This window comes from Cygnus atratus, chromosome 3 (genome assembly GCF_013377495.2).
Source record: "Cygnus atratus isolate AKBS03 ecotype Queensland, Australia chromosome 3, CAtr_DNAZoo_HiC_assembly, whole genome shotgun sequence".
Taxonomy (NCBI): Eukaryota; Metazoa; Chordata; class Aves; order Anseriformes; family Anatidae; genus Cygnus; species Cygnus atratus.
The window spans coordinates 103,379,534-103,498,396 of NC_066364.1; the positions used below are offsets into that span (position 1 = coordinate 103,379,534).

The 118,863-nt window shown below is 39.8% G+C and overlaps 1 protein-coding gene across 1 annotated transcript; it reads right to left on the reverse strand.

Moving 5' to 3' along the window:
• Positions 1–13,986: 13,986 nt before the first annotated feature.
• LCLAT1 (lysocardiolipin acyltransferase 1) lies at positions 13,987–113,948 on the reverse strand. Its single transcript, XM_035563725.2, has 7 exons — positions 113,819–113,948; positions 113,596–113,701; positions 78,936–79,104; positions 77,227–77,425; positions 69,275–69,421; positions 61,066–61,182; positions 13,987–18,115 (listed from the first exon to the last, which is right to left on the reverse strand). Exons 3-7 carry the CDS (start codon positions 79,098–79,100, stop codon positions 17,607–17,609), a joined length of 1,137 nt encoding a protein of 378 aa, XP_035419618.1. The 5' UTR covers positions 79,101–79,104; positions 113,596–113,701; positions 113,819–113,948; the 3' UTR covers positions 13,987–17,606.
• Between the last annotated feature and the right edge of the window lie 4,915 nt (positions 113,949–118,863).

A 118,863-nucleotide genomic window follows, 5' to 3' on the forward strand; every position in this document is an offset into this window, starting at 1 on the left:
AGTGTTGTGAGGGCCTGGGAGCACTGGCAGGGAAGTGAAAGGCAGGCGCAGGGTGGCTCTGGGAGAGCAAAACCTTGGCTGTCCCCGTCCTCATTAGGTGGCGAGGCCACCTCAGGGTGCCAAAGGGAAGAGGAAGTCCCGATGGGGGCATGCAAATGAAGAGGGGATCCCACTCACATTGGATGTGTCCATCTTGGTCAATGCCCACCCTGGGCCATATCACACCGTTCCCTCATGCCTTGCTGGGCACAGGCCAGTCATAAAGTGGCTAAATAAAAAGTGCCAGGAGCGCCGCGCACAGGACCTGCCAGCAGGAGAGGACTGGCTTGGCAGTTAGCACAGGCAGTTTGCGCGGGGCAGTTGAGGCCGGGCAGGGAGGAACGCAGGGAGGATCCCCTCCTCTCTTTCCCACTTCCCTTTCTCTTCCTCTCCTCTCCTTTGGGAACTCTGCCTCTTATAATTTACCGTGGTGGGCACCCGTCGCCGCTCACTATTCACAATATTAATTTTATGTTACTAAAATACAGAAGTATCAGTGAGAGTAACCAACACTCCCATGCAAGCTCAGACAAGGACTCAGCGCAAAATGGCCAACACTCTCCCAAGAAAGTCTCCAAGGGAGAGAAAAAAACCAAGCACAGGCTGGCTGTGGGCTAAAAGCAGCAGCTACCAGACAAGAGAACACAAAAGTGGCACATGTCAGCCTAAACACTGCCAACTTTTGTTTAAGCATCCGGCCTTTTTGAGGATTTCAACTGAGAATAACAAGTGAGAGCCAGGGGTGTGCTGAGGGGGGGAGTTTCTCCCAGCCACAGAGAACATCATGAAACCGTGTCTGTCGAGGGAAATTTAACAAGCAAGGGAACGAAAGCAAAACAGGATGATATAAAGAGCTCAGTAATGGACATATGTAGGACCAGAGATAAGTCACCAGTTTAGAATGGATAACACTGCCCTCCCACAGACCTCTTGCTGGGGCAAATGAGCTCTGCTAAATGTATAGCAAGTTGCCCCTCATCTTTTGTAGAATATTTCTGACGCCTATCTATCCCTTTACATCACCGCTAGCGCTAAATAAAAAGCTCATCTGCAACATCTTGGTGGTGATTTTGTGGACTCCTGTCAATTAGCAACTAGAAGATATCATATGTTCTCTTTCCTGTCTGTTGGGATGGGGATTATTTGTCTGAAGCATCTCAACTGACTGCAGATAACAGTGTCCTAGAGATGAAATACTTCATACCCCTGGAAAAACCCAGAGCTTTCTTCGTGTACCTTCCTCAGCCTGCAAAGGAAGTTAGAATATGGGAAACGACATTTCTGAGGAAAATGTTTATGGGAAAATAGGGAGAAAATGTGGAAATCCCTACCCGCTTCTGCCTCCATCATTGCAAGACAGCTTTTGCCATATTTGATAGCAAGTTTTTTGTCCAGCCAGGTTTTATATTATGTAGCATTTATATGGTTTAAGATGACTCGACATTTCTCTGAGATTTTGTTGAGAGGGAGTTCCCTTGGTATTAGTCTTTCTTTGGATTCATCACGTGAAGATGGATGAGTTCAAGTTAAGCAGGCTGTGCCTAGGATTTGAAGACATGAAAGTTCCGGAGCTGAGGTTCCCCAGAAAAACTCTGCTCTAGATCAAACGTGAAATTTCCTTCATGTCCCGTGATGCTCAGAGCTGAGAGCTTTGGGCTTGCTTGTACATTAATGTGACGTTTCTCTTACTACAGCTCTTCTGTGCTAGTGCAGAAGCTTTAATGGAGGAGCCACAGGCTACCACTTGTAGCCACAGTTCTGCTGTTTGAGGAGCAATCAATCAGACAGTGGTGAAACGTCACATTTTATAATCATGACAGGCTGGCTCTTCAGCAGAAAGAGATTTCCTAAGAAAATTATCTGCACAGAGTCCTGTAAAAACCTAATTTTACCCCATTAACCAATGGCTTATAGCCATCTCAGAAGAAAATTCAGATATGAATGCCTAATGACAAATATATTAGCGCTTAGTCAATTCATTTGTCTATCTACAAGGCGGGTGGTTTAAACCCAGGACACTCAGCCCGTTAACCACCCTGATTAATGCTTCCAGACAGGGAAAGGGGAATAACCTGGGGAAGGTTTAAAAGAATAAGCTAGTACTGGACATCCAACTGCTACTGTATTCATGCACTCTGTGCACTTGTTTTTACTACTAGCTATACAAACAGAAAGGACCAAGGAGATGCCAGTGCTCACATTGGCCTTCTCAGTGTGTACACTAAGGGCTTCAGAAAACCTGAGGAATGTTTTTTGGACACAACTGTGAGACAGAAGATTTTTCTTAAGTGTATATTTAATTCAGAAATGCTTATGACTTTTTTTGTTGAATCTATTCAATTTACACATTTTCTTTTCTGCTACTTTGAACTGAAATCCAGGCGCTTGGAACAATGTCATGCAGGTAGTGCACGAAAAACAAGGAAAAATATCATACATTTTGAGGGGTTGTTTTCTTGAAATATACCACAACTTTTACACAGCAAATATTCTGAGTTTATAAGGTTGCTAAGCTTGTTCTACGCATCCCCAATTTTTTTAGCATTCCTTGAAAGCTGTATGTACTAATGGATTTCACAACTGCAATGCTTCACAATTTCTTCACGTCTCATATATTAAATGTCTTTTCAAGTTTTCTCAGTTGGGAATTGTGGATTGTAGAAATGTCCTTTAACTACCATTGCCTCTCACTTGACAAGCACCGGGAAAGCAATGCAATTTGTTTTGTGAAGAAGGGTAGTTTCAATCTGGAAGTCCATGAATAGCTTTCTGGTTTTTGCATTTACTGCTGCTGAGGGTATTCCCTGTGCTGGGGACCAGAAGTGAGGTCCTGTTTTGTCCTTGCTGGTGCCTGTTTCTTCCTGGCTGGCGTGGCCTGTGTTGGTTAGATTCACATGCATACAGATGGATACAAGAAATCTCTCGGGAGACTTGAATTCAAGCAGGAGTAAGTCCTGTGCTCTTCAAGTTTTCCAGGTTTCATTTTCATAGGAAACCTCACCTTGCCTTAAGATTTTTCTTAAGTGTATATTTAATTCAGAAATGCTTATGACTTTATGTGGAAGCAATGTGAACTCTGGCATAACCCTGGACTATGTTATGCATAAGACGCCAACTGATGGTGGGATTTGGTAGCTGGCTACTTTCATGGGGTGTTTCCTTCTTACAGCTGTCATCATTTAATTGTCTCCACAAATATCTGCAAATTATCCTCCTTTGAATCTCTCCTTAAAACTCCTCTTTGCTGGAATGCCAAAAAGATGTGGTCCCCCTGATATGCTGGCCCCATAACCTCTGATGCACTTTGTCCTTACCTCTTTTTTTTTTTTTTTCCTTCCCTTTGCTTCCTTCTCTGAGATAAAGGGTGCTAGGTCTTGTCATGATTCTCAAATGCTGTTTACTCCCAGTTTCTGTTGTTTCCATTTCTATGCCTGCCAATACAAGCTGTTGTTGGAGTCTGTGAGAAAAATCACAAATAATTTTCTTCAAACAGGATCTTCTGTAAAGCTATTTTATTCGCGATTGCAATGGCGGGCGTCCTGTCAATTAGGAGCGCACTTTAGTAAACAAATCATAACCTTTTATTCCCTGTTACCCGACGCCTGATCACCTCCCCTGTTTCCTCATTGGCTGAGTACTACAGGTTCACAAGCTACTCGACGCTCCTCTGTACCATATATGTACAATTTTTCTGTTTTTCAACCCTTTAATTTCTCCCTTCTTATGTTTTGAGAACTTGTGATCTTTGTTTTCCTGTTCTCACACTGCTCATCCTGTTTTTCTCAAGCTGCTACCTTATTTTGGAACAGTGAGGCCTTCTACTGTCCACTTACCTACTTAGCATTTCTCCTTATTATGACTACACAACTACCTTGGAATACAGAACAGTAATTCTCTACTGCAAAAACACAACTTAGTTTCTCACAATTCCCCCCTCTTCTTTTCTTACTTCTGTTGTTGTTTTTGCACCTCTTCACATACCGCACTCTTGAGTTTTTCCAACATTAAGGTGCAATATTCTTCTTCGGGTGTCACGGGGGATGATAGATATACAATGCCAATATTATTACAATACCAACAAATAGTTGTTTGAACCAATTCTATTCAGGTAACCACGAAGTTAGTTTCTCCCAAATGTTTCTAAATCCCCAGGAACTGTCATCGTGAGCTACTCTATGTAGGATCTAGTTGTGTTGGTTTTGTTTGTTTGTTTGCTTTTTTTTTTGTTTTTGTTTTTCTCAAATATTTTTGAGGTCAGTCAAATTCGTTCCATTTGATGTACATATATACAGCAACTAGTATTAATTACAGTGCACTCTCCTCCTTATGAGGTTATTAATAAATCTAATCCTATTCGATTCTAGAGTACTATTTTTGCAAACTTACCAAACTTATTTTCTAGTTCTTCAATTATAGCTGAGATATTTACAATGGCGTTTTCTAATTCACTCACCCCTAACCACGGTAAAAGCCACCTTGCAAAACTGTGAAATGCTAGCGAATTTTACGAGAGGATTATCTGAAGTCTGCTTAATTCTGCGTGTGGTCTCAAGGGGGCTTTGGCTTTGTGGGTCTTCAATAATAGTTACATTTGGAATTATTGCCTCCAGGGTGCAAGCTCCCTTCCATCCTAGGGGCAACACCTTCCTGGCTTTATTGCCACATAGCCAGTACCACTCCTTGCCATTCGGGACAGGCCAGCCGGTTACAGGATTCTCATGTTGTATCCGGTGCGCATTATGTACATTAGCATTCCCGTGGCTACCATATTCGGTACGGTATGGATTATTCCCTTTTTCATGGATATTTCCACACCCAGGGTCAGTAATATTGCTCCCTGAGTTTTCTATCAATGTTGTTTAAAAGGCACCTTTGATAACACAGTATATTGTAGCCAGGACTATGTGTAGGGAGCTCAACTTCAAAATCTGTTGCTTCCCGGGACTGAGTATGATCTGTCATTTTTAGAAATCTAGAGAATCCGGACACAGTTGCTGCTGGAAATAGCAATCAGGGACAAGGCTTTTTCAGTCTTTCTAGGCGTCTGGGTGCAAATCCAACAATGATTTCGAGATAGAACTCGAGAGATGTTCTGGATTAATTGGAAATGCTGATTTTTCCCTCTATCCTATCGCTAATCCATTGAGAATAGGTATTACTAAGATAAACTTAAAATACGTCATTTCTATGTATATCTACACCCCTATAATAATTAAGAAATAATAATTAAGAAAAACAACAAAAATCACAAACTAATAAGGATTCTTCTGGTGGGGATTAAACACCCCCCTTTCTCCCACTTCCAGGGAGTGTTCCCTGGAAACACTCCGATTCTGCGTAATTCAATCCCTTTTACTCATTAATTCATTAAGAATTCCTCTAAGGAGAAGTTAAAGGGTTACAATAGATAGCTTTAACAGTTTTAACCTTAAAAGTCTTTGTTAATGCAGTCTCTCTGGTATCAGGGTTAACTGATGCTTTTACCCACGTACGAGTCCACCCTTTCTCAGCCGTTCTTACTGCCGTCTCAGTAGTCAGGAGCACTTGGAACAGTCCGTCCCACTCAGGTTGCAGTTTCAATTCTCTCCATGTCTCTCCATGCCCTAAATATTTGACTTCTCTTTCTACGAGTTTGAATTTATTTTCCAATACTTTCAAGCCCTGTTTTCCCAGAAAGTCAAATAGCTTGTTAGTGGCTTCCTTCACAACTGTTTTCTCCTGTCCTGACAATAAAAGATCATCCACATATTGTGACAGTAACACCTCCTCGGGGGGTTGGAATTACTCCAAAATTTGTTCTAGAACTTGCCCAAATACATTGGTGGCCCTGTAAACCCCTGAGGTAAAATTGTCCATCTGTATTGCTGCTTCCGCCCCCTTTCAGAGTCTTTCCACTCAAAGGCAAATATATCTTTGTTCTCAGGGTCTGAGAGCACCCCATTAATAACACCATTATTCTAACCTAACAATTTACTATTTGAATGCCCAATTTGATTATCAAATCCTTTCCCAACAAGTCAGTCCCTGCCTTGGGTGCATACAATAATTGCCCAGTGATCATTCTATCCCTAGCCTCAGCTTGGTGTCCCCAAAAAGTGGCACTGTTATCCCAGCCCCTACTACCAAGTTTCTCACAAACTGAAGTATAAGGAGTCAAACGTTGCATGGAACAAAGAGACAGAAAAGCAGAATTTAGCATTTGTCTTACATATTTTTTTCATGTCTTTTGGTGTTGCTACTACAGAGATCTATAAAAGCATGAAGGACAAGGGGAGGATATATAATACACATTTGTTCATTGTGCTGTCTTGTATGAGGACAAGAAATTAAACTAGCTATTAGGAAGTTCTCAACAACCGGAAAGAAGCGGCTCTTCACACACCGTGCATCTCTAAACTCCTTGCTTCAGGAGATTGTAGATGCAAATCTTTACATAGTTTCAAAGAGCAACAGGACAACCTGACATCCGTGCAAAGAACATGCGATAAGTTCTCTTGGATTCCATTCCCAAACAGGTACAGGGCAAGATAGCTGGGAACAGTCAGCATGTATTTACCAAGTAGAAATGATAGCACCAGCTTGATGGCCTTCATTTGACTGTCTGCATGAGCAAGACGGGGGCAGAGAACGTATTTCATAGAATCATAAAATCACTAAAGTTGGGAAAACGTCCAAGGGGGCTGGAACTAGATGATCTTTAAGGTCCCTTCCAACCCAAGCCATTCTGTGGTTCCCCCAGGAATTCTCCGGTGTGGTACGAGTGCAAGCAGTCGAGGCGCTAGAAGTTTTATTGCCCAAAGAGACCAGCTGTCTGGGGGAGCTCCTGCAAGGACCGCCCCATCCACCAACCGTCTAAAGCTCCGAGTCCTAAAGGATAGGAGCCATGAACTACACGGACCAACGAGGACCATCATACACAGGTTGATAGATGGCGAGATGTCGTAACTTTTGGTGAGCAGCGTAATTTGTTTATTGCCATGAGGCGCTTTCTAATAACTATAAGCATGCTTGTCTGTACATCCCCAAAGCAAACAGAAGGAGGACACCAGCAAAATAACCTGGCTGTTAAATGGATGCAGGCAATTGCCACTGAAGGAAACAAAACTGTTTGCAGGTGTTGTTTCCATGGCCCCAGGGTGGCACGAGGAAGCTTTCATGGGCAGCAATTCCCTTGAACCTGGAGCCTTGAGGCTTCAGGAGTCTTGAGGCTTCAGGAGCCTTGAGGCCAGTGAAAACGCACGGCTTCCTCAGTCTTACTGCCCTCTCCTGACAGCTACGAATGTCTCTCCCCAGCCCGCAGGGCCTGGCCTACCCCAGCCTGCTGCCCAGGGGCTCCCTGCAGAGCCCCCAGCCCCTGGCCCTGCTGGGTGCCCCTCTCTGGTCCCGCATCTGTGCCCTGCGCCTGGGCTCTCTGATGCGCTCGGTGGTGTCACAGAGCTGGCAGCGACCTCACAGTCTCACGCCTGCCCTTATCCCCCAGTGACAGCAGCCACCGAGGCCAGTGTCACACGGAGAGGCATCTCCAGAGGATGGCACAGACGCTTGTCCCTGGGGGCAGCCGGGCCACACCTTCAGAGGCCAGCTGGCCACCTGGCCCAGGCGCAGGGCCCGTCGTCGCAGACCCTTGCTCACAGCGCTCCGCGTCCCCCATCTCTTGCAGATGCTGAGGCGCCGCACAGCTGCAGGAGCAGCCTGCTCTGGGTGGGCAGCAGACCCATGGGCACCCTGCTCTGCTACGGTCTGGACTGCGGGCGCTGCAGCCAGGCTGTCAGGGAGAGGCAGCAGCGGCTCCTTGCCAGGCAGGCAAGACCCTCCTGCTGTCCGTACTGCTCCTCCTCTCGGGACTCCAGCGACTCCTGCCGGCACCGGGCCACGGCCAGCTCATTCCGCCCAGCCGAGAGAACATTCCTCAGGTCCCGGTGGCAGCCAGTGCTGCGGAAGAGAAAGCAGAGGAGACTCTTTCCCCAGCATACAGCGCTGAACACCCAGGGGGCAGCCACACTTCCCCGCGATGCTGGGCCTCTCAAACAGGCTGAGGAGCTCGTCAAGATGGCTCCTGTGCGCCACGAGGCCGGCTTGCCCCCCACCACAGGCTCTGACATTGCTCACAAGGATGGCAGCCTGCCCGCTGGTGCGGATCCTCGTCCCGTGGCAAGGCTGGAGCAAGGACTGGGCTTCTGGAAGCTCCTGCGGATGCACACCCTCAGGAAGTCCCTAGAGACCAAGCTGGGAGCTCTCCCCACCATGGTGCAGCAGTCCCACAGGAGGTACATGTACAGGATGGCACGGCTCCCACGCTGCTGCCCTCCCGTCCTGCCCCCTCCTACTTCTTTTCTGCGGAGGCCCTGTTTCTGCATGAGGATGTGCGGGAGGCCCTGGAGATGCACATCCGAGAGAAGAAGCTGCGCCACCACTGGGGCTTGCCTGCAGGGTTGCTGGCAGAGCCCCAGGCACTGCCATCAGTCCCCTAAGAGCAGCGCGCCGCGCTCCACATTCAGCACCGCCCTCGAGACTCAGGGTCGGGCACCAGGAAAGCGGGTGTCCGATGGAAAACATCCCCTGCTGCCTGTGCTGCGAGGTACAGAAGCTGCAAGGGAACGTGGAGACCTCCCATCACTGACTCTTCCTACCCCTGTTCAATCCATTAAACCCATTCCTATTAAAACTCCCCCTCTTCTGGGCAGCTGCATTGATATGAGGAGGGCTGGGAGGGCTGGGAGGGCTCTGAGGCTCACCATGGCGCTGACAAACCAGGGCTGCAGGATGAAGAACATGGCACCCCCATGATTCTATAATTCTATGATACTGAAGAGAACTGGCCCCTGTACTGAGCCCTGGAGGACACCACTAGTCATTGGCCTCCAACTGGATTTATCTCCATTTACCCCTAATGGTAATGGAGCAGTAGTTTTCTATTTCTTTGCCACCCAGCTCCCAAGTGCTCAAACAGGAGATTAAACCCATGCTGTGCAGTAGTTATAGGAGAGCAGGCAAAGGCTTGGAGAGGGAGCCACAGAAATGTCTTGGAACAGCTGGCAAGGGGAAAAGAATAGCTCTGTTGGTACATGGCTATAAAAAGGTTTTTATGCTGCACTCTGAAGGATAAAATTGACTCCATTACAGTCAAGTGCCTTGATATCTTCAGCTGTGTGCAGACACTTCTGATCCACAAGGAAATTGCTTCAGTGCCTTTTGCTGTTGCATGTGAGATATGCAACAAATGTTCTCTCCACAGTGACAATTTCCCCGCACATGCTGGCTGAGGTGGGCTTAGGAATAACTGTCCAAACCCTCCACATTAAGTAAGGTAAAAAGTGATGCAAGTGCGGCTGCCTTCTGCAGTCACTCTGGCCCCTGTTTCTGTGCCAGGGGACCCAGGATCTCTGTGCTGGCTGGGGAATGCAGCTGCTGCTTTCCCCTCTGCAAAATCAGCTGGTGGCAAAGCTGAGTGCCTATTCCAGAGACATCAAAGGAAATAGGACATGAACACATCTGGTCACACAGGCTGCCCCAGCCCAGCACTGCCTTCAACACTACTCGTATAAAACACAGAAAGACAGCCGAGACCCCTTCCTCCTCTCCGGCTGGTAAAGATAGAAGTTCACTAGTGAAGGCACATACACGAGACTCTCTAGGTTCACAGGCACACACACATTCATGGATCCTTCGAGTCCCTGGCATGACCTGTCTGCTCAGCACCCCTGCCTGGATCCCACAAGTGCTGCCATGGCCCCTCTGGCCATCCAGCACCCCCAGTGGATCCCTCAAGTACTGGTGCAACCTCTCTGTCCACTCAGCACTCCTGCCCAGATCCCTGGACCTCTTACTTGCTGCATGGGTTGCCTACTCGCTGGCTAGTCCAGTTGAAGTTTGCTGCAAATGCACACACAAATGGCTGCACAGAGGAGCGTCACCGCCCCTGGGGGTATTTAAGAAAAGTTGGACGTGGTACTTAGGGACATAGCTTAGTGGGTAATATTGGTGGTAGGGCATGGTTGGACCAGATGATCTTGGAGGTCTTTTCCAACCTTAATGATTCTATGATTCTATGATATACCCTATAGTAAACTCATATGCTAATTTCTCCCTATATAGGCAAGACCTATCAAGTTGATAATGGAGTCCAAAGGGCGATAGAGAATGAATTTTTCATTTTCATTTTCCAGCAGCAACCCCAGGAAGCAGATGTTGCCAAGTAAATCTGACAATTAAAGCAACTACTGAGATTACATTACCAAGATTACATTTAATATGGATGGCCAAATCCTTCAAACAAAATCAATGTTCTTTTACTTAATACTCTCTCCACATCTTAATGAAGGCTCCTCCAGCACAAGACTCTATTTTTCTGCAGTCATTTCTTCCCGTGACATCGCTGACTGCATCAGATGGTGCATAACTGCTGTTTTCCTCCATTTCAATTGGATTTTATGAATTACCATCCTTGATTTGTCAATTGCAGGATCAATTAATCAAGGGGTTCTTAGCAGAGAAACGTTTTTACTACTGAGAAGGAAGAGGAATTCATTTAAATTCTGCATCTTCCTGCAGTATCCAACATACTTTATTCAGTCTCCCCACCAGGCATGGACAGGAGGACAATGACGGACCTACAGACCAGCACTTTGCCACCTGAGTTAATTGCTGAAATAGGAACCAACTAGCAATAACCCACAGCAGGTCAGTAGGGCAGGGCCTTGCACAGAGATGGACCTTTCATGGGCAGCATTCAAGAAGCAGCAAGGCAGCACTGGAGCACAAATGGTTGCAGCAGCTGTGGGTGAGAGGAGACAGACCACTCATCCCAGTAGATTCAATTTAATTAGTGATGCCTGGAAAAATTTAATGAACTCATGTGCTAAACCTTTGTTCAATTACAGAGCCTGGTGTAAACCTTTTCTGAAGGCTGGGGGGGAAATGTTAATTTATGTATCAGATGGCACCTGTCACTGGGTGAAGTGTCCTCCGGTGGGGTACATGCAACATCCTTGTCAAGCTGAGATTTTGCTGCAGCATGGGTCCTGCTTCCTCAGAGGTGATGAGCATCTGAGCTAACACCCCAGCCAAAGCCAGTGCCAGGAAGGCCCACTTGTGCTGCCTGAACTTGTCCCTCTAAGCTCCGGGACACGTCCTCCTAGAACCCAGTCATATTTTTAGGTTCTTCTCCCTGCTGATTCATTAGTAGAGCTGATGTTCTCCAAAATGCTGGGCATCCAACCCTCAAACCGTGCACTCAATGCACTTCTGATAAATACAGACCACTTCAATTAGATAAATTGCTCTAATAGGCATTAATCTGTCCTTGCTGTGCACACACAGGCCACCAGGAACTGAGACGCCTCTGCCAAGAGTATGAATGGCTGCCTTGCCATTTGTTTTATTTTAGCCGGCTTCTGTTCTCGCTGGCTTCCTTCTACATGGCCTTAATCAATTACTCAGGGAGGTTCAGTGGCCCTGGCAGGACTCCAGATTTGGCACAACCTATCCACGCTGCTGCCAAGATGAGCAAAGCTGGTGATGGAGCAGCTCCCACGGGAGCCAGGGATGCAGAACATCTTCCTTTCCTATTCAGGGCTTCCTGGATTCTGAAAGCTGAAAGTCTCCAGCATCTCTGACTGGCTCCACGCATTTGTATTGGGCAGTTTTAGTTAGCTTTTAAAATACACCTGAAATTGGGAGTCAGCTGCGATTAGTGGGTAAGAAGCAGAAAGGTTAGGAAGCTTTGGTGCTCGAGTGTTGTTTGTCATGCCCTTTCTCACTGCTGACATCTGAGATCTCTGTTGCCTGTATGAAGGCTTTTAGCAATAATGATCAGGGAGTGAATACAAATAAGACCAGCTGGGATTTGGAGAGGCCTAGCTAAAACCTGAATTTGTTTCTTAATTGTATATCAGAGCATTTGGCCAGTCAGGAGGAAGAAAAGGACTTCACACCCAGGTTTACCACTGGAAAAGGAACGTGGTTTTGTTAAGAAAAGGTGCCTGGTTTTGTTAATAGAGCAATGGGAGCATATAACTGCATGTTGTATCAATACAGAAAGCCTAAAATGTTCAGGAACTTGGTAATAGCAAGGCTTAAATGGAGCTGGGCTGTGATCTTACAAGATTCATGTCTGATATCTTTAGGACTCTGACGTTACTGCAATCTGTGAGTGGCAAAATGCAGAATAATCACTAAATAAAGCATTCATAATACAGTATGAAAGACATAATTAATAGACATAACAAATGCTAGGTGATGTTTTTGCACAGTGATTTTTAACCTGTGGCCTCTGGGTCCTTGTGGTGTGTGCAGCAAGAGCCCCCATGAAGAGGACCAGGGAAGGTCTGCCTCCCATTTGTGGGTTTGTCCTGACATCGCTCCTTAAGAAGTGTTCAGGAATCTGCTAGGCATAAACCAATGAAAGCCTCGGGGGGACAGAAAGTCATGCCTGCACATACTGTTTAGGAAGAGGAGGAGCTGTTTCCATTACATGCACTCACTGCACACCATTTGTTCAGCATTACTAAGCCAGGCTGGCCGTGAGCAGCATACTGATGGCACAGAGGTCTATTGAGGTGGCTCGAGGGATATTTATGACAGGAACTGCTCCACTTGTATTTGTTGTTCCTACTGTGCAAGCACACAGAATGTCCTGTTGTAACTTGAATAGCTTTTAGGCAACGGCTTAGAATAATGAAGCTAATTAAAGATGAAGTATTTAACCTTTATCCCTATCTTTACCTAACAGTCAATGATCTGATCTCTTCTGGTTGCCTGCATCCCTTGCTGGCAGCTTCACATCCTGGAAGGGGGATGAGGGATGGTCCCGTAACTAAACAAATAGCTCTGCTTTTGCTCCTGGACCAACCATCTCCTGACAGGCCATGGTCTGCCACCAGGCTGAGAAAAAAGGACAAGTGTGACAAAACAGAAAGGCACGCTGCTCTTGTGGAGCTGGAGCCCCTCTGACCCTCAAAGAGGCTCGGCAGAGTACTGTGGTGTCCCCCTGCCAGTGGAAATTTGTGCTCCATCTACAGGACCACAGGTCCAGGGTCTGCCAGAGCCTGCAGTGGGAGAATGCTGAGCCCTGCTGCTCCTCGTCTCGCTCCCTCCTCCCCCTCTGAGCCCTAAATGATGCAAAAGGCTTGGTAAGGATTTTTCTTTTGTGAAGACTCAGCAGGAAGCGGCTAATGCAACCTCTCCTGCTCATCCCCAGTGCTCATATCCAATGGATAATAAAACCACAGGCTCCCTTCTCATTAATCCCTATTTACGTGCTCTCTCACTTACATAGCACTTTCTGTCATTAGCAGCACAAAGCCAAGAGACTGCCTTTAAGCTTCACACCTCGTGAAGAGGCAGACCTAGCTTGCTGTAACCTTGCAGACCTAACTCAGTGACAAGTACCTCAGCGGCTCCCAAGAAACACAGCTCTCACCCTTCCACACCAAACTAGTTTCCAGACAATGGAGAGAGAAATCAATGAGCCCCCAAAGTTATATTAAAAACGGGTTCTATAAGGAAGTAAACCTTGCTACAGACCATTGTTTGTGTCAGTAATTACAGTGGTAATAAAAGGACATATCTAAAGCTGAAGAATGATCTCCATATCGACACCTAGCATTCCTTTTCAAGCCACAGCTAATTCTTGAGCAATACTGGCTAAGAAGCAAAACAAAGCTAATATTGAGCTACACTTCCTGCATGCACAAAGGTTTCTGCATTGCTTTACAGGAACAGGCTAGAAGAGAGTGTATAATTGTCTCTTTCCAACTTGTTATGAACAGCAGGGAAATGTCACCTCAACAGCCACAACAGCTACAAACCATCAGTCAAGTACCTGAAGGGACACCAGTCTGCCCAAGTGAAGTGAAGGGGGACACCCATCTGAGTGAAGGCAAGGTTTGTTCCTTATGGATGTGTACAGCTTATGTCACACGCTGAAATGAAAACAGTAAAATTAAACCCATGCAATGCTTCAGGTCTTTATTGCGGCTGTAGAGTAATTGATACATGGTTAAAATATCCTAATATAATCACTGAACTTTGAAAACTAAGTTTTTCTGTAGGTTTGTAGTGTCCTGGTGTTTTCATTCCTACAACATTCATATAAAATCAAGTTATAAAAACACTGATCTTTTTTAAACAACGGAGATTGATTCAATGCACAAAACTAGGAACCACATTTTGTATGATCATGACAAGAACTCACAGAGCAGCCTGGGGCCTTGCAGCATTGAACATAAGAGAAATGTCTTGGTTTGATGTTCTGTTACCCAGATGAATTTAGGGACACACACAGAGGACAGGATTGTAATCTTTCAGTTCTGAGAAAAGAGAAAGAAACCCACAGTGCTGAAGAGGAAACATTCGACTGAACAAACAAAGAGTATCTTCAAAAGCAAGAAAATCTTGTCATTTCCCTCAAATAACATAAGGAAGACCTAGCAGAGATGGAGGTGCTGTAGCAGGAGTAGTCACTGTTGAACAGTGTGGCTACTGGGACTACAAGAGGACATAAGCAAGCCATGACAAACCATGCTAATAAGTAAGACAAATCTTGGTGGCAAAATGCGGTCCACAAAAGATAGGTGTGTTTGATTCCTGGTGTATTAGCACCTTTAATCTAACAGCATTGAAAACACTTTAAAGTAACTTACCCAGCACATCCTAGTAAGTGTAGTTCAAATAAGGAAACAGGGTGAATAAGAACAAGATATTCTCCCCAAAATCTGCATATTAAAACCTTTTGAGTACAAGCTACATTTTGACCAAAGAGGAAAAAAAAAATTCACAGGAAGATCTCTCACAGCTCTTCAATCACCTTTTAAACATTTTTTGTCTTGCAATTCTAATTAAATTGAAAAATGATGCACATAATATGGAAATTTACATCTGTCTCAAAGTCAACACCCTTCCTTGCAAGAAGAGGATTCTTCATTTCTCATGTGCTACCCTGCTTTATGGAGTCAGGCAGTGCAGATGTGGCATTTACAGCTCACAAGAAGTTATTTCTGTTCAATCTGAATTGCAGAATTGTAGGATGTTTACCACATTACAGTAGGTTACATATTTGGCTCTGGCTGGACAGAAAATCCCTTTTAAGGGATTTTATTTCATTTATTTTATTTCATTTTCAGAGTACAACTCTAATCAAACACATAAAAATATACAGGAAGTCTTTCAGCTCTGTGACTAAGACTCACACTGATGTTTCTCATACATTTTCACAGAGATTTCACAGAATCATTTTATGACATCACAAAGTTCTCTGAATGACTGAAAAAGGTGTAATTGGTATTTATGTCACCATCATGTAACCTACCCTCTGAAATGATTCCTGAAGAATGAAATGATTCCTATACTTAGGCTATTGGAGTAGTCTGGCCATGTTTACATATGGTGTGAAAGCACAACCGCAGCTCAGGACAAACTAAAAGTCTTTTAGGTCTCCTCTGCATTAACTATAAACGAAGTTCTTAGATTTTCTCTTGCAATGACAGTACCTGGACATGTAGAGAACTGCACGAAAGCACAGCACAAAGCAAAAAAAACCCCCACAAGCTATGCAGATTTAAGCTTTTGCCTAAATGTCTTTGATATCACAGGATTACATTAACAAATGTCATCATACTGCACAAGAACTGCAACAAAACACCAGTTATTAAGTTTTTAGGTACTCAAATATAAATATGAAAAAATCATTAAGAAATATAATCCTAAATATAAATCTACTTCTAATTATTTTTTTAAGAAAAAAAGGGTTAAAAAATTAGAGTAAAACAGATAGCTTCAAGTACTTTCTGCATAATAAACAGTTATTATTAGCACGGATTAAAAAATACTTGTCACCTTGCAAGGGACAGTTGAATAGAGGCTGGTGATCCATTACAAAAATGGCCTTTGATACAAACATATTAGAAAACATGTTAAGTGTTGTAATGTAGAAGAAAACAGATGTGCCACAGTACTACCCCAGTGCTTGAGATGGGCAGCACAGTACAAGATACACCTTGCACTCTGCACATTTACATTTCGGAGCAATGCAACTCAACATACAGAGCCAGGCCATTTGGGTTTAACTCAAAAGTCAGGAAAGTTTTGCAGCAATACATTTGACCAGGTGGTCTAACATTTTTGAGGCTAACAAGAAATCTAATCTGAAGTGTCTCCTAAGTGCTGGCAATGTTTGTGCCTTTTAGTGTGTGACCATGATCATTACTCTTATTACATACAACAAGAAGTACACTTGCAAAATACACTGTCAGAGTTTAAACCTCCAGGTTTTCTGAATGTCATGAAACAAAGGGAAAGTTGGGGCCCAAAAAAGCAATGTAAAATTGCAAGTGAGTATGGAAAGGAATGATGTAATCAGACAATCAATGAAAATAGTGCAAAGGGAAGATGTAACTCGATTTCTATGTGCTGTGATAGTCTGAACCCCATCTCTTGTAGTACCTATACGGAGCCACCTGTTGCATCAGATGCATTTCAGCAGGTCTCGCTGGCATGCACAGAAAAGACAGTCTTCCTGCCCAGTATTTTGACAACTGTCCAGCATTTAGACAATTGAAATATCTAAGGAAGCAATGTGAAAACAGAACTAAACACTCCAAAGAAAAGATAGCTTCTCTGGAAAAAAAAAAAGAAAAAAAAAGTATTTGCAATTAGATAATGTCTACAGTGAGACCTCTTTGAGAAAACATTTGCCAGCTACTCAGAGACAGACACTTATTTTTACCTCTACCAAAAAAAACACAAAAAAACACCACCAATAAAACAACATCAACAACCAAAAAAGCCCAGCTCCCCTATCCTGCAACTCTGTATACTACAGTAGGAACAAACCTCTCACAGCTAAGAAGGGAACCAAAGCAGTATGAAAAAAACAACAAGAAATCAAAACCTTCTTGCACAGGTCTATTAAATAATGTGAAGACTTAAACAGAGGCAGAGCCAGCACTGTTTTCTGTACTAAAACACAATGCTGCAAGGCTTAAAAAAACCTTCTGATCGACTGAGCCAGAACAGGTGACTAGTGTGCTAGGTTCAGTAGTGTTCAGAAAAGCTTCAGTGAAAGTATTTTGCAGTAAGTTTGAATATTTGAAATAGCAAAAAAAAAAGAAACAAAATATCCTCCTCCAACTTGTACTTACCATCGAACCATCGGTAAACTTAACAGCTTTTCAAATCTGGTGCTCACTTTCTAATAATGTGATTACACAGAAATCCTACCTCTTTCTTAGCTGGACAGTTTGGATTTGTATATGAAAGTTCAATGTATATCAAAGTTATTAACATCCTTTTGATTGTTTAATAATCCAGCAAAGTGTTTCTTAATTACAGCAGGATGCAGTTGCTAGCTGCTTGCAAGAACAATGTTGAAATTATATTGAGATAAAAACTATCATTTTCACATGTAGCAATAACTAATGTTTTTCTTTCTTTTCACAGAACTAAGTGCAAATGTCTAACAGACAACGGTGATAGTAAAAGACAATTCTCATGCAAAAATTCTTCCCTGTTCATAGAATTCACAGGATGTCTCAAAATCAAGCCTTTTTACATCCTTCTCTACCCAAGAGCTAGTTGTTTTTTATTTTTGTGTTGATAAATTTCTGTTGCTTTTTAAAATATCGATGACAAGCAAGTTCAATTAGTTCCAGCCCACCAAATATTTTCTGCTGCACAACAAAAAAGACTATCATGGCCACAAAGTACCATCGTGCAAAGCGGTACAGGTACAGCAGTGCAAACATACCCAGTGGGAACACTGTCCAATACAGAAGCGAGATGCACTTAACTGCAAAGACCCTGAGTTCAGATTTACACGGTGGAATAACGCTTTGCCTTGTTTTGTCAAAGCACTTTCCACCTTCATAGAAGTGTCGGAGTCTCTCCTCTTTTTCTTCCCAACGCTTCTGGCACCAAAGCTGCAACTCCTCCTTAGAAGTGGGCACTGTCTCTATGGGGTATCTCTGGACATGGAAGTGAATCTCCTTGGGGAAGTTTCCATTCAAAAGGTGCTTCTCTGTCTGAGGAATGTTTTGGGGGTATGCCACGGTTATGTCATGGATAGCATCGAGATTGTTACCTAGAAGAAAGATTTGGGGTAAAAGATCAATACAGATAATACAGCAACCAAAACACTCATCACTTCAAGGCACGATTGAAAAACTGCCAAAATGGTGGCAGAAATCCCAAAGATACATTAGCTACACAGTTTGTTTTATCTTCTGGAATTTGAAGGCTGAGAGGTCACAGGTTTCCCAGCCATTACCTCTTCTGAATCCCAGCAAAAACTTTTTGGAACAAAATTATACCAATTTGTACAAACTAATGTAGAACTACAACACAGTGAGTAAGAGGATAAAATCAAATTCGAAGGAGAGGAGATGCACATCTGATCTTGGAAAAAGAACAGAGCATGCAAGACAAATCTGTTACAATTTTCCAAAACAGTCATACCTGTGCTGCAAACTGAAATTACCTTTAACTAATCAAATATAAAAAGCAATGTATGTTCCTGTGAACGTGGCAAAAGAATGAGTTTGAAATTTGATTTAGAGCAAGCAGCACACAGTCCTAATTTATCGATGATTTAAGAAAATATACCTGAAGTATACACAATGTAAACAACAGGAGTTCATTTAATCTAGGGTTCCTTACAAAGGCTGAGGAAGCTCTCTGTCTACAGCTCAGCCAGTTTGACGGGTTACTCCAGTTAACACAATTTTTTACAATTTGACAACCCAGTACTCTGACAGGGTGAGCTGTTGCCTACTGCATTCCAGATCTGGCAAACACAAAGTGTGGTATAAATGGTGGAAAAGCTGAGCTTTATGTAAACCTCATATTGTTAGCTATTTCGCCAGACTATATTGAACCATGTAAAAAGCAATTGTAGATTAGAAATTCAAGGGAATGCTGATGAAAAAACTCAGTTCTTCATTACTGTGCCTGATCAAGCCAACAGTCCTGGGAGCATAGCATTACTGCCAAAGTAGGTTTTACAATCACGTCTTTGTACTAACTGTTTTTACATGGATGCTCTTTCTACATACCCTTTTTGCCCTCAGCCTTTGACCAGACATTCTTTTTGGATTGTATATAGAAAATTCTGCCAGTGTAAAACCGATCTAAAAATAGGTGCACGGTGCACTGGACATTACAGAGCAGTTAAGTTCTGCCAGCAGTAATTTATCTTGTCTTGCTGTTTCTATTTTGCTGGCTGTCTCAGTGCAAAATAGAATTGAAGACTAAATGCTGCCTACAGTTGCGATGTCTGAAGACAAATGCTGAGTCACCAGGACAGTATGGGGAACACTGACTGACAGATAGGGTGATTAAGCCAACCAACACCATCAATACCAGGCAATGGGTTGCCGGGAGATAGATGGTGATATGAAATCACACAACAGCAAGTCCTAAGGCGTTAGACTAGAGCTGCTGCAGGACAGCAAAACCTATGATTCCCCTGTGGCCAGGGATGTCTCCACTGTCATCTTCTTCCTTTGAGGATTGAGTGAATGACTCATGTTCTTGTACATAAAGCCTGAGTCCATGTTACAACCGTATCGCGTGCTGATTGATAAGAATTTGGCTGTATCTGCAGAGGGGCTGCTCCAGCGACTTGAAAAGCCTTTGTAAGTCAGAATTCTAGAAATTCTGCGCAGCTAGAAGCTATGCTAAGTGGTAGGAATTGTAGATGATGAGCTATGTTGATTGTTTATTTTGTTTTTATGCAATAATAAATCTCTAATTATAATCACAATCCTGCGGCCGGTCTTCATTCTGCCAAGGATCCCTAAAGAACCTGCCCGTCTTCTGCAGTGCTGGGTGACAAGGACAGAGCAAATCAGGTAACATTCACAATGGAGGTTTCTTAGTTAAATTACATTTCAGATGCAAAATTTAACCAAAACCATTAGGCAGGTACCCCAGCTATTCAAGACAAAAACACCAGTTTCAGTAGCTCAACATTCTTACAACCTTCATTCTGTAGCAGAAGACCCATATATCCTTCATACCTATGAAGAATAGGTATGAACAACAAATAGAAGCACCTTAGAAAAAGAAAGCTTACTACTGCACTCAGGAATGGTTAACGAAATTCATCTGTAGTTATTGTTACACAGCTATAAACACAAGGTAGATGATTAATACATGCTGCAATCTCTATTTTTGGATGATAGAACAGCTCAAAAGCACCGTTACTTTTCTTTGTAAGCATTCTGTGCTCCAGTCAAAGTTATTTATGTTTCAGGATATGTAGATACACAACATTACTTCAAGTAACCACAATGGTCACTTTGGGCAGTGCACTTATATGTGGCATGGGAAGAATTTACCAGGCTCGCAGCCAAAATAAACAGCATCAGAGAAAGATGCCTTCTTTAAAAAATGTTTCCAAGGAAAAACTAGGACAAATTCTCTCACTATGCCAGCTACTCCATCAGGATTTTTGTTCAGTGTTAAGCTGCCAGATCTGGTAGCCTATTAGAGGTGAGAGTGCCACAGCCCCCAGTTCCATGGACCAGCTGGGGGCAAGTGTGAGCACATACTCCCAGTAGGTATGCACACAGATATATATGCAGGTACAATACAGACACAGGGACAGCCATGGATCAACATGGACAGGAAACATTACACTTACGCAAACACAGACGGCCCTGTCATGTTCCCTTCTCCAGCTGATTGGGATAAAGGTCTGTCAGTGGAACTTAGGTACAAACATACATCCACATGGATTCTCCCAACAACTGGTCCTGGAGCCTTGCCCCAGGTGCTAACACCGGGTCACGTGTGCCCCTTGGGCTGCAGCCCCTCCCCAGGGGCTGGTGCAGACCCCTTTGCACAGATGTACACACACGGCTGACCTTAGACACTCGGGGCCAGCCAGTAGCTGGTCCTTCGACCCTCTCTTCTCCAGTTGCCACACGCAGAGAGAAACAGACGGACATACAAACCGGTCTCAGCTGACCCCAGGATCTATAGTCTCCCCAGCTGGTGGCTTGGACCTTGTAATCCCTCTAGTAGCCATCTTGTGACCCATCTGATCTCCCCAGTATCCAACTCATACTTACAAGTACTTCAATAACTGGTTCCTAAATATCCCGTAAATCTTGCACAATCCCCAAACGCTCTTTTCTGCACCTCATAATGATTCCAAAAGCCCTGCAAGCAGCGATCCCCATCAGCCTGTAAGGTGATGGCTTCTTCTACTGATGCACCGTGATGAATGTCCACCCTTGCTCACAGCTGATTGCACTCCCATGACAGCCCCGGTTGGAACTGGGGCAGGGGCTCTGTTTCTCTGTCTGGGTTTTGGGGTTTCCCTGCCTGCTGTTGTGCCACTGCCCTTTGTGTGTGCACAGGCAATCCTTTTATCTCACAACCCAACATTACAAAACCTTACAACCAAGAGCCTCTTACTACGTTCAAAATAAAGATACCATAGGTAAACTGAAAATTACTTTTAATAGTGTGTGTTAAATAATACATCAGCACAATACTTCAATTCCAGGGGAAAAAGTAGCCTGAATGTACAAGTAGGATTAAAGATTATTTTAGGCTTTTTTCAAATACATTTGCAGATTCAATTGGTGAAAACTGCCAGAAGTGATGCTCAGTCCCAGATCACAGTCCCAAATATATGGATTGGTTGCACCAGACTCATCCCCTGCACAAGGATCACTCTACAGCTCAAGCACTGCTCATTCCTCAGTAATGAGTCATGCCAGTGACAAGGACACTTTCTTGCTCATACCTGGGACTGAGCAATGCTGAGCAAGCTCACTGTGAGACAAAAGGATCTATCTACATAAGCACTGACTCGAGGGCCAAAATGATGACTCAGAGTAGAAGCTCTTAAAACTCAAAATGACCATCAGTGTGCCAAAAATAAAGATGAGTCCCAAGCAAATCCATGTAATGAACTGCTCAGACTCTCAGCAATCTGGAAAGTGAACAGGCAGATGAACCTCCTCAACATTAGCAGTGGTGGCTATGACCCTTTTTCATTCCCAGTGAGGGTCTCAGCAGCTGTAATTTGTCCTGCTTTACTTACCATTGACATTACTTTAAATCATACAAGGATTATATGGCCTCTTCCCCTGCACTGATCCAGTAGAGAATATGCTATTCTTAATCAGTATCTCACAGAGCACCGCACTGATGAGTTGTTGAGCCAGAACGGGGATGCAGAGGTGTTCTCACAATAAAATATTCGTGATAACCTTAAAATAAGCTATTCTATGAAGTCAGGCTAATACATAAGGGCCTTGACCCTTCTACCTCCCACCACAAGGTAACTACACCACCTTCCTCCTGCAAAGCAGCATATCTATCCCTTCTTCACAACAACTCCAGATGCTTCATACATCTCCAGACTTCATAAAACATTGCCTGTAGCTCTTCCCATACTTCCCTTAACATCCTCAACTCTACACGCATTTCCTTAGGAAAGCAGGCAGAAGGAGGCTCAGTATCTGTAAACAAACTGATCAACAACATAATCAAAGCAGAGATGGAAATGAGTAGAACAAAACCAGCTGTATTGCACAGTATGTGATTATTTTATGTTAGCTTTGAGATGAAGATGTTTTTGGACATAAAAAAGCCAAAACTGCTTACTAGGAAATATTACTCTGTTGGCTCCTGAGATTTGAATCACTTTTCTTTGAGAAAACTATATTCTGGAGTATCAGAATGGAGCAGGTTCAAAGATTTACCTTGATTTATTCAAGGAAAGTATCATCCTTGTGAAGATTTAAAACTCCAGGCAGCCCTCCTTAAACCAGCAGTGTCAACCAGGGTTAATCTAAATCACTTTCAATTCAGTAGTTATTGGAAATCTTTTTTGGCTAAGTATAGCAATCACATAAGCAATCAAAAAAAGACACAATGATAATGCTGACCTTGATTAACAGAGAAGAGTGATCCTGCATAACATATCTTTATCTAGCTATTCCTTTTTCCACTGTCATTGTGATACAAGGAGATACAGAGACCTTTCCCCCTGCCAAGAAGGAGTTAAGGCAATAGCACCTCTTGTCCTTGAGAGTGGAAGCCTGGGAAAGGGACAGTGATAGGTTTTATGATCATCAGCAGGACAGAGGAGTGCTCTGTGTGCTGTGCATGGGAGGCGAGATCTACTAGGAATTATCACAAGGTACCTCCGAGGTACAAAGACCAAGATAAGGTCATCCTCATAGCTATCAGCATACATAGCATAAGCTTACTTGTTTTGTTAAATACTTTTGGATCACATAGTTTTGTAGTCTGCAGTCTGATGCCGACATCTCATAAATGTGTAAGACAATACCATGAACTGAAGTTGTCTACAGATTCTATACTGAATCCATGTAGTTTACTTTCTGACCACACAGTTCTGTTCAATTAAACAGGTCATGCAGTGTTGGCCTGCTCTACCAAACTTGTAAGTTGCTCTTGAATAAACTAAACCTACTGAGAGTCTTAAATCTCAATATGAAGCACGTTTTTAAAAGCTCAAATCCTTCTTGTAGCTCCCTGAATCTTTTCTAATATTTCAACTTACTTTTCCAAGTGCGGGTACTGGAACCAGATAGAGTTTTCCAAAATGGCCTCATTAAGTTCTTACACAGACACCTAACACTAATACTCCTACTTGGGGTTGATTTTTTAAATCTTTTTGATGTCTCCAACGATTACATCCTTTCTTGAAGGTACAGTACTGCTTTGAGAGCCGATGTTCACCCCTGCTTATTAAGCATTATGAAGTCCTTTACTGTAACCTGGAAGGCAATGGAGTCAGTAAGCTACAGTGAGAATACCAAGGACAACACCTGGGTAGGGTTTGAAGTGATGTGCAACAGAGCTGAGACACAAAACCCTCCATGAACTATGGCTGAACTGGGGATCCACCTCCCATGGACACAAGAAGCCAAAGAAATGGTAATGGGGACCTGACAGGTACCACTCCCCAGTTTCTAAGGAGCATCTAACTGGAAAGGAGAATACTGTCTGGCACACCATCCTTGAAGGACTGTTGATGCCTGAGTTGAGTCAGGGCATGCCAACAAACTGTGGTAAAGTTTTTCTACTCTTACATACGACAGAACCTAAGGTTCCCTCACCCAAGGCCAGTGTTTGCTAATCAGTTTTGTGTTTGTAGCTTTAACACCTCCTTCCTTTTGTTCTTTCCTTAAGTCAGAAGGGGGACTACAGTAAAGCAAACAATAATTTACCCAAATTTCTGTCTTTCTTTTTTATCAGCATAATGTCGCTGAACTTGTAATGCCAATTTAATCTAATCAACTCTAATATCTCTTACAGATTTAGTGATTCTTTGCAGAGACTATAAATGAATGTATCTGCAATGTCAGGGGTAGATCTCCCTCCTTCCTACTTGAGGGGATGCTCTTCAGTAGACACATCTGTCAGCTCCCTTCTTCCTCTGCAAACCAGATCAGCATTAATACAAGAAGGAAGATGTGGTATAATTCAGTTATAATATGAGAACTCAGTACCATGGGAAGGCTGGGAAAACTAAGAGCAGATCAAGAAGTAAATTATCCTTATCTGCAAGTTAAGATGTATCAAGCGCTAAACTGATTCCTAGTGGATTAAACAAGAACACTCAGGCACATGAAGGAACAGTGTACAGGGGTGGTGACAGGGAACAATTTGACACAGTGGCTCTCTCTGCAAGACTGTCAGATGGCAGTTGCCCTTAAGTCTTCTCTCCCAGGCTCCAAGGGGTTACTTTCTGAATTGCAAAGCAAAAGCTGCTTGAGCTATAAATAAAATAGAAAATATGTGGAGAGGAGGGAGCAAAGGGATAAAAGGGTTGGAATAACAAGTTATTTTCAGTCACTAGGGATGACCAGGCATAACTGACTCACCACTCTTTACTCTATCATTCCTGAACTACATTTATCAAACCCAGATAACAAAAATGCTATATTTATTCCCCTGCATGTATAGCTGCCCTCTCCCAGCTCCCCATACTTCGTGTCTGCTCTACACACACATATAGAATTAGGTTTTCACATGTATGTTACATGTTTGGAAGGAGAAAAAGTTGTTTCTAGGCTTATTGTACAGTATTACTTATGCATACTGGAAATGGTATTTCATGTAATAGGCACTTATGTAGTGGTATGCAGCTCTAGAACTCCACTAAACTTAAACATGAATTTCCTGGCAAACTGACAAGAAATTCAAATGAGAATCACAATTATGCTTGAAATAGAGATAATTTACTATACTGCAGTGAAATCCAAGTCTACCTTGTCATAAGATGTCTTTGCAGAAAGGCAAATTTACATAATTAGAAAATGGCTGATTCCCTCCCTTCCCTTCCCTTCCCTTCCCTTCCCTTCCCTTCCCTTCCCTTCCCTTCCCTTCCCTTCCCTTCCCTTCCCTTCCCTTCCCTTCCCTTCCCTTCCCTTCCCTTCCCTTCCCTTCCCTTCCCTTCCCTTCCCTTCCCCGTTTCCTTGTAAGAAGGTAAAGTAGTCACCCAAGTATTTCTGGAAAGCTAAGTATCATGACAATTAAGCAAAAGTAAGGTATCAAATAACCTTAAAATAAATACATATATATATATAAATGCATATACAAACAACTCAGTCTTATTCTTATCTTTTAATATAACAGACTATCCACCTAATTCCTCTTCCTTGATAGACATTTGAAATCCCTGGGTATCTGGGAAAGAAGCAATCCATCCATATACAAACTAAAACCACATCCTTATTAGAGGCAATCCAGTTCTGCTAGAATTCAGCTGTTGCATCTGGAATTTCTCCTGTCATTCCCAACTGGCCTCAATGAGTTAACAGTCAAACAAAACACTCTGGAACAGTTTACATACACAACTGCCATCCCAATGATGTTCAAAACAGCAGGATGTTACTGCTAGGTAAATAATGCAGCTGGCTTAAAACCTGCATTTTTAAAGATGTCAGGAACAGCAGTATGTGTGAACTGTCATGTTGTAGCACAAAAGTGTATGTTAGCTTTCAGCATCCTAATTAAAATACAGACGTTAAAGGGGCTACCCTTCCTCATCTCTCTGTTCATTCTATAAGATGTTATTTATTTCCCCCAATTCTTCCAAAACCTTTGTTTATACTCTTTTCAAAAACATTTTTAATAGTCCTGGGATTTGCTAGGATGGAGAGTAGGGATTCTCATAATTTTGTCATAATTTTTAACCATTTTCAAAATGTTTTAGTTATAGAACATTAGACCCCAGATGATCTGCAGGCCAACCTTGAAACTTGACTCTTGTCTTTTGTGAAGTCCCTAGAAAACTAGCACGAGACAGAGCGTGAGAAGTAGAGAAAAATAATTCACTACAGATGAAACAAGAAAACAGCTGCAGCAGTTCTTGCTCAGTAATCAACTGATCAAAGTGTATCTTTTGAGGAATGCCATGGAGTTGTCACTTTCTGTCAGACCCTTAGTTCATGTCAATGGAAGGATGGTACTATGAGTAGCATAACACCATCCAACTGAATTGCAATGGTAGCAATAAGTAAATAAATAATGGCTGTTATATAAAAAAAAGTTTTATGTTTGGCTTCTAGTGAATTAAAATAATTCACTTCTATAGCTGAGATAAAAGGTTCAGCTTAATTGTCTCCCCTTACTCATTTTTCCCCTTGTTTAATGGCTACAAACAAGTAACATGTTAATTCAGCACACTTTGCTATCTGTTCTTATCACTAACCAAAGTCAGCCGCTAGAGAGTACTCTTTAGCTGCTCAGTTACCTTCTACTGTTTTATAAACTTGCCCTCTTCAAACTGTCCCAGGCATCATCACTTATGTCTACGGTAGCCTCCAGAAGCCCCAGGAAGAGCAATCTGTAATGAGTAGTAAACTTCAATTCCAAACAACGCTATAGGTGGGCTAGATGATGCACCCAGTACCATCATATTTGGGATACACAAGAAGAAACAGAAAACACATTCAAACTTTAGAGAAATTCAGTATTACAAATACAGGCCATGCCAATCCAAAATACTTGATGAAGACATACCCTGCAACAAAAATAAAATATAAACTATATGTTGAAAAACACCTGCCAGCAGCCACCTCAAATATTTGGATTAAGCGTTTCCACATAAATCTCGAGCCACTCTCTCACATTTCATGCCTCACTGGTATGTGCTATTGCCATTCTTGGTCACAGTGGCTTGTTTTCATTTCAGTGTACAAAGCAAAAGGAATGCAGAACAGCATCAGCAGTCTGACAAGAAGGTATAATTTCTGCACACAGGAAATTATTAGGCTTATAATCTCTCTCTGATCAATACATGTACAATAAAGTGACATTATCCATTTGCTCCACCTTCTTTTAAATCCAGGGCAAGGATTTTGCTCTGAAAACACTTAACACACTACCATTCGAAGAACTTCTGCCAAGTATGTCTGTTTTATTATCCAAAATCACAGCTGAGGTATATTTACGTAGAAACAAGCTCATCTATATACCTCACTGAGTTAAATCAGTTTGGGGCTTGAGAGGCACTTGAGCTTCATTAACCAGCACAGCCCTCTTCTTGAGTTAAGTTCTTTAATGGAACTTAATTCTTTGAGATTCAACTCTAATACCACTAATTCCATTTCCATGTTTTTTTCCTCTGCTGGCTGACTACATAAAACGTAGAGCCCCCAACACAAAAGCATACAGCATTGCAAAAAACAGGCATGCAGACCCACGACTGTATGCACTGAGATATGAACTTATTGTTCCTAATCCCATGGTGCTAAAACAGTTTCCACCAGACCACAGTACACAAGTGGACAAACCTTATTAAATTTAATCAGCCCAGTACTTGGGGGAGCCATCTTAATCAGTAAGGGATTTAATGAAAAGCTGCAACTCCAATGAATACGCTTTAATTACGACTGACTAATATTTATCCACAAAGAGGAATTTGTTTCAGCATTAGTCTGAGGACCTGGAAGAAGCCAAAGACATCAATTTAATAATGGAATGCCTAATTAAAGTATAATGGAAACCTAATTGTGATACACTGCTTTTATAGCACACGATTTATTTAGAACAATTGCTTTTCATTGGGCTCATTAGGGAAACTTAATCAAAACACAACAGTAAAAAAGAAAAAGGAAAAAGAGAAACATTGGAACTTTCATGATGATTATAATCAGCTGACGAAAGATAGTGACATGCTTGTCAGATAACGCACTGCCATCCCTTCACAGGCTGTGGTTGAAAAATTTCAAAGGCTAATGATTATACAGTTCTTTTCCTCCTTAACAACCTGGGATCAGACCCAAACCCTGCTGCAGCTATTTGGTGGAGCTACTCTGGTGGAAAGGAGCCATAAAGTTGAAGGCTCTCAGGATTTTCCTCAGAGAAACCTCGTATAACACATGCAGCTTCCCAGCTACTGGTGAAGTATATATATATCCTGCTGTATTTTATTCCTTTTGTTGGTGAAGCACCAGGAAAAAATCAGAATGGAAAGGAGCTGCTCCTGCTGCTCCTCCACCCTGCAGTGCCCCGCAGGAAACAGGCACAGGGATCTCCAGGAGCAGATAACCTTCCTCCAGTGGCGGCTGCTGGAACCGCAGATCCCTTGGCTTTGGCTCAGTGTTGTGATGTGAGAACGGTTTTACCAACAGAAGCTGTCATGACTGTCATGGAAAAGAAAAAGGGATGCTAGGATCTGTGAATACACAACGCCATGGCTTTGTAGATGAACAACAGATTGCAGTCATTTTAAATGCACAGCAGCAAAACAGCCCTGTCTCTAGAAATAACAAGATTTGTTTATGGTTTTGTTCCAACTGCTGCTGTTCATAGAGATGGTTAGAAAAATTATACCAAGGTCAGTTCTTTAAATGAAAATGAGCAAAGTCTGCTGAGTGCCTAAATGGTCATTCCTAAACCTAGATGTAAGCTGAATCCTGAACATCCATCTTTTTGTACTTCCACATGTATGATGCTGTCAGTCTGCCAGCCTGAGAAGTGAAAAGTGAATTCTTCAGGCACAGCAGAAGAGTAGGATGTGGGGCCAGTGGTTCATCTTCAGGTATGGTCTCAGTATCGCAACGGTGAGGCTGAGAGAGACCACTCATCCCAGTATACAGTGGCCCAATACTGAGCCAAATGTATTGCTCTGCTCGTGTGAAAAAAAAAGAATGGGTTGAGGCTCATAATCTACATGTTGTACCTTCATGTTAAAGACACAGGTTACAATGGTCTATTGCTTTTTAATACAGATCAGAAGGCAATCCCATGATGGTAAGTGAAGTCACAGACGAGATGTTGTAAATCCCTGTTGTATACAGACCCGTTTGAGCAGAAGTCTAAAACTCATTTCCTGAAAATATCTGCTAGAAACTTCCACCCCTGAACTCCAGTGAACATTTAACTCAGATGGCACTGTGCACTAGATGAAAGCAGTCATTACTAATGTTCTGAACATTGATTTTTGACACAAATATGAATATGTACATAACTAAATCACAAGGAATAGAATCAACTGAGGCAATTCAATTTAGGAACAGCTTACATTGGACTTTTCAAGAGCTGCAGAATGATAAACCACAAGTTGGTCTTTCTGCAAATAAATGATGAGGTGATGAAAAATCCAATGTAACTTGACTGAGATCATAGACAATTTAGGTCTAAGAAACAGTGCTGGTAGAAACTGCACTTCTGTTTGTCCACCAGGACAAAAGAAGAACTTCAGCTGCTTTGCCGTATTTTCTGAAATACGGAAAACATACCCAATGGCTGCTGAAACCCAAAGTCCACCACTCATCTCAGTATATTTTCTGCCCAAGTAATAGTGACAAAAACTTCCACCAACTTTCCATCTGCACTGCCTTTTGAAAACATTAAAAACAAGAAAACAAACAAACAATAAGCAATTATAGCATGAATATCTTTGCAACTACACATAGTAACCAAGGTAAAAGAAATACAAAATAAAAAGTGAGATCTAGTATTTTTTTTCTCCCCTTGCAATGTCAACCTACAGTCATAATATCGTTAAGTGACAATGGTAACTTTAACTGTGCTGTTTTACCCTAGGAGTGGCATTTCAAATGTCAAGGCTGACAAAACTCATTCAGCAAATTGACAGCTTCTGTTCAAACACCTCTAGTAACTCATGCTTTGGTGGGCTTTGTAACAAAATGAAAAATTCCTTTATTAGTTAATAAAATATATTTTACGTCAAATCAAAACACAGTGTTAGAAGAGTGAATATGCTGTTGCAATAACAGATAATATCTCAGGAGATTACAAAATGGAATCTTTTTCTAGATCAATCTACAAACAGAGATGTTGTCGTAGTATCATTTCACTCTCACCAACTGCAGACATGAATGAATAATTCTACCCATACAGTAAAATCCTGGCACGTGTCGGCAATTTAAATTGACTAGTACAGTGAGTTATGGTGCTGTCTGTGATGAAATAACTTTGTCAGCAAAAGCTCCAAGATGGAAATGAATTGGCTACTGTCCACTTGTCTTTGCTGACTTTCAAAAACTTCTCCCTTGATACTAAGAGTGACAAACTAGGTATGAAGGTGATTTTAGACTCATTGGTAAATTGTTTCACCTTATCTGAAATGGAAAACTGGTGGAGATCCAGAAAGCTAATTTTACCATTTTCAAGTTTTTTCTTTGAATTTATTTTGGTAGTTTCTCTGTTAGAACTACTAGGCACATCTTTATGTCCCTTCCTAAGCCATACACCTTCAAGAGAACAGGCAAAGATAGCCACAGTAGTAGTCTGATACAATATTATTTATAGCAGACACAAGGCAGATATGAGGCCAAGTTAGTTACTGGGAACATCCTCCTGAGGCTAGCTGCGGGAAAACCTTGTTGGAATTCTCAAAGGGAAAACTTCAGATTCGTCTAATACTTAGAAGAAACCCCTCCTTTATGTGCTGCACTGGGGCTTGATGGTCTTTGCCACCTCCAGTCAGGTTAACACCAGGCAGGGTACATATGTTATCCAGATTCCTTCACAGGAAGGTCCTGGTGTCACCGAACAGCGGGGGCATAGTGGGGTTTGTACAAAGCTGGAACAACAGTACGTGCAAGGGTAGAGTGGGAAGACCTAGTGCTGAGTCCTGTCAGCAGTCCAGACCCAACTGCGTCATGAGAGCCACCCAGTTGAACACACGATTCCTGATATAGGCAGCTCAATCTCCAGTGGGTCCTGAGAAGTCCTGACCCTGTACTTTCGTTTTAGCATCTGCAAAAGAAATATAAACTATAGCTATCAATAGACAGAATAGGTGTACTAAAATAGAATTTGTTTATGTAACACTCTGAAAAATACATGATTAATCAGACACTTCTACAACAAGAAGAGTTGTAAAAACTGATGAAAAGTCCATCATTTCATCCGGACAGAATCCTGAATGTTGACACTACAGCTGATCTGTGTGGCTAATTCTGATTTACTATACCACGCTTTCTCTTCATGATCTATTCTCTGAAATTGCAAGCCAGTAACAATACCTGTCTCACTTCTGAATACTGAAAAAGGGAAGAGCAGAATAAACACCACTTAATGCATGATGCCCTGAATTCTTGATTCTTAAGCATACGTTCTCAAAAGGCTGTTTTAAGAAAATATTTACTTTTTGGTTGTTATGGTGATCATCTTTTCACAGCAGTTTATAAAAACAAGAATGGCTAAAAATAAAAAATCCAAAGTAACCCAAGGAACTAAAAGGGGAATATGGCATGCAGATTTTTCTGGTTTCTGAATAAATCTGCATATAGTATCTTGCAGCAGCACGTTTTACAAAGGGAATTAAAGCCATGAAATTAACATTTTAATGAAGTAGAGAGACCATTGACGTCAGGACTACTCACTGATTGCTGCTTCCAGGTGGCCTAATGAGATGAAAATGAAGTTTATATCTTTAGCTAGTCTGAGCCAGGCTTGTTTTGTGACTGTGATTGAATTTAAATGAGAAGATACTTCTGTGTGCAAACATGTCTAGCCTTAGCAAATCTAGGCATAATAAATGCTTAATTTAAAATATTTCATGTTAAGAAAAGGGATTTCAGCCTTCTGCCACAATTCAAAATAAATGCAAAGCCAGAGTTTTATCACTAACTCTATAGCATGCCACAGTTCTGTACTGATTGCTCCAGGAATCCCCATATAAAATTTTTACTGCAAGATGTCTTTGTTTATCTGTCAAGAAGCAGAAAACATTCTGGATTCTAAAGGTGAAGTAGGATATCATAAATCCAAGGTAGCCTGTGGATAACCTATACTGTGACTTTTTTGGCACCAGAAGCATGTTAGACATTCAGGTCAACTGATGGAAATGCAAGACCACCATATATTGTGAAAGACACTTCAAAGGAACTGCAGCACATCATAAATTACATGTTTCTAAATGACGCTGAGAGTGCATTTTATTTTCAGCCTTCACTGTAAATAGTGAATAGATATGCATAAATATTCTTCATCTGGGAAGGGGCAACCCTGTTTATATGTACAGACTGGGGGACGAGATGCTGGAGAGCAGCCCCACAGAAAAGAATCTGGGGGTTTTTGGTCAACAGCAAGCTGAACACGAGCCAGCAGTGTGCCTTGGCAGACAGGAGGGCCAACCGTGTCCCGGGGGTGCATCAAGCACAGCATTGCTAGCTGATCAAGGGAGTGATTGTCCTGCTCTACTCTGTGCTGGTGCGGCCTCACCTTGAGCACTGTGTGCAGTTTTGGGTGTCACAATATAAGAAAGATATAAAACTGTTATAGAGTGTCCAAAGGAGAGCAACAAAGATAGTAAAGGGTCTAGAGGGCAAGACATATGAGGCTGAAGTCACTTGGATTGTTCAGCCTGGAGAAGAGGAGACTGGGGGGAGGCCTCATGGCGGCCTGCAGCTTCCTCATGAGGGGGAGTGGAGAGACAGGCACTGAGCTCTGCTCTCTGGGAACCACCGATAAGACCCAAGGAAAAACAGCTTTAAGTTGTGACAGGCGTGGTTCAGGCTGGATATCAGGAAAAGTTTATTCATTGAAAGGGTGGTTGGGCACTGGAACAGGCTCTCCAGGGAACTAGTCACAGCACAGCCTGCTGGAGTTCAAGAAGTGTTTGGACAATGCTCTCAGACACACGGCCTGATTTCTTGGGTGGTCCTTTGGGGACCCAGGAGTTGGAATCAATGATCCTTTTGGGTTCCTTCCAACTAGGGATATTCTATGATTGTTTCTTATTAGAGGAATGAATCAACATTGGTTTCATGATATACTCAGAATTTCTATGAAATTGTGCAAATATATTTAGTATTTTTCCACTTCCTAGCCTTGTTACAATATTAAAAAATAAATATATAAAAAACAAACCCCAAACCAGACTCAATTACTAACACTATACCTGTTATTTAAGTCTAATTCTCACTTCATTCCTAGGTTCACACATCTGTGATGTAGACCTCAATAGTCCTAGTTTCTCACTTCATATGATGACTTGACATACAGTCTGCTGCTGAACAGTGTCATTGATCAGTACTAGAGAACATAGCAGGGCAGGAGACATGCAGAAAAGTTGTAACTGACCTTCCAAACTCTTCTCCTAAGTCTATGACCTAGAGCTAAAGAACAGTAATGAGAGGACGTTTTATTCCCCTTACAGGATATTCTCTATTTTGTCCATTGTGAGTTGTAGGTTCGTAAAAAGAATAAAGGTGAGCCATCAACAACACTCTGCTCTCTTTAAAACCAAAAGCTTCATAGGAAACCACTGCTATGGAATAGCCCTCTGCTCCTTCGCAAGATGGGGTTACTGTTGTTTACTACTTCTAGTAGACTGCTTATAAGCCTTTTATAGGCATCAGCTTTCTAGGCAAGCCACATGTCTGGATACAATATCTCTATTTGCATTCCTTTTTTCTTTTTTGTCCCCTAGGAACAAGCTATTGCACATGGATTATATTTGAGGATTCACTAACTAGATTTAAAAAAAATGTCCCCCTCAGTAATGTAACAGCAATAGCTGTTAAAGCTATCCCTGACTCCTCCACAGCACTGCCAAGCAATGACCCTGACTGTTGAGGCAGAGATTTCACAGAATCATGGAATCATTGAGGTTGGAAAAGACCTCTAAGATCATCTAGTCCAACCTTTAACCTAGCACTGCCAAGTCCACCACTAAATCATGTCACTAAGCACTACATCTACATGTTTCTTGAAGACCTCCAGGGACGGTCACTCAACTACTGCCCTGGGCAACCTGTTCCAGTACTTCACAACCCTTCCAGTGAAGACATTTTTCCTAATATCCAACCCAAACCTCCCCTGGCACAACTCAAAGCCATTGCCTCTTGTCTTATCACTTGGTGCTTGGGAGAAGAGCCCAATCCCCACCTACCTCCATGCAACCTCCTTTAAGGTAATTGGAAAGTACAGTAAGGTCTCCCCTGAGCCTTCTGTTCTCCAGGCTAAACAACCCCAGCTCCTTCAGCCGATCCTCCTAAGGCTTGTTCTTACTAAGTGTGAGTCAAAGTCCTAGAAATCTTACTAGGTGTGAGGCAGAGTGAAATTGCTTGGAAGGACTTCATGAAATATGCACCATGCCCTGCCATGGGAACTCAGAAGCAGGGAAAGTGACTGACTCAAGCAAGGCAGCCAGGAAGAACAGATGGCAGACACAGATTTGTGATGCTCTTGTTTCATCAGCAGAAGAACCCATGTTCTCATGAGCAAATAAACACATCTGAGTGCAGGACTGCCACCTGGCTGCGGCAACTGTCTGCGACATGGAGCCTTCAGATCTGATTCTTACACCGTTTGTTTTACTGACCTGACTGACCTGGACGAAGGGCTGGGTATCAACCTGCATGTTCAGCATGCTACAAAAATAGAAATGCATCCTGTTGTGGCAGCAAATACCTTTCTCTCCAAAAGATGTTTTTAACCACTTTTATTCTTAGGAAGCAGATGATATGGCTAAACCAATCCAGTACTAACTCACCTCCAGAAGGAGCAATATTACCGGTCTGCTGCTTCACACTGCGTGCTCCCTCCCATTGCTCCCCTGGTCCTGCAGTGAGCCCTTTCAGCAGATGTAGCCAGCAGAAGCTAACCCTGTCAGAGAGCCATGCTTGTACTGGGGCTGCAGGGGAATCTTAACACCTGATTGCTGAAGGAAGTGAGATGCTGGTATTCCTGCTAACTCCATCAGGAAAGCTCATCAGGCTGGAGTGGATGCTGTATGCACAATACATTTTCATGTTAGAAACCTCTTCCTTCATCCACCAAAGAGAATAAGCACTCTCAATTTACTCCACCCATCCAAGAGGTCAGTGCTGGCTTGTCTTTCTCGGGGCAGGAGACTCAACCTGCAGCTCACATCTGTTGTGTTGGTAAGATGCAAAAACAAGATTACTCAGAACACAGTGTCCTCCTGTAATTCATATGAATTCTGGGCCAAGGGTTGGGACATTTTTTCTCCATTATTCTATCATTGCCTAGCATAGCAATTTGCAATTGCTATTGCCTAGAACAGCATCTGGAAAAAGTTAGGTAGCCAGAACAGAGTAACAGACATGAGCTCAGTGTGTTCCCAAGACCTGATTTTAAGAGATACAACACACCTGCAGCTTTCAGCAAATTCATTATGTATGGAGTTAAAAGGCTCAAAGCTTTCTGACAAAAATCAAGCCCATGAGGATTGAAAGTGCCCCAGAAATATGCCACTGTTTTCTACACACTAGCTAAATGCGCCAGAGGCTTACAAACATTTGCCTCAAGTATGGATTGCAGTATTTCAGCCTGGGAGGTGACAAAGATAATGAATAACCTCAGCAAGATCCACGTCCGAGAGGGATGTTCACAAATTCCTGGCTAGCAGCAGATGGAAAAACAAAGGCATGGAACCACAGCTGCTCCTTTTCTGAAGTGGTGAAGGACCCAAGAGAACCTCCAAAATTCCAACACTTCCTCCCAGCTCTCTTTGGTGGCGTAGGCTCTTACTCCATTTTGTTAGATAAATGCCCTCTGCCCTCGATCTAGACACATTACAACATTCAGACCCAAATTTCTGATCACTGACAAAACACAAAATTGCTTTGATTATGGAGCAGGTACATGCCTCGCATGCTTTAGCACAAACAACTCCAAGTTAGCTGAGAAGAAAACAACCATGTTGTACCTACATTGAGGTAAAACTGTGGTTTTCAGCACTTTTTAATCCCTCCCCCAGTATCATCACACATTTATTTATCTGTAGCAACAACAGCTTCAACAGATTCCTGAAAATAAAAACTTCCAGGGACAAAGAAAATCACACTACAAGTCACCAGCTGCCATTGATCAGTGCTCAGCTCTTGACAACCTCACACACAAAACACTTCCTGATGTCAGCAGGAGATACTCAAGAAACAGTGAAGTGCCTTGAGGGAAGAGCAGAATGAAGACTGGGCTATACTGCCTTCTCCAGATGTGCACAGCCTTAACCTTCTAGACATTTACGTTTTAATTTTGCAGACCTCATCTTGAAAAAAGAATTACAAGTAGAGTAGTTCCCTAGGTTTTCCACTCCTCTGAACTACCAGAAAAAAAAAAAAGAAAAAAAAAGAACAGAACTGACTTCAATTTATTTGTATGCTTACTACACACATTTATACACTGACAGATCAAACAGGGCTAACATTTGATGCAACATAATTACTTCTTTTACTTTTTTTACTCTTCTTTTGATAAAGAATAAACACATTTTTGTGAAAATTGAAAATAGCCCATGGTACCTGAGACAAAACAAAACCAAAACAAACAAACAAAAAACAGCCAAAAAAAAAAGGAAAGAAAAAAAGCTCTACAGCATCCTTCAGTTTTGATTCCCTAATTTTATACTGCCTTACAAATGACAAAGTACTTGACCAGAGAATTAATTGCAGAGACATAAAAATAATTCTGAATCCCATCAAGGGACGTTTATATGAAACCATGTGAGGTTCCTGTTCCAAAAGAAAGCTCTGAGTAAATGGCCCTGCAAAGAATCTGCTTCAGCCAGAGAAAAAGAAAGCCTTGCCATCAGAACGGCACAAAAATGACAGCACCAAACTAGACACAGGCACTCTCTTCTATGACTCTTGCTACACCTATGTGAAGTATTTATAAACAGTGGCTAATGTGTTTTCTTAAAACGAGGTTGTAGTTTGCGCATTTAGTATCTAGAATTTATAGTTTTTTTTAGGAGACAGGTATATGCTCTCCATTCACAATATGTACAAAAAGCATGCATGCTTAATCCTGTCTAATTGTCTTTTCTACCTTTATGAAATGCATCTAGAATTTCCATCCTAAATTACGCATAGGATTCTTTATTGTAAATGATGTGACTCACCCATATAAATGTAATCCGCCAAGAACTGCTTACTGTAGTCAACTGTATGGCAGGCACATTACTGGCAACATAACGTAAATTACCTCAATACCTCCACCCCACCCACCAGCTTACTCTCCAAAGTGTTAAAGCTAAAAGATATTTTATGCTGCATTTTGGGAATACTCCTGCCATGTGCAAAATGAGAAAAATTAGGTATGAAAACTTTTCTTCTAGGAAGGATTCGTATCTTTTTGTGTGCTTGTTATGCATTCACTATGTGTGGCAGATATGACTCAAACATGTTAGTCCTAGCTGGGACCTGTACGAGGTTGATGACTGATAATGATGACAATGCCAGTCACCATAACAACTTTCACTGTTAGAGATGAATCTCAAAGCCATCTAAATGGGTTCTAGGGATTCCTCTTACTAGGACTGAGGACATGATTTTCCTTTTTAAAATGCCTAGACTGGCTGCTAAAAAAGCTTGGTTAAGGTGTTTAAATAATTCCTGTGGTGTTTCACTGACTGCTTCTCAAAATTAGCTTCTAGGTGTAGTAGATCCACTTATTTCTGTTGCTTAACTAAAGTAATCAACAGTTTAAGGATGTTTTATTCAAACAGATCCTTAGCTTGTACTTTTCCATTTCTTACATGGAAACACGGGCACAAATACGTTTGCTTCTTGCTTAATGCACAGAATTGCAATTAGATGTTAACCTCGTGCATCTAAAGGGGAAATCATCCGAAGTTTCACAAAAGTTATTTTTATATTCCACTCCAAAATAGAAAGGGTGTACTTGGGAAAAACAAAAGAGGCATTACAAAATAAAGATGTCAGAGTATAAAGGTACTGTATTTGGTTGTTTCAAAGTCTTCACTCCTTAACCACATTACAGCAATGAATGTCCTGTGTGCAAAAAAGACCCTCACCCAGCCGCTACCAAACAAGTGGTCTGATTTTATTTTTGAGAGAAAAGCACTCACAAATTTAACCTACTCTGACATTCAGAAAATATTTATTCCATATAGCAAAATCTATTAAATTGGAACCTAAAAAAGAATGCAACTCAAGTATTTAAAATTTACTATTAAAAATATCATCTCCTGATATAATAAACTACATATATATGTGTGTGTATTGCTGTATCTGTATGTCTATATGTCTTTAAAAAGCAAGTTGAAGCTTTTTATTCTTGTTTTCAAATAAAAATTATTTGAATTGGACAGAAAGTGGCTACTGACAGCATTCTATTAAACATGCAAAATCCATTTGGTGGAAAAAAATGATAAAAAAGAAGCATTTTTTTCAGTTAACAGGGTAACTAATAGAAATATATTGTGTTTCAACATGTTTAAAAGAAAGAAGATACTGGCAGAAGATGAATTACAGAATGAATTCTGTTTTGGTTACAAATTGCTTATTTTTATTTTCAGAAACCTAATGCACTACCAGTCCTGTGCAATCAGATGTGCATAGCTTGATTTGTGTATTTGTGCAGTCCCCTGACCACAAATGAAATTGCTAGATTAGGATCTAAAATTTAAAGAACCTTCCTTAACCTCTCATACCTGTGTATTTATATACACAGGCACCAGCACCTTGAACAATTTACAACCCCTCTGTGTATGCTTATTAATTTTCACTGTGCCACCTATATCTTTCATTTCCCCTTATTTCCCTCAATCCACAAATCCTATTCTGTGCAAGCAAAGGAAGCCATAAAGTGGACAAATATGATTGCTGAGATAGTAAGTGAATAAGAGAAGCACCACATTATACGATAGAGTATTATATAACGTTACTCCCTCCTCATATATATTATTTGATTTTCTCAGACACAGGAATACAGGATGAAGAATACAGATCCAAGGTCACTTTCTGTTTGCACATGCAGTTGCTGTAATTGGACACAGGTCAGGTGAGTGCACACATAGGAAGTGATTTTGAAAACTACATCTGTGTACAACTACCTATAGTTTTTTGAAATGCAATGATTTAAAAATAATACTTTTTAAGTTGTATCTTACAGACTCTTAACCTTCACTAAAAAGTGATTATATAACATTTCCAAGCTATTCTGTGTTGCTCTACATACCCTGTATTTTACTAACAGAATATAGAGTGATCAAAATCCCAGTAGGGTATGCTGACATTACTCTCCCTCCAGCTGGTCTTCTCAATCTGAAATGTTCTCCAGTCCACAAACAGGAAAAACTACAAAAGAGCTGACAGCATTATATGCCGCAGATACATGCATCCCTGCAAATTTCCAGTTTACAATACCAACAGCTGTATGAAAGACAGAACAAAATAAAATAAAACAAAAAAGCATATTCATAACAAGATTTAAAAAACAAAAACAAAATCCCACACCTTAACAGTTCAACAGTTTTTGGTTGAGGAGCTTCAGCTCCTTAATATCTGTATATAAAAGCAGACTGTCTAGCTGCAGAAACAAAGATGCAGAAAGACAGATGGTGTTGCATGTAAAAATTGTCCATTTTTATGTCTACCAAAATACAACCGAGGGTGTGTGTGCAGGAGGTGTAATCCTCTTCCCAAATGAATAGGGGATTTTCAATACAGGATGGGTCCAGAGATAGAGGTCAGAGAGAAGAGAAAGGAGAAAAGGTCGCATTCAAGCTTTTAATAGACTGTATTATTTTCTGGAGGATATAATTCCAAAAGTATTTGGCAAAACTTCAGGACATCCATCAGCATAAGCAAAATGAGGGTCAGTTGGCTATTCTGTGAAATATTGAGCATTTTGTGAGTCATAAATTTATTAAAATGTGGATGTGCTAAATTTACTTCACTCCCAAGTCACACCCTTTTTTGGTAACCTCTGTCCATGATATTCTTTAATGCATCAATAATGGGAATCCTCAAAAAAAAATAAACTCAAAGAAATTAAGACTGAATAAAAACAGACAATACATGAATACCGAAGTCCCATTTAAGGTAACAAAAGAATAGAATAAAAACTCCAGACACACACACACAAACCATATATGTCAGTTTTGATACAGGTTTTAATTAATGATAGGAGAACCAAGGTTTCACAAGGCTCCTCTAATTAAAGGATTAGGATCTTGTGAGTAGTTTTGCCAGCCTATGATAGACTTTTCACAGCTATTACACTTGAAATCACAATTGTTAAACTGAGCTATTTCCCTACATATTCCATACATAACTGTATAGGATCAGAGCATGTTCCTCCAGTCAATCTAACTATAATGTCATTACCAAAGCATACAAAAGCAAATTTTGACAGACACACATTTTTAACATATACAAATCTGTCTCTCAAAAGCAAAATAGTAACGACCTAGGCTGCATACAGCAGCAGACTTCAATGGTTTACTTCTTTAGGTGATTCTTAGTTGGGCTGGTTATTAGATATTTTTTGAATATTTCCCTGATAGAACTGATGAATACCATACTAGAAGTTTAGATAATAGGTGCACTAACTGTCAGATTTTGTCTAACAAGTTATTTTCCCATAAAGGAGCATCACTAGTACTCCCAAATGCCTTCTCACAGCCCATTCTTCGCTCAGATTTTTGTATAAAATTGAGCAAAATTTCAGCAGTGTTCTGTTACCCAAAGCATGGAGTGCTCACATGAAGCAAACAAGACTCACTCTTTACTCCATCTCTTTGCACTACTCTGTATGATGCCTCGTCTTTTTATTTTGACTGTGAACTATTTGGTTCAGCATTTCATCATAGAATCATACAATCTTCATGTTGGAAATGACTTCTAAGATCATTTAGTCCGACCTTTAACCTAGCACTGCCAAGTCCACCACTAAATCATGTCACCAGGCTCTACATCTACATGTTTCTTGAAGACCTCCAGGGATGGTCACTCAACTACTTCCCTGGGCAGCCTGTTCCAGTACTTCACAACCCTTCCAGTGAAGACATTTTTCCTAATATCCAACCCAAACCTCCCCTGGCACAACTCAAAGCCATTGCCTCTTGTCTTATCACTTGGTGCTTGGGAGAAGAGCCCAATCCCCACCTACCTCCATGCAACCTCCTTAAGGTAATTGGAAAGTACAGTAAGGTCTCCCCTGAGCCTTCTGTTCTCCAGGCTAAACAACCCCAGCTCCTTCAGCTGATTCTCCTAAGGCTTGTTCTCTAGACCCTTCACAAGCTTCACTGCCCTTCTTTGGACATGCTCCAGCAGCTCAATGTCCTTCTTGTAGTGAATATGTTCAATACTGAACACAGTATTTGAGATGCGGCCTCACCAGAGCTGAGTACAGGGGGACAATCACTCCCTAGTCCTGCTGACCACACTACTTCTGATACAAGCCAAGATGCTGTTGGTGTTCTTGGCCACCTGGGCACACTGCTGGTTCATGTTCAGGTGACCATCAGTCAGCACCCCCAGATCTTTTTCCTCTGCACAGCTTTCCAGCCACTCTGCCCCAAGCCTGTAGCGTTGCATGGGGTTGTTGTGCCCCAAGTGCACAACACGGCACCAGTATTTCAGTATTACAGTGCAATGGAGGAAAAACTGCTGCCACATAAAGAACAGTATTGTGCCACATAAAGAGCCAGACTTTCATGTGACTAAGATGTGGCATGGAAAGACAAAGACAAAGTTTGCAAAGGGCCTCACAGATACATTTCATTGCAATTTTAAGTCAGACATAGAGGAAAGTCAGTGGGGAAAGGACAATCTGTAGATTGCAATACTTTTAGTACTTACAAATTAGCCTGAGTCATTAAAAAGTTGGGTGGTGCGGGAGAGAGGGGGAAGCAAGATCTAATTAAGGAAACCACTAAATACACGCTCTAGCTTAACCAAACACTTATATGTTCCCTTTCCTAGAAAATAAAACAGAAAAAGGAGGAAGGGAGGATAAACACAATTGAAACAGGCAAAACGTCTTCCCAAACAAAATCTTTATGTAAGAAATGGTATCAAAACCTTCGATGGATTAATAGACCTTAAAAGACATCATTCTGAGGAAACCCTTTCCTGGTTAAGGCTTTGAATTTCAAGTTCCTGCCAAGAAAAAACAATAATGGCTGTCTGTTTTGGAAATTCAGAGAAGAAGGGTTATCGCCGTTTTACAAGGATGTAAACCTTGTAAGCCTCTCTTTTGTTGTCTTTCAAAAACATATTCACTTATTTCAACTGACTATGTATTTCCTCAGGAATTTCAAATCAATAGATATTTTCAGGCAAGCTATACTGGTCAGTGCAAAATGAGCTGATTTCTTGATTTTCCAGAACAACAGTCAGCACAGGCTAAAGATTTTATATTATAGGTGCAAATAATTAATCTTCAAATAGCAATCCTGTGAATGCAATTCTGAAAAGTTGAACTCTTGGGATGTTCATGAGGAAAGCCACTTGCTCCCCCCACAACCATACTGGCAGACAGCTGAATTGCGACTCTTTCTATAAAGTTTGCTGTATGCAGGCATTTGGCTTTTAGTGCTCTTTTTAAAATGCTCATGCATTAAATAGCTATTATGTGATCTCTCAGTTAAGCAACACAAAAATTGCAACTGTTGGGAAAAATACCAAACAAAGTACAAAAAGTTACCTCATTTCTCTTGAAGGAATTTTGTTTGTTTTTCTGGTGTGAGCTGGACAGTTGATAATCTCAGAATGATCTTGTGTCGCATGAAATACAGCATGGCATAAACCATGTCATGATTTTATCATACCTGTTTCTTTATTATGGCCATTACAAAGCATGGGATATTGCTGTTCTACTAATTTCAAGTTACGTTCTTTTAATTACAGGATAACAGCCACAAGGGGTGGAACATTTTGTTCTTGTTCTTACTCCTGTTGTTTAATAAACAAAAGAGGACTTAAATCATACAACATCTGTAATTTTATAGCATATATAAAGTGGCAAAGGGGACAAATTTACCAATTTATTTTACAGCCTAGAGGATACATGAATGCAAAGAGGAGGTTTTGTGGAGATCTGGACTTGCCAGGTATCCACCTCAGGTGCCAACTTATAAGAATTCATTATTTTTCTTTTGTCAACTTGCCCAATTGTCCTGCTGCTTAGGTTAAACTGTAGCAATTAAGTTGGCATTGCCATCAAAATACAACAGCTTCAACCATCTCCCTCATGTTGGCATGCCACATTCCTCCCCCACCAGCACTGCTGACACAAGCATTTGCAGGCCAAATGGTGAATTGTATCAAAAAGAATACACCGACTGAAAAACAGTCCTTTTCCTGTATTTTTCCCTGGTGGCAGCACTGGCTTAAATGCATATAAATCTAGGATGTTGGTTAGTTTCTGTGTGGAATAAAAATTACCTTCATCATCTCCCCCTAGGTTTTGCAACTTGTTCAGAAGCAAGCTAACTTTAGAATCATTTCCTGCTTTGTTTTAATGAAGTTCGGCTGAAAAATAAAAACCTGAACTTCCACAGTGCAAACTCAAACATTCTGGCTAAAACAAATGTATTCTCAGATATTTGAAAATACTTGACTGGATGTAATTCAGCAAAGCCTTATGTATTTCTACAGAGCTAAGGAGCCAGTCTTGAAAGAGCGAGCAGGCAGAAAAGCAGTAGATCCTCCCTGGAGTCGGTGACAACTGCATTCATCTTGGAAGGAAGCAAAACAACTTTAGCCATAAAGGGTAAGACATTATTAGTAATAAAATTCTTCACATTCTTTTCACAAAAAGACATTTCATATTACAAGACGATATCCTAACAAACTAGCCTTAGATGGTTTGGTTGGATTGAGTCTGCACAGTGCAATGCCAACATATCATACGTTCTCCTGATCAAGCAAAAATTAAAGTAGGACAAGTTGTCCAGTCCAGATTGGGTTATTTGGTCTAAAAATAAAGTTCCTGAATACCCATTTCACGTCAGTATGAAACAACTCAGATGGCAACAGCCAATTTCTTTTCCTGCAAAGCAGAGTTAGTACCTCCACATTACAATTTCCCAGGACTCTCATTACAATACCTTACTATAGCTGTTACGCAGAACATCAAGTTCGAGCCACTTGGACTGCAGTGGTTTACATTTCTGGGCTCTTTTAGCCTCAGATTAATTTCTCTGAAGGGAAGATAGGGTACCACAATCACAGCTAAAGCAATTCAGCTACATTAAAGACTACGGCTAAAGAAAAGACCTTCTTTTTCTGAGTCTCAGGGAGAAAAAGAGCATTTATGTTCAGTGGAAGAAGAGAGGCAACTTGGGAAAAGTACAAGGAAGTTGCCAGCACATGCAAGGAAAAAATCAGAAAGGTTAAATCCCAGCACGAGCTCAACCTGGCCAATATGGTAAAAGATAACAAAAAATGTTTTTACAAATTTATTAACGGGAAGAAGAGAGACAAGGAGAATCTCCATCCTTTACTGGACATGGTGGGGTACATGACTACTGAGGATAAGGAAAAGGCTGAGGTTCTTAATGCCTTCTTTACATCTGCATTTACTAGTCAGACCACTTATCCTGGGGGATAAGTGGTCTGACTAGTAAAGTCTGGGATGGGGAGCAGAAGAAACACCCCCAGTTCAGGTGGAAACAGTTAAAGACCTGCTGCTCCACTTGGACTGTCACAAGTCCATGGGGCCAGATGGGATCTCAGGGTGCTGAGGGAGTTGGTGGATGTGATTGCTGGGCCGCTTTCCATCATCTATCAGCGGTCACAGTCACCCAGAGAAGTCCTGGCTGACTGGAGACTTGCTAATGTGATGCCCATCTATAAGAAGGGTCGTAAGGAGGACCCGGGGAACTACAGGCCTGTCAGCCTGACCTTGGTGCCAGGAAAGGTGATGGAACAGATCATCCTGAAGGCAATCACACAGCATGTGTAGGACAAGCTGGGGATCAGGCCCAGTCAGCATGTCATGAAAGACAAGTCCTGCCTGACCAACCTCATATCCTTCTATGACCAGGTGACCCGCCTGGTGGATGAGGGAAAGGCTGTTTATGTTGGCTACCTAGACTTCAGAAAGACCTTTGTCACGGTCTCCCACAGTATTCTCCTGGAGAAGCTGGCAGCCCATGGCTTGGACAGGTACGCTCTTTGCTGGGTTAAAAACTGGCTGGACAGCCGGGCCCAGAGAGTGGTGGTGAATGGAGTGAAATCCAGCTGGTGACCGGTCACCAGAGGTGTTCCCCCGGGAACCCCCAGTGTTGGGGCCCATCCTCTTTAATATCTTTATTAATAACTTGGACAAGGGAATTGAGTGCACCCTCAGTAAGTTTGCAGACAACACCAAGTTGGGGGGAAGTGTCGATCTGCTGGAGGGTAAAAAGGCCCTGCAGAGGGACCTGGACAGGTTGGGTAGATGGGCAGAGGCCAATGTGATGAGGTGCATCATGGCCAAGTGCCGGGTTGTGCACTTTGGTCACAACAACCCCATGCAGTGCTACAGCCCTGGGGCAGAGTGTCTGGAAAGCTGTGCAGAGGAAAAGGATCTGCGGGTGCTGGTTGATGCTCGCCTGAACATGAGCTGGCAGTGTGCCCAGGTGGCCAAGAACGGCATCCTGGCTTGTATCAGGAATAGTGTAGCCAGCAGGACCACGGAGGTGATCGTCCCCCTGTACTCTGCTCTGGTGAGGCCGCACCTCGAGTGCTGTGTTCGGTTTTGGGCCCCTCGCTACAAGAAGGACATCGAGGCCCTGGAGTGCGCCCAGAGAAGGGCTACGAAGCTGGTGAAGGGCCTGGAACACAAGTCCTGTGAGGAGCAGCTGAGGGAACTGGGGTTGTTTACTCTGGAGAAGAGGAAGCTCCAAGGGGGTTGGCCTCTTCTCACAGATAACCAGTGATAGGACTAAAGGGAATGGCCTCTAGTTGTACCAGAGGAAGTTTAGGTTGGAAATTAGGAGACATTTCTTTTCGGAAAGAGTAGTCAGGCATTGGAACGGGTTGCCCAGGGAGGTGGTGGAGTCACTGTCCCTTGGGGGTGTTCAAGGAAAGGTAGCTGGTATGGTGCTGTGTTTTGGATTTAGGAAGAGAATAATGTTGATAGCATGCTGATGGACTGAAAAGCCAAGGACTTTTCAGCTTCTCACACTGTCCTGCCAGTGGGCAGGCTGGGGGTGCAGCAGGAGCTAGGAGGGAACAGACCCAGGACAGCTGACCCCAGCTGGCCAAAGGGGTATTCCATCCCATATAGCGTCATGCTGAACAATTAATATGGGGGGCTGTCTGGGGTGGGGGACCAGCTGCTCGGGATAGGCGAGGCATCGGTCAGCAGGTAGTGAGCAGTTGCATTGTGCATCACTTGTTTTGTGCACATTATTAGTAAGTATTACTATTACCCTTATTATTATTATTTTATTTTCTGTCCTAATAAACTGTCTTTATCTCAACCCACAAGCTTTCACTTTTTTTTCCGATTCTCTCCCCCATCCCACTGGGAGGGGCAAGGAGGGTGAGCAAACGGCTGTGTGGTGCTTAGCTGCCAGCCAGATTAAACCACAAAAGTGGTTGAGTCTCAACCCATTTAATTCGAAATGAAACTCTGGAGAACTGTATAGTATTTCTGCCTATTTCATAAACAGACTTTAATTTCTTATCTTCTCATTTGTCTGACTGGAAGTTTCTAGGGTGAGTTTTACAGTACTGCTGAGCATTCCCAAATGCAGCCAGGGGAAGCTCTGCTTTGAACACGGAAAGTGCTATGACTGAAAAATAAGTCCATAGGTACCTAAAACCAGGCAGTAGATCTGACCTTAATTTGGCTGGGCTTCAATTTCCCACATGTATGAGATAAATACAGACACAGTGAATATAAATTCTTTCAAGATCATGAAGCACTCTTGTACTAGAGCAGCAAGCAGCAGAGATGCTTATATGAAAATTCTGTTTTCAGAGAAGAGCTTGAAATGTGCAGTACATAAGCCCTGGGGCCACACTCTAAAGATGAGGAGAAAACAAAATATTTAAAAGTTGCTCCTTCACTGAGTGCTCAGTGAAGCAAAGGATGTGTGTGGGGAAGAATGGCATGCAACCATTTAGTTAAGAACCAGATCATCTTGTATATAGGTGTAAGAAAGCCAAAATAAGATTCCACAAACAGCTTTGTGATGTTAGCTGACTTTTGAGTGCCAGATTTGCCAAGCATTATGTTTTTGCTTTTTAAGTTTTGCTTTCACTCTTGGTTTCATCAGAATAAAATTACCAGTGCCCAAACAAATGGAATAAAACATTTACAATTTAATGATACTGGCTGCTGAAAAGTGATAAAAAAAAATGAAATCTGGCCTCACCCTTAAAACATACATTAACCCTTCAAATATGAAGGCTTTCATTTGCTTTTAAAGCCCAACCCTGATTTTGGAAGAAAGATTCAAAACTGTAAAGCTCTTAGACTAATTCTTAGAGCTCTATACTTATTATAGCAGTGCTCATTAGCAACCATAAAGGTAATTCACTGTAAGTTTTCTGATTCCATTTCTCTGGCATTCATAAAATGAAATTATTCATTCATTTTGAACTTGAACATATAAAAGTTGTACATTTCAAAAGAAGCAAAGAAAAGAAATAGGATTTTGCCATTTTGACTTGCAGCACAAGTGTTAAAGCCTCAACTACAATGTTTGCACATACCAACTGTTTATGATAACAGTAGTCTTATTTTTTGGGCATTACAAAATTCAGTTGATGCTTCTATTATTTTTTTAAAGCATCCCTAACACACTTGTGCACAGCCATTTCAAAAATATCAAAAACTTTTTAATACCTAGAACTGCAAAACATACAGGCAAATGATTGTCCTGCATGCCTCTGGCAGTACATTTACCACTGATTAAGGACTCCTGTCTTACCGAAAGCTGAATAGTGGCTAAACTAATCAAATTCAGCAGTAGATTAGAAGGAAGGAATAGGACTGAATTTTCTGCTCCAAGCTGAACATTGTCATGACAAACAATTTGACAGACACTGATCTAAATGCTTTGGGATTTGTATTTCAAAATTGAATAACCATATGCTTTCCACTGAAATGTGCCAAAGGTTCTTGAACAGCTTCTGAAGTTTGTTTACCTGTGCATATTAATATGCAATTAAGAATTGTTTTAATACCCTCACCCCAAAGACTTGCAGCTCCAAGAGACTTAAAAAAACCTCTGTATATAATCTAGGTTTGTAACTTTTTATATAGTCATGGGCAATTCTGAAATGAAGCAAGCAAGCAGCATAAGTAAAAAGTGGATATGGAGTCAGAATAATCACTGCCATGTACAGAGTATTCTACAGTAGAAAGCTAAAGATAAACATACCTTTTGTAACTTTTTCCTTCTCCTCAAGCCTGTTTTCATTCTATACTCAGCCACCACAAATGAGTTTCCTATCTTCCAGATAACAAGCTACCTCTTGGCTGAATTTTGGCTGGAGTTGTTCACCAGGGGAAGCCACACAGTTCAGCCACCCTTGGATTTACACCATCCCCACCTCTGCCAGCCCAGCCCATATGCCAGTGGGGAGCACCCCTTCATTACTTCTACAAAGGTTTGGAAATAAACTACTCTCTTCAAAATCTTGGCATTAACTATGACTGCTTATCACACTGATTCAACACTAGTCCCCTGAAAAGAATAAATGGTGACATGACACCAACACAGAATTAAATTGGCTTTTGAAAGGTTAACTTGTCTGATTGTTTCTGTACAAGACAATACTTATGAAGACCACAGTTTTACTCTGTATAAAACATACATGAAAATATCTACCCAGGAAAAGAAGACTTAAGAAGAAAGGATCTATTTCAAGCATGAATTTGCTGCTTTGTTCTATTCAAATGCAAAACAGCATTGTTGCTTATTATATTGCCACTTTCAACATCGCTTAATTTACATAAAAATTAGATTCTTCTTTTGTATTCATCAAACATTCATGGTTATCTGTGTATATTTAATATACTTCCATGTCACCATCCATTGCTAGATAATTAGTGCCTGCAACTGTTACCACGTTTTGAACAGTGAAACATAGTAAGAGGTTATTTAACATCAAGTTTTCATTCAGCAGATGAATAGCAATTTCCTACCCATCTTCACCTCTCCTGTGTCTTCATACTTTTTTCTGATCTACTATACTTAAAGGGGATGCACATTTCATTTGTCATAGGCATCCAGTCTACTGATGTTAAACGAGCATTCAACACAGACAGCTAAATGCTGACCTTCTCTCACCTTCTTCATATTACCTTTTCTTCAAGTCATTCTACCTATTCCAACATATGGACATACAGGACAGAGGAATTTTCAGTGAGATCAAGAATTAAAATATCTACTTGAAACACTAGAATATTAAAATATTTTTTGTATAAAAATATTATAAAATTTTTTGTCTTGCACAGTAACAGATCCAGAACCTTATCCCAGTACAGTCAGTATGAAATTTTCCACCAGCTTCAACAAGTGAAGGACATAGTCAGAGAGTTGAACAACAAAACAGACACTTAGAATTACCTTAACATAACCTTGCACCAAATTCCAGAAAAATCCCTGCAAAGGAATTCTTACCTCAAACATGAAATATTGTTTCCTCCCACAAAACCCTATGTTTCTATTCTTAGTACACAAAGACTAAGCAATATTGAGGTACTGCAATAGCCAGGGCACAGGCCTGATAACAACAACTTCGTCATTTCCCTCCCTGCTAAGATGCTTACAGCAGTTTACAGCTTTGGGATTAAGTTGTGCTCACATCTGCTGCTCTTGGGCTAGGCACTTTGGACCAAAATTAATCTTTGGTTAACAAAAAGACTACCTGCTGTTTTTTTCTTCTTTTTTTTTTTTTTTTTCCTAGTGGAAATTAATTCATACTTCCTTTCTAGACCTGGCGTTACATTCATTTACTTTCAAATCCTGACAAAAAATTCATGGAAAAGCTACAACTGCATGCACAAGCTACATGCACAAGTAGGACCCATTACCCCAGATTCCTACAACCTGCCCAGCATGCCATGCAAAGTTCTGGTAGAGATTTTCCTGTCCATCCCACTTCCTTTGGCAGCTTTACTCAACACTGGTCTCCTTTCAGTTCTGATAGACATGATAATTCAAGCACGTAACCCATTCAGAACAAATTCCTTTGAGAGCCACCAGCTGGCCAGCTGTCCTGAAGACAGCAAGTTTGTCAGTGGGGTCCATATTATTCAAGGCTGTTCAGAAAATAGCAAGGTTTTTCAATAGCCCTTGTTTATCTTGTGACAAAAGCCTATCGAGCATGTTACTCATCTTCTTATTATTTGTTCATAATTTTTTTCTTAGTGTTTTTTGTTTGTTTGTTTTTTAAACAGAAAACTTTCTGTGAAGTGTTATACTTTTGGGATAAAAACTATACTGGTATTCCTTTTCAAGATAACTAGTCTTGTCCACGCCAGATATACATAGCAAATTACAACATTCCTGGACATTTTCCTGGAGGAAAATACAACATGATGCTTCTGCTCCATAAAGAAGAAATACAATTTAGTAAAGAAAGTCAGTGAAGAAACATACCAACTTGAAAACTGGAATTATTATTTTTTTTTTTTAAGAGAATGAAATCTGAGAGCTTGAAGATGCTTATTTTGTAACCTATTCAAATATCCTATTTGATATTGCACTGCTCCCTAAAATGTACTCTGGACTATGCACAGATATAAAACTTTTTTATAAAGTTTTTATATCTTTTTATAAAAGATATATTACTTTTATAAGATCTGGATTTGAGAATCCACTGTCACAGTATACATCCTCAAATCCCTCTTGCTTCTTTCATCTATCTCCAGAACTTCCATCCTTTTGTATTTGCAACAACTCTTTTACTAAAACAACAAAATTACCAGACTGGCAAAAACACTTTTGTTCTCTCACTCACAAGCACACACCACAAGAGGGCTACATTCAATCTCACTTTCTGAAATTCCTCTGTCTGGGCATTTAGTTATGCAATCTGAGCATTCAACCCTTTTCTTCTATTTTACTTTGAAAACATGCAGCACCTTATAAGGCTATTGACTTGTAGGTCAAGACAGAGCATGCAGCTAGTGAATCCTGGATTTTTTTTTCAAGCTACATGTACCTTCTCAACTGGGTTCCTCTGTCAGCTAAGAGGAGGCAATGGAGCAGGGCAGTCAAACTCATTCTGAAAAAGAGCACTGCCACCCTGGTTTAAGGACGCTCCAGGATATTTTGCAGACTGAGTGACCTCACTTTGGTCATATTCTGAGCTAGCTGGAACCTATGTTGGCTTCATTACCACACGTTTTTTGGTTTGGGTGTAAAGCTGCCCTAATCTTGCCATGGTGCTTTCAGTCAGTTCAGAGGGAGTGGCAGAGTGAAATCATTTTGCTTCTAAAAAAAATATGGGGGATATGTCCTTACTGCATAAAATCACAAAGAATAAGAAATAATTGCTTTCCCTAACTGTACTAACAAGGTTTTAAAATGCGATCCTCATCTTAGAGAGTTTGTCAAGTAAGACAGAAAACAGCCCACTAAAACCCCTACATATATACACACCTCTGTATATAAACAATAGTGTATCTTACATGAGAAAACTCACCATGCAAGCCACAGACTCATTACATTCTATCAGCATTTTGCTGTTTGATTTTAATGAGTTCTGCACTGCTCACTGCTACCCAAACAAGAGTATGTGAAAAAGAATATGCTGCTGGGTGATTACAAAATGTGTGGGAAACAGTGAGACGCATGGGACTGAAAGACAAAAGAATTTATCCCTTCAAGGAGATGAATAAATTTTCAAATGTTCTCTCCTAATGTACAACACAACTATTATAAATCAGGAATTACGTATAGATTTTAAAAATGAGTGCATGTTTACATGCATGTCTCGGTGTGTAATGTCAACTGAATTCATTAGCACCACAGGTAGCAGAAATCCTAATAAATCTCCATGGCTTCTCAGTATTGTTTGGAATGTATTATTAACAGGTTTATTAGATATTTCCAATGCTGTGGACATGCAGAGTGCAGTATTTGAGACTGCTGCAGCTTAACTGCTACCTGCTTCAACAACAGCAGTGTAATGGTTGTTTCAGACTCACAAAAACAAAGTCTCTGCCTCAAGAAGACACAGTCCTCACAGATACGTAAAGAATGGGAAGAAAAGAAGGAGCCACATAGCTGCTGAGCATATGTTTCATTTCTTTCTTTGATCCATACTATAACAAGAGCAAAGCAAAGAGTTCATAGAGAAAGCCAAGGAGCTTTCAAGTCTTTTGGAAGGAATGCTTTTTTTGGGTAAGTGAAGACAGAAGGACTGGTTAAATCACAGTGGTGCTGCTGATGAACCCAGAGAGCACTCAGGCAAAGAATCCTTCTGAGGGAAGATTTTTTAGAAGCATCCCAGCAGATTTAAAGAACAGTAATTCTTATAGGATTTTAAATGGTACTTATGTCCCTAAGGTCTGTGTGTTTGGCTTTTCAACATCAGTACCCATAGCAACTTCCAGGCAACACAAACGCGCCATTGCTCACAAATTCCAAAGCGTCTGAAGCGTTTTTGAGAATGTCTTTCTTTTTATTTATTGTGCATATTATGCTTTTCTCCTAATAGATGTGCTTATTGTCTCTGTAATGCCACAAACCATGAGGACGGGCTGGCTCCTTTCAGTGCAGCGAAGGACTGGTTATCAGCACGAGCCAACCAGAAGGATGCTCAGGCTCCTGCTTCTGCGACTGTTTCATAATAACTAAGAGCATTTGCTTTTAATCTTATACTGCAAGGTCAACAATGACTAGCAACACAAACAAAATCACAGTGTTTCATATACCTACATGTAGATAATACGTACTTCAGAGATGCTTATTTTAAGATATGAGCACTAGCTTTATACAGTAAGAAATGAGACTGGGGAGAGAGATGTCTACAGAGAATGTACATTAAACTCAGTTCTCCAGTTCTCAGCTGGCAGCCATTCCACAGGAAACTGACATTATGAAAAGATATTCAAACCTTGCATCTGTATGTACTTCATTATAACAGTAAATTCACATTGTACAGATCTTCAAAGAACCAGCACAGCACGTATGCAGCAGAGGGAAACTCTTCCCATACCTACCAAAGTTTGGTGAGAACATCAACAGCAAAGACATTATTTCCTGCCCTCCAGAAGCATGCAGTTCAGGAAAAGGTTGACAGAAGTCTTGAAACAGCAATATTTCAGATTACATACAAGGTGAAGAGTTGAGTTTATGCTGAAGTTTGTGTTTTGATAAAAATCTATTTTAGAAAGCATTTATACTCTACTACAATTTTTCCCAAGCTCCTCTGCCCTTGTATGTTTTTCGTTTTGCAGTATCAGTACCATAGCAACATCCAGGACTCATGAATGTGGAACTGCTCTCAACATCTCTGGAGCAGAGTCGTGCAAATGACTGCCAAGATCAGGGATCTGAGTCAGCCTGGAAAAGTAAGACATTGGGCTAATTTTTGTATACCCTGAAAATAATGGCAGGGGACTGGGAGGAGAGCAAAGGGAAGAAGGGGCTGAAGCTGCAACAGTATTAAGGAATGAAAGAAAAAAAATTGCTAACAGTTTAATGATAATTAAATTTTGTAACTAGAGGAGATTGCAAGTTTTATTACTATCTTACAGATTTGATGGCTATATCAACAACTTAAGGGTTCCAACATTTTCAGTAACTGAAATGATACTCCATGGACCTTCTCCCCTGCCAGCAATTACTCAGAAAAGTGATATCAGAAATAAAAAAATACAACAATTTTAATGCAGATGGAATTGAAAAGAGCCAGCATCTGCAAAAATTGGAAGAGTGGGGAATCCATTAAATATGTTTGAGAATCTCCTCTGCAATACAACGCTGATTTGGGATTAGTCTATTCAGTGTGTAGATGCTATTTTTCTAATAAAACACATCAGGAAACATTATCTCCTAACCAAAACTAAAGCATTATTTTGTCCTAGAAAAGTATGTTTACTCTCTACTCAAGACTTCTTGAAGCAAGTATCTACCTTATTAATAAACAAAGCTGAGAAATGGATATGGTGTGTACAGCATCTGATAATGCCATGTGAAATAGATAGATAACAATACTACTCCGCCATTTAGAGTAATTAATTTCAACTTCAGCAATAATTATACTACTAATCCAACCAACATCCCCTGCAAAGTCTTGTATCATGGCCTGACAAGAGCAAGCAGTAATAAACTTGAACTTTACATCAGGCTCATCTATTGTCTGTCCTGCAGCCATTAGTCTCTAAAAAAAACCCACAACAAACAAACAAACAAACAGCTCAGTATTCTGACACACACACACAAAAAAATAAATAAAAATCCCCTTGATAATTCTTACAGCATTCAAACATTCAGTAGGCTTTCTTAGCATCAAGCCAGTCATAGGGATGTCGTGAACAAGCCCACAAAAGGGACTGGTTTTTTGTGTGGACCCACTGGAACATCAGAAGCATTCCAAGATATTATACTGACCTTACTGTACTGCTGTGAGGGACACTATAAGAAAAAAAAAAAGAAAAGAAAAGAAAGAAATGCCATCCAATGAGCTGACTGACCTTTTGAAATAAGCACCCAGAGAGATGCTGACCAAGTCTAGACTAGCAGATATACCTTGTTACACACATTCATTTCACCATCTAGCCAAACAGAATAACCTTTCATTAAAATATCTTGAAGAGAAGACAGATTTAAACAATCAAACAAACAAACAGGAATGTCATCTTTAATTCTTAAGAGGTTAATTTAACTTTTACTGGACCATCTTTTTCCTGAACTCATCTGTTATCAAGCAAGAGCTTCACTTCTACCAATGTGGTGGGCTACCATCACTCCAGGCTTGCAGTTGTAGAAATTAAGAAGTTCCCATTTGCCAGTCATTACCAGATAGTTATCACAGACACTGTGTATTCTGAGTGAAGGGAAAACACTGGAAACCTCTAATGCCACTGTGGGCTAACTGCTGGCAAATATTTTTTTTTACATGGTTAGCACAGCTACTAGTAATAACCTGTGAGGAGGTAAATGGAAAATGATCTGCTACGTGGTTTATCTGCTTGTCACAAGCCACTACCCACACCTAAGAGAGTGTAAGAAGATAACCTCAGTTGATGGATGTTGATAGGCTCAGGATCATTCAACCTGAAATATTTCCTATGAGTTGTATGGATGTGTAGGTAACAAACCCAAGAATTTGTCAAACTGTAAACACTACAGATAGCGGTTCTGACATGAATATGCTGGAAATACTGCAGTGAAATGCTGCACTCCATTCTCAGAAAACAATGGAGGATGGAAAGAGAAAAGGATGGGGTCTGAGAGATGAGAGTGTCTTGGAAAAAAACACAACTCTTTCCTAGAATGACCGAAAAGATGTGCTATTTGACACAGAGGTGAGGTGGTGAGGTGAATACTGCTCCAGCAATACATGAAAAAATCGAAGGGAAGAAAAAATGTGCATTGCAGGCCAGAAAATATCTGACAGAAAACTGGTGCTTGCTCTGAGGTGATGCCAAGGTGTGCTCATGATTTTTTTGCAAAGTTTGCAAGATTTGGTAATCATTGATGGTTAGCACAATTCTGGAAGTATGAAAGTACAATTACAGTTACAATGCCAAACAGTAAAGCTTTAATACTGCATTTTCAGCTAAAGAATCGCTCTAAGCTCTTTCGCAGCAGTTCTGCAATTTCTAACTATCAGTCTTACTCATAAAATGACTCTGGGAGGCACACATACACAGAGCAAAACAGCTTGGGAAGAAAGAATTTCCTTGCATTGAGGAATGATGCTTTAGAGTTGTTGCTTAATCTTTGCAAATCTGGCGGATTTCACATCATACATGTGAAATCAGTTGATTGAGGACTTCATGTGGCCACTTATACCTTCCTATTTTCAAAACAAGGTGGTTTCAGTTGACACATGCACAGAACAACCACTAGAAATAGGTCAGAGCTGGTCTGAGAGGCTGCACTGCTTAGCAGTGCCGGTCAGTGTACAAGCTCTGGCCTCACAAAACCCACAGAGATTTTGGTAGTGGCCCAGCGTATCATTCTGGGAGTCAGAAATCTGTTCGGTTATAAAAAGTGAGGATAGCTTTCATTAAAACAACATATCTAGACCTTACTGTGATGTGATATGGGTCCTTTCTATGTACTGCATCTCTGTTAAACAGAATACAAAGTGGGCATGAACATGAAAACTGCTGAAGACCTGCTTTACTGTGGTTCCATTGCATCAAATATAACTTCTGATGGTAATTGAGCAGACACTTCTCAAGACCTGCATGCCTCACTCAATGCTTATGTGAAGAGGAAACAAACTTTGCGTATCAGAGTAGGAATCACCGTATTTTATACACTCAGCCATACAGCCCTTAACCCTAACACTAACCCTAACCTGCCTAAGCATTTTATTCAATCAAGAGAGTTATTACAGACCCACATTTCACACCTGCGTCAATTTTCCTTTAAAAAACACAAATATAATGCCCTCTGAAATTAGTATTACTTTGATTTACATTTGAAGGAATGAATGACATCCAGGTATTAAAGACTGTTAATAGACATATAGTAAGTATCAAAAAGAGGTCAATTAAAATTTAACGTTGACAGAAATGATTGCCTGCAAAAGTATGAACAATCTTCTAACGATGCTTTAAAACCTTAGCTCTGTCTTAACACTTACTGTTTATTTAGTCCTGAGAAAATACTTAAAGGCCATGAGGCAAGTTTAGGAAAATATTCATAAACTACTTTTTTCTCTTGACAGACTATTTGACTACAATTACAGATATTATATCAAGATAATATATGCAATTCAATGAATCCAGACAGTATTGAATCAAATTCAATGGTATCATTTTCAATCTCTTTGAAACATAATACTAGAGACGTGTGAACTTTCAACTTAATTTGAAATGTTAGGAAAACTTTATGAAATACAACCAGGCCTGAAAACCTATACTTAATTTCTGATTAACCTTCTTGACCTTTCAGAGAAGGATCTTAAACCAGATCATCAAGAGCATTACATAAACCACAAGTGGTTTTAATTAACCTTGTTAAAGGAATGCTTATAAAAGTATTGTTTAAATTTTTGAATATTTCTGTCATTTTTCAAAATCCCACAGGTTGTAAAGATATCCCTTAATCCATGTTCTGCCAAAAGTAACTCCATGCGTGACATCTATTCTGAGTCTCAAGCTTAAAAAAGGGGTTTGATAAGAATTTAGGCAATGATCAAAGAGAGGTATATAATGATTACTTTAAAAAAAAAATCATGACCAGTCTTAATTTTGGTGTCTCGAGTTTGTTTTCCATTGCTTATTCACATCAAAACATGTTGTGACTCTGTATTTCCAAAAATGCTCACCTATGCTCACTACTTCTACTTCTCAACTCTTCCTTGCCAAGCAAGGATTCTAGCAAGGAAAAACCTACCAGCAGGTCCTTATTCTTTTTAATAACCTCAAACTTCTCCCTTTGGCAGGCAGAATAACCAATATGTGGTAAAGATCTGGAATTACACCCAAAGAAATGCAGCAGAAAGCTCTAATAACTTTTTACCAGGTGCTGATTCAGAATTTTCTTGCCAGTCTGTTTGGTGGAGGTTACAGAATCACAGAATTGAAGGGGTTGGAAGGGACCTTGAAAGATCATTGGGTCAACCCCCCTGCCAAAGCAGGTTAAGTAGATATATATTTTTTTAGCTCCCATAATCTCAGAAATTACTTAGGAACCACCTTAGCAGCATTTAATAATTTAATTTAATCAGGTAGTTGAAATAATGACCATAGAAGAGCGAGAAGAAGGCCAGAGGAATTTGTGTGTTCGTTATCACTGGCAAAAATCAATTTTCATGGCTCAGAAATTTTTGCCACCTATGGAGAGCAAAGGACTGATAGCCACCAGGGTTATGTTGTTAGTGTTTAGCTAGTGCTTCCTCTAGGAAGCAACTCCCTAGCTAAGATACAAGCAACATTTAACTGAAGGTTATTTTTTCCCCCAATTCTTCATTTCCTATTCAGAAGGGTTGCTAATAGTTATTTTTAGGTAATAACAGGTAATTCTATCTATGCATATTAAAAAGTGTTCTTGTCAAATTATTATTATTTTTTTTAACATTCAAAAAGCAGTTAAATTTCTAATGATATTTCTCCCTCTCTCTTCCTCAGCCTATTTTGGGAGCAAAATAATGTGCTCAGACCTAGAGTTAAGACACTTGAGCCTTAGAAATGGAAAACAGCCATCAGACAAAATGTATTCACAGGAGAGCTGCAGGGCAATAAGTTTGTCATCTGGACATAAAAAGACTTTCAAACATGTAAACATGATGTTCAAGGCTCCACCGCTCCCTCATCCATGTTAAAGTCACACACACTGCTTTCAGCTTGCTATTATGAGCAGTAAAAAGGAAACAACTCTATATTTATCATTATTGGTACTATTGCAGCATGATGACAGTCCTGAAACAGGGACAGTGTAAACACCCTGTCCTTAACAATCCTGAGGTGTTTTTTTGTTTTGTTTTGTGTTTTGTTTTTTTTTTAAATTACTGCTGGTATCAGAAATTAGAATTGTAAGAAAGGCACTCAAGTAGTATAAATAATGAGTCAAACCAGAGCTGCATGATAATGCCAGGTAGCAATGCTATGTGCCATCTATATCTGTACAGATGACCACCTGGACATCTACATTTTACATATAAAATAGTGTATATATATGCAGGTCTGTAATACTCTAAAGTGTTTTAAAGTAAAGTGACTACATTTGGGTTGTCCATGTAAATAAAATACTTCTGCATAAATGGTCCATATCTGGCACACTTGCAAACAATTAAAAAAGAAGTCTCAAATCAATAAATAATAATTTAATATTTTAAAATGCTAGTTGAACTACATTCTCACACATACGTTACTACATAATACTCTACAGTTGTCATGTTTGCAGCTTATAATGCCTATTATTGTACCAAATAACTAGTGAATTCAATGCTAGAGGGACATTAATATTTCATAATATTTCCCTGCCTTAAATAGAAGTAGAGCTTAAAGCATTGGAAAGCCTGGACAAAAAAAGTCTAAGAATGTTTTTGATTTTTCCTCCAGCTTTGTGATGCATAAAATTAGCTAATCACCTTCAAATATTTTCCTTTTTATAACCCAACAGCCTAATTTGCATAGATCTCTCATACAAGAGACAATTTCTGCATCTCTCGTAAAAAAGAAAAGTATTCTTATAAAATTAGAAAATGACTGTATAACCATAAAGCTCGTTTCTGAGGTAAATATAGAATCTACTATTTTTTAAGTTGATAATATTTCAGGTTGAAAACATTCCTTTAACTTAAAATTTATTCCAGGCTAGAAATATTATTATGCAATAGGTTAATCTAGTGCTGAAAATTTTAAGTAAAACAACTTTTTGAAATTTCATGTATGACAAATTTTTCATTACAGCAAATTAGTAATAAACATTCAAGATACAGGAAAATCTAAGATGTCTGCTGAATGTCAGATGGTCAAAAATATATTGACTATATCTATGGTCAAACAGATACATAGTCCTTTACAGAGAGTGTCCAGTTGGAGAAAATATCAAAGTATTTGCTGTGATTTTGGTGTATCTGTTCAGTAGAAATCAGGCAAAACGCAAGTCAACTCCACTTCTAAAAGCCAAGCAAAGATTCTAGCAAGGAAAAACCTACCAGCAGGTCCTTATTCTTTTTAATAATCTCAAATTTCTCCCTTTGGCAGGCAGAATAACCAATATGTGGTAAAGATTTGGAATTACTTATCCCAGAAGAACGAGCCTATAAATAAGTCACTTTATATCTACTGCACATGTTTATTTTCTTCAACCATGCATTCATATACACTATAAATATTCACTCATCTGTATTTGAATTGCTGCCATATCAGTATGGTTATAATGGTTACACTGTTATGGCCTAGAGACTAGCAGAAGTCTCATCAAAATGCCCATTTCCAGAACAACCCCCAGATGTTTCGTTCTAACAAGCAATTGCACCTCTATACTCTGTTCCCTTGATATTGGGAATTGGATTCAGTCTCTAACACCAGATGAATACAGGGATGGAAGATCATTTCTAGGTAAAAAGCAAGTACCACACGTTCTCTCACCCACTGACCTGCCAAGGAACATAACTCATATTTCACACAGCTTCTCCAAATCACCATTGCCTGGAAAAGCTAGCAGCACTGGGCAGCTGACTTGCTGCATCTGCATGTTGCTCAGCATTCCCCTTGTCCATTGAACACACTGATGTGTTCATTCTCTGCCCTCAGAAAGATTTTCCTTCTACTTTTGAGAGAGGGCAGCGTAGTACACGTCTGCATGACATAAGACTGAACCCTGCAGCCACCCTGTTGGGATTAAGGAATGGTACAGACAATAAGGCTGAAATTCCTTAGGTTCTTTTTCACTATTTTCCTGGGGTAGACTGCTAAACAAACTACACTATTTAAAAAATGCAAAAGTATTGTTCTTGTACGCTACATATCTTGTGATGATATTAGTATCCTGTATCAACTCTCTCAAATCTCTCCACGTTACAATCATTTTAAGTACGGTTGCAAACAAAACCTTTTTTGTGTGATCAGTATACATAACGCATCTCTGAAATCAAATCAAGCAGCCTTGTGAATATCAACTTCTACAGCTGTGGTGAGAGCAGTTATCTTAAAGACAAAGAAGCGTGTACAACCACAGAGCAGGATTACCTTCCCGTAGACATTCCACCACAAATGTGAATCCTGTAGTTCGTGGATGTAAGACATACTCATATTTTCGAAGTCCGTTCTTTTCAGCAAAGTCATTACTGCGGGCTTTGGTACTTTCTGAAAGAGAGAATAAAAATTACCATTTTCTATTAGTGTGTATGTAGACCAAGATTTAAATATAATTCTTATATGACAGCAGTTCACACAGCACAGATGTGAAACAGCTTTTCAGACGGAGACAGACTGCAAGGTGCTTCTGGTTAGATATATATTTTGGTATTATGAAGAGCAATGTGGATTGCAAGAAAAGCCTTTTTACCCTGTTATTAAATCTCAGAAAATACTTAGAAAATCTTTCATATTTATGAAAAGCAATCTGAATTCTAGAAATTAAAATTTAATCGGTCTTCCTAGGCTTCAATACCCGTTTTAAAGTGAAATGTGTTAATGAGTTCACTAACTTTTTTTGAACTCAAAGGCACGACATACAGCAATATAGGTTTGACATTATGTATAGAAATACCTTGAGTTCAATGAAAACTTATTTTGGAAAGAAAACATTAAATGGAGGAAAACAGTTAATTGAACACATTAAAACAGTATTTTACTCCTTCATTTTGAGCTTGATATATGTTATTCATCGCCCTGTGCTGCACACACATAACCCACTTCAATTTTTTGACCTAGTGCCCAGTGCCACAACACATCCTTCTTACTATACGCACAACACAAGCTAGGATCTGGAAAGCCACCTGGCTAAACCCCCTGACACATGGATTTCAAAACTCTGGCAGAAAGAATTCTCTCCAGAGCAAAACAAATAAAAGTTTTTAAGAGCCAATTCTTACAACTGCTTACAGAGCCCACTAGGGCAGAAAGACATAGACACCAAAGTGCTTTTTCTGAAGACAAGCGGAGAGGAAGCAATTTGTGCTCTCATACAGAGACTCTTCAAAGCAAAAGTCAGCAGCCAAAAAGCCTCTGATGGCTGCACTTACCCCTTCACTGCGGGTACTTCTGCACCTCATCTTGAACCGAAAGACAAAGGACAAATACAACGTTCCCATGGCAACATGAAAAAATTCAACTTTCTCAACTAACTTCTTTAATAACTAGCTTTTATATGGACTCCTACAGATGTTGTAAAAGATGAAATCCCAGCAACGTCTGTGGAACAAAATCATTGCCTAAGCAATATATAATCTTTCTCCAGGAGAAACAGTTCAAAGTATCCAGAGTTAACCTCAACAGAGATGAAAAATAAACTGATGGAAAAAAATACTGTTGCTTAATAACTTAACAGAATTGATACTTATAGGTAAGCTCTTTTCCTTGCACTTATCATAATTCTTCCCTGTAAAGGAGCAATAGCACATGTGGACCAATCAGCAACAGCAGTATGATATGCCTTTTTTTACATTGATCCATCTTTCTTTTTACCCTAAAATACAAGAGCTCTTGGGTATACCAGAAAATGTGGGTCTCTCATAAAGTAACAGCTACCTATGAATAAATGCTATACCATAGCAGTATACTGAGGAATTTTTCCACTGTAACCTATTGTTAACTGTACAAGGTAACACGTTATATATATGCTTTTTATCCACATAGATTATCCATAATAAGATTATCTGCACAGTTCTCCTGACCATGTGATTTGGAGGAAAGGAAAACTACTGCACAGTAGGCAAGCAATTCAGTAAAGAGCATCCAAAGATTTAATTCTTACCAAATTGCCAAAATGTACAAACATTTGAAAATATTACCTCTTTAAAAGCACTGTTAAAATTACAGAATGTGAGATACTAAAATTATAGATGGCTACATAAATTAATCTTTTCTTGGGCATATGCATTATGTCATTCATCATATGATCAGAGTATCTGTTTTTGTCTGCTAGACGACTACTACTTCATTCAATTTTGGAAACGGACTATGGTGAATCAGTGAGGGAACCTGCCTTTAGGATCCCTGCTTCTTATGGCAAAACTTGAACAAGGAATCATAATCAAGGCTTGGAGTGGCAGAGAAAGAGAGAGCAATCTGGTAACTATTAAATGTTCCACCGAAAAGCTGGATTCTACCTCTTAACCATAACTGTATTGTACTATTAGCTCAGCAACCTAAACTCTTTATGAAATTACACTGATGACGAGGAGTTTTCCTTTAAAAAGCAGACAAGTCCAAAGCTCCTTTCCAGATTCTGTGGTGATTCAAGTACATGCTTGAAATTAATTTATAGCAAAGTTTTTAAGCTAATGTGTTGTTTCTTTTAAAGGACATCTAACTTCTTCAAATTGGAACATTTCCAATCTGCAAATCAGGTCAGTCAAAGCTTTGAGATGTAAGTCTATATGTCTGCTCAGTAGAACTGTATTTCAAAGGGCAGGATAAAAACAAACTTCTTGGTGTTTGCAGAACAATCCTATTTGCACCACAGGAAAAAAAAATAAATGAACAGGCAGCTTATTTTTCTAAACAAGAACTAATTTGCTCTGTAAAAAAGGTTTGGGACCTCCATTGCCCATTGTCTTCAAACATCCTTATTCACCTCCTTGTACTGGAAAAAACTCACTGTAAACATCCATAAACTTCTTCCAAATTTCCTTTTATTATAATTCCTTTCTAAAAACATAAACAGCCAGACAATGGTGTTCTAGCCAACACTATTCAGCTACTTATAGACAGCTACAAGTCTATGGGGCCTGATGACATCCATCCCAGGGTCCTGAGGGAATTGGCTGATGTAGCTGCCAAACCTCTTTCCATCATATTTGAAAAGTCCTGGCAGTCAGGTGAAGTCCCCAGTGACTGGAAAAGGGAAAACATCACTCCTATTTTTAAAACGGGTAGAAAGGAAGACCCAGAGAACTACAGCAATTTTGGAAGGTTGAAGGGTTTTTGATGCTATCCTGAAAGGACAGGATAGACTTTCACTATACCAAAAAGCAAGCATAATACTCTTCCTCCCCATCCTGCCTCTCCTGGCACTTGGAAAAACAAACAAACAAAAAAAAAAAACAGTATGTTATTCTGCTAATATTTATGTACAAATGTACTGACTGCTATCTTACCTGATGCAAGCACCTTGATGCCTACTGCTGCTTGGTATCTGAGTGTGAGACACCAGTGCCTAAATGTTCTGGGGGGAATTCAGAGCAAGTCTCCTGCTTAGTACAGGGTTCAACAAAAGGCAGTAAGGTGGTTGTTCCACATTATATGAAATCTAGAGTTTAGAAAACTGATTCAGGAAATTAGAAACACATGTTTATATCCTCCCCTCCTCTTTGTACATAAAGAGAATTTACACAACAAACTGCTCTTTAAAATCTCTTAATCAGTAGACCAGGCTATACTGTCAACGCTATAAAACTTGTGTAGATGCTTCAACATTCTGCAGTCAAGACTGCAATATTTGTAGGCAGAAGAGTAAAAAAAAAAAAAAAAAAAAAAAAAAGAAAAGAAGTGTAGGATGCCTTTGCAAGTCTGATGATGAAAACACTTCCTTAAAAAGAGGAAACGTATGTTCTGTGTTTTGCTTCCAACCAATTCTAATACAAATTGCATAAAGCAGGTCTTGAAGCAGAGACTGGAACTGAGCTTGATTTAGGTGTCTCTAATCCCAAAAGGTCACTCACATCAGTTGGCTAAGGGTAATGTTCTCTCTTGCTCCTTCACTCAGAAAAAAATGAGTAAGCATTGCTTTCTAGAAACAAATATTTCATTTCTTCCTCTGTAATTAAGCCAAAGTAAATCTACCTCCTAAGTTTTTACTCATCATTGCTATTAGGCCAATTTTGCATTTTAACTCGTTGGTTCCATTTTCTCCTATAAAAAGGAAGGACTAAGAAGAATGACCTATTTTTATGGACAAACTTCATTTATAGGTTTCAAAAGTGATACAAATTCTAAAGGCAAGGAATGTCCAGCAAGATTTCAAATGCTAATATGTACAGTGTAACTAGGGGTGTCTGCTACCTCCATCTAACAGCTACGATCGTGCCACATTCCTTTAGCTTTATTGACAAAACAGGCCAAACATTCAATGCCATGAGGAATTCATTCTCTTTAAGAGTCACATGAAAATCCTGTATGTGTCAGATATGACCCTTATTAGAACAGCTACATACACACGAATATAAAACCTTCACTACGTTGTTGCCTGGTCCTATTATTTAGGTTAATAATTACGTCACGTGGTAACTTTTTTAATCTGCATACTATGCAGTAATTTCTGTGACTCTTAAATTAAATGAATACTTAGCTCAGATTTTTATATAGGTACTCCTACAAAAATATGTGCTAAAACAAGGATGCATTCAAGCACTTAAATTGTGTTGATACACTGCAAGAAAAGCATTATCATTTGAAGCCCACTGAAGTCATCTGTTTCCTGCATGTTTACTGCAGTCATATTTTTCAGTTTAAACTGTCTTTTTCAGCCTGCAGTGCACTTGTCAACTTACACAAAAGAAAAAGAATTTAAGGGTTATAACCACAACCTCATACTTTTCTTTTTTTTTTTTTTTTTTGCTTCTGTGCTGCCTTTGAAATATCACTTGATAATATTTTTCCCTATTTATCTAAAAAATTATGTCACTGAATCCCATTAATTGCATTACTGTTTGAAGTTATTGGAAAAGTTCCTATGTCAGCAGTTTCATAAAAGCACCATACCTCTGAATTTCATTTGAAGTTTACCAGAGTAAGAAATGATGCCTAACACATTTCTCTCATCTTCATGTTATAAATCTTTAGGAAGTTAAAATTGCTTTTTAACCCCTGAAAACCAGAGGAGAAAATGTGAACAAATTCATAATATTTTTAAACCAAATTATATCAGTTTATATTTTTAATTTATGATCTAGTTTTGAATTGAAACAAAAATGTCTGGAATTTACAGTAACAAGCTTCATTTGTGTTAGTCTAAAGAATATTGGGATCTACAGCTCCAAGACCTATACCCAACAAAAAGAGAAGTCTGTGTTTCCCATGAAACATGTAAGCAGTACTAATTCACCTTGAAAGAACAAGCTCACATGCTTTTACATATTCATCTTTATCTAGACTGATGTATTTTGCTGGATGTCACCCAAAAGAGTGATGAATTTCCCTCATCATTCTACTGGAATGCCAACTTGGACAACTTTAATATAACTACTACTAATCAACTCTCAACTGTTTTGTTTTATTTTTTTTTTTGCTACTACTAGTGACCCGAAATTTGAATATTATGTACTATGTTCTCCTTTAATCTGACTTGTGATAAAAGCATGCATATACTCTTATGATTTCAAGTACTCTCAAATGATGGTACGAGGCAGTGAAAAAATAAATGTGTAGTCCAGAAATCTCTCGAAGAAAGAAAAAAAATCCCCGTTTATCTATTATCAGAGGTTTATATAGAAAGCTTAATAGCTATATTGGCTCACAGTTACTGTTAGTAACTGTTTTTAGTTAACAGAAAAAGTTAAGCAATTGTTTTTATCTGTGGTATTTTCAAACTATTACATGTTAAATAAAACTCTACCAGTGCTTTTCAATGATATTTTGTGCATTAGTAAGGTACTTAACTTTAATAGAAAAGAGAAAATCCAACTGCAGGTCTGTGTTACATTCTAGACAAAATATTGTGTTTCACATCACAACTGCCAAAGTTTGGACTTTTTTTTTCAGCTGTTCCTTAAAGCAAAAAGGTCTGTGCAATCCTGCTTTGTCCACCCATTCCCCTTAACTTTTGAAGTTACTGACACCTGCCAAAATAGTTTGACAGAGACAAGAGATTCATAGATAATTAAGCTCCACTGAAGTTTTTAGAAAAATTAATGGCAGAACAAAGGGGAACCCCCAATAACAGAGATCTTAATGATGTGAAGGCATAAGCTCCACAGGTATTTAGCCTGTTAGGCTTTCGCACAGCATGCAGTTGTCTGTCAGGTAACACGTGTTGGTAAGGATGAGCCACAGCACATTACGCCTTGTGCTGAGGAGAGATTTGTGGCAACGTAACATGGAAGGAAACATGAAAAAATGAAAAATTGGAGTGAAGAAGTGACCATCTAGGGGTGCAGACATACGCAATGAGGCTTTACCAGGCCAAGAGCAATACAGCCACTTTTTAATGTTACTGCTTTGTAAATAGTTACTACAGAGAGTCTTCTAAGGAACACCTAAAAAAATAAAAGAGTGAGCAAAATGGTTATATTTTAACTTCCCAGAAGCACTATACTTATAGTAGTTTGTTTTCATCAAGGCTTCAGAAAGTTAGGCTTCTTTTTAAGCAGCTACAATGAAATACCTTTGATGAATTTAGCTTTAAGTTTGAAGTATTCCAGAATGAAAAGATGACCAACCTATTAGAAATAAGTATCTAGTTATTACTTCAAAGCCTATAAATACAGTCTGCAAATACATTGTTCAGGGTTCGTGATATTACTACTTTTTAAATTTATGTAGCATCTTTGAATGCAAAGTACCTCACCAACTTGAGGTCAGGCAGTGGGCCATGTCATACTTTACATTCCCTTGAAATCTTTCATTCTCAAATACCTGAAAACATTATACAATTTATCATCAAGAGGAGTAGATCTATCATTGTCATATGGCCTCGGAGAGGATAAAAAATTATAGTAGCATAGAGCTGCACAGCAGTTCTCCTTTTCAGTGAAGTATATGTGGAATATTGTTTTTAATTTTAAACACTAGAAGAATTTTGTTATCAGAAGTCATTAGCAGAAAACATTCCCTCCGTTTCTGAAAAATGTTCCCTGTGATATTGAGCATCCATTGAGCACAAACCTTCATTTCTCATTTTAAAAGGTAGAACATGAGATTGCAACAGATGCTAACACATCAATAATATAACAGCTCTCTGAAAATCATTTTTCAAAATGTTACACAAATTACATTAAGACATTATTTTGTTCACATATTGCACTAACATTGATTGGATTAGCTTGCAAAGGGATTTTTGTATTGTCTTCTACACTATTTTAAAATACATGAGCTGATGTTTCCTGTGAAGACCATTACATAGGGATAGCTATTTACTTTGAGAAAAAAGGGGGGTATACGCATGCCTGTCCCTATACATCTTATTATGCACAATTTTTTAAATCTTTTTTTTTTTTTTGGTACTACTTTGTAAATTACTACAAAGCGTCTTCTAAGAAACACCAAGAAATACCACAAAATACCAAGGTGACATTTATTACTGACAGGAACCTAGCATTGTAAACACTGGACAGTTTACGACATCAGAGGCCAGCAGAGCTCCCAAAAAAACCAGCACCCTACCATCCCAGCCCGTCACTCTGTCCTGCAGCGCATCTTCCCTGGACTGCGCATACGCTTGTACTTACACAGCTACTCAATGAACTGGGGGGAAACCATCACCACCAGCCAACAGTAGTACTAGTACTCATCACCAGTCATTCTAATCGTAATTGATTTTCTTTTTAAAGATGATGCTTATCAAATATTGTTGCACACATGAAGAACCACAGAGCATTCATAAAATGCTTTCTTTTATTGACATTTGAGTCTTCTTCAACACTGGTGAGCAGCTTGCTACAGATGCTGCATGACAGACCTACATTAATGCAGATATTTTACTAAGAATTAAGCAAATATTGTAGGATTAAACTCATTAAATTTACTATTGTGATAATGTTAACATTTGTTTTAGGTCTATTTTCTATTTTTGTTGAGAGTCAAACACAGACAGTTTACATGGCCTAGTGAACAAGTATCTCCATTTTCTCCTCTTAAAACACTGAGCAAGAAATCTAATAAAATCATCAATTGTTATCTTCAATCACCCTTCCATTGGTCTAAAACAATATGCACTATTCACCCAAATCATATGGAAAATAGAAACAGAAAAGTGATGTATTCCAGGTCTTGAAACCTATTTTTGTCAATACAATGTACAGATAGAACCGACCAATACAAAGCTATTTCAATCACGAGATGCTTTTGAAATATAACAGTTATTTTAGGAAGGCTGGCTAGACCTCTCAATGGGACTATGATTGTGCCTATCAGATATATCAGCACATGATGATTAATAACAACAATTTCTACTGTCTATAAGAACCCACTATTGCTCCTGCAATATTGAAATAGTGACTTTTTTGAACTATTACCAGAAACAAAAGGGAATCTTCATGACTGACCACTCCACAAGAAGATAACAAATGTAGCGTACCTGTGAGATCAGTTCCTTCTGGAAAGATAAGGAGCTGTAGTGGTTCATTAATGTCACAGAAATAGTCCAGCATTTTTTCAAAGTGACTCTTGTCATCTTCCCATTTTCTCTGAATGAAAATAAAGGCAGCAACCTGCATTGCCCAACCTGAAGTTTAAAAATAAATTTTTAGTAACATTTTATTCCGATACTTCCACAGTATCTGTTATTACAAAATATTTTACAAATTGCATTAGATACATTTTATTTTCCACTCACCTGTCCTCACCTCTAAATAAAGCCATTTAGTTACTGCGTAATAGGAGTTTGGAATAGGAAACAAAAAAATGCAAAATCTAAATAAATAAATCTAATTAAATTTTGAGTGGCTACAGTTTTGAAAAACTTAAGTTACCGGAATTAGAAAAGCTTTCTAGAGAGCAAGAGTAGGGTCAGTGATGTCACGAAATGTTTAAAACCATGACCCTCAATGTAACATCCAACACTGATTTCTCAATAGAAGAAATGTCCCAATGCCCCTTTGGACAAACATTTGAGTGATGCACTACAGGATAAAGTAAAGCAGCATTATATAGAGATAGTATAGCCCTTAGAAGTACATGTTAATCATGAGTGCTGTGCAAATAATATTTATTCTTTTATTGGCTTTATTACATATACATTCTTATAATTTTCATTACAAATAAAAGAAAATACAAAGTTGTTATCACGTTTGATTATATAAAAATGTGACACATTCACTGTATTAACATACAAGACAACTGATAAGATTTACAGCTTTATATCAAAATGACAGTATAATGTATTTCAATAAATGAAACTGCTACAGCAATATTTAAGACTGCAGCTCAGGGGTCACACACCATTATCTTCAATGAACACTTGTCTTTTTGGCACAATTTTCTGTATAATGCATCACATTAGATTAAAAGTTCTGTGCACTATATCAGACAGCAGGACAAAAAAAAATCAGGGCTCCAGCTCCATCACAATCCCATGACACTCTCTTCTTCAACAAGGCCCAGAAGTAAATGGAACATTCATAGAATCACAGAATCATTTCGGTTGGGAAAAGACCCTTAAGAGATCATCAAGTCCAGCCACCAAACTCACCAACCAAGTCCCATCACTAAACCATGTCCCTTACTGCCACATCCACATGGTTGGAGACTCTATCACTTCCCTGAGCGCTCCATTTCAATGCTTGACCACCCTTTACATGAAAAAATTCTTCCTAATATCAAATCTAAACCTCCCCCAGCTTGAGGCTATTTCCTCCCTTGCTATCATTAGTCACCTGAGACCAGCACCCTCCTTGCTGCAACTCCTGTTAGGTAGCTGTAGAGAGCAATAAGGTCCCCCTCAGCCTCCTCTTCCCCAGACTAAATAACCCCAGTTCCCTCAGCCGCTCCTCATAGGACTTTTCAAGTCCCTTCACCAGCTTCTGTGCTCTTCTCTGAATGCATTCCAACAACTTATTGTCTTTCTTGCAGTGAGGGGTCCAAGACTTAACACAGTACACAGAAGCTGGTCTCGCCAGCGCTAAGTACTAAGGGACAGTCACCTCCCCGGTCCTGCTGGCCACACCATTTCTGATACAAGCCAGGATGCTGTTGGCCTTCTTGGCCACCTGGGCACACTGCTGGCTCATGTTCAGCTAGCTGTCAACCAGTGCCCCAGGTCTTTCTCTGCAGGACAACTTTCCAGCCACTCGCTGTACTTAGCTAGCTTGTATTTCATCAAAAAACCTGCAGAAAGATATTCTACAATGAAGCAAAAACATCACAGCTTCCTACTCACTTCTTTGTTTACCACAGTTCTCAAAGTCTGTTTTTCCTTTGATGGTGATTACATAACATTTTGTAGTGTATTTCAGCTCCTCTTTACATGTATTCATTTGTATTCTGTTCTTACAAGGACCATATGCTAGAAAAACATTTATTAATGTCACCAATTTTTAAATCAACTTCATAAGTATTCAGCCTGGATAATATGTTAACCAGGATGTATAATCTCTTCTATATTGGACAGGATCATTAATTGTACTATTAAAGATTTGTAACCTGTATTGTGGAATCGATACTTCTTATTTTTAAATCAGCTAAGCAGATGAAGCCCACATAACTACAATACCTTCTGCAATCTGCACCTAATGAGTCTTGGACCCTGAAATAAGGAATGATATCCAGATAACTGAATACTGGAAATGGGCATGAGAATTAAGAAAGAATATGCTCGGAATGTAGTTTAGCAAATTCATACACTGTGTTTGTTAAAAACCCTTTGTACACAACACAAAATTTTGACCACAAAATCTTATGTGCATCTATGCATATACCATGTGCCCGGTGTCAAGAAGTACCTGTACAGGTTTATCAGATGAGGTTACATGTATTTAAACAAATCATTTGCAGGAAAAAAGGTCAATTTTAAAGTAACTGAAATATAACTTACATAATTTAAATACGCTCTGTTCTGGCATTTAACCGCTTTCTACTTGCTACGATATCTTTTACTACAATGGAACAAACCCCAGTATTTTAACTTGAACAAAACAGAGCTTCATTTTCCTACTTGTAAGTATGTTATATAAAAGAGGACACTTTCTCACAGCAATTTTTGCCAAATACCAAATAGTGCCAAAACATGCAGTTACTCTAGAGGGTACCAAATCTAAAATTAAATTCATAAAAATGGACACAGCAAGGGGAAAAAAAAACCCTCTAAGCAGGAACAGAAATGCCTTGTAGCACTTACAACTTTGAGGACACAGCAGGCTCCATGGGACAGAGTGGAAAAACACGTTAGGAAAGTTCTGTGGTCGTTCTGGTATTTTCCGCTCGTTCTTACCTCACAACCTAGACTTTTTGTATGTTTTATGTACCCTAATCATTACCTATAAATCAATGTATATAAAAACTGTACCGCGCTAAACCATTTTATTGTTTGGTATCACACATCAGGCCTAAGTTCTTCAGTCCTCAAATTCTCATTGTAGCAGAGGCTGTAAGTGGAAGGAAGGGAAGCAAGCAGCAAAAGAAATGATCATTCGGAAAGCCCGCTGATATTTTCCCAGGTCAGCAGCTCCTGAGAAAGTGTGATTTTAGTCCACAATAGTGAAGGAGCATGGAAGAATCCTCCCTGCCAGACTCCACCCTCTCCCTGCCTCTCTGCAGGCAGCCCAAGGCTTTGAATTATATGGAAGCTCGCGTAATAAACTCCTTCTAGTGATCCTTCTTTGATAGCACCATGAACATCAAATTTACAAACCACCTCTGGCTACTAAGAAATCAGCTGCTTGTGTGACTCTTATTTTACTTGCCCAAATGCCCTTCAAGCAGAAGATATATGCAGCAGTATCCCATTCTTATCCTTAGTGGTGGTATATACAAGCTAAGAAGAATTTAATGCAGGCAGTAACATAATGAAAGGAGGGTTGGTGAGGATGAAGACAGAGAAAGGAGTTGGGAAGCATCCAGTCTTTAAAAAACAAACAAACAAAACAGGTTTGATTTTATAACATAATATCCATTGTTCTGCAAGCTTTTTTTTTCCCTCCCTATCTTTAAGTGTGTACCTAATTAGATAAAACATCCCTCATTGCTCCAGTAAGAACAGATTATCTAAGAGTAAGATGACCAATAGTGAAGGATAGAGGTTTTCCTCCCCAGCTCCTCCAGCACAGCACCCTGAGCCAAACTATTTTGCCATCTATGAAAGTGCAATAATCTTTCACATTCATTCAGCTTCAAAGCCTTCAGCAGAGCATGACATGAATGTGAATTCCTGCCTTCAGTCAAAATCCTGGTCCATACATCAGCAGCGGAGACACCTACTGTTTGCATGGCTCACTGTTCCACCACATTCAAAGGAGAGAGGAAACCCAGCACAAGCTTGCAGACACATGCCTTAAGCCTTTGAATAGACTGAAAACAGGCTGCTGCTTTGATTTCCTCACCACAGCCTGTCTGCACTGTGCTGCTGGAAAAACAACACATAATAAGACTTGAGACATGACAGGGGATCCAAGTGGGAAGGCACAGAGGAACAAGAATTCAATAAAGCAACGGGAAAAAATGAAAGCTTTTCCTAACAAGGAAGATTTACAAATAAGCAGAAGGAAGTACCTGCTCATATGCAGCCTGCAGAGAAAGATGCTGCCCAGTTAATTACTGTTCAGTTTAGGACAACATATTGTCCAACAAAAGTAATTACATTTTGCTTGTTTGCACAGTGTTTTTTGGTCATCTAAACACTGCTGGGCAATAGGCATTTTCCTGACACAGGCAGCATTTACTTGACAAGGGAAAAAAAAATATTCTTTTTATTTGCAAATTTTTGAGACATCTTTGATTAGGAAAACATAGCAGAGAAACAGTGAAGATTAAAAAAATAAACAATGCAGTTCCATTTCTTTGCTAAAATTATCTTCTTGTAAGAATTTCACACATTTCTGATAGAATTTCCACACATTTCTCATAACTAACATTGCTTGAAAAAGTAGAAGCACTTCAGATTTACAAAATGGTTAGTAGTGCAGAAACTTACTAGGTAGAGTACCCAGCCACACTGACCTTTAAATTATTTTTTAAGAGATGAAAAAAATAAAAAATGCAGCTTCAAATCTCATGTAATACATACATAATGATACCTATTCCACACTTCAGTAAGGCTTTATTAGCTCCTAACTCTACACAAAAATACAATACCTACACAGCAAGGACAGCCTGCTTTGAACTAGAGAAATACAATGTAGGTAAGAATTTCCTTTATTCCTTTAGAACAGGACTGGGAGGGTTTCTTTCCTGGGGTATATCAGAAGGGGTGTGTGTTAGTAGGTCAAGTGAGGTCCTCCTCCTCCTCTACTCTGCACTGGTGAGACCACATCTGGAATATTGCGTCCAGTTCTGGGCCCCTCATCTCAAGAAGGACATGGAACTGCTCGAGAGAGTCCAGTGAAGAGCAACGAGGATGATTAAGGGAGGGGAGCATCTCCCTTATGAGGAAAGGCTGAGGGAGCTGGGTCTCTTTAGCTTGGAGAAGAGCAGACTGAGGGGTGACCTTATTAATGTTTATAAAAATGTAAAGGGTGAGTGTCAGGAGGATGGAGCCAGGCTCTTCTCAGTGATGCCCAATGACAGGACAAGGGGCAATGGGTGCAAGCTGGAACATAGGAGGTTCCGCTTAAGTATGAGACAAAACTTTTTTGCAGTGAGGGTGACAGAACACTGGAACAGGCTGCCCAGGGGGGTTGTGGAGTCTCCTTCTCTGGAGACATTCAAAACCCACCTGGGCGTGTTCCTGTGTGACCTAATCCAGGTGTTCCTGCTCCAGCAGGGGGATTGGACTAGATGATCTTTCAGTGTCCCTTCCAATCCCTAACATTCTGTGATTTAAATTGTATGTATCTATTGTAGAGAAGTCCTATCTCGTCAGCTACGCAGGAAACTGCCAATGACATTAGAAATTCTCCTTGAAAACTGGCACTGTAGAATAATATGTCATTAGCTGATGACGATGTCATGCAACAAACTGCAGCAGCAGCTACGAGCAGAGCAGTGGTCTCCTGCAGCTCCAAGTTGAGCAAGTTGTACCAAAATACTGCAAGAAAGTTTCTGAAAATGAGACTACTGAAATGTAATACTGCTTTATGAACACTTTACTGCACACAATCTATCAAGCCAAAGCTACACTCTCAGGAAGAAAGGACCATCCATTTTTCTGGGCTTTTTTTTTTTTTTTTAAGGCTCACGTTTAATCAAGTTTTTTGATACAGTGGAATGCAAAGAATTAATAACTTAAGAACCAAGTAAGTGACTCAATGATTCTCCTTGAAACATTTTCTCCTTCAATTTTAAGTAACCAGAAATAATTGCCTACTTGTTATACAGACTCATTAAATATGATACCTGTACACTCTTCACCCACAAAGGGGGTGACAAGGACTCTGGACCTATTTTCGTTCCTTTGCCCTTCACCTGTCATATATACCACTTCAATCTGTATAATCTTTAGTAGACCTAATTTTTACACCATAGCTGGGATGGTAGTTATGATAACAAAAGGTGCAACGCTTAATACTCTATGTCTTTTTAGAGACACAGAAATGAAAGAAAGGGTTGCATTATAAACCTTGTATTACACACAATTTTAAATGAAATGCCTGCGAAAAAAATCATTAGAAAGGTCTGAAAAATGGGCTGAAAGCAACACGGCAATTTCATCTAATATATTTCTCAAACTCAAAGTAAGGTTACCATTAGGTAAAGATTTATTAGTGTTACATTTAGCTGACATATCAATGCCTCCATAATCCTCTATTTTTGAGTATTTATAACTAAATCATGTAAATATATAAAAGATGGAATTGGAACAAATTACATAGCTGTGTTATTTCCAGAAATAATATACCTTGATGACAAATATCTAAAGTATAAATCATAGCTGCAGCGCACTGAAACTGTCCAGTTGATTTCCAAGTTACATCCTGGCCTTTAAAAGCTTATAAAATGAGCAAAACATTTATGTCAAAAACCACAGGACAGAGTTTAACAAACAACAACAAAATCTGACAAACACCTACAAAAGGTCTGTCACATAACACAGCAGTGCCATTAGAGGTAAGTGGGAGAAATTCTGCTCTCACTGATTGGATGAAGAGGGTTGTCTGTTATGAACACTGTTATCTGTATCATTATCCCACCAATATGTACTAACTATGAATCGAAAAAAATCAGTTTCTAAACAACTCTTGACATATTTTTAGGAACCAGATTTTGCCAAGCATATGTAACATCCCAGACTCTGGAGCTGACCTTCCAATTTTATTAAAGGCATTCTAATACTAAGCACGCACACATATAAATGTTTTGTTACACAAAAAATAGGGGATACTTTTGGAGATTAATCTATCAATCTTCCGGACTATAATCCTGAATTCCACCTCCCAACATTTCTTTAAAAAGTTGCAAAGGAAGCAGATTCCAGTATTTCAAAACATCTCTGCTGTATTATGAAAACATTTATCTAAATATATATGTAATGTTAAAAGAGATGTCTTTCTCTCACGTAAAATTGAACATTAAGTTTGAATGTTAGGAAAAAAGTGAAGGGTGTTCCCTAGTTGCAGCTCTTACTTAGAGGACTACACACCGAGTGAGTGAGTGTAATAAAAGCACAACAGTGTCAGAGGTCCTCCTTATGGGATCCTGCCAAAATGATCTATTCAGATAAATGGCCTGACAAAAGGGAAGCATAAATAAGTTTAGTCTTTCGACATCATAAATATGATGCATATCCTGCCCAAGCTAGTTTTTATAAAAGGGCAAATAAATCAGAGAGAAATAAAATGCAAAGAGATGCTTTTATTTCAGGTAAGTCTATTCATGCAACAGTTTTTGGTCTATTTAAAATAGTTTCTCCAAATATGTGCAACTCATATCTGTTCCCAACTTACATCATGGATTATTTCATATCCTGTACAGCATATTTTGGGCAACCAAGTTTGATTTAGAACTACAGCTATTAAAATGAAACCTCAACTTTGCTGTTGCCCACAGTGTTTTTCTTTTTTTTTTTTTTTTTTTTAATCTTCTCAATAGTATAGATTGGATAATGAAGAAAGAAATGATAAAAGCATGTGCAATATGGGGTGAAATGGCACCAAAACCAAAGTGTTGAAAAATAATTTGAAAAGAATCATAAAATATCTTTCACAATTTTAAAAAATGCTTTCAGTATGTAGCCATTTTTTAAAAAGAAAGGCTTAAGCATGCAGTTCAGGTGTCCTCTGGGAGATATAGGATTTAATCGCTCAATACACCACATATATTTTAAACAAGATTTTTTTTAAATACGAAAATAGAATTTAAACTTAACTGAGTATGAACAGTGCTGGGTGAAGGAATTTTTAAACACATTTTACTTCCCAGGTGAAGAGTTTAGTGACCTACCAAATCCCGGAATGCTTTTCAGACTGGATTTGAGACAGATTTTTTCGAGTCTGAGGTAGCTGTATCGCAGCAGGCAGTTCCACAGGAACATCCAGTCCATTCGGGTGCGATGGTTCATGATAATGACACTCCTTTCTCCAGGAACAAACCCATCACCAGTGACAACCACCTTGGCACCAAACACCATCTCCAGCAAGGCCTAGAAATGATATCTTAATATTATGACTTCACTCCCAGAAGAAAAGCATCAGCACATTAGCAATAAAAATTAATTTCAATGACATCATTTCATTTATTCGTACACATTATCACTGGTAAACAGATTTCTGTTTTCTAATAAAAAAGACAGCTTTTCCACAACTACAGTCAGCTGTTTAATGAAAGAGGAAACAATAATAAAATAGCACATATTAAAAAGCATTCTTTTACGATCCATGTCCACTATTAAACTACTTTTCCCTGTTTTTCCCAGAATGTAGGAATAAAAGTAAGGGAACCAGTATGGATCATAACTTGGCAGATGAAGTCTAAGTAGAGAACAGCTGCACAAATAATCTATGGCTCAATACTGTCAGGTCTGAGAAAGTAACTGAAGCTGCCTTGCTTTCTCCTTGGATCCAAATGGTCAATGTTTATGTGCTTGACTTCCAACTGTAAAAATGGCTAGAATCCATCTACAGAAAGAACAGCTGAGAGAGCAAAAAAATAAATAAGCTTGAATATGGCACAGTGATGTACATCTAAATCTGTACAAGTGTACAGTGCTGCCTTGAAGCCTGGGCCTCTACCCCACAGTTTAAAAACGCATCAACCAGTGAAGACAGTGATCTAAGAAGTGCCATCCCAAAGCATGAAATAAGCCTCAAAACTTGGGAGGATGCAAACAAGAGGTACACACTCCCAAGAAATGGGGATAGACAACAGATATTACTTATAGGTATGACTTACGGAACAGGATATCTATTTCTGAGCACTAATACAGAGCTTTACTTCAGGGGAAAAAAAATATCTTAAAAGGCATAGAGGAACAGATGAGGCTTTCAGAGAACAAATGAAGAGATGGATCCCATTCATACTTTCCTCAGGAACAATTCAGAGAAAAGCTTTGTTACTGATTTCCAGACTCCTGGCTACAAAGTTGATGCAATGTAAGTGAGGAAGACTTCATTTCTATGGGAAGTTCTTTTTGACCTGAAATTGTCTAATACAACTACAAGTACTAAATTCTAAAAGGATTAAGTATGAGAACAGTGAAGGTTAGGAACAATGTACCAGACAGTAAATTATTTTCTTAATTAGACAGTTGGAGCACAGTTGAAAGCAGGAGTTTATATGAAGACTCATTTAGGAATCTTTGCAATTTAAAAGAACCCTTGTGGTTCCTAGTGCTTCACCTACCCTTCTCTGATTAACATCTGACACTGGATAGAGGTAATATTAAAAGGATTTTTCAGGAGTACAACCATCATGTGGTGTTAATTTATACATACATTAAACTGTAGGAGAGGGGAACTGTAAGCAGGCACACAGACAATCTGCAACACAGACTGAGCTAAAGCCTAAGCCTTCACAGATAGTTAGGAAGTTGAGGCCTGATTAACAAAAATATAATAAAGTTGAATTTTTGTTTTAATCAAATATGTTGGTAAACAGAATAAATAGTAGGACTTAGAACAGTTGTCCAGAACCTGGCTCAAACTGCAACTTACCACTGGAAGTGTGAGCCAGGTGGCCACAACACAGTCAGTGATCCAGCGATACCAGGCCGGGGAGACAAACATCAAAGGTAGAAAAGGACCAAGCATGAAAATACTTCCAAAAAAACTTCCCAAGAACAGTGCAACTACGAAGTATATTCCTTTCCATGACACCATGGCTCTGAAAAACAAAGTTGGCATTATGTTAGAAAAATAAGCCAATTAATAACTCTTCAGACCCACAAGTTCAGTTTCAGGTAGTATTCCTCCTTTTTTTCATGTCTAGCAACATACAACAAGAACAGTAAAGGCTACCAAAATGTACTACCTCAGAAGCAGCAGCAGTAAAACAACTCCATAAACACAGTAATTTGTAAGGTGCATTGGGATATTAAAGAGGTCATGTAAGAACCAGCTACATCATAATTTCCTCCACTTATTGCAGTATGCAATTCCATACTGAAATCTTCAGAAAGCTATTTTAAAATGCAAAGGTACAGAAAAGTTGTATAACAGAACACCTGTTACATTAAACTTTTCATCTACTATCATAGAATGGTTTGGGTTGGAAGGGACCTTAAAGCCCATCCAGTCCCAACCCCCTGCTATGGGCAGGGACACCTCCCACCAGCCCAGGTTGCCCAAAGCCCCATCCAGCCTGGCCTTGAACACCTCCAGGGATGAGGCATCCACAGCTTCTCTGGGAAACCTGTCCCAGTGCCTGACCACCCTCTGAGTAAAGAATTTCTTCCTAATCTATCTAATCTAATCTATTCCTAATCTATCTAATCTAATTTCTTTCTAATCCTAATCTAATCTAAATCTACCCTCTTTTAGTTTAAAGCCATTACCCCTTGTCCTATCACAACACACCCTGACAAAGAGTCCCTCCCCAGCTTTCCTGTAGGCCCCCTTTAGGTACTGGAAGGCTGCGATAATGTCTCCCCCAGAGCCTTCCCTTCTCCCATCTGAACAACCACCAACGCCCTCAGCCTTTCTTCACAGCAGCAGAAGACCTCTTCTTCCTCTAGCCCTCTAATCATACTTGTGGCCCTCCTCTGGACTCACTCCAACAAGTCTGTGTCCTATATTGGGGGTCCCAGAGCAGAACACAGCACTCCAGGTGCGGTCTCACAAGAGTGTAGTTGAGGGGGAAATCACCTCCCTTGCCCTGCTGGCCATGCTTCTTTTGATGCAGCCCAGGATACGGTTGGCTTTCTAGGCTGCAAGCACACATTGCTGGCTCATGTTGAGCTTCTCGTCAACCAATAGCCCCAAGTCCTCCTCCTCAGGGCTGCTCTCAATCTATTCCCCACCTGTATTTGTGCTTGGGATTGCTCTGACCCAGATGCAGGACATTGCACTTGGCCAGGCTGAACTTCACGAGGTTTGCACAGGCCCACCTCTCAAGCCTGTCAAGGTTCCTATGGATGACATCCCTTCCCTCCAGCATGTTGGCCACATCACACAGCTTGGTATCATCAGCAAACTTGCTGTGGGCACACTAAATCCCACTGTCCACGTCAGTGACAAAGATGTTAAACAGAGCTGGTACCGTTACTGACCCCTGAGACATGTAACATCAGTAAACTACTAATGTTAGCATTTCCTGAAGATAAGGAAATTTGTTTTCTTATTTCTCCATTTCTTTCTTCTTGCAAAGCCTTGTGTTACAACACTTGCTTCCTCACCTAATAACGGTCTATATATGACCTCCTTTGGAAACCATTCAAACCTTGCACGACTGATCAGCCATTTTAAACACGATTTCCCTTTTCATCACAACAGGGCCGGCAAGCAGCAGCTGAGATCCCCCTACTATGTCTGGCATAGAAAATTTGTCACTTTTTGAAGTCTGCTGTACTTCAACTGTCCTAATCAGTTATTTTCCAAGAAGCTGATAGCCCTTGGTTTGCAAGTCAGTAGTGAAGACTTAATATAATTCAGTGTCCATGCTAACAGCTAGACTGTCTTATTATAAATTGAAATGTATAATGCATAGAGCTGCTTAACACATTCTGGTAGGATGCTTAGCAATCCTCCTAGCTTTTGTAATTGTTCCAAGCTTTCATAATTTAGCAACTACTACCAGCTATGACAAAGCAAATGTGGAAATATCAGTTCTCCAAATTAGGGCCTAAAAATAGACTGTTTTCAACTATTTAGGACGCAGCCAATTGTTTATAAAAAGAAAGGTTAAGTAGAAGTCACTTTTCAGTCACTTTACTGAATTCCTTTTTTGACAGGCTATTTTAGAAATTACAAGAGCTCAGATGGACAGGACTTCAGAAGAAAAACAGGAAGCTAGTGTTTTTAATTTAAAATGAGCAATGGAAAAGTAATCCATTAAGCCTTGTATACTATAACATACATGATTTATCTCAAGTGTGTTTTGTGCCATGTCCATAGCAATAATGTTTGCACAGCAAAGTATTCAAAAGTCAAGAAATAGTAATCCCAGTGTTCCTAGCACATGAACTTGCATCTCCTACATGATGTTGACAAGTAACAGGAAAGCAGCAGCATTTGGGGATAGTTCTAGGTTTAAACAATTTCATAAACTGTACATTTTTGGAGGATGGCTGAGAGCAGAGGCTGTACAAAGTTTTCCACATAAGAATGATACAAGCTGTATTTAGCCTGACTTCTGCAGCATAGCAAAAAAGTAATACTAAATGCAAACCATTCACTGATAGCTGGCTGTATCAGAAGAAAAATTTAAGAGAATAATGTTGGATTTAAAAAAAAAAAATCCACATTGTTTACATTCCAAAGCACACAGTCCACTCTTTCCTGCAAAAAACAGGACCTAAAGAACCAGCTGGCCACATATGCATGCACAAAATATGGACCAATTTTAACATATCAAAGGATCCCTGACAAGCACTGCACTGAAGAAACAATGTGTTCCTGTATGTGGTACTGCAAACCTGTGTGGGGAAAGTCTGACATAAATGTAGCCGAGGATAGAAGAAACCCAGAGAACGACAGAAATAACAAAAAGGGCAAAGAAAAGCCACTAACTGCAGCAGGGTTAGAAGAAAAGACCTCTTCCTAACATACCAAGATTAGAGCCCTGCAAAAGGGAGTAGAGAGGATTAAAATTCAATGGGATTGATCTAACCAGATGTGCACTTTCTGAGGAACAAACAGGAAAACAACTGGAAATGGCTTTACAACCCACTACCAGATCAGGAACAGGAGTTTGACCAACTTCAGCCAGCTGCGCTGTTTCTCTTGGAGCCTGCTCAGAGACACTGGTCATGGTGGAAGACACGGGGATGTCTGTCAAGCACCCTGGCCCCAAAACACTGCTGAACAACATGGAAGTGCATGTCCCAGGTGGAAATACTTGAGTACTGCACACAGATAACCACAGTGTTAATAAGAGAAGACACTGCTCTGCCATGCTCCTAAACTGTCTGGAAAGCTATCTAGGTCACTTATTTACAGGCTGAGGTTTTCAGTTTATGTTAGTCCTTCCCTCAAATTATCACACAGAGACAAATATTTAAGAGAAACCTTTTCTGTATTTTATGTAAAAGACTGTCTTGTAAACATACTTTTTTTTTTCCTTTTTCTTTTTAGATGAGGGTATGTGAGCTATGCTAAAGACCTGAGAAGTTCCGAAGTTTCTCTTCTTCAACCTGCACCCAGCAGCATTTTGTTTATCATGACAGTATATATGCATATCATGACAGTATGTATGTTATACTGCATTCCACTGAGTTACACATTGCAGTGCTTATTTATAACACAAAAGATATCACGTGTTTTTAATTGATGCCATTTATCCCTTGCAGGCACGTTTTTAAAGTGTAATGCATACCATGTTTAGTTTATATTGCTTACATTTACAAAACATATTACCTTCACATTTGTACACATGCATTTATCTAGAATAATGGATAGAGTGTGCCATTGAATTACCTCCACCACCATAAAGCACACAACATGCAAACAGGTATGAGAAATAGAAAAACAACTCTCAATGAATTCAAGCAAAACTGCAAAATGAGAAGCGTAAGCTGAAGAACAACAGCAGAGAGTAACCCATCCAGCTGGCCTCCTGAAAACAGTGTTCAGCAAGACCATTTTAGTAACCAGGTGAAATTATTAAGACACTGTACTTACTTGGTTTTGTTTCTGGGTTCAGTTAGGGCCTGCACAACAGTTTACATGATTTAAAATGCATCTGCCTATACATGACAGCTGAGAAACATTTCCATTTAATCTCATTTTAACCATCAGTCAGTGATGGGTCGTCATCATACAAGCTGCTGAGCATGATGACTGCCAAAAGCATGTGCTCTAGGCTGGAAAGGAGGTCAGCAAGAGTACTGCTCTGCGTGTGTTTACAGCAGATAGAAAAGTGGGTGAAGACCCATGCTGCATTTGACACACTTCCTAGACCAGGTGGACCACTAAAGCAGTGTGTTGTCTCTAACACAAGTGGTGCTATAAGAAGCCTGCTCCAGCACTTCCTAGATTTGCAGTACAGTGCAGAAGCTTGTAAATTGTATAGAGCCAGCTCTGTCAGATAAAATAATTAGTCACAACTTTGTGTCCTACAAAAGCTTCAGTACAGTTTGGGAACTGCCCTGTCTCTGAAGCAATGCAGATGTTCACACTGTGCTGCAGCTTGCCTAATAAACCCTTTTTTGCTCAGCTTCTTACCCTCAGCTTCCCAACAGCAACCTACTGCCAGCCCATGCCTCATATTCCCAACCCCGCATTGCACATCTCCAAAGCAGCAATACTCCTCTCACACACACGCTGTGCTCTCTGGGACAGCCTGGACATGATAAACCCCATTATGCTACAAGGTCTGCTTGTGAGAGTTGGTTTCAGTTACCTCAGGAATTCCCCATTAGCTCCTACCAATGACAACAGGGAAGTGACTGATGCTTTTGCATCTCTTGGCCCTTTACAAAACTAGCTTGGAATGACGGTGTCCTTATAGATGTATATGTGAGGCATCCTAAATTTGACATATATATTCAACAAGAGGAGAAAAAGCTACAGAGCAATGCAAAAATATACACCGGTGATTTCAAAACATGATTAGAAAAGCAACCAACCTGGAAAGGCGTACTCAATGAAAACTTGAAAAATGTGAAAAATCTCCAAACAAAAAAATCCAGAGCTGATTCACCTGAGAGATGGGATACCCAAGAAATGATTAAAAGGATTAGATTGAAAGTCTGAGCAACAGAAACCAAGCATTTTCAAAGTACATAAGTACTCCCTTATTGCTGTTGACAACAATCTCTTCCTATGGCAGGTATGACTCTAAACACTGGATTTGGCATTTGTGCATTTTAAAGCCGCTTTCTATTCACTGTGTGTGTCAGAGCTGTGGTTGAAACAGTCAAAACTACTTTGAGATTCTGGCTCAAAGCTGCAAACATTATAAAGGCAGCACCCACATACTATGCTTGTAGTTATTCATCTGTTTTGTGGCAGAACTCCAAGCTAACGGGGTACTATGCTTCACATGGCCTTGTTGCCATAGCAGAAGGAAAACATGCCCTGTCTCCAGGTAACAGGAAACAGGGATTCTCAAAATACAATTTTTGTTTTACATTTCAGTTAATTTTAAAAATCCTTGGCTATGATGGGAAAAAATATTTTCCAAAACAGTTGCATTTCTGTTGACTCCAGTTTTATTAGAATATTTTCTGGAAATTATTTCATGATTCGATACATACAGTTTTTGCACTGTAATATAAAGCAGTGGCATCTTCCTGTGATCAGATTTTAGCCTGTTTTGCTTATTGTTCACACGTGTTTATTCCAGGTACAGCTGGAATTACAGGCAAACCATGGCTTGTTATGTTTTCAAAAGGTTTTAAACACAAAAAAGAAAAGCCTGTTCTCTACAACAAAACTAGTTCTTCACTACTGTTTTTATGGCTTTGATGAGTGCAAAAGATGCAAAACAAATTTATCTGGTTAGAAACAAGAAAGTTCTTCTAAAATTAAAGCTCCAGAAGTTTCACGGTATTTGAGACTCACCACAAGCTTCACAATTCCTTACCAGTTCTGGAGTTCAAAGTTCTTGTACAAATAGGTTAGTTGTCTTCCAAATCCAACGAAACACAAGATTTAGCCTACAGTACTGAACTAAGCAATATTATCTGACAGAGCCAGCTGCCTGCTAACCTAGAGCGATTTTCAAGTATTTACTGTTAGGCAGTCAACAAATGAGGTTTTATTACATCACCAAAATAAAAGGGCAATAGAACAACACTGCATTGTTCCTGGTGTTTCCATTCAATAGCCACAGGCAATAAAATTGCATGTTGATTAATCTTCATGAACTGAACAGGGAATATGAGGCATTTTGTTTAATTTTTTTGGTCAGTGGAAAAGGTAAATGTTAATTTCAATTAAAACCACAGAGAAATTCATATAGACAGCCAATTATGCCTCTTCTCTAATAGTTCTGCAAAGAAAGCTAGCAGTTAACTGCAAACTGACTTAATTTACCTCTGCATTTCTTCAAAGCACTAAGAAAAAGGGGTAAGATATAAATTCAGTTTTGCATTCTGAAAAATACTTCCCCAGTCAGAAGATAACATTTTCACAATGATTTCAAAACCTTTCACCTGGGTGAAGTGAATTGGTCTTCTTCAAGCAGGTGAGCAAGAAGGTTGTCAGCTTCCCAGGTGTTCATTAAACAAGCTATCAAGCTAAAATCCCAATTTTTCAGTATCCATAAAAGAATAGTAAACAATTACAGATGTCTAGAAAGGAGAGTAGACAATCAGATAATAAAAAACAGCTTCACAGCTTGCAAGGTAAATAATACAGGGGTCTCAGCAAGCACTGATCTGGTGGGCCAAGTTACAGACCACCAGACATGCTGACAAGTTTCAGTGGGAATGACACAACCTAGTAAAATGTTTTAAGCTCAGCAAAATCAGGCTTTTCTGTCTGAGCATTTTAATTTTTTTGTCATAATATTTCAAAGGAAATTTTTAACAATTCTTGTACTCCGAGCAAGAAACTAGTTTCTATATAGTGCTGTATTTTAAAAAAGAAAATCACTTACAGTTAGTTAGCTTTTGTAGACTGACTCAGTCTTATTTACAGATCTACAGCATGCCCTCTCTCTTTGACCACGTAACTACTCACTCGTGCCTCAGATAAAAAAAAAAGATCTGCAGGAATAGCATAAGTTATATGGGAAGCAATGACAGGGAGAAGCTGAATTGTTATTTGCATAGATATCCACTCTAATCAGTAGTTTGTAAAATACAGGCAAGAAGATCCATCAGTTTCCATAAACCCCTTTATGAACTGTATTTTATTCCTGATGCTTCTCTTGCATACTGCAGTATTTTAAGGAATGTACACATATAGCACAGATCAACATCACAGAAAAAAAAAAGTGAAGGAACAGGCACTTGACCATTAAAACTATTTCCTTTTTATTCAGTTCCTGCATTTAAAAAATCTTCAAGGGATTTAACACATGTACCATAAAATGATATAGAAGAGGGCAATAACAGATAATTATCATCACAAACCACATCCCTGACCCTCTCCAACAATAACATGCACATGCACACAAAGTACAATACTTAATGAGTAATTTCCGTAAATATTAACAATAAAATATGATTACTGCTGCATCTTACCATTTATTATCTCTTGTATTTGCCCAGATTTAATCTTACTACTATAATTCAATAAAGGATGTAATAGAATATTTTATTTGCTCTTCCAAGTAATTATCTTTTTCCAAATGCAAAAAAAAAAAAAATTGGATGAGATTCTCTGCAGTGCAGCCTTTAGATACTGTAAGCAGATAATTCAGTCAGAGTACAGACATCAAATCAATCTGATGATTTTTCATTCAAGTTTACCTGTACTCTTTCCACTGTTGCTCTGGACAACCATTAGACCAATAAAGCTTGAATGAGAACATGAACTAAGGTATTTAAGCATACTTTGTAAGAGGGTGTCAAGCAACAACTACAGCTATTTCTGGGAAATCAAAAAAAAAAAAGATTTATGGAAAAGAAGTAGTTTGCTTTTATTCTTTACTATCAAATAATCTAATATAATTGACCATTTCAGCTGGTGTAGAAATAACTGCACAAAAGCTTTTTCTGCCAAAAGCTACCTCATTTTTTATTCTGTAAATTGCACAAACACAAGTCATTTTGATTAACTTCTTTGTAGCTTCCCACTTCCCAATTTTTCTTTAAATTATCCTGCAAGTTACTATGACCCAACAAGCCTGTATTAATGAGCAATCAGCAAAAAAGAGTGCCCTGGCTGACAAATCATGAAAAATAATTTCAGCAGATGAAGAACAGCTGTTGTACTCCTGCCATCCTTCAAACCTCTGCCTTTAAAAACAGAAAAAAAAAGATCGAGAAGGTTCATCATTAAACACCAGATAGGGATGATGTTTCCTAACTCAACCACACATGGAAGAGCAGACAGTTCTAGAGTTTTATTAGTTTTATAACGTAAAGCCTGCAGGTCAACTTTAGGCCTAGTTTACATTACAGAAGAAGCTACTTGTACAGCTGGCAAATCTAAGTCCTCTGATTTTAAAAGTCTACAACAGACCTATCAGCTGACCAATTTTGATAGATAACAAATCCAAGCGAAAACTATGAAAAACAAGTTCCACTTTGTAATTGGAGATGTAACAAACAAGTTATTAAATCTATTTTTCCCACTGTATAACAGCATCTCAACAACTCAAACAGTTTATATCTGTACTTAGGGAATGGGATTTATAATTTCAGAAGTACCCATTTAACAATAAAGTCCTCAGTTGGGGAACAGAACTCAAGTATTGCAGGCTAAAGAACAGAAGTCAAAGGCAAAACAAGCAGAGCAATCAATGGAGCATCTTCAAGTCTCTACCACTGGAACAGAACCAAAATTCCTTCCTAGGAACAGTAAAAGCTCTTCAAGTTATTCACATGCACTGCAACAGATCCTGAACACATGATTAAAAGTTGAACTTCCACGGTTCTAAGAACTTCGCTCTGTTCACCATTTCACAGACAAATTGTTTGCTTTAGTCTGCTTACAGAACGGTAACCAGCAATTTCCTTCTCTATAAGGATACACCCTTGAAACTTTCAACGGCTCTTCTACTGCCATCAGCACAGAATTTTTTCATTGGGTTAACAACAGAAAAGAAAAACAGGAGACAAGTATGAACAAAATTCAAACAGCCTGTTCAACAAGCTATGTAAACCACCAACCATCGCTAGGATAGCGGCAGCACGACAGAAAATCTATTCTAACTCATATAATTCTGAATATTCTAACTCATACAATTATGAAAATAAAGAGGGGGCATGTAAAAGCAAGCTTTCAGATGCCTTAAGCAAGCTACCCAAGTAGGTGAAGACTTCAGTGAGAGTTTTGTATTTGCAGCCATCCTTTAAAAAAATCTGTTTTAGAAAAAAAAATGTTTTAGAAAAGAATATATTAACCCAAATAATTCCTGCTTTTTGTTATAATGTATGCTACAAATGCATGTGCAACAAGTGAATTTGATTCTGATTTGACCGTATTACAGTACTTTTTTAACTGAAGCATTTTCTAAAAAAGCATCTTTTATGCTGTGAGCCATTGCCTGTGAAACAATTCCAATTCCTAGCCTACTCCATTTCTTGTTCTTAGGAGCATGTTACATGTTACAAAACTTCAGCAGGCTCAGCCTTAAAAATCCCAACAGAAGACACTAAAGCCAGTAAGGGTCCACCTAGAATCAATTGTAAAATCAACTCAGCTAGAGGCTTATCTTCATTTTCCTACCCCTGTAAGACATTCTAGCTAAACAGTACTTATAAAGAGATGGAGAACTATGCCTACAGATGAATTTATGCCCCTCCTCCCTTTTTATAATAAAGATTAAATTGCTGTTATCAATCACATATAACTCTGCCAAATCTTTGAGTCTGAGCAACTGACTCAGGCTTTTTGTTTTTTTTTAAATATATTTCCAAGACAAATATAAAAGAAAAAAAAACACATTTGCAAACAACATTAAAAATACTCTAGCCAATTAACTGGAAAATTCCATACTTCAGATAACTTAAAATTTAGCAAGGCTGCCTTAGTGTCAGGAATATATGGCACTTTGAAGCATACTTACACATCAGCAAATATTACATGATTATAATAACTTTAAAAGACACATAAATTGTAATTATCTATTGAATTACGCTTACAGGCTGGCTGCTTTCCAAGGTAAACATAGTAGAAACAACAGATGGTTACCTGGCAGACTTGGAAGCAAAAGGGGAAACATGAAGTAGTTCTGCAGAAACACTATCATTTCATCCCCACTACAGGCAGTGGAAACTGTTTATTTGCATTTGATCTATTTATGGACATGAAAACCTGTTCTCCATCTGTTATGTTTTGGTGAAGATGGAATATCCAAAAAATGCATAGCCAAAACTTACACGTTGTCAAACTACTGCACTACTATTAACTGGTACTAGTTCTGATTCAGGACCTAACCATAAGAGGTGAAGCTCTACCGCGCTTTTCAGAGCCCTCTGGAGAACACCCTTCAAATCTAGTTTGACAGCTCACTAGCCGGACCAGTCAACAGCATGTTGGGATATTTCTAAGATTACATTACAAACTAGAGTTAAGAATTGCAGCTTTAACCCTGTCTTGAGCTCCGTAATTCTCCTTCCACCAGCTACAAGGGAAGCTTTTCTTCTGACAGAATCTCAAAGGGAGGTCCTCGAGACTTCAAAACCATTTCTAATAGAGCATTAACTTCACCCATCTGCATGGTGCTGTGCATAGATGCTAGCTTTGCCTGGGAAGATACACAGCTGAGTTAGGTGTTCCGTACTCGAGCCAAAGCAGCTCCATACCTCAGCAACAAGCTGATGCAGGTACTTTGCTTCTGGTTCCAGGGCTACTGAATCCGATTCTATAAAACACACATGTTTTTCTTCAAACTGCAAGTGTACTCAAAGCCAATCTACCAATATAATGGAATAGATCAACTCATGTTTTTTGTTAAAGCTTTAACAGGGTTAAAGGGTTTGGACCCTCAAACACACAGGAAGATATGAGCTAACCTTTGATCCCTATTTGTAAAGTGTTTTACGTTGAGATGCAAAGGCCCCAGTGTTATTTATAAATGAATAACAAGATGCTTGCATGAACACTTATAAAGGTCATTTTATCCTATAACAAATTACCAGTACAAGAAGCTAAACAAAGTAATTCAGCATTGAAGCCAGGGAAGTTATCTGCCAGTGCTTACTCAATACTTTTCTAAGCCTCCAGAAGATAAATGGAAAAAAGCAACATCTAAGACTAAGATTTTTGGCCTTATTATGTAAAGTAATAGCTCGTTTGAAACAGAACCTCCATTTATAATAAAGTTTGCCAGAACTGAAAGGAGATTATATAAAAAAATAAAAATTAAGGGTTTTCATAGGTGGTGTATTTCCCATCACAAAGACCATGTCAATGTTACAATGAGTTTCATGTCAGTTGCAAATACATTTAGCAGTTGCAAATTCATTAGATGTGCATGCTGTGGCAGACACAGATGCTAAGCAATCCAAGAATAAAGTAGCCATGAATTACAGAACAGCAAGTGACCTAGTCAGGGAAATAACCAATTACAGCTATTCAAGGTCTACCAGATTTTACATGTGAGCAACGCTCTAACTTAACAAGAGCTATGAGGAAAAAAAGGGAGGGAAGAAGGAAAGCCTCACAAAAACTATAGATGAAAAGCCTCACAACACACACTTTGGGCATTGTTCTAGAACAACCAACTGCTTCCAGTCTCTGTTTCAGTATTGCTGATTTTGCTACAAAAGTGCCTTAAAAGCTTCAAAGTGATAGGGGAAAGGAACAAAATGACAGAACAACTTTAATAAGCAGTGAAAACTCTGCTGCTTGTAACTTTGGGATGAGAGTCCAGAAAATACATAATATCCAAACCTACACCAAGACTTTCATGTGGAAGGGAGACATAGTGTCGAGAAGGTTATGGGTTATTTGCACTAGATAAATCATATCCAAAAAAAGAAGATATTATCCAGATTTGGCAGTGCAGATCATGCTACCAGAAGTATCTAAATCAGGAATCTTCTCATAGCTGTTCCTGTAGTCATGGAACGTCTTAATAATATAATACAGTTGTTAACATCAACTGTATCTAGACTTTTATTTAGGACCAGACAGATTTAATGATCTAGCAATTCATTATGAAGGCCTTTCCTTTTTTTTTTTTTTTTTTTTTTTTTTTGTTAGAAGAGTTTCTCTTCCAAGAAAATCTAGAATTCTCAGTTATTTCCAAGTGGGAGCACAGCCTGGCATATTTTTCCCCTTTTACCAAGTGCCCTGACCTTTCAAGGGAAAAGGTTATATAAACACACAGAGTTCCTGGAAAGGATCTGCTATTATTGATTAGCATACTAATACCACAGGAAAAAAAAAAAAAGCTAGAAGAGCTTATCTTCAAGCTGTAAGTTCACTAATAAGGATATGTATAAGAAAGCATGTATATATTTCTAGTTGCATTTGCAAAATTCCCAAATGCAATCACAGAATCACAGCATGGCTGAGGTTGGCAGGGACCTCTGAAGATCATCCAGTCCAACCCCCCTGCCGAGCAGGATCACCTAGAGCACATTGCACAGGATGCCATCCAGGTGGGTTTTGAGTATCTCCAGAGAAGGAGATTCCACAACCTCTCTGGGCAACCTGTCCCAGTGCTCTGTCACCCTCCCAGTAAAGAAGTGCCCCCTCATATTCAACCGGAACCGCCTGTGCTTCAGTTTGTGCCCCTTGCCTCTCATCTTGACGACTAAGTTGAACGAGACTGGACCCAGTACAGACCCCTGGGGGGACACAGCTGGCTACCGGCCTCCAACCAGACTGCACCACTGAGCACAGCCCTCTGAGCTCTGCCGGCCAGCCAGTTCTCAATGCACCTCACTGCCCACTCATCCAGGCCACACTCCTGAGCTTGTCTATTGAGGACATGATGGGAGACAGTGTCAAACGGTTCTTGGAAATGCCTTTAATGATTTCATTGCAATGGGAACTATGATGGTGATACTTCTATTGGGAAAATTATGATTTATGGTCTTGTCAAAAACAGATACTCATGACATTCAATTTCCTTCTCTTCCCCATCACTTTAATGCTTCTCCCTGTATCTTATGAAAGTAAACACACTATTGAAACTCTCACTACTCCCAAATAACCAAAGAATGGTATATCTTTACATATGGGGACACTTTCCATTCAAATAATGTGGCCTGAGGAGAGATTATACAGAAATTAGTTCACTTCTGACATTACTGCAAGGCCTGCTGAAGTTAAGAAAAAACATCACAAGCACAGCCACAAAATGGAACACAGAAGCATAAGAACTGAAAACATCAGAACTGACTATGAAATATTCTTATGTCCCAGAGTTAAGTGATTTTTTTCAGATGAACGTGGAACAGACAGCTATGCTATTCTCTGCTGAGCAATGTGCAGCACTGAAATTATTTCTGTCGCCAGGATAACCCATCAAGTAAACAGCCTGGTAAACAACAGCAAGTATAGTGATAGCAAATGATACAACACGAGAATCAAAGACCTGATATTACACAGTACCATTTGGAGTCTATTAGAGCTCTTCAATTATGTCAGCACAAGTAAACACTAACAAAAAGGATGGAAACTATTTAGAGAATCTATAGTTTCAAGACCTTTATTAAAAAAGGCACTGTAAAATTGTTCCAACTTTTTTCTAAAATGGTATGAATTAATTCAGTGACAACTGGGATCACTTGTTTTTTCCAGGGGCATAAAATCAAAAAGACATGCAGGATGCTGCTGTCTTAATTCATGGGCTGAACAGCATCTGAATTTCTGAGTGGAGGTAGCCAGGGAGCTGAGAAACACTCACCCTTGTATATCCTAACTCATACTGAACAAGGACTTAAACCTAATTCTGCACAACATCACTAAAATGAGAGCCCATCTCTTCTTTCTCCAGATTGGTTTTCTTCACTGCCCAAATTCAGCAACAAGCAATGCGAGGATCTTGCCCTTCAAAGTTCTGACTTCCCCCCTCAGGAGGTCCATCTTGAGCAACGAACGAAGCAACAGCACATCCAGAAAAGTTACATGGTCCTTCTTATATTGGGGGTCCCGTAGCTGAATGCAGTACTCCAGGAGGGGGTCTCACAGGAGCAGAGGTATAGAATCACTTCCCTCGCCCTGCTGGCCATGCTTCTTTTGATGCAGCCCAGGATACGGTTGGCTTTCTGGGTTGTAAGTGCACATTCCTGGTACATATCAAGCTTCTCATCAACCAACACCCCGAAGTCCTTCTCTTCAGGGCTGCTCTCAAATCCATTCTCCACCCAGCCTGTATTTGTGCTTGGGATTGTCCCAGCCTAGGTGCAGGACCTTGCACTTGGTCTTGTTGAGGTTTGGTCTTCATGAGGTTTGCACAGGCCCACCTCTCAAGCCTGTCTAGGTGCCTCTGGATGACATTCCTTCCCTCCAGTGTGTGGGCCACGTGACAAAGTTTAGCATCATCAGCAAACGTGCTGAGGGTGCACTCAATCCCACAGTCCGTGTTACTTAAAAAAAAAAAAGTTAAATAATGCCAATCCCAATACAGATCCCTGAGAGACACCACTTGTCATTGGTCTCCAGCTGGATATCAAGCCATTGACCACAACCCTTTCAACGTGACCATCCAGACAATTTCTTACCAATTCCTTATCCACCAAGTGGTCCCTCCATCAAGTTAATGTCTCTCCATATTTGAGACAAGGATGTGGTGCAGGATGAAATAAATAATTTAGACTGACCACCATTTCCCAAGGCTAAGACATATCATTTTTTTATTTTATGTAGAATTGTTTCATATTCAAAACTTTATCACACAGAAAACATTTTCACTTTCTCCTGCTGTTGTCACAGGTTAACAGCCAGAGAGGACTGAAGGAACCCAAATAATCTAACAGTGGGAATACAGGAACATGCCAGTTATGTCAAAGTGAAAGCTCAGAGCTACTTGAAAGCACTCCATTACAGCTAAGCAAGGCAAAACACCATGCCTTCTAACAATTAGAATCCAATTATAGCAGAGGCTAACTAAAATGCAGAAGATTAATATACTGGCTCAGGCATATTTAAGCTTGAGTTTTCCATCATCCATCACTGAAGGTGGGGTAAAGCCGATTGTTAGAAAGTTTTCAAGTGTGCAGTAAGGATAAAATTTGAAAACAACTTGAGGAAACATGGATTCCTGCATGACCACTTAGTTTTCAACAACAGCTAAGATTTATTGTAATGACATTTTTTTCCAACATAGAAACAAGCTATAACAATGTTTTTCTTTTCCAATTTTATTGAACCATTACAGTAAGAACAACTGCTTTTAGAAGATCTCTTCTGTTGGGTTCAAACATATATTATTAAAGTAATGCTGGTAGCAGGAATCAGTTATTGGACTAAGTGATATCAAGGATTCCTGAGCAATTAAATTTCATTACAAACTTTGATATATTGATGAGAATGTCTGAACTGAGTATTTAGAAAAATATACTGAAAACAAATCTCCATGGAACTATTTTGGTTTCATGTAATGTATCAGAAAATGTATACACCTTCTACATCAACATTTGGAAAAGTTTTGTGGGTAATATGCACAGTAAGTCAGTTTTTAATAAAAATATTACTATTCATACTTACTACTTAAAGTTATTGTGTTTTTTTTGTTGTTGTATTTGCTTTTTTTTTTTTTCCAGAACAGGCAGAAAATGTGTGACATCTTTGTCAGTTTCTGTTCTAAAAGGTAAGCTAGCAATATTCACTAAAAGCCAACAAGTTATTTTTAGATCCTCTCTCATCTTCACCAGTTTATGCATATGATAAATTAACAGTCTTTTCAAAGAGCTATTTTATATGGCTAAAATAAATTAGCCATATAAATTCAGTTTGGAAGTAGGTGGTTGGTAAAAGCACATGGGTAGCCCTGTACTAGTTGCAGTATGTACCGTTCTTTGATATTCCCATGAGGCAAAGGATGTGAAGACAAAGGTGCATTTGGTGCTTTGAACGGAATGTCATTAGGGGATAAGAACAAAAAAAATTTGTTTAAAGCTTCTTGTAAATCACATCTAATTCCAGAATTTGTTTTTATTTCATTCCTTTTTATTGTTTTTACTTAAAACAAATCCATCCAACAAAAAAACAAAACAAAACAAAAAAACGACCACTTTGCTCTATAGAAATATCATCAGTTATGCTTGGTGGAATACAGTAAGAAGTTCAGACAAAAAGCACTCACTGGATAGGCAATGACGACACGGTTTTGTTAAATATATATTTGCTCACCTTAGAGGTATCCCACAGAAACAGTCTAAGTGCAATAGGAAGTAATTGTAGAAATTTTAGTAATTTCTATAATAATGTATAGTAATAATGTAATAATAATATAGTAATAATGTAATATATAATAATGTAGAAATTGTAGTAATTGTAGAAAGTAATAGACTCTTGGCAGTACATTTAATTATGTGGTGCCATAACTGTGATAACATTAAATCACAAGTAGCTTCCAAATCAGGATGTGTACATAAAGGAGCACATTCCTTCAAATGTTTTAGCTCAAATAGTTACAAAATTCAAAAGAAGTGAATCAATTTTAAGAATCAGGCTCTACAGTCAGGTTTCACCCCCTTTTAAATGCATTCCAGCAACATTACCGTGGTTCTGGACTAGCGGTTTGGTTGGTTTTGTTTGTTGTTGTTTTTTTCAAATCTTTGAGAAAAAAACATTTAAAAAAAAAAACCAACTGTCTTCTGTTTCATACCAGCAAAGTAGCACACACTTTTTAAAATCCTGGATGAAAACTACCTGAAAACTACCTTTCAATTCACCAAGCCTAGTCACAATCCATCAAAGAAGGGTTTTCTTCATTTAATTTAGGGTATTTAAATCAGTGCCTTAAATTGGGTAACTAGAATTATTTCTCCTCATTCCCCATCCTCTCTGTTCCCCATGTCTCTCTATTCTGTAAACTGTTTCTGTAATCTCATTTTACAAATGAAATCTCCACTTTCCCTTCCCATGAAGCACAGCTTATTTTCATGGAGGCTTGATGTACAGGGGGCTAATATTGAAGAACTTGGTAGTGAAGCAGGCAATGGTAATAGGAAAAGCTAAAGAGACACTTAACTTCAGGGATTCCCCCCTCTCCTTACATCTTCATGCCACCAGAACCTCCCAAATGCACAATACGATGTAGGCAGTATTTTTTTTTTTTTTTAAGTTTTTCTTCCGAGAAAAGGAAAGAAAGGAAAGGGGCACAGGATGCCTTGGAAGAGTTTCCAGTTATGAATAACGATTTTCCTACAAGATATGTAACTACTACTGCACACCGAAACACAGTTTGGAGTTTTAATACAGTTTCAGAAAATGAAATTTAGTTCTGTGAAACAGTTTTTGAGATGAGATCAAGACCAAAATTACCAGAATCGCTTACATTTATATAAGAATAGTAACAACGAAAATAACTACATTTCTTTTTATGTACAAAAGTGACTAAACATGTGCAGTCAACAAACTTCAGCAATGAAAAAAACTGTTTGCAAAATTAAGTGCTTTTGCACAATATCCCTCTCTTCAGTTTTCTTCCAGTCTGTTCCTGTTAACTTATACAAAAGAATACTCTTCTGTCAATTTCACCAGAAGACATTTCAAACTGTTTTAGATTCTATGTTTTAGTTCTCAAGGACTAGTCTTCCCCAAAGTTTGAAGAGAAGATCCTTTAACCAAATGTTTATGGAAGCTTATTAAATTTAGTCCACTTAGCCAACAATAGTTTGCCTAGAACAATCTTCAAAAGAGTTGCCCTGTTTGAAAATACAAGCATTTGGATATCTAATGTCTCCCACTATTACACTATTGACCCACATTTCAAGTCAATAATTTTGTTTCCATAAAGAAATTTTTACAGTAACCATGAAAATTCAGTATTCATTTAGATAAAAAGGACAAATGTACTATTATGTCACAAACAGCTAAGTCAAGAATATTACAATGCGCCACTAAATTTGATCAACCAAACTTATTTTTCTAAATAATCATATATACTCAAAGTGTACTATCCTAGGTGACCTAGAACTGTTAGCCAGGTGTACGATGGGCAAGCTTCATACACCATGACCACCAGAACTTCCCTTAGCTAGTTTTCTTTTCAATAATAAATGGTCAATTTAGAAACACAATTTTCAGATTATAAAATACATATCTGACACAGATTTTCCCTCACACTATGCAGTGCAATCAACCTGTTAGCCTCTGATAGCTCTAAGAAAGTAATTCATTACTAACGCAGTACCTCAACCTTCATGTATGTAACATGTTAGAAGCAGGCTACCAGTCCTCAATAATGGACTACTTAGTACAGTAAGCAGTAACAGTAAGTGTCTAGTAAGATTTTGATTTTAAAAACTCTTTTTTCATGACAATTATATTCACTAGATCATTTTCCTCCCCCTTTTCAGAAGCAGCAGCATTTGTCTCTAGTCAAATTATTTGTAACTCAAAAGAGTAAACAGCAACTAAGCTGGGAAATTTATTTTGCCTAGCTTATCTAGAGACTTTCCAAGCACACATCTAATTTACAAGAATTTGGCCTTTCAACAACTACTTACAACTATTTCTACATCCTCCTACAAGAACAAAAACACAGGATTTTAAGGAAACACAGCAGCAAGATTTTGCTCAGGGCTCCTATCTAGTCCTATCTTCCTATATATCGAGCATATCTGAATTTCAAAACAAGCTGAGCATTTGCACTTCGTAAGTGAAAATGCACAAATATGCCTAAATAGAAAGGAAGCTGCACATCTACCTAATCCTGTATGGGAGACTCCCTTCATTTTCAAAAGGGGAACTAAGTCAGCATTGCCACAGTGGAAAAAATTGCCACTTCCTATCTTAAGTATTAACAAGTTACCTATGACATCCTAGCTGTAAATTAATGTAGTGACGATTTCTCTAGTTATATTCTAGGGTCTTTTTATTTTATTTTAATCTTATTTTAGGTTTCAGTATTCAGTTTGTTCTTAAGACAATTTGTTTTTCAAGTATCCCAAACTTGGTTCAGATGTAGTATTTTATCCCACGAAGCCAAGAAAATGTGTCTTGTAAATAACAGAATTTATCTGAACCATGGAGGAGCTGAGGGCATGTAGTAGGCTTACATGGCAAGGTTTTGGTAGCGAGAAGCTGTGGGGGGACTGCTGTGGGGGGACTGCAAAAGCTACCCCATGTTAGATAAGAGCCAGTTTCAGCCAGCTCCCAAAGGGACCCGCTGCTGGCCAGAGCTGAGCCAGTGAGTGACATTGGCGGGACCTCTGCGAGAGCAGATTTAAGAAAGGCAAAAAAACTGCTGCACAACAGCAGTTGGTGGGAGAGAGGGGTGAGAAACTGAGAAAGAATCCGAGATACACCAAAGACAGTGAAGAAGGAAGGGAGAACGTGCTCCAGGTGCTGGAGCAGAAGCTCTCCTGCAGCCCATGGTATACCATGGCAGAGCAGATCTCCATGCTGCAGCCCATGGAGGAGCCCCTGGTGGAGCAGGTGGATGTGGCCTGGAGGAGGCTGCAGCCCATGGAGATCCCATGCAGGAGCAGACTTGCAGCCTGTGGAGATGAGCCTATGGTGGTACAGATCTGGTGGGAGCTGACACCTGTCAGGGTCCCATACTGGAGGAATCTATTCCTGAAGGAGTGCACCCCATGGCCCAGACCCACCCATATTTAGAGCATATCTTGAAGAGATGCAGCCTGTGGGAAGCTCACATAGGATCAGTTTGGGAAGAACTGTCCCCACCTTGCTTCCCGTCCCTCTTGCTATTTTTCAGTCTTGGTTTCTGATGCTGCTCTTCATTCTTTGTCACTTCAGTCATATTAACTTCTTCTGCCAGCACACCTTCTGCTGTTCGTCCAATCTCTGGTCTGCTGTTCAACACCAATTCTAGGTCTCACTCCCCACCATACTTCCCATCATTCTTATTACTTCTGATCATGCCATTGAAGCTGGAGGAAGAACAAGCAGGTGTAGATCACAAAATCTCTACACTTGGATCTCTGGAGCTCGTGTACCTTGGTTTTCCAGCTCTTCATCACAGCATATCATTCCAGTCTGTCATAAATTACAGGATCTACCCAATCATACCTCAGTTAGATTCCTCTCAATCAAGCAAAAGAAAAGCAAATATCAGCTACCTAACCGATGCCCTAGTAGTAAGAGTAACAGCTGAGTATCATCAAGGACCAAGCACATACCCCTAAAATTCCCTGCAACCTTAGTAGGCAGACATAGACTATACACTTTACAGTTCTTGTTATCTGGCATTTTTTCATGTAGCTACTCTGAATTAGATGAGAGTCTGAAAAAGTGTTTGCTTTATTGTGTGGATTCTTTGGGAAGCTTTGTTGTTATTCTGGGACAGGGAAGGAGAACAACATTTACATAAAACCTGGCAAGAAGTGGCAACACCCACTTTTCATTTGTTATTTTGGCCCCGACTGATGATATTTTTGGATTTTCATTCTGGAAAAAGGATAAAGATGAGGAATTGTCTGAGGGAGTGTTTGTTGGGCTGCCTGCCGTCAGTAAACTGGAAAATTGCCTAGGGTAAAGAAAGGACAGCTTCTGTAAACCTGGATTTAATCTGTGTTTAACAGAACATTCTCACAGAAAATGAGTATTTACAGTTTCTTGATACCTAAGATACTTTGTTATCTTATATGGTGTTGAACAAAATGATCAGTGGAACAACACAGAAGTTGCTGAATTGAGTCCACCCAGTCATCCTGTCTGACAATATCTTGAACCACACATTTCATAAGAAGGTGCAGGAAGAAAGCCTGCAGTAGGCAGTGCCAGCAAGTTTATTCTTAGTCTCTGCTGACATTTAGCTTAAACCATAAAATACATGGTTTTATATTCTTCTCAACATTACTCATTCATTAACAGACTGAGCTTGTCTTCTATATAAACAGACCTAATCCCTTTGTTCTAACAGCATCCTTTGAAGGTTTCTTCACTGTTGCTGAGTATCCAAATCTATAAAGGAAAATGACTGACAGCAGACAGACAACTTGCCCATTCACGTAACAAAGGTACAAATCTCAGCCACAGTTTCGGGCAAATATTGGTACCAGGTAGTCAGAGTGAGGCAAGACCCATTAAAGGCTTTTAACTAACTTAACTGCAAAACACTAGTAATTCTCACACTGCCCTCCACCCCCCCTCCCTTGAATCTTTAAAATAAAGTCTAAAGACTGTATCTCATTCTAAGGAAAAGCTCAAATTTTTTTGAATGTCTTACCAGAAAGCATTGTTAGCTGTGAACAGCACCTCAGATTATGTAAAACAACTTAAAGGCTTCAAGGAACAAAGTATTTAAGAAGAGGAAAGTAGTAAGGAGAAAATTAGATCTTATTTGTGGGATCGGTTCAGACAGCCATAATGGAGCAAAGGATGCTCTTGAGAAGCTACCTCTCCAAGCCAGAAAGATCTTGTTGAGTTAGCCAGAAGTCTAAGGTGACAACTACTAAGATTTAATCATCCTTGAGCTGTGGGAAGAAGATCCCATCCTGATGCACCAACAGCAGACTAGAAACTGAGGAAAGAAAGGACACAAACATATTAATAGGCACTGATGGCACAGACTTTAACAAAGAGCTGGAAGCTACCATCTTAGCTAGCAGAACCAGTGTGAAGAGTCACGTAAAAAAATAAAGCCTGCAATGACTACTCATCAAAACCAGCCCATGCTACTAACATGTCAAAGGATGTAAAGAATGGGTAAAAAAGAAGCCAACTGGACAATCCCAATCTAACAACAGCAAAAGAGAAAAAATGTACTCCTGTTGCCTGTGTTATTTAAAGTATAATTTATCCTCCCACCATTCGTTATTACCCTAGACAATGAAATGTCTCAGCAACTTCCAGAGAACAGATTAAAGTTTTTCTCCCCTCAAAAATATGGGACTAACACAACCATCATTCCTTTTTTTTTCCCAATAACTATATATATATATACTATGATTCACTTGCATTAAGTCTTACTAAACATATTTATTACCTTTAAAGAGAAAATGCAGATAATTTCAAAACTAAAAAGAAAGATGTGGATGTGTTATGACTATTATGTAATTTAATCCTAAATTGAATATACTTAACCTACCATTCAAATATTTTTGTAGGTGCTTACCTACTGTAGGTGCTTATTACTTCATTCTTTTTCATTCACGTTTGCTTTATTTTTCTTCTGCTTACCAAGGTAACAAGTGTACTTACAGAAATGTGTTCTAGAATTCTATACAAAATAGAACTACATCACTACTCTGTCACAATAGTCATGCTGATATGAAATATAGATGCCATTGTAGCTGAAAAAAATCAAATGGCAAAGACGATGACAATGAAATATGTGGGAGCAAATATACAAATAAACCCTTTATAATGAAAGAAACTAGTACTAAAAATCTTTTTAAAATGTCAGCTAGGGGGACTCAATAAAGGTCAAGACACTTTGAAAAGAAGTTGATTCAAAAATTTTTTTTAAGTATTTACATTCCTTTGTTCCACAGTTCAGTACAATGTATTCTACATTACCTTAAGTTAAGAAATGACCTTTATTGCCAACATTTACTGTCCATTATCTAAGAAGTCCCAATTTTTGCCTGAAGAAGCCAAGCTTATTGATTTGTAAATTGTCTAAGTCTGCACCCTGCAGGATACTTAGCGATTTCAGCCTCCAAAATCACTGCTTATGTTGAATAATTCTAATTACTTTTCACTGTTCTAGAATTTAAAAAAAAAGAAAGTGGTGTGACTGCAGGAATCATTTCATGTATTTTAAACAGCTTTTAATATTACTGTTCCCGCCACTAGCAAATGAAAATAGGTGTGGCAAATATTTTTTGTTAAAGAAGAAATCTTTCACTTAACAACAAAACCGTGTCAAGAAATTCTGAAAATTTAGTGAAATCGTGAAATGTCTGTTTAAAAGCATTTTCATTACAAAAATGCCAGGTAGATTTCCTTAACTAACAGAAAGGCACATTTATATAGTTTTAAAACTATAAACACAAAAGCAAAATCAAGAATGAGAAAAAATGTTTTTGATACTGTGCATACTCCTGAAACATCTTTTTTTTTTGGTGGTTTAACAACCATGTTTTTCTGTGTATAAGAAGTGCTTTCGTCCCTTCTTATAGTGCAACACCATTACATAAACAAGAGAAACAACCAATAGCAAAACACAGCAAATGCTTCTCTTTCCTTCCTCCCTCAGGAAGGGAAATTATTTTTCTCTGGCAGCCCAGTTACAAAGCACATTTAAAATGCTCTAACAACAACCGGTTTAAAGCCACCACTTTGGTTCTCAATTCATACTGTCCTAAGACTTCAAATAGGAAAGGTACCTTGTTCCTAAACAACACCCCTTACTCTACAATTTATTTTAAGCTAAGCATCTAACTCCTCCAAAGCTGTTGTGAGCTTTAAAGGAATAGAATCATAGAATCATAGAATATCCCGAGTTGGAAGGGACCCATAAGGATCATGAAGGCCAACTCCTGGCACCGCACAGGTCTGCCCAAAAGTTTGGACTGTGCACTTAGTCACATGGTCTAATCTCTTCTTAAATTCAGACAGGCTTGGTGCAGTGACTACTTCACTGGGGAGCCTGTTCCAGTGTGCAACCACCCTCTTGGTGAAGAACCTCTTCCTGATGTCCAGCCTAAACTTCCCCTGCCTCAGCTTAACACCGTTCCCATGGGTCCTGTCACTGGTGATAACAGAGAATAGGTCACCTGCCTCTCCACTCCCTCTCGCGAGGAAGTTGTATACTGCGATGAGGTCCCCCCTCAGCCTCCTCTTCTCCAGGCTGAACAGGCCCAGTGACCTCAGCCGCTCCTCATATGTCTTACCCTCTAGGCCCTTCATCATCTTCGTCGCCCTCCTCTGGACACTCTCCAACAGTTTCACGTCCTTTTTGTACTGTGGTGCCCAGAACTGCACACAGTACTCGAGGTGAGGCCGCACCAGCGCAGAGTAGAGCGGGACAATCACTTCCCTCGACCGACTAGCAACGCCGTGCTTGATGCACCCCAGGATACGGTTGGCCCTCCTGGCTGCCAGGGCACACTGCTGGCTCATATTCAACTTGCTGTCAACCACAACCCCCAGATCCCTCTCTGCAGGGCTGCGCTCCAGCGTCTCGTCGCCCAGTCTGTACGTATAGCCAGGGTTGCCCCGTCCCAGGTGCAGGACCCGGCACTTGCTCTTGTTAAACTTCATGTGGTTGGTGATCGCCCAGCTCTCCAATCTGTCCAGATCTCTCTGCAAGGCCTTTCCACCCTCATCCGAGTCCACAACTCCTCCAAGTTTGGTGTCGTTGGCAAATCTGCTCAAAACACCTTCTAGTCCTACACCCAATACATTTATAAAAACATTGGAGAGGACTGGCCCTAAAATGGAGCCTTGAGGGACCCCACTAGTGACCACCCACCAGCCAGATGTGGCCCCGTTTACCACAACCCTTTGAGCCCTGCCCGTCAGCCAATTGCTCACCCATCATATGATGTTTTTGTTTAGCTGTATGCTGGACATTTTGTCCCGTAGGATCCTATGGGAAACTGTGTCAAAGGCTTTGCTGAAGTCCAAAAAGATCACATCAGCTGGTTTCCCTTGATCGACTAGATGGGTGATCTTATCATAACAAATTTGATTTCCTTTTAGGCAGGACCTACCCCTCATGAACCCATGTTGGCTGGGACCAATGACTGCATTGTCCCCCAGGTGCGCTTCAATAACTTCAAGGATCATCCTCTCCATAATCTTACCAGGCACTGACGTGAGACTGACAGGCCTGTAATTGCTAGGGTCTTCTTTCTTACCCTTCTTGAAAATTGGCACAACATTTGCCAGCTTCCAGTCCAATGGGACCTCACAGATTCCCAAGATCGTTGAAAAATAATTGAGAGAGGTCCCGCGATGACGTCTGCCAGCTCTTTAAGCACCCTGGGATGAATCCCATCCGGACCCATGGACTTGTATGGATCCAGGTGGAGCAGCAAATCCCGCACACGTTCAGGGTCGGTTGGGAGTTTGTCATTCCCACCATCATGGTCCTCCAGCTCAGGGTACCCTGGGTCCCGAAGCCCACCATCAGCGTTGAAGACAGAGGTGAAGAAGGCATTAAACGTCTCTGCTTTGCCTATGTCATTGTCTGTGAGGAGACCCTCCCCATCTAGTAGCGGACTTATGTTTTCTTTGGTTCTCCTTTTTCTGTTCACATATCTAAAAAAAACCTTTTTTATTGTCTCCCACAGACATGGCCAGCTTCAACTCTAGTTGGGCTTTGGCCACACGAATTTTCTCCCTACAAACACGAACAGCATCCCTATATTCCTTCATCGTCGCCTGACCCTCCTTTCAGCAGCCGTACACTTTCTTTTTTCGCCTTAGCTCCAGTAGAAGATCCCTGGTCAGCCAGGCCGGCCTTCTGCCCCGCTTGCCTGACTTCCGATATTTTGGAATCGCCTGATCTTGAGCTTTTAGGAGGCAGTGCTTAAAGACGGACCAGCACTGATGGACACCAATGCCTTCAAAAGCAGTTTCCCAGGGGACCTTGCTGACTAGTTCCCTGAGCAGCCTGAAGTCTGCTTTCCCCACATCCAGGGCTGAAGTTTTGGTGGCAGTTTTCCTTCTGTCACCATAAATTCTAAACTCAACCACTTCATGGTCACTATGACCGAGACGGTTGCCAATTGCCATGTCTCCCACAAGACCCTCTCTGCTCTCCAGCAACAGATCTAGGAGGGCGCCTTTCCTAGTTAGCTCACTTAGCACCTGCACCGAGAAGTTATCATCTAGGTGCTTTATGAACCTCCTGGACTTGCTCGTGTCAGCTGTGTGGTGATCCCAGTTGACGTCTGGCAAGTTAAAATCCCCCACTAGGATGAGGGGAGCTGATCTCGAAGCATCTCTTAGTTCTGGTAAGGTCCCTTTTATTTTCATGAGAATCACCTTCCCTTAAGAAGCACCTATAGGTTATCTGAACTCAATAAAGCTTGTATAACATCTGCACAAAGTGGCACAAAACCAGGAGAGTTTTCAGCCCTTGATCACTAGAATAATTCCTCTGGTGCCTGTACTACTCAAAGCAGAATTGTTAACTTTTAGGAAATCCTGAATTATGCCAATGTTCCTGAAAATACCTCCTTGATAGCTGCAAAATTAAGAGATTTTGTCTTACTGGCATTACAGAGACATGGTGGAATGGCTCCAATAACTGGAGCATTGGGATGGAAGGATACAGGTTCTTCAGTAAGGCCCAGCAGGGGAAACGAGGATGGGGGGATCACCTCTATGTCAAAGAGCAGCTGGAGTGCTTGGAGTTCTGCCTGGGCATGGATGAGGAGCTGACCAAGTCAGCTTGTGGGTCGGGATTACAGGTGACATTGTGGTGGGAGTCTGCTACAGGCCACCTGACCAGGAAGACCAGGCAGATGAGGCCCTCTATAGACAGATAGGAGCAGCCTCACAGTCACGAGCCCTGGTCCTCATGGGGGACTTCAGCCACCCCAGTATCTGTTGGAGGGACGACACAGCAGGGCATAGGCAATCCAGGAGGTTCCTGAAATGCACTGATGATACCTTCCTTCTCCAAGTGATAGAGGAATCAACAAGGACAGCTGCTATGCTGGACCTCATTCTCACCAATAAGGAGAGGCTGGTGGGGAACGTGGAGCTCAAGGGCAGCCGTGGCTGCAGTGACCATGACATGGCACAGTTTGGGATCCAGAGGGCAGCAAGGAGGGAGCACAGCAAGCTCACTACCCTGGACTTGGGGAGAGCAGACCTTGACCTCTTCAGGGAGCTGCTTGGTAGAATACCACGCAACAAAACCCTGGAGGAAAGAGGGTCCAAGAAAGCTGGTTAATATTCAAGGATTACCTCCTCCTGGCAAAGAGGAAGTCAGGCAAAAACACCAGGAGGCCTGCATGGATGAATGAGGATCTCCTGGCCAAATTCAGGCAGAAAAAGGAGGCCTACCAAGGGTGGAAGCAAGGACAGATAGCTTGGGAGGAATACAGAACTACAATTGTGGAAGCTTCACATTCCTTGTTTTACAGGTGTCCAATTTGAAACCTGAGCATTGAATACAAGGATTACAATGGACTACAATTAGCTATTCTTAATAACAATGTTGGATGTCAAGTGCTTATCAAGTAAAAAGCACAATCCGAATCTTCAGAGTGGCGTTTAACTAAGGACACTTTCAGCTAATCATCAATCCTTTATTCAGTTCAGTATACATCAAATGTGCAACTAGTAAAATGGGTTCTACAGACCATATTCCTTAGATTCCTGAAGATAAAACATATTGACTCCAAGCCCCCACCCCGTTTTTTTTTTTTAAAAATCCAACTCATCACATTTTAGTTGTTATTTTTCTTATTTATTCTAAATTAGGGAATAACTTAGCTAAGTGAACATCCTTTCGAAAAAAATAATTTTGTGGCTTTTCGTAACGGCTGAGTTTAGAACAGGCATATATGGAACTTCCCTAACCCTATTCCAGAGCAAAAATAGTTAAAAGTGTTTTAATTAATCCACTTTTCATTGACAAATAGTTCCTTTACAATGTTTTTAATATAATTCAACATTGGCTGCATCTTTCTTGACAGCTGGTATTTCCTTAACAGAAAATGTCACAAATGGCTTAAGTATAACATTCTTTCTAAAATTCATTTCCTTTCTGTGTAAGAAGTTAATACAGCGGGGGGAAAAAAAGCAGGAATGTTTCATGCCATGTGGGATATAACAGTTTTAGAGTTTTGCTTTAAATCAGCCCAGTAACGTTTTTGTAGAAGTATTATTAATGTTGCTTTAGCTCTACATTTGGAAAAAGGAAAAATGCTTGCCCACAACTTTGCTTTTCTCCAGACTGCATTCCAACATGAACTTCACTTTTATGTTCTAGGTCTTCAAAACACGCCTGGTGGAAATCTGAGAGCTCTCAGTAAAGTTCAACTTAGAGGAGAGATATTAAGAATAAAACAATCATCTAATTAAGAAACAAGATGCTGACAGTTCTATATCAAATACTTTTCTAATCAGAAAAGAAGTTCTTTATAACTTCACTCTAAACACTAAAATCATTCAAAACGTTGGTATTAGCAGAAAGGCACACCGCAATCTTTCTCAAGAGAAGGACAGACACTAAGATCTGACAAAAGGAGATGCAACTCCTGTGGTTAAGCCACTCCTCTACAGTAACTCCAGATCTGAAATTCTTAAGAGCTGGGAGTCTTGCAACAGTTGCATGCGGAAGAACTATGTTCCCACCTGCAAAAATCCCTGGAAATGCTATCTCTACAGGCTATTGAGGGCAAAGGCAGGTAGTTTAAAGCCTGTACCTACACCCCTTAAAGGTTGTAAACGCTTAACTAAATGACTGGAGAGCTACAGCAGTAACAACAGTCTTCAAGTGATGAAGAAATACCTGCTGATACTGTCTTTCCTATCATGCTATAAAAGATTCATTAGAATCTACTGTGAGAGAACAGACCATTTTAAGTGCTGCTGAAAACTTTCATTATAAAATATTCTACAGCTTATGCAACTTGATGTACAATGATATTTTGCAACTATTTCCCATTTCGGGTATTTCTCCTAGCCTTTTGTGATACTTGCAGTATACATTATCATCTCTTAATACTGTACATACAAAATACCTTGCACTGAAATCCAAAGCTGCCAGAAATTTCCCTTAGATTTTAAGGTTTGATTATTTTAAATTTTATCAATAATTGACATGTTTCTAAACTTCAGCAAAACCCTGTCCTAAATATGCCCTATTCAGCTAGTTCTGTATTTCAAGTCACAGCGAGAGAAGACGACCACAGGAAATGTAATCTTTCTTTTTAACAGACCAACTTATTTTAGCATTCTTCTCACAAAGATGATGCCTTTTGTTCTGAAAGCAGCATTAATTCTGCATGCCTTAGTGCTCATAACAAAGCTATGGACAAGACCTGCAATGCTAGTTTGCTAGACCTGCTGCTAGACAGACTTTTACGAATGCCTTACGCAAAGCTAACACAAGAAAAAAAAAAGCACAAGTTACCACTTCTATTTACCACTGTGTATGTGTGAAAAGGACAAGAATCTGAAGATATCTGAAGCCACACGCAACAAGTATATAACTCAGTACACAATTGAATAATTTAAAGCTTTCATAAAAAAAAGTACTTGCTAAAGCCACTCCAGGGGCATAATGTTGTTGCACAAGGGCAATGGTGTGCAAAGCTGCAAAGGCAAAGAAAGAAGGCAGACCCTAAGAAAACCATACTAACGTGTAACTGAGACAATGAAAACTTATGAAGTCCTCTAAACATCTCATAAGGTTCTCTCATTAATTCAAAATAACTGCTATTAGCATATTTTCAAACATACACAGCACTCTTGTGCAGTAAAGTATCACATTATATTGTTCTTCAATAGATTAGCCTTATGCAACTATTTTAAAGAAAACAATTCTACCTATTTTTCCTTTAGACAAAAGATACGAATTTGTGTTATCAACAATAATTTTAGTAATATCCCTGTTGTGAGCATTCAAGTCACATTTGCTTCTGTAAACATTTAACTTCCACACAAATACATGTATTTATGTATCAAACTTTGTCTTGATTTTACAGAACAGTCATCTCCTGAGGTCCCTCAATCACCTACAAGACACACAAAAATACAGCTGTTTGACCTTTGACATTTTTGCAGGCATTTGTCACTTAAGAATTATTAAGGTGGCAGATGATAAACAAAGTTCTTTCACGGTCAAAATCTAAGTGAGATGTTATTTAAAGCACTGTCTTAATTGGGACATTTTTATTGCTTACTGGAGCCAATACTGTTCAACTTCTAACGTTATATCCAACAGAAAGAGGTGCAAAATCCATTGATTCTCAACATTTAAGAAATAGACCAAGCCTCTTTCTTCAGAGAAAGACTGAGACGCAGTAAGTACAATGCCTACCTTTAGTACTATATAAGCAGAAAAACTTTTCAGTGAAGAAAGTTTATACACAAATGATTACTTTAACTAAAATTTGGAAATTGCAACCTCAGGGATACAGCCACTTATGATAAAATGAAGCATCCATTTTGTAATGAACAGTAGACCAATGCAAGCACTGGAAATAGCGGTAACTGTCAGAGTTTTATTTAGAAGTTGGTATTCAAGTGAGAAAATTTAAACCTGATGTTCCTAATAAAAGAACACACTTCTCTGAGCAACAGTATAATTTTGGGAGACACTTTGTTACTTTCAATAGTTAGAAATAGATGAGTCTGCAAAACATTTCCTGTAAATCAGACTGACACACAAATATTTTTTCTAAGGAAACTACAGTGCAAAGCCTATCCATCTCCTGGAGACAGCACAAAATGCAGTAAGACTGATCCTCTTTTTAAAACAGTCTATCCCAAACTACAGAAAGATCAAGTATACCCAGAACATTACATTTCAGCTTCCCAGAGATTGTACAGTTATTTAAGAGAGATTAAACCATATCAAGCACCCCCTATCCACACGTGAAATGCACATCAGTTCCCAGAACACTGTTTCCACTACCTGTCAATGAATAAGTAGTTTACTGTCAATATACCATTTTTACTTGTTGTAAGGACAAACGTATTGACCTTGGCAAGAGACCCTGAAAGAAATACCCCTAAAACTGTTTTATATTTAAGGGAAATTACTAGTCAAATTGACAGATTTACTGGTGTTTTCACACTGAAGAGGGAAGACCAGAAGAAAGGTACCGTCTATGCAGGGCACTAATAGGAAATGATTCACCAATCTTACCAGACTCTACACAATCACTTGATAACCTTGGCATCCACGTGTTACCTCACACTTCCTGAAATTTTCTACTCAAGGGAAAAAGGCTTTCCACTAGCTCAGAATTAAAAAAATATTACTTAATCCCAGTAGAGACGCAATAGGTAATTTTTTCTTCTATTTGTTTCGCTCTTTGAGAAATCTTACATAGGTTTCCATGGCTTTGTTAAAGAACCTTGTGATGACTTCCCTAGAGCACACGGCCCCAAACTCTGGCTGGTATACTATCTAAAAAATTTACGTGGCAGAGCTATGAACAAGTTCCAAGTTCTGAATATAGACGGAATGCAGAAAACCAGTTTTCAGTCTGGCTCACTTTGAAAAGTTAACTTTCATAGATCTGCATGTGCTCATTACTATCTCCTGGTTCACCAGGAGAGTTAAATGTTATTTTCTTATTAACGAGCACAAAACACACATCTGCTCTTCACTGAGCTGAATGCTCGAGAAATTTTCTACTATACAATATGAATTCTGGGTAACAGTTCTGGTTATGAGAAAAATCATTTAGTGAAATTTACAACTTCAGCTTACTAACAGAAAGCAGTACTCACACCCTGCCGAAGGAGGTACAAGACGACCAATGAAAACTTCAGTAATCTCCAAAACAATGCTTGCACAGAAGTCTGGAAGAACAGCATTTTACTTTGTTCTGATGTAACCTGGCTTCTTGCTGAGCAGAATTTACAGTTTCTTTCTGAACAGCTACCTTTCAAATTTCAGAAGCACAGCATGAAGTGCTTTCAGTGGTATGTATTACAAAAAGGCTAGTATCAAGACTATTTGAGGCAATCTATAAATTTTTGATGGAAATAAGTTGTAAAAACACTTCAAAAGCATTAATCAGCTTGAAAACATTTATTTATTTATGCATACATTTTTCTCAATACGTTAAATCACATTAGGAGAACATCTTTTAAAATATGGCTCAAGCTAATTTTAAGCATGGTTGGAAAAATTTGGCCTACGCTGATTAAAATCTGTACTTAAATGAAAGGAAAATTTAACCACAGAAAATATGCTTAGTTTGGAAAAACAAGCATATCACTGCCAAAGTGCTGTCCTAAGTTTAGACTGCTGCCTAACGTTATAATTAGGAGAAACTAAAATGAATTTCTAAATGTTTCAAGATGAAACAGCCATTGGGTAATTTGCAAGATATATGATTATCTTCTGAATTCAAACACAGTGCTAATACTCGATCTGAACAAATGCAGACTGTTGCTTGTGTGGAGATTGGGGAAATCAATGTTAAAATCCATAGTAACGCTAGGTAAGAGTAAACGCAATGAAACCTAAGAGCAAAATTACCAAGTGATGTGGAACTAATTACTCAGACATAAAGAATATTATTTGAGGAAGAAAACAGTTTAGAATCTACCGTTTACCACTTCTGTCTCTCCAAGAGCTGACCAAACTGAAAAAAAAGGCTTCTCAGTGCTTTTACCACTGTTAAAACCACTTTAGTGGCCATATTAAGTGGTTCACGCAAGTTCTCACAGGCAGGACAGTAATATTTTCACCTTCAAACACCAGAGAAGGTCTTCCTAATGGACTTGAAAGGTCATAAGGCACATTTTCTTTAACTTCCCAAATAACATTTGTAGCTGGGTTGAATCATTATCACACCAAACAAGCAAAAAGTAAGAGAAAAAAATACCACACAATAACCCCAGGTCTGTATGTTCACTTCATGTACAACCACAATAAAATCCAGTTACCATGAACAGTTGGCTAAATCTTCACCTGAGACAACTAACAAGGTTTCATGAAATCAAACTCGATTCCTATTTTAAAGTCATGATGATGTGGGCTTGTCAGAACCAGCACTACCTGTTATTGTTTCTCTTCAGTTCAGCAAGAGAAATGACGTGCTTGGTTTTACTTCTTGTTTCATTTCTTGTACCTTGATACCCACAAGGACATAAATGGCAGGTTTATACCAAAGGATGATCAAAAAACTTGCAAGTCACAGAAGTTTTAGTATTACAGAGAAAGTCTTGGAAAAGACTGTGTCAAAGCAGCAAGATGAAAAAAGTTTTGTTTCAGGGAATCCCCAGAAAAGAATAAGCCCATTATCAGATTAAACGCAAATTCATTTTCTCAGACTTATGAAAGGACAGTGTATTAACCAAGTCAAGCAATTACTTTTGTATTGACCGGTAAAGCCTCCCTCCATAAACAGACATATGAGAAAAAGCCCTAAAAAAAAGAAGAAATATTTTGTCTAGGTTTAAAGAAGTCTGCTAACATTGTTCTCTACCATCTCATCCTATCCTGCAATAGCAACAAGGGCCTTTATAAAGCACAGCTGTCTTTCAGGAGTCATCAACTTTTTGTCCAAGTCACCAAAAAGTTACATAAACCAAAGTGCAAGCCTTTCCACACACTCAGAAAGGATCTGTTTCAAAAAGTCAACTCTCTAAAGGTTCCATTTTCCACTCTCCTAGCTCTAAGAGCTGACCAAACATTGCACAATGTAAACAAGCCAGCTAGTTCCCAGTCCGTAGCTAATAAAACATTAAACCAGATTATGTAACTCAATATCGGACACAGGAATCTTGTCTGCCTGTTCTCAGCACCACAACCTGAAGAAACAAGTGAACAAGGAACAACCTTGAAAAAGACTGTCAGCGGAGAACAGGAGTAAGAAATATGGAAAGAAGAAACAGACAGGCATCAATGGAAGTACCTGCTGGAGAAGCAGAGACCCTGCAGGAACAGATGAAACACATGACAGCCTGTCACTTGAGCAAACAGAGAACGGATTTGTTGAATCAAGTAACCTTAACACTGCTAAAATCCCCACTGAAGCTCTCTATTCTAAGTATTAAAAAACACTACAAAATCTGATGAGCCAACCAACATTTCAGCGGTGTTCATTTTAAGACATACTTTGACTTTTCTACTTTTTAATCCTAGTTTCCCCATTTTGTAACAAAGAAAAGCAAATAGACTGTCTGTTTCTTTTTTTTTTTCCATGTTACTGCAAAATAAGCTTGTGCTTGATAAAGACTAAAACATTGCCAGGGTAAATACTACTGAAAAGTCTAAGTGTCCAAAAGCAGAGATTAGGTGTTGTCTTTAAAAGAAGAAACGTCTCCTATGGAGATGCTTAGCAATCAATAATCAAAATATACAACCCATTATGTAAGCACACCCCACTTAATAAACTAGGTTAAGTATGGCTTAAAAGTTATTACATCCAAGAATGGTATCACGATGAATACGCATAAGAACCAAAGCGAGGCTGCACACGTAGTTTAACTCTAGCATTTATTTCTGGCACCCAGCTTTCTACAGCCAGTTAAGTTCTCAGCAGTTTGGCTGTCACAAGTTACAGACCTTGTTCTGACCCCACTCCTGCATTTCTTGCACATGGGACATTTGGGTCAAAGTTTAGTTTTGCTACAGAGTAAATCTAGCCAAGATAGCAGCATGCACGGCATCACCAATGGGAGAAGTGACAAGAGGCACGGCGACTAGGGAAAACCACAGGAGTATGGTTGGAAAAAAAATGAAACAAATCTACACAGAACTTTACTGTAATCTTCTACAGAAGTCTACACTGACTCTGCTTCCTTAAGAAGAACAGATGCTAAGGATGAGAGTATAACAACAGTCATGCGATTGTCTCTTTAGATATAATAGAATTAAAGGTACTGAAGCCAAGGTTTCGTGACGTACACTTTTCACACAACGTGTTCCCAGACGATCTCAGGCACTCCCCTGCGGCGTGTCCCCGCCCGGCATCTCCGCGGCTCGCAGCCCTCCTACAACGCTCCGGCCATGCCTGGGGAGGAAGGGAAGCAGGTAAGGCCGGGCCCCACCGAACGAGCCCCGTGGCTGCAGCCTCGCCGCCCACGGCCACCGCAACCCACCCGAAAGAGCCCCCGGGGCCCGGCCTCACCTGAGGGGAGGCGGCGCCGCGCCGGGAGCAGCCCCCGCCCGCTCACAGGGCCGCCGGTGCGCGGATCGCGGCCGCATCAGCGCCTAGCGCCGCCATGGCCGCCGCCATCTTGGCGCTGCCAGCAGCGACCTCCGACCCCCCCCCCGATCTCTTCCGGTCGCGGCTGTCAAGCCATTGCCATGGCGCCGCTCCCGCGCCCGGCCTCCCTTAAAGGGGCAGCGGGCGGTGTCCTGCAGGCCCCAAAGCTTCTCTGCCTGCCTGCATATAGCGAAGCATATGCAGTTTTCAGCCACATTTTGCAACAGTTTGATCAAAATGACAGGAATTCGCATTGCACAACCTCTCCTCTGCCCTCCTTCCTACCCCTGCCAGGCCTTTCCTCCCCAAAACAGGACTGCCAATGGCCGTTGGGTGACACGGCCTTCTGGTTCAGGGCTGTGAGGAACTCAATAATAACAATAATAACAATAATAACAATAATAACAATAATAATAATAAAATCATCTTAAGTCCGTTATCAGCTATAAAGTGCGACAGCTAATCAGCCCAAGAGTGCTGTGTTACGGGCAAAATACCCTACTGCTGCTAGCAGCGGGTTTTCTCATAAAATTGTCAGGCAGGCAGGAAAGAAAGCAGCAGCAAACAGCCGTGGAATGATTTCCAGTGCTGTTAGGGCAGGCCTGGGGGTGGTTAGTCCGAATTCTCTCTGAAACTGGCAATATTTTCAGCTTTATTGCACTGAACTTTACAGCTGCGTGTTGTTGACTCAGTTAACCCTTTTATACTCTTTCCACGTACATGTTTTTACAAGGTGAACTCATCTGGTGAAACCCTCAACCCAAGAAAGAAAACTCCAGGAGGTTTAAAGTGAAGTTTTATACTTTTTTAAAACCAAGCCAAGCCCGTGTCCTGCTCAATGGAGCTGCTGGATTAGGGCCAAAGTGATCTGGGTTCTCTTTCTGACCCCTTAACCATTTCCTGTGCGTGGCAAACACATCCCTTGGCAAATCTGTAAAGTTCAAGTACCACGGAAAAACCTGACCCCATAACCATTTTAAGATATATTGCCCCATAGCCACTCCACTGGTGGGATCCCTGTTTTCTGCTGTAGGTAATATTGAGGCCAACATCAGCTCTTTGGAAGCATCTATCATCATCATTCATTGAGAGTGCATTGCCTTAATAAGTACCCTTGTGGAGCTGAAAATCATTCATCAATTTGGTCAATATTGGAAGTAAAAAATTAGTGAATGAACATTCCAGGAATCTCATCCTAAAAATGTTGGAAATTCCATTGTCATACCTTTTTTGTAAAGCTAAAGATTTAAATTGGTACAATACTCAACTGAATTCTCAGAGTACTTTAAACCCATGTCCAAAAGCATCTCCTTCAAACCACCTACAGTTTCAAAAGATTCCTCAACCCTTCATCTTCTTACTATTGCGTTGGGCCAGGGCTTCCCCTCACTGCTAGAGACTGTCATTAACCAGTTTTTTAGCCTCTCAGATGAATAGGATGGTCTTTCTACTGGATATCACCATATTGTCCCTCCAGAAAGGTTCTGTCAAAAAGGTCAGACAGTCAAAAGACCAAATGAAGTACCTCTATACCAATGCACACAGCATGAATACCAAACAGGAGGAGCTGGTAGCCACTGCCCAGCTAGAAAACTGTGACATGATTGCTGTCACAGAAACTTAGTGGGATGAAAAACAAACAAACAAACAAACAAAACCATGTGTGGGGGGGGATTGATTGAATGGAGCTGTCTTTGAAGAACAGCAATGCATAGGTTGAGAGCTTACATGTAAAAATTAAGAGACCAAGCCGACACAGGAAACTTAATGGTTGGTGTCTTCTACAGGCCACCCGATCAAGGAGGGGATATTGATGAAGAGCTACTTTTTCAGCTACAGGAAGCATCATGCTTGAAGGCCCTGATCTTGCTAGGTGGCTTCAACCACCCTGACACCTAACGGAAAAGCAACACAGCAAACTGCAAGCAATCCAGGAGACTACTAGAATGCATTGAGGATAGCTTCCTAGCAGAGGTGATAGAAAGCCCAACCAGAGGAGACACGCTGCTGGACCTGTTGCTCACCAATGCTGAAAAACTTATCAGAGGGATCAAGACTGGAGATACCCTGGGCTTTGGTGAACATGCTCTGGTAGAATTCTCAGTCTCGATGGATTCAGGATGGGCAGAATATAAAGGCAAGACACTAAATCTCAGAAAGGCAAACTATTGGCTGTTTAGGGTACTAGTGCGAGGGATCCCTTGGGAAAGTACCCTCAGAGATAAAGGAGTGAATGAGAGATGAGAGATATGTAAAGACATTTTCTTAGGACACAATAGCTCGTGGTAACGACACTTTGTTTTTGCTGGGAATGCTGTCAGGAGATACTAATTAAAGTTTGATAAGAAAATGTGAAACACTATATGGCTTTGCGTATTACATCACCAATGCCTGGCTATACAAACTTCCAGTTAAGACATTTTACTTATAACTGGAGAAAATAAGTTGTTAAGAAAGATTAAAACATGTAATGGTGTTTCTGATTTCCTTAAAGACCCCAAAGCAATTTTGTACATTTTGTAGAGGCATCATTTTGTCTATCACATAGTTATGTAGCCTACTGTGAAGAAGAACATGACAGCTTTTCAACCATTCAGCATGGCACAGTACTAGAAAATACATAGAATTGCATTTTCAGTCACAACTACCCAAGCAAAGCATGCAAGCCCTCGAACCGCTGTGAGATGAGTTAACATAGCCATTTTGTCAGAATGCAAGAAGTCTACTCAAAAACTATACATGCAGTCGTATTACCCCTGCAGTTTTTATGAAAGTGGAAAGTACAATTTCTACAGCCAAAGACAACAGTGAGGGGAAGAAAAGAATGTTCAGTATTTAGTGAAAAGGAAGAATCTGGCTGATTGGAAGTGTATGTACATTTCAAAAGGCATTGTTAAAACAATATTAGGTAATGGCTTTACCTCCACAAAAATAATGCCATTTGAAGTGGTGTTTGAGCTTTTGACATATTTGAAAGAAAAGAAAAGAAAAAAAAAAGAAAGAAAAAAGAAAAAGAAATCTTGGATTTAATTTAGTCCCAAAACAACTGTGGGGAGAACTGGAAGGAGGGAGGCCTGAATTCCACCAGGTTTGCTCCCTGTATCCCTCAGCCTACCTCCTTCCCTACTGCATTAATCTTATCACCTCCCCACACCACGATCAACAACCACACAAGGCAAGAAGTGGTAGATACAGGTTGGCCAGTGTGTACCAGCTGCCAAGAACAATAATAATGTTTTCTCACTGGGGGCATGAATTTAATTCTCTCACCTCTGGCATGCTGTCAGTATTAACAGATCTTGTAGGAATGTAATTGTTTCTGAGACTGCTACCCTTCCACCAAATCGGACAGAAATTCGTCAGATGTGTTCAAAAGCTATTAGAGAGGAACTTGCAGCCAGACTAAAAGCCACTGTGGCTGTGTAAGGAATACTTGTGTGGAAAAACAAACGTGGGAGAAAAAAAAAAAAAGAGAGATGACTGGGGGCAAGGGGCGGGGGGGTGAATTAATGAGAACTCTCTGAAAAGGATTGGAATTAAAAATGATTCATACTTTTTAGTTGTGCTAGCACCTGAGAAGTAGAAAGTGAAAACGGGAAGTGAGGCAAGCTACTGTCCATCCACTGCTAGGACTTTGAAATGTATAGATGAAGAGGTAAGAATTTAAGATATCAGTAACACATGAGAAGAGCATTTTTTGGCTGTAACCAGCGTAGGCTTTACAAAAGGTTTTCAGTGATATGATTTGCAGAGTGCTCCTTTAATTAGTCGTGTGATGGCACAGCTCACCAGGAATTACGAGTAGCACCATGAAGCTCCTAATGAGCCACTAAAAGAGTGATGACAGAGAGGAGGGGAAACTTGAAACCAGCTTCACTAATAGCAGTGCGCCTAAAACATTTTGCTTTTTAATCACTATCGCTTAGTTCTGTGTTTTACTTGCAGACAAAGCTCCCTTGGGGCCTCTACCTGAGCCTAGTAGAATGACCACTTAAAAAAAAAAAAAAAAAAAAAAAAAGGAGAGATAAGCAATGTGGAGAATATCTTTAAGCAGCTAGTAATGCCTCTAAAAAAAAAAAAAAAAAAAGCGAAAAGTAAACTCATGTTCTCCTGTTCTTTGCAAAAGCCTCTGTCACTTTAATGTGAAGACTCTCTAACAGCTCATGGTGCATATAGTTATGCTTGCATCAAAATATTTTCAGAATGTGACCCACAAGCACCTTATGGATCTGCTGAGGGTCTGGGTCTACTGTTCACATGGCTATTTGCACCTCCTAAATAAGCTCAGAATGTGTTAAATGCTTTCCTAATTGTCCTTTGCAATGTAAGCAACTGCAGAATTAGCCTCAGAGTTGTTATAAAGTAGTAAATTGAAGGAGTGGGAAGAAGAGGAAGAGGAAAGGATTGTGTCACAGGAAGGAAAAGATGAGAAGGGATCATAAATGCAACAGGTGAGAGGTTGAGAGATGCTCTCCCCAAAGACTTCCAACCTAGAGAGCAGCTTAGATGCCACCATCAAAACCTCTATGCGCTCTATCCTGAAACCCTTTAGGATAGCTCAGAACTAATTCCTGTGCGCTGCCCTAACCCACTTTGTCATTCATTTGCCAAAACTGCAGTACTCCATATCCATCTGGATTTTTCCTCTCTCTTGAGTTTTCTATGCAAATTTCACTGCCTATGAGAAGAGATGAGTTACTTGATATCTGGGACATTCACCTGCTTGCCTTCATTTTCCTACTTTTCTAGAGGGTTCAAGATAAGGATTTGACAAGTCAACATAAGGACGTTCATTTCTCCATCTTCTTACAAAGGAAAACAGATATCAGAGCCAACATACCCTCTTAGATAGTGAAATTCATTAGCTGCTCATAACATGCCTAAGCTGCACTTGTTAAATTTTTCAGAAACGGCAGAAGTGGGGACAGGGCCTTAATTCAAAGGGAATCAGCACAGCAGTGAACATC

What these genes read in the sequence shown, in the direction of transcription:
- LCLAT1 (XM_035563725.2), bottom strand. Translation starts at nt 79,100, where the DNA reads ATGGTGTCATGGAAAGGAATATACTTCGTAGTTGCACTGTTCTTGGGA. An exon ending in CCTGGCTCACACTTCCAGTG is followed by an intron (nt 77,426 to 78,935) that starts GTAAGTTGCAGT and finishes TATCATTTCTAG; the next exon opens with GCCTTGCTGGAGATGGTGTT. An exon ending in GAAAAGCATTCCGGGATTTG is followed by an intron (nt 69,422 to 77,226) that starts GTAGGTCACTAA and finishes TTTAAACTTCAG; the next exon opens with GTTGGGCAATGCAGGTTGCT.